The sequence below is a fragment of the Bubalus bubalis genome, chromosome 7 (genome assembly GCF_019923935.1).
Source record: "Bubalus bubalis isolate 160015118507 breed Murrah chromosome 7, NDDB_SH_1, whole genome shotgun sequence".
Classification (NCBI taxonomy): domain Eukaryota; kingdom Metazoa; phylum Chordata; class Mammalia; order Artiodactyla; family Bovidae; genus Bubalus; species Bubalus bubalis.
Genome location: NC_059163.1, coordinates 72,393,025 through 72,511,160, shown reverse-complemented (window position 1 = coordinate 72,511,160; position 118,136 = coordinate 72,393,025). Strand labels below are relative to the sequence as shown.

Genomic DNA, 118,136 nt, shown 5'->3' with positions numbered 1-118,136 from the left:
AACAGGAGAAAATCTTTCTGACTTTGTTTTCATAAAGATTTCTTAGAGCACAAATGGCACAAACCATTAGAGAAAAAATTGATAAATTGGTCTTGATCAAAACTAAAACATCTTGCTCTTCAAAAGATACTTCAGAAGTTAAAATTTCTAGCCACAAACAGGAAGAAAATATTTGACAAATATATCTGATAAAGAATTCCAAAGTATATAAAGAGATTGCACAACTCAAGAATAAGAAGATAACTTATTTAAGAGATGAACAAAAGATTTTACATAGACACTTCACAAAATAAGATGAATGGCCAGTAAGCACATGAAAAGAAGCTTGACATTATCACCAGGGAAATACAAATAAAACCCACAATGAGTAAAGTTAAACTTACACCTATCATAACACCCAGTCCTCCTTCTTCTTTTACTAACCCAGGAGAAATGAAAGCAAACGGCTAGGTAGAACCTAAATTTGCCAACAGGTGAATGGATAAGCAAAAAATACATTTATAAAATAAAAAGGAAAAGATAAACTGATAAACCCAGCAATATGGATGAACTTCAAAATCATTATGCTAACTGAAAGAATTACTGCACTGTTGCACTCATTCCACACGCTAGCACAGTAATGCTCAAAATTCTTCAAACTAGGCTTCAACAGTACATGAAACAAGAACGTCCAGATGTTTAAGCTGGATTTAGAAAAGCCAGAGGAACCAGAGACCAAATTGTCATCATCTGCTGGATCATAGAAAAAGAGAATTCCAGAAAAAATCTACTTCTCTGCTTTGTTGACTATGCTAAAGCCTTTGACTATGTGGATCACAACAAACTGTAGGAAATTCTTAAAGAGATGGAAATACCAGACCGCCTTACCTGCCTTCTGAGAAATGTGTATGCAGGTCAAGAAGCAATTGTTAGAACCGGATATGGAACAATGGACTCGTTCCAAATGGGGAAAGTACGCCAAGGCTGTATATCGTCACCCTGCTTATTTAATTTATACGCAGAGTACATCATGCAAAATGCTGGGCTGGATGAAGCACAAGCTGGAATCAAGATTGCCAGGTAAAATATCAATAACCTTAGATATACAGATAACACCACTCTCATGACAGCGAAGATGAACTAAAGTGCCTCTTGATGAATTTGATAGAGGAGAGGGGAAAATCTGGCTTAAAACTCAATATTGAAAAAAACGAAGATCATGGCATCTGGTCCCATCACTTCATGGCAAATAGATGGGGAAACGAAACAGGGAGAGACTTTATTTTCTTGGGCTCCAAAAATCACTGCAGATGGTGACTGTAGCCATGAAATTAAAAGACGCTTGCTCCTTGGGAAAAAAGCTATGACCAACCTATATTTCGTAATAAAAAACAGAGACATTACGTTGCCAGCAAAGGTCCGTCTAGTCAAAGCTGTGGTTTTTCCAGTAGTCATGTATGAATGTGAGTTGGACCATAAAGAAAACTGAGTGCCGAAGAATTGATGCTTTTGAACTGTGGTGTTGGAGAAGACTCTTGAGAGTCCCTTGGACTGCAAGGAGATCCAACCAGTTCATCCTAAAGGAAATCAGTCCTGGCTGTTCATTGGAAGGACCGATGCTGAAGCTGAAACTCCAATCCTTTGGCCACCTGATGCAAAGAGCCCACTCATTAGAAAGACTCTGATGCTGGGAAAGATTGAAGGCAGGAGGAAGAGGACAACAGGATGAGATGGTTGGATGGCATCACCAACTCAATGGACATCAGTTTAAGCAAGCTCTGGGAGATGGTAATGAACAGGGAAGCCTGGTGTGCTGCAGTCCATGAGGTCGCAAAGAATTGAATATGACTGAACAGCTGAACAACAAACCAAAATAATCTGCCAGGCACAAAGAGAACATACCATCTGGTTCTATTTACATAAAATTTTCTAAAATGAAAACTGCTGCTGCTGCTAAGTCGCTTCAGTCGTGTCCGACTCTGTGCGACACCACGGACTGCAGCCTACCAGGCTTCTCCATCCATGGGATTCTCCAGGTGAGAACACTGGAGTGGGTTGCCATTTCCTTCTCCAGTGCATGAAAGTGGAAAGTGAAAGTGAAGTCGCTCAGTCGTGTCTGACTCTTAGCGACCCTATGGACTGCAGCCTACCAGGCTCCTCCATCCATGGGATTTTCCAGCCAACAGTACTGGAGTGGGGTGCCATTGCCTTCTCCCAAAATGAAAACTAGTTCATTGCTAAAAAAAAAAAAAAAGACAGTCCAGTGATTACTTGGGGACTGAGATGAATGCTGGGGGTCAGGTATGGGGTGGGAGGGTGGATGGTTTGCACGGGGGCCTGAGGAAATTTCAAGGGATGATGGAAATACTTTGTGTCTTGAGTGTGGTCCTGATTTCATAGGTGAATACATTCGTCAAAGATCATCAAATTGCTCAGCTCATTGTAAGTAAAGTATTCTTCATGAAACAATAAACAGTGAATTACTACTGTAAACCTATCAGATTTGGGAGAAGTAAAAGCCTGTAGTTTGGTACAATCATTTTTGAGATCAATCTCTTGTAAAATTGAAGATACAAGTTTGCTGGTAGTATATGCATTAAAGGAAACATATACAAGATGGGTCAATGCTGTATTGTTTATAATACTGAAAAATTGAGAACAACCTGAGTATTAGTAGGAAAAGGGATAAGTAAATTGTGGTATACCCATACAATAGAAGACCACAGCACACTAAAAATAATTAAACGATAGCCACATGTATCAAAATGTACACATAAGCCTCAAAACAATGTTGAAGGAAAAAAATGTTAAGTTGCAAAAGTATTTACACATTTATGTAAATATAAAGCAGATCGATGGTACTTTCTTATGGTTGCTTTTTGATATATGCATACATCTAGTATAATATATTAAAAAGTCAACAGGAAACATACAAATTGGCCTCCAACTTAGAAAGAGTTGTTACCTCAGGGCTAGGAGGATATGGAAGCAGATCTAAAGGGTACCAATTTTAAGTATGAACATTTTGTTTTTTTAAAAACAATCTGTTGTTTGCTCTGTTTGCAAAGGAGATGCCTCTGGCTGGAATGTTTGTACAGAGTTCTAAGACAAGGGCCTAATTGTTTTGTAACATTATCTCAACTTTTTTCTTGTCAAATTGCAAAGGAAGATCAATAAACAGATTTCTTTCATATGAATGTAATAAAAAATAAAAAAAATTTTTTTTAATCTGAAACAAGTATGACGAGATGTCCACATCTGTTAAAATCTGGGCAGCAGATTTGAGGTGTGCTTTTAAATATTCTCTGTTTTCCATATGTTTCAATTATTTCATTTTTTAAAATAAGTTTTTATTTGGGAACACATTTATGTGAATGCTTTGTATACCACCTTTCTTAATTTTCTAGGCTGACATGAAAAAAATACCACAGAGTGGCTTAAACAATGGAAATAAATGTTCTCAGAGTTCGGAAGGGCTGGGAGCCCAGGGTCAAGGTGCCAGCCAGCTCGTTTCCTGTTGAGGGCTTTCTCCTGCCTTACATATCGCTGCCTTGCCACTGTATCCTCACACGGGCTTTTCTTCTTGTACTTATGTCCCTCATGTCTCTTCTTATTTTAAGAACACCAGTTCTATTGAATTAGGGCCTATCTCATTTAATTTTTTGTTCTGTTTTTTAATGTTTTAATTTTTATTGGAGTATAGTTGCTATACAATGCTGTGTTAGTTTCTACTGTACAGCAAAGTGAACCAACTGCACACACACATACATCCCGTCTTTAGGGGATTTCCTTCACGTTTAGGCCATCGGAGAGCACTGACTAGAGTTCCTTGTGCTATACTGTAGGTTCTCATTGTCTATTTTATACATCGTATCAATAGCGTTTATGTGTCAATCCCAATCTCCCAATTCATCCTATATGCCCCCAATTTATTTAATCTTAATTACCTCTTGAAAAGTTATGCCTCCAAATCTAGTCACATGGAGGCTAGAGCTTCAGCATATGCATTTGATGCAGGGACACAATTCAGCTGATAGCCCTATCCAAACCAAAAATTATTAGGCACCTCCATATGCATTCGTCTCTGAAGGTGGCCATGATCAGCCTCTCCCTTGGCCACTGCTGCAGTTCCAGCCACCTGCTTAGTCATAATCCTCAGTGGAAGACTGAAATAATAGGAACACCCGTCTGTAAATATTTTCTGAAGTGAAGATTGAGAAACTTTCCTCTTCATAACGTGTGGGACTTTTTTGACCTTTGGATTTATAAGTATTTTGACAACTGAAATAAATGTCTTGCTTACTGCTGGCCTCCTGGTTCTGTTCTACATAGTTGTGAACCAGACCAGCTCGTTTCTCAAACATGGCACATACATGGATTTGCTTTACTCTTTCTCATTTGCTAAAATTCCAGTTCCTTCATGGACAACAGTTTGTATGATATATCACACATGGATTTCAACAAACATTTATGGGTATTCACATGTGCCAGATTCTCAAACAGGCAGTAGGAAGACAGAAATCAGTAGCAGTTTCAGCCCTTGGAATCACTCTTTAGGTACTTCTAGGACTCCCCAGGTGGCACAGCTGGTGAAGAATCTGCATGCCACTGCAGGAGACTCAGGAGATGTGGTCAGGAAGATTCACCGGAGAAAGAAATGGCAACCCACTCCAGTATTCTTACCAGGAAAATTCCAAGGACAGAGGAGCCTGCCGGGCCACAGTCAATGGGATAGCAAAGAGTCAGACATGACGGAGAACAATGAGTTTGTCAGATACTGCTCAAAGGCAGAAAGAAAACCAGAAAATGGTGTTAGGTCTAAAAGTGTTTTCTAGGGAATAATGTTTTCATCTTTGATTGTGTGTGCACATTTCTATCTTTGCTTCCTAAATTGTGCATTCTATGCATACAAGGTGGGGGGGGGGGAATGAAATGCTTTGTAAACAAAATGCTTCACTGGATTTGATTTGAGCACTCAACATTTTTCTTATTTATAATAGCATCTACTCAACATCTAGATTTGTACTGTGGAGAGTGTGGATTTCATTCAATGGATATATTTAATCCGTGTTTTGGATGGAAGGGTGTAGATAGTCTCCAAAGATGGCTGTCATCACTCCCTTCCCTCTTTGCAAGCATGTGCTTTTCTATCCATCAGGAAGTGGAGTCTACCCCTCCCCCATTTCTATCTGACCTGGCCTTGCAACTTGCTTTGATCATCAGAATGTAACAAAAGTATAGCAATGCCAGCTTTGGGCTTAACTTTAAAAAGCCTGACATCCTCCACTTACCCTTGGAAGTCAGCTGCCATGTAAAGAAGTTCAACTACCCAGAGTCCACCATGCTGTGAAGAAGCCTAAGCTAATCATGTGGAAAGATCATGTTGAAAGAGAAGCAGATAAAGGTCATTCTACTTACCACAAGGTTGTTGCTACTAAGAAAATTAACAACAACAAAAAAATTCCTATTTATTATATACACCGTATTCAAATATCTTCAATTATTCACCAAGTATATATTTTATAGCTGGGTTTCTTTGAATTGAGATCCAATCAAACTTTATACATTACATTTGTTTTTTGTATCTTTTCATCCAGAACAGTCCCTTAACTTTCCCCATGACTTTAATTTTGGGGATATCCCCCATTCTGGATTTGTCTAATTATTTCCTCTTAGTGTTCCACTTGATCCTCTATCCCCTGTATTTCCTCTAAACTGGAAGTGAGATCTGAAAGCTTAAATAGGTTCAGGTTAAACATTTTTGGCAATATTTCCCAAGTTATCCTGCATACTTCATAATGCATTTATATCAGGAATTAGATAAGAGAGATTTAATTTTTTAAATTAATTTAATTGGAAGCTAATTACTTTTCAATATTGTAGTGGTTTTTGCCACACATTGACATGAATCGGCCATGGGTGTACATATGTCCCCCATCCCGAAACCCCCTCTCACCTCCCTCCCCATCCCATCCCTCTGGGTTGTCCCAGTGCACCAGCTTTGAGCGCGCTGTTTCATGCATCGAACTTGGACTGGTGATCTATTTCACATATGGTCATATACATGTTTGCTATTATCTCAAATCATCCCACCCTAGCCTTTTCCCAGAGTCCAAAAGTCTGTTCTTTATATCTGTGTCTCTTTTGTTGTCTCTCATATAGGGTTATTGTTACCATTTTTCTAAATTCCATATATATGTGTTAATATACTGTATTGGTGTTTTTCTTCTTGACTTACTTCATTCTGTATAATAGGCTCTAATTTCATCCACCTCATTAGAACTGATTCAAATGTGTTCTTTTTAATAGCTGAGTAATACTCCACTGTGTATATGTACTACAACTTTCTTATCCATTCATCTACTGATGGACATCCAGGTTGCTTCCATGTCCTAGCTATTGTAAACAGTGCTGAAATGAACCTTGGGGTACACATGTTTCTTTCAATTCTGGTTTCCTCACTATGTATGCCCAGCAGTGGGATTACTGGGTCGTATGGCAGTTCTATTTTCAGTTTTTAAAGGAATCTCCACACTGTTCTCCATGGTGGCTGTACTAGTTTGCATTCCCACCAACAGTGTAAGAGGGTTCCCTTTTCTCCACACCCTCTCCAGCATTTATTGCTTGCAGACTTTTTGATAGCAGCCACTCTGACCACCATGAGATGGTACCTCATTGTGGTTTTGATTTGCATTTCTCTGATAATGAGTGATGTTGAGCATCTTTTCATGTGTTTGTCAGCCATCCATTTGTTTTCTTTGGAGAAATGTCTGTTTAGTTCTTTGGCCCATTTTTTGATTGGGTTGTTTATTTTTATGGTATTGAGCTGCATGAATGGCAACCCACTCCAGTACTCTTGCCTGGAAAATCCCATGGGCAGAGGAGCCTGGTAGGCTGCAGTCCATGGGGTCGCTAGGAGTCGCACACGACTGAGCGACTTCACTTTCACTTTCATGCATTGGAGAAGGAAATGGCAACCCACTCCAGTATTCTTGCCTGGAGAATCCCAGGGACAGGGGAGCCTGGTGGGCTACCGTCTATGGGGTCGCACAGAGTGGGACACGACTGAAGCGACTTAGCAGCAGCAGCAGAGCTGCATGAGCTGCTTGTATATTTTTGAGATTACTTCTTTGTCAGTTGCTTCATTTGCTATTATTTTCTCCCACTCTGAAGGCTGTCTTTTCACCTTGCTTATAGTTTCCTTTGTTGTGCAAAAGCTTTTAAGTTTAATTAGGTCCCATTTGTTTATTTTTGCTTTTATTTCCATTACTCTGGGAGATGGGTCATAGAGGATCTTGCTGTGATTTACATCAGAGAGTGTTTTGCCTAGGTTTTCCTCTAGGAGTTCTATAGTTTCTGGTCTTATATTTAGATCTTTAATCCATTTTGAGTTTATTTTTGTGTATGGTGTTAGAAAGTGCTCTAGTTTCATTCTTTTACAGGTGGTTGACCAGTTTTCCCAGCACCACTTGTTAAAGAGATTGTCTTTTCTCCATTGTATATTTTTGCCTCCTTTGTCAAAGATAAGGTGACCATGCTGCTGCTGCTGCTGCTAAGTCGCTTCAGTCGCGTCCAACTCTGTGCGACCCCATAGACGGCAGCCCACCAGGCTCTGCCATCCCTGGGATTCTCCAGGAAAGAACACTGGAGTGGGTTGCTATTTCCTTCTCCAAGGTGATCATAGGTGCATGGATTTATCTCTGGGCTTTCTACTTTGTTCCATTGATCATTATTTCTGTCTTTGTGCCAGTACCGTAATGTCTTGATGACTGTAGCTTTGTAGTGTCGTCTGAAGTCAAGCAGGTTGATTCCTCCAGTTCCATTCTTCTCTCTCAGGATTGCTTTCGCTATTCGAGGTTTTTTGTATTTCCATACAAATTGTGAAATTATTCTAGTTCTGTGGAAAATACTGTTGGTAACTTGATAGGGATTGCATTGAATCTATAGATTGCTTTGGGTAGTATACTCATTTTCACTATATTGATTCTGCTGATCCATGAACATGGTATATTTCTCCAACTATTTTTATCAACAAATTCATCATGGTAGGGGAGAAAATCCCAAAAAAGCCAGAGAGCCATGGCAGCAAGAACTCTTTTCACAAATCAAAATATATTCTTGTCTATGGAGCATGGCTAGATCTCCTTCCACTCCCATTTATTTGAAAACTTAATTCTTGTCCCATCTTTTTTTTTTTAATCAATGAGATTTACTTATTTAGCTCTCTTTTTTGATGATAATGATGATGAGTTGATTTCCATCAAACAAATGTTCTAATCTGTCATGATATCAAAAGTATTTTCATGAATGGTAGTAATTAAGCATAAAATCTCAGGAACAAAATACATAACTTGGAACAAAGTCGTGTTTAACTTTTGCTTCATTTATCCATTGCTGGGAGCTATTTTGCTTTTCTCAGTGCTTCTTATATGAAGATCCCTAAATGTTAAGTGTGCTCATGGATTGAACTGTGAAAGTATATAACACAAATAAATGTATCTAAGCAAAAGTGAAAGTGAAGTCGCTTAGTTGTGTCTGACTCTTTGTGACCCTGTGGACCGTAGCCCGCTAGGCTCCTCTGTCCATGGGATTCTCCAGGCAAGAATACTGGAGTGGGTTGCCATTTCCTTCTCCAGGGGATCTTCCCAACTCAGGAATCGAACCCAGGTCTCCTGCATTGCAGGCAGATGTTTTATCCTCTGAGCCACCAGTGCATTATTCATCAGCATCACTTTGTTTTCAGTAAGTTTTGACCTGCTTCAGCTGAAGCTGAAGCTCCAATATTTTGGTCACCTGATGCAAAGAGCCGACTTATTAGAAAATACCCTGATGCTGGGTAAGATTGTAGTCAGGAGGAGAAGGCGATGACAAAGGATGAGATAGTTGGATGGCATCACCGACTTGATGGACATGAGTTTGAGCAAGCTCTGGAAGATGATGGACAGGGAAGCCTGGCCTGCTGCAGTCCATGTGGTCACAAAGAGTTGGATACAACTGAGTGACTGAACAACAAAACTGCTTCAGAACACATGTAAAAAGTTTTTTGATGAGAAATAAATCCTTAGGCTTGAAGTTTTTATTCTAATACTAACTAATACAACAGATGTAACTTTTGTCATTTTGAAATACACTAAACTTATGTTCTAATATTGCTTATCTTCAATAATTAAAAGGCAGGCCACAGTTCTCTTTGGACTGAGAGTCTTGAGATTGAGAGAGACCTGTATTTAAGTCCCGGTTCCATCTTTCATTAGCTCTGTGCCCCTGGACAGATCGGGCAATCTCTCAGAACAACTTTCTCTCCACATGTAAATTACAAGAGCTAATGCTAACTTCAGAGTTTGCAACGAGGATGAAACATAACATATATGTATTTTGTGAAAAGTGCAGCACAAATTCTGTTATAGATTTGGTTTCTATCTGAGCAGCTGTCTGTGTGTATTAATGGCACTTTTGGATTTTAGGTTTCAGATGATAAAGCACACATCTGTGTTTATGGATTTGGATTATTGCATACATTTCTGGATTGAATATCATGTTTCCTGGAGCATGGTGACAGATTGGGAATCGAAGCCTATTTTAAAGTTTTCTGTCGTGTGACACCTGGGGTTGATCTGGGGTTGAGAGGAAAAGGCACCTGAGGTCACTGGGTAACACTGAGAGCTTTATGCAAACCTGACTCCCTAGAAATTAAATGGCATTTCAAAAGGTATTTGCTCAGAATCCTGACACTCCTTTCCAGCCAGTGAAATGCTAACCTGGCAGTTGGTGGCTGGTACTTCTGCAGGTCACCTTGTGGGGTTTTTTAAGATCCGAAAATTGAAAGCACATGATATCAAAAAGGAGCCGCAAATCTACTCTTATGCAAAAAGATGTGTTTATTTTTCCTTTGACTTCAGGAACCCTGGCTGCTCCTCAGCTCTGGACACACAACCCCCACCCAACTGTTAAGGCTTCTGAAACTACTGAAGCTTTCAGAAACAGTAGAAAAACCAGGTAGCTTTGCCTTCTGCAAGAGTCAGAAAGTTGTGTAAACATTTAGGGCTGATCCCCTGGCAGCTGGAACTGGTTTAACCAGATTCAGTGAGGCTTGTGCAGAAATGCCTGTCTGGAGTGGGGTGCCATTGCCTTCTCCGCTGGGTGAAGAAGCCTGCCTTTAATTTCAGTGGGGCTTTGGGAACTATCCAGAAAGCTGCTCTACCCTTCGAGTGTTTGTTTTAAGTTGTGGCACTTACAGGTAATCAGGAACTGCCTTTCAACCAAGGCACTGGTTTAAACCAAGGTCGCCACCACCCTGGCACAGTGTTTAAGCAGTTTAACATTCAGCTACACTGGCTCTCCTGCTGCAGGTGAGGAATTGCAAACGCACAATTTCATCAATCTCTAGCCTAAACGCTGCTCATTTACTGGGACAACATCCACCCTATGTTTTGAGGGCAAATATTACTATTTATTATTTTAAAAGTTCAAAAGTCTGTGGTTCAAAGAGGGCAAGTTGTCATTGCTGGTGTGGAAATATGATATATAGAGGAATGCAGTAGGAAAAAGTCTTTGACTCTGAATAAATAGATGGAAAGGTAACAGAATATGCCACTTTGGCTTAAGCATGATTTGGAGCTTAAGGCAATTGAGAATCAGCAGATATAAGAAAAGCTCACTGTCCTCTTATTTACCTAAAAGGGGGACATACTCTGTAAAGATAACTTGTAAAGATGCCCCCTTCACTCCCTCGTTCCCCACCACCTCCCTTCTCTATAAAGAACAGAAATAAACCACTAGAGATAATTCTAGATCCTTGTTTACCATTAGTTTCACCGTCTCCTTGCCTTCCTGAAACTTGCCATCCACAGGAGCTCAAAGTACTTCTCATATCTTATGTCTCTAAACATATACTGTTCTTTTGTCAAGAGATTGAATATAAGCCTAGGTTCTAACCACCTCTGTGAAAGACTCACTTCTAATGTTCCCATGCATATGGTTGACAAAAAATGTTCATAAATGTCTGCTTGTTTTATCTTATTAACCTAGTTTTTTTTTTTTTTTTTTTTTTAGTTTAATTTGTAGGGCCTCAGCCAGAGAACACAAGGTGAGTAGAGGAAAAGATTTTTTTCTTTTTCTTTCCCTACAAGATGAACTAGATTCTAGTGGAGTTTCTATTCATACTTTGGGGAGGTTGAGTTTCTCATGTATGTAATATGTATATAATATATATACACTATGCATGGGTATGTGTGTGTGTTTGTTCACTTATTTAGTTAATGTGCTACCACTTATGAAATTTCTTACTCAGCCGTGTACTATGTTGCATGTATTTTGTGCTGTGTAAACATCTGTTTGCTCCTCCATATCTACTCTCCACCTTCCCCCCTCTGCTCTATGTTCTGGGAGACTGACCTTCATGGATACCATCAGCAGGCATCTCCACATCTCACTTCTGTGTTTTTTGTTTGTTATCTTTCTTTTTCTTTCTTTTTTTTTTTTTTTTTGCCCATAGGGGATGAAAAGATGAAAGATCTGAGAGCCAAAGGAAGAAAGTGAGGTTGGATATTTATTCCCCCAGCTTCTTCCCTGTGGGCCTGTCATGGCTGGCTGAGGCCCTCTGCTGAAGGCCATCACTCTGCAGGGCTGTTCCTTCCACATAATTATTCTCTTTGGGTTTCCAGTAACTTCCTTGGCCCTGTAGACCTGGGGTGGAAATAACTTCCAGCTATTAATAGACCTAAGGGAACACACTTTCCCTGGGTAGTTCACCTTAACTCTGCCCGCAACCTGGTAAACAGTCCCCTTACAAGACGTCCTTCAGTTACCCCACATGATTGTGCCATCTGTTTCCAGCCAGGATCCGAATGTTGCACATGTGCTTTCATTTCATTCTTGCCACGATTCAGAAGCCACATGTATTATTACATATAGTAAACCTGAGGAAGACTCAAGATGCTGAGCACCTTGCCTGAAGTGGGTGGCGTAATTAATTTGTGAACGGTGGAGCAGGATTCGAAGGGGGCTCTGTGTGGTTCAGTGACCCACCCTCACCAGGCTGAGCTGTATGCGTTGGATTACCTCTATGGTCCCAACCTTTCCCCTTTGTCCTCTTTTCATAAAAAATACTTTTCCGACCCCCTTGACTCCCTCAAAATGAAATTTATAGATGAGGCAATCTAACTAAACACCTAATTTTTAATAAAATAAAGTGTACAAAATATTTTAAAAGGACAGTTACTTACAATAGAGTCTATATTTCACATGTACGTACTTGGCATGACCACACTGTTACATGATAATGTAGCTGTCAGGTGTACATGCTTGCTTTATTTTTTTATAAAATAATTTTATTTCTTTCTTTATTTTTGCTTGTGCTAGGTCTTCATTGCTGCTCAAGCTTTCTCCAGTTGCAGTTGAGTGGGGGCTATTCTGTAGTTATGGTGCTTAGGTTTTTCACTGTGGCGGCTTCTCTTGTTGTGGAGCGCCGGCCACTAGCGCCACCTGGGAGTGGTTGCAAACAGTACCACCAGACACTTGGTTGCCCCAGCGAAGCGTGCTTTTGTGGTAGACTGTGTCGCTGCCTCCAGTTCTTCAGCCCTTTGTTACCTATTCCCTTTGCCTTGTAACTTATTAATGTTTGACCACATGACCTGCTTGAGCCGAAAGAATGAGGTAAAGTGACAGTGCAGCTGGAAGCCTAGGCCTTGAGAAGCTTGTCTGTTTCTCCTAGCTCTACTGTGTTTCTGTCATTCTCACGAGAAAAATGTGCCCGAGCTGGCCACTTGGTTACAGCAGGAGGCTGAGGCACACGTAGAGAAGAGCTGAGTCATTCTTGTCAAGGTGGATGCAGATCACCTAGACAATGACTTAGCTTAGGTAAGATTAGAGAGCTGAACCCCTCCGCTATAAGAAATCTCTGAGATGACAAAATGGACCTGTAACAGCTTCTTTTGCAGGCATTCCAAGTCATCTGCCCAAACCCAAGCCAGTCTATATGGTTCTTTGTACTCTCAAACTACAATGGACTAAGGACTTCCCTGGTAAAAGTGGTTAAGAATCTGCCTTCCAATGCAGGGGATGCAGGTTTGGTCCCTGGTTGGGGAACTAAGCTCCCACATGCTACGGGGCAACTAAGCCCAGACGCTTCAACTAGAGAAACCTGCATGCTGCAACAAAGAACCTGAACACTGCTTCGAAGACTTAGCACAACCAAAAAAAAAAAAAAAAAACCCAAAACTACAATGGGCCAAAACTGAGGATGGTTGTTTTCCCAAAGGAAAACTGGAAATCTGTTAGAGAAGGTAGAGAAGACAGTCAGAGAACCACTACCAAATGCTTCACCCATGTTCTATGCAGGAAATTTAGGGACTGAGGGCTTTTTATCATGGCTTCATCCATGTTCTCTGCAGGAAATTTGGGGACTGAGGGCTTTTATCCAGAAAGTCAAGGAGTAAGACTTCCTCATCTCCATAGGAAGATCACCAGTTTGTCCTCTGTTCAGGGTGGAGTACCAAAATAGAGTGTCTCTTAGCAGCATTAAAGATCATGCTCTGAGATGGAAATGTGACAAGGGTCTGTCTCAGAGTCCTGCTAAGACTCGAGCTTTTCTCTGCTCAAGGATTTTTGTGTACAAACTAAAAATATTATGAAACAATACAATGAAACATTAAATTAATGCTCATATGCATGGCCTCTCTAGCAAAGAACCAACATATGCTATTTAACATTTTGTTGTTCAGTTGCTCAGTCATGTCCAACTCTTTGTGACCCCATGGGCTGCAGCATGCTAGGCTTCCCTGTCTTTCACCACCTCCTGGAGCTTGCTCAAACTTATGTTCATTGAGTCTGTATGTCACTCAACCACCTCGTCCTCTGTCAGCCCCTTCTCCTCAGGGAGCAGGTTCAACCCCTGGCTGGGGAACTAAGATCCCATGTGCTACAGCTAAGACCTGGTGCCGACAAAGGTGTAGTCTCCAAAGGAGAGTAGAAGCAAACCTGGAAGACATTTAAAGAGGCAGAGGCCGGCATTTGAGAACATAGTTATTAACCTCCCCCCCAAAAATTGGTAATTATTTCTAGTGATATGATTTCATGAATTCAATTGCAAATTTTGAAAACAAGCCTTTAAAACATTACAGATATGTACCTATAAGCCAAAACTTAAAAAAATAGAGGTGTTACTGCTAATGTGAATGAATAATTAGGGCTTGAGATATATCCAAATGTACCATCAACAGCAGGTCCTGAAAGTTTCCTAACTGGAGATGTAGAAGTGCAGATAATGCACTCCAGAAATCCATGCTAGAGAACTTGAAAAGGGGCATTGTTATGTCAAAGACCAGATGCTACAGGTGCAGGTGAAGATCTGAGTGAAACTATTGCATAAAAAGTGCAGGAAAAGAGCAGTATTTCTAAATTAATATATGTTAGTATTAAATGAGTGAGTCTAAATATGTATGAGTAGCATCATTTTTTTTTACATACTATCAGTTTAGTTCAGTCGCTCAGTTGTGTCCGACTCTCTGTGACTCCATGGACTGCAGCACACCGGGCCTCACTGTCCATCACAAACTCCTGGAGTTTACTCAAACTCATGTCCATTGAGTCGGTGATGCCATCCAACCATCTCATCCTCTGTTGTCCCCTTCTCCTCCCGCCTTCAGTCTTTCCCAGCATCAGGGTCTTTTCCAATGAGTCAGTTCTTCCCATCAGGTGGCCAAAGGATTGGAGTATCAGCTTCAACATCAGTCCTTCCAATGAATATTCAGGACAGATTTCCTTTAGGATGGACTGGTTGGATCTCCTTGCAGTCCAAGGACTCAAGAGTCTTCTCCAACACCACAGTTCAAAAGCATCAATTCTTTGGCACGTAGCTTTCTTTATAGTCCAACTCTCACATACATACATGACTGCTAGAAAAAACATAGCTTTGACTAGATGGACATTTTTTGGCAAAGTAATGTCTCTGCTTTTTAATATGCTGTCTACGTTGGTCATAACTTTTCTTCCAAGGAGTAAGCATCTTTTAACTTCATGGCTGCAGTCACTATCTGCAGTGATTTTTGAGCCCCCCCAAATAAAGTCTGTCACTGTTTCCACTGTTTCCCCATCTACTTGCCATGAAGTGAAGGGACTGGATGCCATGATCTTTGTTTTCTGAATATTGAGCTTTAAGCCAACTTTTTCACTCTCTTCTTTCACTTTCATCAAGAGGCTCTTTAGTTCTTCGCTTTCTACCATAAGGGTGGTGTCATCTGCATATCTGAGGGTATTGATATTTCTCCCGGCAATCTTGATTCCAGCTTGTGCTTCTTCCAGCCCAGCGTTTCTCATGATGTACTCTGCATATAAGATAAATAAGCAGGGTGACAATATATAGCCTTGATGTACTCCTTTTCCTATTTGGAACCAGTCTGTTGTTCCATGTCCAGTTCTATCTGTTGCTTCCTGACCTGCATACAGATTTCTCAAGAGGCAGGTCAGGTGGTCTGGTATTCCCATCTCTTGAAGAACTTTCCACAGTTTGTTGTGATCCACACAGTTAAAGGCTTTGGCATAGTCAATAAAGGAGAAAGCAGAAATAGATGTATTTCTGGACCTCTCTTGCTTTTCTGATGATCCAATGGATGTTGGGAATTTTATCTCTGGTTCCTCTGCCTTCTCTAAAACCAGCTGGAACATCCGGAAGTTCACCGTTCATGTATTGTTGATGCCTGGCTTGGAGAATTTTGAGCATTTCTTTACTAGCATGTGAGATGAGTGCAATTATGCAGTAGTTTGAGCATTCTTTGGCATTGCCTTTCTTTGGGATTGGAATGAAAACTGACCTTTTCCAATCCTGTGACCACTGCTGAGTTTTCCACATTTGCTGGCATATTGAGTGCAGCACTCACAGCATCATCTTTTAGGATTTAAAATAGCTCCATTGGAATTCCATCACCTCCATTAGCTTTGTTCATAGTGAATGGCAAGAATCATAGTTTCATTGAGTTATACAAGGCTGTGGTGAATGTGATCAATTTGATTAGTTTTCTGTGATTGTGGTTTTCAGTCCTTTGATAGTCCTTTCAGTCCTTTGATAGAGAAGGATAAGAGGCTTATGGAAGCTTCCTGATGGGATAGACTGACTGAGGGGGAAACTGGGTTTTGTTCTGATGGGTGGGGCCATGCTCAGTAAATCTTTAATTCAATTCACCAGCTTTCTAAGGCCCACTTGACTTCACATTCCAGGATGTTTGGCTCTAGGTGAGTGATCACACCATCGTGATTATCTGGGTCATGAAGATCTTTTTTGTATAGTTCTTCTGTGTATTCTTGCCACCTCTTCTTAATATCTTCTTCTTCTGTTAGGTCCATACCATTCCTGTCCTTTATTGAGCCCATCTTTGAATGAAATGTTCCCTTGGTATCTTGAATTTTCTTGAAGAGATCTCTAGTCTTTCGCATTTTATTGTTTTCTATTTCTTTGCACTGATCACTGAGGAAGGCTTTCTTATCTTTCCTTGCTATTCTTTGGAACTCTGCATTCAAATGGGTATATCTTTCCTTCTCTCCTTTGCTTTTTGCTTCTCGTCTTTTCACAGATATTTGTAAAGCTCAGACAGCCATTTTGCTTTTTTGCATTTCTTTTTTTTGGAGGGATGGTCTTGGTCCCTGTCTCCTGTACAATGTCATGAATCTCCATCCATAGTTCATCAGGCACTCTGTCTATCACATCTAGTCCCTTGAATCTATTTCTCACTCCCCTGTATAATCATAAGGGATTTGATTTAGGTCATACCTGAATGGCCTAGTGGTTTTCCCTACTCTCTTCAACTTAAGTCTGAATTTGGCAATACGGAGTTCATGATCTGAGTCACAGTCAGCTCCCCGTCTTGTTTTTTGCTGACTGGATAGAGCTTCTCCATCTTTGGCTGCAAAGAATATAATCAATCTGATTTCAGCGTTGACCATCTGGTGATGTCCATGTTTAGAGTCTTCTCTTGTGTTGTTGGAAGAGGGTGTTTGCTATGACAAGTGCGTTTTCTTGGCAAAACTCTACTAGTCTTTGCCCTGCTTTATTCTGTACTCCAAGGCCAAATTTGCCTGTTACTCTAGGTGATTCTTGACTTCCTACTTTTGCATTCCAGTCCCTTATAATGAAAAGAACATCTTTTTTGGGTGTTAGTTCTAGAAGGTTTTGTAGGTCTTCATAGAACTGTTCAACTTCAGCTTCTTCAGCATTACTGGTTGGGGCATAGACTTGGATTACTGTGATATTGATTGGTTTGCCTTGGAAATGAATAGAGATCATTCTGTCATTTTTGAGATTGCATCCAACTACTGCATTACAGACTCTTTTGTTGACTATGATGGTAACTCCATTTCTTCTAAGGGATTCTTGCCCACAGTAGTAGACATAATGGTCATCTGAGTGAAATTCACCCATTCCAGCCCACTTCAGTTCACTGATTTCTAAAATATCAATGTTCATTCTTGCCATCTCCTGTTTGACCACTTCCAGTTTTCCTTGATTCATGGACCTAACATTCCAGGTTCCTATGCAATATTCTCTTTACAGCATTGGGCCTTACTTCCATTACCAGTCACCTCCACAACTGGGTGTTGTTTTTGCTTTGCCTCTGTCTCTTCATTCTTTCTGGAGTTATTTCTCCACTCTTCTCCAGTAGCATATTGGGCACCTACTGACCTGGGGCATTCATCTTTCAGTGTCCTATCTTTCTGCCTTTTCATACTGTTCATGGGGTTCTCAAGGCAAGAATACTGAAGTGGTTTGCCTTTCCCTTCTCCAGTGGACCACATTTTTTCAGAACTCTCTACCATGATCCATCCATCTTGGTTGGCCCTACATGGCAAGAATCATAGTTTCATTGAGTTATACAAGGCTGTGGTGAATGTGATCAATTTGATTAGTTTTCTGTGATTGTGGTTTTCAGTCCTTTGATAGTCCTTTCAGTCCTTTGATAGAGAAGGATAAGAGGCTTATGGAAGCTTCCTGATGGGATAGACTGACTGAGGGGGAAACTGGGTTTTGTTCTGATGGGTGGGGCCATGCTCAGTAAATCTTTAATTCAATTTTCTGTTGATGGGTGGAGCTCTGTATATATATAGTATATATTACATACTATAGATATTAACTATTTCATCACAACCATTCATGTGTTTACTGCAGTTACATAATAAGTCTTGAAAGTGGGTAAACTAATTTCTCCTACTTTATTATTTTTCAAAACTGTTTAGGCTATTGTAGTTTTCTCACCTATCCTTATGAATTTCAGAATAATATTGTCCAAATCTACAAACATCTGACAAAGATATGCTGTAAATATGGGTATAACTGGCATCTTGACTAAGTTGAGCCTTCAGCTATTTTTATCAGTGCTGGCTGGTGGTGGTAGTTATGTTGCCTTTTGGATTTTTAACCAGACCAAATCTTTGCTGCACTGCTAAGAGTCATCTGTGGTCATAACCTTCACAGAGTGTAAGAGGGAAAGTCATTCAGTCGTGTCTGACTCTTTGTGACCCCATGGACTATACAGTCTGTGGAATTCTCTAGGCCAGAATACTGGAGTGGGTAGCCTTTCCCTTCTCCAGGGGTTTTTTGCAATCCAGGGATAGAACCCAAGTCTCCCCCATTTCAGGCGATTCTTTACAAGCTGAGCCTCAAGGGAAGCCCAAGAGTCATTTCATCTCCTGGCTATATTCTTACGCAAGGAGGGTACTCACGGATCCTAAGGTACTAAGGCTGAGGCAGAAAATAGGTGAGCTTACTGCACAGGGTCCAACAAGTTGCCTGTCAACCCATCCCGTCTCCCACTCACTCCCAGGAGAGGGACCTCTTAGCCTCCAGCTAGCAAGGGACAGGGTTTAGGGGCATGACCTCCGCTCCAGTGGCCGAAGTTCCTCCTAGGCGCGTGGGGGCGCTCTAAAGTGGCTGCAGGTCCAAGCGGCGCTCTTTCTCAGCCTCTTTGGTCCGGACTGAGGCTTTCGGGACGGCGGTGGGAAGATGGCGACCTCCAGGGACCAGCTTGGAACCTTGGAGGCAGAGGGGAGCTCGGGTCGCCAGGGATACTCCGGAGTCGAGGTGGTGCTTTCTTCTGATCCCGCCACCCCAGCCCCGCTGTGCCCTCACGGTGGGTCCGCGTCTGGGCTCTGCCTGGCTGTTGAGCGCCAAGGGGCGTGGTTAGCCTGAGGGCGCCTGGGGCATTTAGGGCTCCCGAATTTTTATCTGTCTCTCTCTCCCACTGAGTATGGTTCTAGAAGACGCTCCTTCCTCGGGAAGTTGAGCTTTTCCACTTACTTAAGAAACCTTCAAAGAAGCCTTCCTCTTGTGATTTTGGCTCCATCGCGGTGACATCTTTTTTTAAAGGGACGAGGCACAGGCTAGGCACAAAGGATGTATGTTATTGAGTAATTCCCAGTGCCAAGTACTTGGATATTTCATTTGTTGATTTGCTTTTAGTTAAAAAAAAGTTAGGGAGGCGCGAAATCATGAATTCTTGCTTAGAAACCAGACCCAGGTTTTCTCTAACTCGCGGAGAGAGAGTGTGTCCAAATCTAAAACCTCAGAGTTTCACTGAAAAAATAACTGAGCGGAGGTAACAAAGTTGCTCAGTTGTTCGAACTCTGTTGTGTCAGAACCTAGACGGTTCACCATGTGGACTGCAACTGTACTGACACTAGCATTTTCTTTCTGGAGAGACTGGTTTTCAAAATATATTTCCTAAATAGTCGGTGCCTGAATGTTGTGACTTTCGGTAAAAAAAAAAAAATTATCGAAGTATTGCATTTAAGCTCAGACGGTAAAGCGTCTGCCTGCAATGCGGGAGACCCGGGTTCGTTTCCTGGGTCTGGAAGATCCCCTGGAGAAGGAAATGGCAATCCACTCCAGCACTCTTGCCTGGAAAATCCCATGGACGAAGGAGCCTGATAGGCTACAGTCCATGGGATCGCAAAGAGTCGAACACGACTTCACTTTCACTTTCATGCATAAAACTAAAACATTTTATTTAAGGTCGGTGAAAACTAGAAATTTGATTGATATCGACTGTTTGACATGTTTTTTCTTATGGAACTAGGACCTACTCTTCTGTTTGTAAAGGTGAACCAAGGGAAAGAAGAAACACGGAGGTTTTATGCCTGCTCAGCTTGTAGAGATAGAAAAGATTGTAATTTTTTTCAATGGGAAGATGAAAAGGTATATCAGCTTTTTGGATATATTTATTTATTTTTGATGTGTGTGACATTTTGTTGAGAATGTATGAGACAAACCTCTTAAGAGATGAAGATACCATGTTTTTTGGTCCAGAGATTGGAATTTATATTTACTTTGAACTTACTCTGACTATTGATGTCTTAAACTACTGTCTCAAAGAATGAATTTCCTTTAAAACTTTCTGAGGTATTAATATTGAGTTTGCAAATACAGATTTCTTCGTGAAGAATGCAAGTCATGATCATTCCAGGGAATGTTTTAGAAAAACCCTTTTTGGGAAGTGTTTGCATCAAAGATCCTTTCTTCAGCTACTGGATGGCTGAGGAAGGCACTCAGAGATACATTTATGAGCTTGGTATCCTCTTGGCTCAGTGCCAATTCAAGTTTCTGAAAGTTTTGACTAGAAAACTTTCAGCTTTGTTAGGTTTATTGGCAAACAGTCTGTGTGCCACTCTTTTGTAGACTTGTTAAGATCACCATGTGTGAATTAATCTCTCAGTTGTTTACTGTTGTTTACTGTTTGAAATTGCTCTAGAGTTTCCCCAGGTTAATGTCTTTTGTTTTCCCCTGAAATGAATGCTTGTTTACCGCTTTGAGCTGCCTGAGTTTCTGGCTTCTTGGTGTTTGAATATGATACCACTTTTTCTAGGATATTAGCCAGTTTGATGATTTACTGAGTGGGTTTTGTACTTTCTTTCAGTTGTCAGGAGCCAGACTTGCTGCCCGGGAAGCCCATAACCGAAGCTGTCAGCCACCTTTATCCCGATCTCAGTGTGTGGAAAGGTACTGATGGGGTGTCACTTTTAATTTTTTATCCCATTGTTGATTTTTTTCTCTGTGCCTTTAAGTTTACTTTAAGTAATTAGTGTATTTTTGTTGTGGTAAAATGTATATTTAACATTTGCCAGTTCAGTCGCTCAGTCATGTCAGACTTTGCGACCCCATGAACTGCAGCACCCAGCCCTCCCTGTCCATCACCAACTCCCAGAGTCCACCCAAACCCATGTCTATCGAGTTGGTGATGCTATCCAACCATCTCATCCTCTGTCGTCCCCTTCTCCTCCTGCCCTCAATCTTTCCCAGCATCAGGGTCTTTTCAAATGAGTCAACCCTTCGCGTGAGGTGGCCAAAGTATAGGACTTTAAGCTTCAACATGGGTCCTTCCAATGAACACCCAGAACTGATCTCTTTTAGGGTCTTCTCCATCACCACAGTTCAAAAGCATCAATTCTTTGGCGCTCAGCTTTCTTTATAGTCCAACTCTCACATCCATACATGACCATTGGAAAAACCATAGCCTTGACTAGACAGACCTTTGTTGGCAAAGTAATGTCTCTGCTTTTTAATACGCTGTCTAGGTTGGTCATAACTTTTCTTCCAAGGAGTCAGCGTCTTTTAATTTCATGGCTGCAGTCACCATCTGCAGTGATTTTGGAGCCCAGAAAAATAAAGTCAGCCACTGTTTCCCCATCTATTTCTCATAAAGTGACGGGACCGGATGCCCTGATCTTAGTTTTCTGAATGTTGAGCTTTAAGCCAACTTTTTCACTCTCACTTTCACTTTCATCAAGAGGCTCTTTAGTTCCTCTTCACTTTCTGCCATAAGGGTGGTGTCGTCTGCATATCTGAGGTTACTGATATTTCTTCTAGCAGTCTTGATTCCAGCCTGTGCTTCCTCTAGCCCAGCATTTCTCATGATGTACTCTGCATATAAATTAAATAAGCAGGGTGACAATATACAGACTTGATGTACTACTTTTCCTATTTGGAACCAGTCTATTGTTCCATGTCCAGTTCTAACTGTTGCTTCCTGACCTGCATACAGGTTTCTCAAGAGACAGGTCAGGTGGTCTCGTAGTCCCATCTCTTTCAGAATTTTCCACAGTTTATTGTGATCCACACAGTTAAAGGCTTTGATGTGGTCAATAAAGCAGAAATAGATGTATTTCTGGAACTCTCTTGCTTTTTCGATGATCCAGTGGATGTTGACAATTTGATCTCTGGTTCCTCTGCCTTTTCTAAAACCAGCTTGAACATCTGAAATTTCACGGTTCACGTATTGCTGAAGCCTGGCTTGGAGAATTTTGAGCATTACTTTCCTAGCATGTGAGATGAGTGCAATTGTGTGGTAGTTTGAGCATTCTTTGGCATTGCCTTTCTGATCACATGGACCACAGCCTTGTCTAACTCAATGAAACTGAGCCATGCTGTGTGGGGCCGGGTCATGGTGGAGAGGTCTGAATGTGGTCCACTGGAGAAGGGAAATGCAAACCACTTCAGTATTCTTGCCTCAAGAACCCCATGAACAGTGTGGAAAGGCAAAAAGATAGGACACTGAAAGATGAACTCCCCAGGTTGGTAGGTGCCCAATATGCTACTGGAGATCAGTGGAGAAATAACTCCAGAAAGAAAGAAGGGATGAAGCCAAAGCAAAAACAACACCCAGTTGTGAATGGTACTGGTGATGGAAGCAGGGTTTGATACTGTAAAGAGCAACATTGCATAGGAACCTGGAATATTAGGTCCATGAATCAAGGCAAATTGGAAGTGGTCAAACAGGAGATGACAAGAGTGAACATAGACATTCTAGGAATCAATGAACTAAGATGGGCTGGAATGGGTGAATTTAACTCAGATGACCATTATATCTACTACTGTGGGCAGGAATCCTTTAGAAGAAATGGAGTAGCCATCATGGTCAACAAGAGTCCAAAATGCAGTACTTGGATGCAATCTCAAAAACGACAGAATGAAGTGGCGATAATTATATTAACAGTGTTGTGCAAGCATCACACCACTGTGTTCATCACCCCAAACAGAAATTCTGTCACTGTTAAGTAATAACTCTCCATTGCACCTTCCTCCAGTCTGTGATAACCTCTGATCTACTTTTTGTCTCTATGAATTTGACCATTCTAGGTACTTCAGATAAGTGGAATCATCCGTATTTGTCCTGTTGTGTCTGGCTTATTTCACTTAGAGTAGTGTTTTCAAGGCTCATCCATGTTGTAGCATGTATCAAAACTTCATCCTTTTTGTGGCTGAATGATATTCCTTTGTATATGTGTACCACATCTTGTCTATCCATCAGTGGACACCCAGATGTTTCCACCTTTTGGCCGTTGTATGTAATAGTCAACACATATTGGTGTATAAATAGTTTGAGTCCCTGTTTTCATTTCTTTATATATATCTCTAGGAGTAGAATTACTGAATCATATGATAATACTGTTTAGTTTTTTGAGAAATTACCAACTCGTTTTCTACAGTAGCTGCACCGTTTTACATCCCCCCAGCAGTGTAGGCAATGGCACCCCACTCCAGTACTCCTGCCTGGAAAATCCCAGGGACAGGGGAGCCTGGTGGGCTGCAGTCCATGGGGTCGCTATGAGTCGGATACAACTGAGCTACTTCACTTTCACTTTTCACTTTCATGCCTTGGAGAAGGAAATGGCAACCCACTCCAGTGTTCTTGCCTGGAGAATCCCAGGGACAGAGGAGCTGGGTGGGCTGCCGTATATGGGGTCACACAGAGTAGGACACGATTGAAGTGACTTAGCAGCAGCAGCAGCAGTGTAGGAGGGTTCCAGTTTCTGCATGTCTTTGCTAACGTGTACTATTATTATTTTTTGCTAGAAGAGCCATCCTAGCCGTTGTGTAGTGGTATGTCATTATGCTTTTGATTTTTCTTTCCTTCTGTATTAATGGTGTTGACCATCTTTTCAAATGCATTTTGGCCATTTATATATCTTCTTGGAGAAATGTCTATTCATGTCCTTTGTCTACTTTAAGAAGGTCATTGCTGTTTTTGTAGTTGAGCTGCAGGACTTCTTTATATGTTCTAGGTGTGTGTGTGTGCATGCATGCACTCAGTCGAGTCTGACTCTTTGTGACCCATGGACTGTAGCTTGCCAGGCTCCTCTGTCCATGGCATTCTCAGGCAAGAATATTGGACTGTGTTGCCACTCCAGGGGATCTTCGCAACCCAGGGATTGAACCTGAATCCCTTGTGTCTCTTGCATTGGCAGGGGGATTCTTTACCACAAGAGTGTATCAAAGGGTCTCATCTTTCAATTTTTTTGGTTGTTGTTGCATGTGCTTTTGTTATCATAGCTAAGAATCATTGCCAAATCCAGTTTCATGAAGATTTACTGTAATCTTCTTTATTGAAGTAGTATTAATAAAAGAACTAAAAAAAATTTTTAAAGCTATAACATCTGTCTTTAAAAATCTGCATTTTTAAAATGTTTTATTGGGTTAACTGGAATTGAGTCACAGATGTAATTTGTTGGTAAACTTGTGAAGAAAATTCATCCTTTCCTTTGTGGCAGGCATTGTGCTCTATGTACTGGGGGATGCTTCTTTCGAAGCCTCTAGTCTGGGTTGCTGATGACAAACAGGTTTTCACTCTTGTGACAGCTCTTTCTGGTTACCTGGGCTGCTGTGTTGAGAAGGATTCTGAAGTCTTGTCTAGGTTAAGTGGAAAGGATACTGGGATCTGTTAAAAATGTCTTCCTGAGCTTTTAATAGATTTTAAAGTCCTTTGATGGAGGTGACTTTTTTTAAGATAACTTGATTGCCCCTTAACTACAGTACTTAGTGATATCTACTTAATTTACGGGAATTAACTTGCTATCTACTTAATTTATGGGAATTAAATCAACAACGAAAAACGTTGAAAGGAGAATTAATGAAAATTGGGTATCACTGAGCCAAGCATTATGCGAGGTGTTTTCCATGTGAAGTGAAGTGAAAGTCACTCAGTTGTGTCCAACTCTTTGCAACCCCAAGGACTGTAGCCCACCAGGCTCCTCTGTCCATGGGATTCTCCAGGCGAGAATACTGAAGTGGGCTGCTGTTTCCTGCTCCATGAGATACTGTTTAATCCTGCCAAGGTGGTTTACTTAGATGAAAATTGAGGCTTGGAGAAGTTAAGTTAACCTCATCAACTTCATACTACTAGAATGACTGAGTAGTGACTCAAACTTATGCCTCTCTGATTCTGAAGTGGTATTTTTAAGCATATAGTTCAGTTCAGTTCAGTTCAGTCACTCAGTCGTGTCCGACTCTTTGCAACCCCATGAATCGCAGCATGCCAGGCCTCCCCGTCCATCACCAACTCCTGGAGTTTACCCAAACCCATGTCTGTCAAGTCAGTGATGCCATCCAGCCATCTCATCCTCTGTCGTCCCCTTCTCCTCCTGCCCCCAATCCCTCCCAGCATCAGGATCTTTTCCAGTGAGTCAACTCTTCACATGAGGTGGCCAAAGTATTGGAGTTTCAGCTTTAGCATCAGTCCTTCCAATGAACACCCAGGACTGATCTCCTTTAGGATGGACTGGTTGGATCTCCTCGCAGTCGAAGGGACTCTCAAGAGTCTTTTCCAACACCACAGTTCAAAAGCATCCATTCTTCAGTGCTCAAACCAGATAGTAATTAATATATGATGTGTAGTAATTTAATTTAAGGAGATTTAAGGATATAAAAGTTATATAGAGATATATTATTATGAGGTTATTGTAACGAGATAGAATAAATGCAGAAAGTAGAAAGTAGGAAAGCATCATCGTGGTTTCTCCTTTTGAAGCCATCACTTTGGTCATTTTCTAGTACTTCCTCCTGGCCTTTTTCCTGTGCAAAGGGATTGTGGTCATAATGTGTACTTAGTTTTGTACTCAACCATGTCACTCTTAGCTAATAAGTATGTATTTCATGTTATTGCATAAAAATATTGGTGATTCAGTTAAACTCCATAAGAAAATTTAGATGATCTTCTTTCCTTACATAATAAGATTTTAGCCTGGAGCTAAACCACTGTGCAAATCTTTGTACTGCCAGAGTATGGTTTTTGATACTGAAAAATTTTTGAAATGCGTATTTCATGATAATTAGAAATAAAAACACTGGCTAGAATATGAAAATATTAAAATTTTTTCAAAAGGTTATTTCCTGGGGGCTGTAATTTCATCTGTTCTAGTGCTGATTATTGAGAGCTTGTTTTAAATCATCTGTGATCCAAAACCTCAGATTTTGTTTCCCAGGCCTCTGTCCATTTATCTATCCTTCCATCCATCCAGTCATTTATTCATTCTTTGTTGAGGACTCAAAAAGAACTTAAAATGCTAGTAATAATGGAGTTGAGATATATTTAAAAATAATACAGTTCAAAGAAGAATGTACTGTGTTGCCAGTATTCTTAGAAAAAACTGGGTACAGTGGAAGGTCAGAAGCTTTACAGATTACTTGTGCCTTCACTAACTGATTAGTTTAAGGATATGATATTTAAGTAGGTTTTGGAGGATTGGTAAAAGTTTACACTTTTTGAAGTGTAGTGTCATTGATTTTACTGCATCACTTTATAGCTGATGCTCTTATGCTTTCTTATTTGCTTGCTACAGAGTGAAAAGTTTGAAGTCAGTCATTCTTCAAAATTAAAAATGTTGCCTTTCTAAAACCAAAGCTTATTAAATTACCTGTTCTATGCTATTAATTGCTTATTCTTTTAGTGTGTCTTCAGTTTGAGACTAGCAAATTATTCTTGTGGTAATGGACCTAAGGATGACATACTATTACTTGAGATTATAATTGTTTTCTAATTTAATTTTATACAACTCAATTGTGTTATCTTATTAAGTAACTATATTTGAAAGTGTTAAAATGCATTTAAACATTATATCTATTCTATAAAGCACACTTTTATCTGTTACTGTGACATAGCATTAGCTTTTCATTAATTTACTTTTGAAATTGTTAGAAAAGAACAATTGTAGTTATTGAGATAAATTGACCTTTGTTACTTGATTTTTATTATGGAACTGGCAGTGCTGCACAGACTTCTAAGTTCTACAATATAGGATTTGATAATCATTTTCCTAATTTTACTCTTTGAACCATGCTTTATATTTCATATGTGTTCAGCTGACTGATTTACATTTTGTGCCTGAGACTTGACTTTCCTTACAGTTTTTAGCTGCCTGTTATGTATTCTATTATGTAGTATGTTGGCATCTTTATCATGATCCCTGAAGTCTTAGAGAAGATATATTTTAATGCTAACATCAGCATTAATTTATGTGCATCCAGATAGTTTTGTTTAGTTGATAATTCATTTGGTTATATTTTTTTCAGAGCTCATTTAAACTCTGATTTTCAAGGTCTGCTATTAGGGAAATGCCATAAACATAATTTGTCTACTCCTGGAAAGGCAAATGGAACATCAAATGGAGATCAATAAAAGTGACATTCAGAATGGTAGCCTGCAGTTTGTGAGTCATGCTGAGCCGTGCAGCAGAATGAATTTCTTCTTGCCCCCGGGTGTGTGTAGTAAGTACAAATGAGGAGGGAGCGCTGAGTAATCCTTCGCTCTGGAGAGTCTCATCTTCTTCCTACCAAGCTTAAAAAAACTCTTATGTCTGAATGTTACATAAAGCCATATCATTGAATGATGATGTAATTTTGAATAGAAATATGCCTAAGATCTCAGTTGATCTTGTCAAGAGAAGGTTACTAAACTAGCAATAAAAACTTTCTGAAGGATTGTTTTGACCAGACACAAAATATGTAAGTGGAGGTTCATTTAACATTGTTCTTTTTCTTTTCTTAAAAATAATTATACTTAGTGCCTTAAGATAGTCCCATGTAGTTAGTGAATTGCTACACTAGCCCCTGGCTTTGAACTTTCGTCTCTTCCTGGTGATTTGCACTTTCTCCTGCCTTCAGTTGGCTTCAATGGGTGTGTGATAGGCAGTTCTTTTGACTGTTTTTAAGTAGCAGAGGCTGACATAGCATCATCTCTTTGGGGAGCTTCCTTTCTCCTTTTTCCTGTAAAGCCTTTGATTGTTTTTGTCATTCATTCAATGATGAGTATTTACTTCTCTGATATCAAAAGTGTGCTTCAGTTCCCAGGGCTTCTTTAGGCGGTGCTAGTGGTAAAGAACCCGCCTGCCAGTGCAGGAGTTGTAAGAGATGTGGATTTGACCCCTGGATTGAGGAGGTCTCCTGGAGAAGGGCATGGCAACCCACTCTAGTACTAATGCCTGGAGAATCCCATGGACAGAGGAGCCTAGCGGGCTACAGTCCATAGGGTTGCAAAGAGTCAGACACAACTGAAGCAACTTACGTGCCTTGGCTCTGTTGCTCTGGTTTGGCCCTTGACTGCAGTACAATAACTTTGTGTTTCGGGACTGAGTCATAGAATGAGGGCAGTGACACTCCACCTACAGGCTGGCTGGCGGCAGTTTTAAATCATGTCTCAATATCCTCCACGCTAAAATATGAAAATATATGCATCTTAGAAGTGATGAAATAGGCTGATTGGATTTTGCTTTTGTGATCCAGTCTTCTAATGGGTGGGTTTATTTAGCCTGTTTTAATGGTAGGTACAATAGATACGCTTGGTCCTGGTTTTGTTGTATGATTTTTATTGCTTCTTTTTATTCTCTTTCAATCTATGGTCTGTGTTTGCTTTTATTTTTTTAATGTGCTTTCCTTCTGTATTTGTGTTTTCATGGTTGCCTTTGTGGTTTTTTAAACCAGATTTAATTTTTTTTTTTATATTGCCTTCCTTAATCTAAAAATGAGAAATGGTGACTTTATATATTTCTTCTTCCTCTGTCTTTCCTTCTCTATAGTTACTATCTGATTTCAGTTGATTATTTCTTTTTAGGGTTAACCTCATACCTTTGATTATTGCTTATAGCACTTTTACTTGATTTTTCAGTTTTAAATTATATCTTTTGGCCTATGGCTCTAAAACATGAGAAAATCACTATACTTCTGCTAACTCCCACTTTCTCTTCCCCTTCCTCTGCTGGTTTTATTTGGATTTTTATTGTTTCCATTTTATACTCTGATACTCATATTTTTTCCTCATATTAGGCTGTGGTCAAATGGATTTAGTGCTGACTGACAGTCTACTGTTGTTTCTTTGGCTGAAATTTATCCTCCAGCAGCTTTAATTCTTTCATAAAAAAGGCTTTTATTAATTAAAAAATAATTTACATCAAAATATCCATGTGGCTATTGTGTGATTCCATTTATATTAAAACATGTATTAATCATAATAACTTCTTTTCTGCACAACTTTTGTTTTCCAACTAGCTAATAACAGTTTTGGGTTTATTTGTTTTGTAATGACTGTCTGTTTAATTATTTATGTGCTTCAGAAATGATTCAACTGCAAACTCTCTGCCTGTTGTCTGAACTCCCTCAAAACATTTAGATGTAGCATAATCTCTCAGCTTCACCTTCTTGAAGAAATCTGTCCTCAAACTTTCTGAACTGCTCCTGACTGGAAAAGTTGCCCTTTCTCCGTAACATCCAACTGTCCAGCAGTTTCTGTATGAAGTACCCAGATTATAAAACCTTATAACCCGTATTCTTCCAAGTCCAAAAATATTTAATGCCTTTATTCTTTGTTGTTGTTGTTTTTACAATTAGAAATTTAATCTCTATTTTTTTCTTTTTAGTCAGTTCAGATCAGTTCAGTCACTCAGTCATGTCCGACTTTTTGCGACCTCATGAATCGTAGCACGCCAGGCTTCCCTGTCCATCACCAACTCCTGGAGTTCACGCAAACTCACGTCCATCGAGTTGGTGATGCCATCCAGCCATCTCATCCTCTGTCGTAGCCTTTTCCTCCTGCCCCCAATCCCTTCCAGCATCAGAGTCTTTTCCAATGAGTCAACTCTTCACATGAGGTGGCCAAAGTACTGGAGTTTCAGCTTTAGCATCATCCAATAACAAAACTTGCTTTCCTAAGGCACTTTTATCTAAGAAATTGCTGGGAGAAGTATTAATAACCTCATATACTCAGATAACACCACCCTTGTGGCAGAAAGTGAAGAAGAACTAAAGAGCCTCTTCATGAAAGTGAAAAAGGAGAGTGAAAAAGTTGGCTTAAAGCTCAACATGCAGAAAACGAAGATCATGGCATCTGGTCCCATCACTTCATGGCAAATAGATGGGGAAACAGTGACTGACTTTATTTTTTGGGCTCCAAAATCAGTGCAGATGGTGATTGCAGCCATGAAAGTAAAAGACGCTTACTCCTTGGAAGGAAAGTTATAACCAACCTAGACAGCATATTAAAAGGCAGAGACATTACTTTGTCAACAAAGGTCCATTTAGTCAAGGCTATGGTTTTTCCAGTGGTCATGTATGGATGTGAGAGTTGGACTATAAAGAAAGCTGAGTGCCGAAGAATTGATGCTTTTGAACTGCAGTGTTTGAGAAGACTCTTGAGAGTCCCTTTGACTGCAAGGAGATCCAACCAGTCCATCCTAAAGGAGATCAGGCCTGGGTGTTCATTGGAAGGATCGATGTTGAAGCTGAAACTCCATTACTTTGGCCACCTAATGCAAAGAGCTGACTCATTAGAAAAGACCCTGGTGCTGGGAAAGATTGAGGGCAGGAGGAGAGGGTGATGACAGAGGATGAGATGGTTGGATGGCGTCACCGACTCAGTGGACATGGGTTTGGGTAGGCTCTGGGAGCTGGTGATGGACAGGGAGGCCTGGTGTGTTGTAGTTCATGGGGTCACAAAGAGTCGAACACGACTGAGCGACTGAACTGAACTGAATTGAACTTTGTGTTTAGTCTTTGTTAGTTTGATTAGCATGTGTCTTGGTGTATTTGTCCTTGGGTTTATCCTGTATGGGACTCTCTGTGCCTCTTGAACTTGCTTATTTCCTTTTCCATGTTGGGGAAATTTTCAGCTATAATCTCTTAAAAATTTTCTCATACCCTTTCTTTTTCTCTGCTTTTGGGATCCCTATAATTCGAATGTTAGTGCATTTGATATTTTCCCAGAGGTCCATGACACTCTCCTCAATTCTTTTCATTCTTTTTACTTTATTCTGCTCTTCAGAAGTTTATTTCCACCATTTTCTCTTCCAGCTCACTGATTTGTTCTTATGTTTCAGATATTCTGCTATTGATTACTTCTAGAGTATTTTTAATTTCAGTAATTGTGTTGTTTGTCTCTGTATGTTTATTCTTTAATTCTTCTAGGTCTTCGTTAATTGATTCTTGCATTTTCTCCATTTTGTTCTCAAGATTTTTTATCACCTTTACTATCATTACTCTGAATTCTTTTTTAGGTAGTTTGCCTCTTTCCTGTTCATTTATTTGGACTTCTGTGTTTCTAGTTTGTTCCTTCATTTGTGTGGTATTTCTCTGCCTTTTCATTATTATTATTTTTTTAACTTACTGTGTTTGAGGTCTCCTTTTCCCAAGTTTCAAGGTTGAATTCTTTTTTCCTTTTGGTTTCTGCCCTCCTAAGGTTGATCCAGTGGTTTGTGTAAGCTTTGAATAGGGTGAGGTTTGTGCTGAGTGTTTGTTTGTTTGTATGTTTTTCCTCTGATGGGCAAGGCTGAGTGAGGTGGTAATCCTGTTTGCTGATGATGGGGTTTGTATTTTTGTTTTGTTTATTGTTTAGATGAGGCCTCCTGCACAGGGTGATACTGGTAGTTGGATGATGCCAGGTCTTGTATTCAAGTGGTTTCTTCTGTGTGGGTTCTCACTATTGGATAGTTCTCTGGTAGTCTAGGGTCTTGGAGTCAGTGCTCCCACTCCAAAGGCTCAGGGCTTGATCTCATGAAATGGGCTGATGTCCACCGTAAAATGCCTGTGGTACTGCACACAGTTCCTATTCTCCAGGTTCCAGTAACTCATTGTCAGAAGATTGTTGGCACAGCATCAAAACCAAATTTCTCTGCTTAACTTTAAGTGCTTGAGAGATGAAGGATTCCTCTGAGTCCTCCAAAGTGCTGGCTTGGTGAGTTACTGGTCTCTGTGACTCCAGCTCCAAAACCCTGTGGAGCAGCAGAAAAGCCCCCCAGAAGGGCATTTCTGCATACCAGCCTGTGGAACCCCAGAGATGAGCAGGACAGAATGTTTTGCTGTTTTGCACGTGAGCTTCTCAAAACTGCCTCCATCAATACTGCTAAGAATAGAGGAACTTTGTGGGAACATTTTTTCTTTTAAGAGGTAATTTTTCTTGCTAAATATGCCATAAGAAATTGAAGAATGATCTTAATTTCTCATTTTAAAATGACTGTCTTACTGAGCCAGACTGGTTAACACTTCCAAGTTGAAATACATGGATTTGTCAATAAATTTAAAGGTGATAGTAGTCTCCATTACTACTAAGTTGTTTGAGTAATATATTATATTCACATTTTAAATGAATATTGATCTTTATCCAGTGCTAAATTGGAGCATCTCAATTCTTATGAAATCGCTGATCCTTTTCTGCTTTAGGTATGCAGCCAGACATAAATTCTAGCCAACATTCCACAGAGTTTTTTGTACCATTACTTCCTCATACAGCACTCTTTGGGCTTCCCAGGTGGTGCTAGTGGTTAAAGAACCAGTCTGCTAATGCAGGAGACATAAGAGACACAGGTTTGATCCCTGGATCGGGAAGAGTCCCTGGAGGAGAGCACAGCAACCCAATCCAGTATTCTTGCCTGGAGAGTCCCATGGACAGAGGAATCGGGTGGGCTACAGTCCGTAGGGCTGCAAAGAGTTGGACACGACTGAAGTGACTTAGCATGCATGCTTGCACGCACAGCACTCTTGAAGAAGTAATACTTTTTGCATATTAAAACTGGCAAAACTCAAATGCCTTTACAGTAACCAACTGAGACTGTATTGCTTTGTGTGTTGTCGCATCTTGAAGGTACTTGAAGTTGATCGAGTTGCCCTTGTCTCAGAGAAAGTTTTGTCAGAGCTGTCAGCAGTTGCTGCTACCGGATGATGAGGAGAAGCATCATGAACATCGGGTAGTGGGTGATGTTTCTATCACCCAGTTAAAAAGGCCCAGTAAACTCCTCTATCCACTGGAAAACAAGAAGACAAATGCCCAGTATTTGTTTGCTGACCGGAGCTGTCTGTTCTTGGTAGACCTGCTCTCGAACCTTGGATTCAGAAGAGTACTGTGTGTTGGGACCCCAAGGTATGTGATAACAGTGTTTTAAAGGCTTCTCCCATCACCACTTTCTAAACTGTAAGAAAATGTAGTGAGTAGTTATTTACTGTATAGAGGGAACAACATGCAACCTTAAGTATACAGTATAGTCCTTTTCTGAAGGAGTTTGTAATTTTTATTCCATTCAAGAGAAATCTTTACAGATTTCTGATGTATGATAGAAGATTCTGGTTTGAATCTTCAGTTATTTACTATTAATTCTAGAGTTTTCTGTTTTAGATGAGATCCAACATTTAAAAATACTTTGAAATTGAAACTTTGCTTATACCTGCCAAATTGTCTTCAGTGTTTCATTGAAATGTTAGAAATATCAGGAGACCACTGATGGGTTTTTTGTTTGTTACATGTGACATTAGTCGTTTCTTACTAAATTTGCTTTCACTAATTGCTTTAGGTTACATGAGCTGATCAGGTTGAAAGAATCAGGTGGCACGAAGTCTAACATTAGAAGCCTTTTGTTGGATATTGATTTTCGGTAGGTTTACAAAGTATAATATTTATTCTCCTACATTGTGTTCTGTTTCTTTTTAATGTTTTCCTTTTACTAATCCTGTTACAATCCTTTACTTAATATAGAAGTAGTAATTGTTTATAAGGTATTTCTTCAGTTAGATAAACTCAACATGTAAAAGTGAAAGTCACTCAGACTCTTTGCGACCCCATGGACTATATAGTCTGTGGAATTCTCCAGGCCAGAATACTGGAGTGGGTAGCCTTTCCCTTCTCTAAGGGTTCTTCTCAACCCAGGGATCGAACCCCAGTTTCCTGCATTGCAGGAGGATTCTTTACCAGCTGACAGGGAGGCAGTAGGCTTTTTGCTAGTATGCTTCCTAAATTTTTTCTGTGAATGTATCTAGTTGTCTTTGGCTTATAATTTAGACATACATTTCTATTGAGTGAAATTTCTTCTTATATACTTACTTTTCAAGGGTAATTCTGAATTTCCTCTAGGATTTTGTTTTATCATTATGTCTTAAATGGGATAAGATGTGTATTTTAATGTTTTTAATGAAGGATGTGCATACTACCTTTCACTGGGCGAAGCCTGAACTGAAGGGAGTGCTAACTAGGAAATAGGTCCTGAGGCAGAGGCTAATTAATAAGCAAACAGATAAGCTTTGTGGGAGAGAATCAGAATTTAAACAGCACCTGATATGTTGGAACAAACAGATGAGACAGTGGACCACGTTTTGAGTCTTCCCTCTGGTTGTAATTGAGAAGATACAGATTTTTGATTTACGGCACAGGATGGCAGATGTGTCCATCCACAGACTCTCTGATTCTGTAAACTTGAAGCACTCTTCCTATTTTCTGTAATTGTTTGAATTCTAGGAGTTTATGGTAAGTCTGTGAGATACCATGTCCTTAGTATATTTTTCTTGTTCTTGAGTGTATTGAAGGAATCAGTCTTTGAGTTTTTTTTTTTTAAATCTGATAGAACCTACTTGGCCAATAGTCCAGTAGTAGTTGTGTTCTCTCCAGTACTACTCAGATTCTCTGTGAAATTACATATGCTTTTTCTCCCTAAAAACAAGGCAGACAGAATTTTAAAGTGTAGAAGTCACAATAAAAAGTACAGCTTTCATCATTTAATTTTCTTTCGATTTCCAAGTTAGCTTTGGGTTATCTACTGTAAGCCTATATGTGTCTCAGAAATAACCCACATTTTCTGCAACTCTCATTCCTTATTAACAAGACAAGCACACTCTTTACAAATACCTATTTGATGTTAGTAATCTTCGGGAAAATGAAATTCCATGAGTGATAATACAGACTTCTTACAGATAAACTCAATTTCTTTTTTTAAACTGAGATATAACTCATTTAAAATAGACCATTTTAAAGTGTGTATTTTAGCAGTTTTTGGTATATTCACTGTTTTTTATCTGCAATCTATCACCCATAATTCCAGAACATTTTTAATCACGCTAAAGAGAGACTCCTTACTTCTCCTGATAAGCTCCTTACTTCTCCTGATAAGCGTCAGTCTTCTTTCTTTCATCTGGATTTGTCTCTTCTGGATATTTTATATAAATGGAATCATACAGTATATGCCCTTTGTATATGACCTTTTTCACTTAGCATAATGTTGTCAAGATTCCTCCATGTCGTAGCATCTAAATGTACTTCCTTTTATGACCGTATACTATTCCATTGAGTGAATATATCAATTTCTTTTTTAACTACCTTGTTTATTTCCTAAAGTATTATTAAATGATTATAAAGGTATTATTTTAAAGGTAGAAATTTAACTTTTGAGTTCTTATAATAACATGAAATATTAACTATAACTGATATTTAGTAAATGCTTGTCACATGTCAAACCCTATTCTAAATTCTTTGGTCCCCACAGTAGCCCTCTAGGATAGATGCTATTAACATTCTCCTTTCCTCAGAATAGAAAACTGAGGTACAAAGAAATTAAATAACTTGACCAAAGTCACAGTCATAATTGTCCTATGGTAATCCTATGTTTAACTTCTTGAAGGACTCCCAAACTGTTTTCCAAGGTAACTGCACAGTTTTTCTTTCCCAACAGCAATATATGAGAGTTCCAATTTCTTCACATGCTCATGAACACTTGTTACTGTCTGTCTTTCTGAAATAGTGTCTCATTGTGGTAATGATGTTGAGCATCTTTTCATGAACTTATGGCCAATTGTTTATCTTTTTGGAAAAATGTCTATTCAGTCATTTGCTCAATTTTAAAAATTGATTATTTGTCTTATTGTTGAGTTGAAAGAGTACTTAATGTATTCTGGGTACTAGACTCTTATCAGATATATAATTCATAAATATTTTGTCTCATTCTGTGAGTTGTCTTTTCACTTTTATGTAGTCAAAAGTTATTCTCTTTTCTTTGGTTGCTTGTGTTTTAGGTGTCATACCAAGAAACTATTACCTAGTCTAAAAGCGTGAATATTTATACGTCTTTTCTTCTAAGAGTTTTTAATTTTTAGTTCTTACATTTAGTTAATTTTGAGTTAATTTTTTAGTATGATGTGAGGTAGGGGTCCAGTTTCATTCTTTACATGTGGACATCCAGTTGCCTTGGCATCATTGTTTAAATGATTATTCTTTTCCCATGGAATGCTTTTGGAACCTTATTGAAAACCACGTGACCATGTATCTGTGGATTTATCTGTAGACCTTAGATTCTATTCCATTTATCTGTGTCTGTCCTTATGCCAGGCCCATACAATCTCAATTGTTTTTTTGTAGTGAGTTTTGAACTTGGGAAGTGTGTATCTTTCAACTCAATTCTTTTTCGAGATTATTTTGGCTATTGTGGGTTTATTGCATTTCTGTATGAATTTTAGAACTACCTAGTCAGTTTATGTAAAAAGCTAGCTGAGCTTTTTATAGGAGTCACATTGAATTTGTAGATCAATTTGAGGGGTTGTTGTTTAGTTACTTGGAGAAGGCAGTGGCAACCCACTCCAGTCCTCTTGCCTGGAAAATCCCATGGACAGAGGAGCCTGGTAGGCTGCAGTCCATGTTACTAAGTTGTATCCAACTCTTGTGACCCCATGCACTATATAGTCCACTGGGCTTCTCTGTCCATGGGATTTCCCAGGCAAAAACACTGGAGTGGGTTGCTGTGTCTTTCCCCAGGGGATCTTCCTGACCCAGAGGTCAAACCCACATCTTTCCATCTTAAGTGTTCTGTTTAATGAATATGAGCTATCTTTCCATTTATTTAGCTCTTCTTTAATTTCTTTAAACAATATTTTATAGTTTTCAGTGTGCAGGACTTGCACTTCTTCTGTTAAATTTATTCCTAAACACTTCATTCTTTCTGTTGTTTTTGTAAATTAAATTTTAAAAAAATTTTATTTTGTGTTGTTCATTGCTCATGCCCTGATTTACTTGCTTTTTTTTTTTTAAGTTGCAATAAAATATACATAGTATAACATTTACCATGTTAGCCAGTTTTTTAAGTATACCATTCAGTAGTGTGAAGTAAGTGAAGCATATTCACATCAGTGTGCACTGTTCTCCAAAACTCTTTTTTGCATCTTATCTGATTTACTAGTATTATTTTTTTTAAGTTAATCATTGTCACATTAATTTTTAAAAATTGCTTAAAAATAAATTCTAAGTCTTATTACTGGTTTACTTTTAACTTGAAAGATTTATATTGTGCTTTGACTCTTTTGCCTTAAATGCCATACCTTGCAGTTTCACCTTTCTTGAGCCTATAGTTAAATCCCCTGGTCTAAGTAGGGAGTAGGTAATGTAGATAAAGTTGTTTTGTAACCTATGGAACACACAGATGCTTTTTTCTTTCTGTGTCTGCAAACCTCTGTGTGTGTTGCAAACAAAAGCTGAAGGTATTGAACTATGGTCTCCTGGCTTAGCTTCTTTGAAAGCTACTCTATTTTTGAGTCAGTTCTGTAAAAGGTCCGCACTGAGTGCTAAGAGAAAGCCGGTTTAACTGAAATATGTTACTAGTCAGAATGAACTCTGCCTGTTGCCTGTATTTACATTATGATGGAGTGTGGAGTTGGTTCACATTTTTCACAGAGACCACAATTAAATCAGGGAAACATTCCTGTGTAGTATAGTGTGGCAGTAGATAGTTCCTTTGGCACTTTGAATTTGGCTTGTTGTTGCCCTACAGAAGGTCTTTGCAGAGCTGCAGAGAACCCAACTCTAGGGCTCTGTGTATACGTGCTGTACATGTTCTTTCCTTTCCTTCCCTCTCTCCTTCCATTTATTTTTGCCTGCATTGGGTCTCTGCGTATGGGCTTTCTCCAGTTGCAGCAAATGGGCATCTTATTGCAGTGGGTTTTCTTGTTGCAGAGCACAGGTTCTAGAGTGCAGGCTGAGATGCTGTGGCTCGCAGTCGTAGTTGCCTTGTAGCATGTCAAATCTTCCTGGACCATGGGTAGAATCCATGTCCCCTGCATTGGCAGGTGAATTCTTAACCACTGGACCACCAGGGAAGTCCTAAATGCCCTTTTCTGAACATCTAAGATATGAACTTCATAAAGAGATGGAAATACCAGATCACCTTACCTGTCTCTTGAGAAATCTCTATGCAGGTCAAGAAGCAGCCTTTAGAACCGGACATAGAACAATGGGCTGGTTCAAAATTGGGAAAGACAGCATGTCAAGGCTGTATACTGTCACCTTGGTTATGTAACTTATATGTGGAATACATCATGCGAAATGCCAGACTGGATGAATCACAAGCTAGAATCAAGATTGCCAGGAGAAATATCAACAACCTTAGACGTGCAGTTGATACCACTCTATAACGGCAGAAAGCAAAGAGGAACTAAAGAGCCCCTTGATGAAGGGGAGAGTGAAAAAGCTGGCTTAAAACTCAGCATTCAAAAAAAGAAGATCATGACATATAGTCCCATCACTTCACAGCAAATAGATGGGGGGGAAAGTGGAAACAGTGACAGATTTTATTTTCTTGGCCTCCAAAATCACTACAAACAGTGACTACATGAAATTAAAGATACTTTCTCCTTGGAAGAAAAGCTATGACAAACCTAGACAGTGTTTTAAAAGGCAGAGACATCAGTTTGCTGACAAAGGTACATATAATCAAAGCTGTGATTTTTCCAGTAGTCATGTATGTATGAAAGTTGGACCATAAAAAAGGCTGAGTGCCACAGAACTGACTCTTTTGAATTGTGGTGCTGGAGAAGACTCTTGAGAGTCCCTTGGACAGCAAGGAGATCCAGCCAGTTAATCCTGAATATTCATTGGAAGGACTGATGCTGATGCTGAAGCTGAAGCTTCAGTACTTTGGCCACCAGATGCAAAGAGCTATCTCACTGGAAAAGACCATGATGCTGGGAAGGATTGAGGGCAGGAGAAGAAAGGGGTGACAGTGGATGAAATGTTTGGATTGCATCACTGACTTGATGGACATGAGTTTGAGCAAAGTCCAGGAGATAGTGAAGGACAGTGAAGCCTGGCATGCCGCAATCCATGGAGTTGCAAAGAATCAGATGCGACTTAGCAAGTGAGCAACAAGAAAAAGAAGATATGAAGTTAACATTTGCTAAGATGGATTTCTGTATGCTCCAATTTTAGCATGAAAGATGTGAAATTCTGTTTGGCAAACTACATCCAAATAAAGTTATATCAAAAAGCTGAATTTCTTAAGTTCATTTCGTGAACTAATTTTGTTCAGCTCTTGATTACATTTCCTGTGTGTAGAACATGTTTCATACTTGGTAACTGGCTCTCATTTAAAGAGAATGAATGGCCAAATTAAATGGATGTCCTTTTGAGCAGTTTTCAAGTGTATGCATTTCTGATTGGTTTTGTTTGCCTTATTCAATGGAGAGAATAATTCTTTGTGGCCAATTTCATTTTAAGAGGGTAATGTTGAGTGCTTTTTTGTAATTTAAAATATGAATAATTATGCTCCCTTATTTGTGTTTGATGGAAGCTTAGAGCTGAAACCTTGCCTTTTTTCTCTCTCTGGCTCTGCCCACTGCTACTGAGAACATTTTGGACAAGTGTGCTGTGCTGAATTTTATGTAAATAACATTTTATTTTTTAATTAAAAAAATATCTATTGCATTGTGAAGCAGTGAAAAAAGTGGAGGGCGGTAGAAATACATTTAAAAAGGGATTGTACACTGGGATGACCCAGAGGGATGGTATGGGGAGGGAGGTGGGAGGGGGTTCAGGATTGGGAACACGTGTACACCCGTGGCGGATTCATGTTGATGTATGGCAAAACCAATACAATATTGTAAAGTAATTAGCCTCTAATTAAAATAAAAAATTTTAATTAAAAAAAAGGGATTGTATTTTTCCCTTGCTCACACAAAGCAGTGCAAGGGAGAACACCTCAGTGATGGTTGATCTACAGCTGTACTAGTCTTAATATATATGTAAATTAAATAATTGATATGGATATATTATCAGCTATTTGGGATTTGGTTAAAGAGGAAGACATTTGTTAAATAATGGTAATTGACATTGGCCCACAGTTTTTGGAGTGTTCCTTAGGTTACAGTGTATAGTTTAAATATTTTCTGTTATTTAAGCCTTCTGTTTATTTCTTCAGTTTAAATTTATGTCAGCAGATGTACTAACAGTATCTTAAATGATATTAAGGGATATTGTATTGAGAATGGTGAATAGATGTTCTTCTGTCTCCACAGAAGAAGAGGAAATGGGTTTAGATTACAGGAGGAGAAATTTTGGTTGGACATAAACCTAATTCCTTAATATTAGAGACATTGAGACATAAATCTTTATAGCTGGTATTTATTAAAATAATGATACCTGAAATCTCAGTATGTGCTTTATAGCTGGCATTGTATTAAGCACTTTACATAATTATCTTATGTATTCTTACCTAGTCCTATGGGGTAGAAATCATTTTCCCATTTTGCAGATGAAGAAACTGGGGCTCAGATAGGTAAAATAAATTACTAAAGTTATACAGCTAGTAACTGAGAGACTTAAGAGTTTGAAACCATGCCCCCTGACTCTCGAGCTGTACTCTTAGTCACGGTGTAATAGAAAGAGGATAAACTAGGCTTGTCCATTGTATTAAATACTCAACATGGTTGGTGATCATGCAGATGGTATTAAATAACTGTGAGTAGAAGTAGAAGCAAAGAAGTGCCTCTATCATGATTCGGTAAGAAGTTGTATAAGTAAGTATCTGTCCATGATTTTTTTCAGTCTTTCCACTAGCTTATGTGTTCTGTAGAAGGATGGTGTGGTCCTGTGTGAATTGTTTTTGACAAAACTATGGAAGTTCAGAATCCTATTGAGATGAAAGAGGTTTCTATATTACACAAAGAAAACCCTCAGAAGTCAGCAAGAAAGACATTAAGACCCATAAACATAAATGGGGAAAACAGAGATAGGCAGTACAAATAAAATTAAGGAAGAAAGAAATTTCAGTTTTGTAAGAAATCAAGCAAATGCAAGTTTAAGCCATAAATGTGGTATGAATTTTGCCTAGTAAATTAGTAGAAATTATAATGTGTTAATACCCAAAGCTGGTGTTCCCATTCATTAGTGATTGCATTTTAAAGTAGTATGTTAGAAGAATAAAATGATTCAATCAGTAAATAAATATCCTCTTTCCTGGCACTAATTCAGTAAATATGAAATGCACATAAATTCTTTTTCTTATGTATTAAGAAGCATATTTTGTTAAGCTAATTTGCAGTAGACAAAAAAACTGTATTAAATACCTTTTTTGTTAGCCACAGAAGAAAATAACAGCTATTGAGCAGAAATGTTGATTCAGTATTTTCCTTAAAGTTATTAGCTATGAGAGACATATTTTAACTGCCAAACCAACTCAAGCTTAAAATGCATAATAATCTATCAGGAACATAATTATTTATTTATAATCTTCTGGTCCACAGGAATATGTGTTTTTTGTATATGAGTTTTCTGTAGTTTTCCCACTGACTTATTAAAACTTGGGACCATAATCTAAGTTTGTTATTCATCCACTATTGTTAGCTTCTTGAGGTTTGGGGAATGTATTCTTTATTTCAGAAACCTGAAGGATGATGAAATTGATTTTATTTAAGGTGTGATTTCATAATTTTAAAATTTAGTTTACATTTATTTGCTATATGTCTGTTACCAGACAAGTAACTACAGTAATAAATTATTTTACAGGTATTCACAGTTTTATATGGAAGATAGTTTTTGCCATTATAATATGTTTAACCATCACTTCTTTGATGGAAAGGTAAGAGTTATGACCATTATCTCTTTCTTCTTTTCTTGTATTTCCTTCATTATTTTTCTACAGTCTCTCAAGAGCAAATGGTGGCTGTTCCTCCATTTATTGATATTTACTTTTGTTTGTTCACTGAGTGTTATCGAGCATCTAGGGGTGATCATGTTATTCACCTTTCATGCATTTCACTGCTTCTTGGGTAAAGACCTACTTTCTCAGCAAGACCCATGTAGCTTTGTGTGATTTGACCCTGCCGCCCTCCAGCCTGTCTTCTTTCCGTTCCTGCTTTGCTGTTTGTATTCAGGGCATATGACATTCGTCTCAGGCTGGGCTTTCCATCACAGGGGCTTTTGCCATGCTGTTCCCTCTTTTTTCCACTCCCTCTTTGCCCTGTTAATTTCACCGCATTCTTCAGAACCCTGTTCCAAGTTCCTTTCTCCAGCTTCTCCTACCTTCAGACAAGGTCAGGTTCTCCTTTGTAGATTTACGATACTGTAATTAAATAATTCTGTGGTTAGTTGTTTGATGTCTTCCCCTCTGATAAATTTCATGTCCTGGTTAAGGGGATTTATGGTTTTATTAAACTAATCCTTAAAAAATAGACAGTGTCAAGAGTTAACCCCAATCTATGAACTCTAGGTGATAATGATGTGTCAGTTTAGGTTCATCACTTTTAACAGATGTCCCACTCTGGTGGGGGATATTGGAATGGGGGAGGGGTAGGAGCAGGGGGTATGTAGGATATCTCTGAACCTTCCTCTCAGTTTCACTGTAAACTTAAAACTGCGCTTAAAAATTAGCCTTAAAAAAAGGAGAGTGGCTTAAAAAAAAAAAACCTTCTTTTAGTATGATGTTAATAATGTCCTTGTGAATAAACAACATAGCAAGAACTGATATTTCTAATCTTGTTTTGAACTCTTTGTTAGTCCCATTACAAGATAAAATCTGTAACCAACAAGTAATCATACCTGACAGAAGGCTGGCCTAAAATATTTGAAATTATCAAGACTACCTGAAGCATATCCACACATGTGCTGTGCTGTGCTGTGCTGTGTTTAATTGCTCAGTCGTGTCCAACTCTTTGTGACCCCATGGACTGCAGCTCTCCAGGCTCCTCAGTCCATGGGGGTTCTCCAGGCAAGAATACTGGAGTGGGTTGTCATGTCCTTCTGCAGAGGATCTTCCCAATCCAGGGATCAAACCCAGGTCTCCCACATTGTAGGCAGATTCTTTACTGTCTGAGCCACCAGGGAAGCCCAAGAATACTGCCTGGAGTGGGTAGCCTATCCCTTCTCTAGGGGATCTTCCCAACCCAGGATTGAACCGGACGTCTCCTGCATTGCAGGTGTATTCTTTACCAGCTGAGCAATAAGAGAAGCCCATAGCCATACATATATGCATATATATTTATATTTTTTAAATGGTGAACTATGCTTAAGTATATATTGTGCTTTAAGATATTAACTGACAGACTGAAAATCAAGAAGACCAAAAGACCTATGCATTTAGGAAATGAAAGTAGATTCTAAATTGTTGGTTGGGATTGAAAAGTGAGTCTCCTGATTTAGTAGGTATAGCCAATGAAGTACTCCTTCCATCAGAATCAATTTAGCATTGGGATACACATTCTTCAGCAGTGAAAGCTATGAAAACCAAGTATTGAAGTAAATAGCAGTTACAATTAGATGTATTTCACTGTTTCCTGAAGGGCTTATGTGGTTGATAATCAGCAGAATTTGAGGACTGATTAGATGAGCTTTAAGGAGAACAAGAAATTGAAAAATCACTTGACAGTAGATGAAGAGGGGCTTTTTACCTCAGACAGTGACAGTAGGAAAAGGAGAGGAAAGAAGTGGGTTCTGAAGACATTTCACTGATGGAAACCAGCAGACTTGATGTAATTACTATGTGTACACATGGCAATTACACCTCATTTGGAAAAAAAAGATGACTTGGTGATACCTGTGCTGGGAAAGAGATCAAAGATACCGTGGGGCCATGACCTGGGTTCATCTTTCATTCTTCAAAATGCAGAGTGGGAAGTTTGTAAGTGACGTTTGGAACTGTTGAGTTTGTGGGGCTGGCAGAACATTGACATGCAAGTGTCCAGGGTGGCCTCTTGGAATGTGGGGCCTTGAGCTCAGGGGTGCTGTCGGTGTTAGTGACACAGATGAGGGAGTAACTGAGCTTCTGTTAACTGCTTGATGGTAGTAGTGGGTCAGGTATTCATTTATTTGTTCTTAATACTAGACCATGACTTTGCTTTTTATTTTGAACCATAAAGACGAGTAAAATTACATTTAAATATCTAACAGTTGGCCAGCAATTTTGTATATTTCAAGAAAGTAACACATAATTAGCATTTCTCTAGGAAATTCTATGTAAGTTTTATTGAGAGTTTATAGAATTACATTGCAAGTTTCTAGAATAACCGTTGGAATAAGCTGTAAAGACTGAGCTCCATGTTTTCTTTCCTAGAAGAAAACAGTCATCCAACTCAGGCTCTCCTTTCTCTGTGTTTTAGGAGCAGCCTCTAAATAGCACTGCGGCTGTAGAGAATGATCTGTAGAAAACTATTGTTTAATGATTTTATTGTCTGCCCCTTTTCTACCTACTGGGAGTCAAGGTTTTCAGTAGAGATTACCATCTAATAATCAATCACTGAAGTATTTAAGTGTCTACAAGGTGCCTGTCTGTGAAGGCATATAAGCCTTTGAGGCACCAAATACCTTTGAGGATCTAAGCCTCTGCCACTGCACAGAAGCTCTCCACAGTTGACTGGATTAAAAAGCAGAAGTTTACTGTACAAGATTTTTTTCATAACAAATAATATAGTCTCTCGAAAAATAAAAAATGTCATACACCTTAATGGTTAAGTTGGTTAAAGTGTATACAGAGGAACACGTGTGTACCTGTGGTGGATTCATTTGGATATTTGGCAAAACTAATACAATTATGTAAAGTTTAAAAATAAAATAAAATGCCAGCCACAAGTCGCCAGTCCAGGTTCGATGCATGATACTGGATGCTTGGGGGTACACTGGGACAACCCAGAGGGATGGTACAGGGAGGGAGGAGGGAGGAGGGTTCAGGATGGGGAACACGTGTATACCTGTGGCGGATTCATGTTGATATATGGCAAAACCAATACAATATTGTAAAGTTAAAAAATTAAAAATAAAAAATAAAATGCCAGCCACTGAGATGAAGAAAAGAGTTAAGTTATTGTCAGCTTTGGTGGCATATGCAAGCATCTTATTTCCCGCCTTGTTTCCTAAGGTGATCAACCTTACGACCTTCAGCCACTCAGAACAGTACACCCCACCATTGATTCTTACTGGAAAGATACTCTTTAATGTTTTCTAAAAATTTGATTAAGTGTTCAGGCTTTGTTTACTTTTTTTTTTTTCTGCTTAAAACTCTTAGGGATTTGAAGGTTTTTCAATAACATCATCTGTAATTTTAGTCCTTGATCATGTAGGCAGGTTAAGGAAATGTCAGGCAGCACTTGAAAAATGATTAACCTTCTTGACACCATCCTTTGCTGTAGGACTTCCAGAAGGAAGTTAATACTTTCTTAGAGAAAAGAGATTAGGGTGTTGTGATTTTTCCTTTTTTCAATTGGGTCTTCTAAGTTGATTTAATAGTAGAACAAAAGTACATATAGGTTTATTAAAGTTTAAATGCCATTAAACTTTAAAATCTACTGTTTTGTATACTTTAAGTGTTGATTTGGTTTTATAGATGAGTACTTGAAAGCTACTACAAAGTCAGTAGACTGGACCAAGTATTATAGGTCTGTCTCCTGTTGATCTTTCCAGAAGCAAAAAAGGGATAAATATACTGGACAGTTTTTAATGTTAACTTTGCAGTTACTAGTTCAGTTCAGTTTAGTCACTCATTCGTGTCCAACTCTTTGCAACCCCATGGACTGCAGCACACCAGGCCTCCCTGTCCATCACTGGAGTCTACTCAAACTCATGTCCATTGTGTCAGTGATGCCATCCAATCATCTCATCTTCTGTCGTCCCCTTCTCCTCCTGCCTTCAATCTTTCCCAGCATCAGGGTCCCTTCAAATGAGTCAGTTCTCCTCATCTGGTGGCCAAAGTATTGGAGCTGCAGCTTCAGCATCAGTCCTTCCAATGAATATTCAGGACTGATTTCCTTTAGAGTGGACTGCTTGATCTCCTTGTTGTCCAAGGGATTCTCAAGAGTCTTCTCCAACACCACAGTTCAAAAGCATCAATTCTTTGGCGCTCAGCTTTTCTTTATAGTCCAACTCTTATATCCATACATGACTACTGGAAAAACCATAGCCTTGACTAGATGGACCTTTGTTGGCAAAGTAATATCTCTACTTTTTAAAATGCTGTCTAGGTTGGTCATAACTTTTCTTCCAAGGAGTAAGCGTCTTTTAATTTCATGGCTACAGTCACCATCTGCAGTGATTTTGGAGCCCCCCCGCCAAAATGAAGTCTGTCGCTGTTTCCATTGTTTCCCCATCTATTTGCCATGAAGTGATGGGACCAGATACCATGATCTTAGTTTTCTGAATGTTGAGCTTTAAGCCAACTTTTTCACTCTCCTCTTTCACTTTCATCAAGAGGCTCTTTAGTTCTTCTTCACTTTCTACCATAAGGGTGGTGTCATCTGGATATCTGAGGTTATTGATATTTCTCCCAGCAATCTTGATTCCAGCTTGTGCTTCATCCAGCCCAGCATTTCTCATGATATACTCTGCATATAAGTTAAATAAGCAGGGTGACAATATACAGCCTTGACGTACTCCTTTCCTCATTTGGGACCAGTCTGTTGTTCCATGTCCAGTTCTAACTGTTGCTTCCTGATCTGCGTGCAGATTTCTCAGGAGGCAGGTCAGGTGGTCTGGTTTTCCCATCTCTTGAAGAATTTTCCACAGTTTGTTTTGATCCACACAGTCAAAGGCTTTGGCATAGTCAATAAAGCAGAAGTAGATGTTTTTGTGAAACTCTCTTGCTTTTTTGATGATCCAGTGGATGTTGGCAATTACTAAAAACACTTCAGTTAGTTTGTTGGGAAAATATGTTAGTAACACAGTTTCATGGCCTGGATAAGCTTTGTTATTTGTGAACTTGCATTTATTTACTTTTCATTGTTCAAATATGCCTGCCATTTACCTGGCACTCAAAAATACATGCGTGTTTAACTGGTGATTTGTGGCTCATTAAATTGAAATTATGGTGGTGGACAAACCAGATAGGAAAAATATGTCTTATTCATCTTTGTGTCTCCAGTGTTTAGTACAGTCCCTGTTTGTTGTTTGTTGCACAGTTTCTGTTTGTTGAATTGGATTTAGCATTTTAGATAGTCTTCATGGATAGTGAGTTTCTCTCTTTTAGGTTACTAAATTTAGTTTTTTAATTTAACTATTTGAAATGTGTAGTCCTCTGATAGTGATGGTGTTTGAATTTGCAATTTTATAAACCCACTTATCAAGGAACCTGAAGATAAGATCTTATGAGGCCAAATGAGAGAGGCTTCAGGATGTCACTGAGGGACTCTGGGGTGATAGGGTGGGTGAAGTTTAGGATGAAGAGCGAGACTGAGCCAGTGCATTCTCCTTGAAGTACGGCGAAGTTCCTGACTCTAGTCCTGATTTAGAAATGAGTTTCTGTTTGTTCCAGGCTGCCCTTGAAGTGTGCAAGACATTTTTACAGGAAGATAAAGGTGAAGGAGTCATCATGGTGACAGATCCTCCATTTGGTGGCTTGGTTGAACCTCTGGCTGTTACATTCAAGAAGTTAATTGCTATGTGGAAAGAAGGTCACAGCCAAGGTGTGTGATTTATTATTTACTGCAAAATAAACATGTATATGCATCTACTTCCTGTCACATATTAGCAGACCTTAGTGAATCAGAGCACTGAAAAAATACACATGCCTTGAGTTCTCTTCTTTGTTGAAAAATAGGCTTATTTGATGATGACTTTATCATGATACACTTTGTTTTATTCTAATTATGTGTTTGAAAAATGGCTCATAAGTAAAATATTTGATTTTGGTGGGCATAAGGAGGCATTATCCGTGAACATTTAACAGAATATCAGTGAACTGTTGTCACTTATTTACTATTTACTAAATGGCCACTATGTTCCAGGTACTGTTTAGGTACTGGAAATGGAGTGGTAAGTGGACACTTACCTCTGCCCTCATGGACCTTATATTTCATCTTCCAGAAGCCTTACCCAGAACTCTAGAAGGGCACCTAGCCTCTGGGCCAAAGCTCTGAACTATGCACAGATTTGTTGGGGAAGGCTGGCCATCAAGTAGCCTAGCAGTCACGCGTGGACACCTGACTCTAGAAGTGGGTTAATGACTGGGGGATATTCAGCTTAAAGTGGTTTAGGACTTCAAAGTGTTTTATATAATTGCCTAATTAGTCAGTTTAATCATTTTTCAGTTTCCAGCCTGCAAATTGATAAATATAAGAGTGTCAGGAATTAAGTGATCAAGCCTCTCCATTAATTGTGCTATATAAATAGTGTGCTTTGGGGATAGGATGCAAATGAAATCTGAAAAGTGACTCATAGTGCTAAGTATCCTACTTATTTTTGGTTCTGAGGTCTACTTTTCAGAGTGGAAAAGTCATTGTTGTTGGGGAAGCAGTAAAGAACCCTGTGGGCTTGAATTTGGTTCTACTGCTTATTAGCTGCATAAATTTGAACAAAGTGCTTAAATTTTGCAGCTTCGGTTTCCCCATCTATGATATGAGATTACTATATTAATATCTGACGCCAGATGTTGGTAAAGAGATAACATATAAAAAAGTTCCTAGCATTGTGCTCAGCCTGTACGAGGTGTTCTGTAAATAATAGCTGTGTCCACTGTCTCTCATAAAAATAAATTTTGATGGAATTGTTCATAAGAATCTCCCATGATTCAGAAAAGATTTATCCACCCTGAAAGCTGGCGTAGTGAGTTATGGCAGAGAGAAGGATTCAGCTCTAAGGCCTTCTGCCTTCTGGTCTAGGAGTCCTTCCACTGTGTCACAACCACCTTTGTGCTTCATAGTGAAACTCATTTTTTATTTCTCACTTTTTAGGTAATATCTTTGCCTTTACCTAGACCACAGTGATATGCATATAAAGTTAACTTTTATATACATACCCCGTGTTGCTGTGGTTAAATATACGAGAATGTTTCCATTGACTTTGGGGAAAAGTCAAGTTGTAAATGGTACTCCAGTAAATAGTCTCTCCTTTTGTATAATTTAAATGTATTGAAGGATTACAATTTCTCCCGATACCATATTTTTTTCAGTAACAACTCTCTTCTTTATGTTTTCTCTGATATCAGTTTTTTCTTTTCTGTTTTTTTGTGATCCATTAGATAACAGTCAGAAAGAACTACCCATATTCTGGATTTTCCCCTATTTTTTTGAATCCCGAATTTGTCAGTTTTTCCCAAACTTCTGCATGTTGGATTACCAGGTATAGTAAATATTCTGTTTTCTGGCATGGTTGGGAAGTGGATATTCTGCTTCAATAAATATTCTGGTAGGACTATCCATCAGTTTTAGTAAATGCAAACACTATAAGCTATATGAGACACTAAAACTCTATCATATGTAACTTAGTGCAGTGGTTCCTGGTGTCTGTAATCTCTAGGGTGCCTATTAAAAATATAGATTCTTAGGTACCAAAATAAGCCTACTAAATCAAAATCAGAGGGTAAAGCTGTAAGAAAAAATATTTTACCAAGCTTCCCAGGCAATTCTGAACTCAGCCAGGTTTTAAACTAAATGATCTAATGTTTCACATCACCAGGAGAGTGGGCAGCACCCCAGAATCATCATTATGAACATGGAATTTCTCCATTCAGAGGTGGTGGAGAAGTAAATCACTTTTTCTGGTGGGTGGAATGCCGTGTACACTTTACTTTGTTGTCCAGAGGATGCCAGGAGCTCCAAGGAGGGGTTTGCCCAAAGTCGTGTCGAAACAACTAGCGTGTCAGAGAAATGAAGATGCTGAGGTGTGAGTGTGCTGATTCAGGGCACTGACCAGACCTTCTCCTTCACGTCCCTGCCGTTCAGCTCGTCTGCTTCAGTGTCCACTCTCCTGGATTCATTTCCTCGAGTTCTGAGTTTAACCCTGTTGTTGCCATCACAATGTGTGGTCAGCAAGTGGGCACTGTTTCTTCTTCTGTAATGACATTTTTCTGTTTGAGTTTTCTGAGCAGTTGACTAGTCTCTGATCAAGGTTTTTCAGCCCCCAAATTGTAAAAGTCTTCACTAGTCATTTCAAGCCAGCAGTTGATTCTTTTCTTTTATTGATTGCAGCATAGTTCATTTACCATACTGTGTTACTTTCAGGTGTACAGCATAGTGATTATATTATATTATATAATTTATTATATAATATATATTATATTATATGCAGATTATATTATATGCTATTACAAGATAATAGGCATAATTCCTGTAGCACTTGGCTCTAATCTTTGTACATCCTGAAGATGTATACTATTATGAAAATTATTTAGAAATAATGTGAGAAACAGTGTTACTAAAAATGAGGGCATAGATCCTACCTGTAATTCTACTCCAAACAACAAATATATTGTTGAAGTAGAGTTGACCCTTGAATAATCAGGGGGTTAGGGGTGCAGTTGGAAATCAGTGTATAACTTATAATTAGCCCTCTGTATTTGAACTTTCTCCATATCTGTGGTTCCACATCTGTGGATACAGCCAAATTTGTTTTGCTAGTATTTACTATTGAAAAAGATCCATGAATAAGTAGACCCACACAGTTCAAACTTGTCTTGTTCAGGGGTCAACTGTATTCACTTCTAGTCTTCTCAGAAAATACTTTTACATATTTGTAATCATAGCAGATGAATATGAATTCTGTTTCCTCCATGGTGCCTTATATAAATGTATATTTTAAAATGTAGCTATATAATCTTATGCTTTATTATTTCATTAGTGGACTGTATTGTTATTCTCTCTTTTTTCAGACTTAAGAGTTTGTTTCCACCTTTAAACATCTTTTATTCATAGAATTTTTTAATATTGTACATAAGCTAAGCTAAGCTAAGTCACTTTAGTCGTGTCCGACTCTGTGCGACCCCATAGACGGCAGCCCACCAGGCTCCCCCATCCCTGGGATTCTCCAGGCAAGAACACTGGAGTGGGTTGCCATTTCCTTCTCCAATGCATGAAAGTGAAAAGTGAAAGTGAAGTCGCTCAGTCGTGTCCGACTCCTAGCGATCCCATGGACTGCAGCCTACCAGGCTCCCCGTCCATGGGATTTTCCAGGCAGGAGTACTGGAGTGGGGTGTCATTGCCTTCTCCGAATATTGTACATAACTCCCTTAAAATAAATTTCTAAAACTGAAATAGAATTACAAAAGTTACATTGTCAAGTTTAATGGACATTTTCATGGCTGTTGAACCACATTAACAGATTCCTTTCCAAAACTGTGTAGCACAAGTCATTTTAACCTTGATTTCTTGAGCTCTGCTTTAGGCAAAATCTGTATCATAATTCTTCTCAAAGCTGGTTTACTTTCCTTTTTAGGGCATCCAGTTTTCTGTTGCTTGTCTGAAGGATGCTTCTTCTGTAATATGGACACTTGCAATGCAGAGATAGCTGACATAGCCTAGAGATGTTAACTGAGCAAGCCATTTCTGGCTTCCAGGTACACCTGCTGCCTTTGACAGTGAATAATCATACAGTACAATGTTTGGCACATAGTAGGTGCCCTATACACATTGAGTGAGTAATTGAATGAAAAAGAGAATGAACTCTGGAGTTGAAAAGGAACTAGGTTTTAATCCTAGTTCTGGTACTTAATAACTAGGCCTACACATTTTATCTAACTCTCTGAAACTTACCTTGTTAAATGAGCATAGTAACAATATATCGGCCTCATAAGGTTTTAAGAATTACTTGAGATAATATCTTAAAAAGCTTAGCCTTGTCCCTCACCCACAGCAAATGCAGAATAAAGGTCATTGCTATCAGCATTGTTGAAACCATCTTGATATTGTCATCATTCAGATGGTCCCAGAGTCAGGGTAAAACTTTTCTTCAGGTCTCGTTTGTACAGCATCTGAGACATTAAAATTGTAAAACACATCAGGAAACTTTCATCCACAGTTTGTTGTTGTTCAGTCACTAGGTCATATCTGACTTTTTGCAACCCCATGGATTGCACCGTGCCAGGCTTCCCTGTCCTTCGCTATCTCCTCGAGTTTGCTCAAACTTATTTCCATTTTTTCACTGTGGGCAAGAGTTTGAAATGGTGAGGAGGCAGAAGAAGGCAAATCCAGGATAAGGCAGATGCGAGCAATTAATGTGGATTAACCAGTTATTGTTTGTTTAGACAGGCTGTGTTACTACAAAAGAACTTTTACAAATGTTGGAGTTTTAGTTTTGATAACTAGTTCCAAGGTCCAAGCTTACTGAAAGTAGTTATATAACTCAGTGCATTGGGGGAAAAGGTTCTAATTAGATCGTGTATATCAGACAGCGTGAAAGCAGTGTTTTCAATTAAAGAGAAAGCCAACTTTTGAGAAGAATTAGAATAAAACTATAAAACAAAACAAATCTTTATTCTTTTGTGATTCCTACTAAAGATAAGAACTACTGCCCCATTACATGCTCACTGGGAGAAGATTTTGCCAGATCTCCTGGGGCGAATGTAACCCTCATTTATTGTACTTCACCTTTGATGCTTTTTCTGTTTTTTGTTTTTGTTTTGAGACTTTCTCTAGACTTATTATTATCCTTTCCAAACCTTTTGCATTCTTTCTTTTTTTTTCTGTTGTTACTTTAGCTTCATTTTGTGGTAATTTTTTCCCTTTTATATTAAACTGCCTTCATCAATTGAAAAATTTGCAAGTTTCCTCTCCTCCTTCACAGATCTTTTCCCATAGACCTTGATTAGGCTTTCTTTCTGACTTGGTCTTGAGATGAGTATATGCCCCCAAACCACAATACAGTAAAAAAAAAAAAAAAAAACACACAGACACACAAAATCTCTTTTTTCAGAAATACTTTTTAGGTTAGAGGAAGGCAGAAATGCTGCAAATCTTCATAAAATATAAATCATGTAGAATCTTCATTGATAAAACACTTGATGAATACAGAATAAATAGTTATCTAAGACCTAGAAAGGAAAGATTTGGTAATGAAAAATTCTGATTTAGAGTCAGAAGTTTGAGTCCTAGCACTGCCTTTTAGAAGCTATTTAATCTTGAGGGAAGTCACTTTATCTTTCCAGGTCTCTGTTTCCTTACCTGTAAAATAAAATAATTGAACCAGAAAAGGGATGGCAGATAAGTTTTACTTTTAGACGTAAGCCTGATGAATTGTCAATGACTTACTGGAGAATTTGTTGAGAATACCAGACTCAGTGGCAGAAAGTAGCATGATTGATTAGTGATGTCTGCCACAGGGTCAGGGTCAGAGAGGGGTAGATTCAGGTCTTGTATTTACCATATCTGAGCTGGATCATCTCACTTCCCTTCCACCTGGAACATGCTATGATCTCTTGTTTCTACTTAGTCTGGGACATTTATCTGGATTGTTAAAAGTAGAGATCTTTGCTTTTCTGGTTTTTTTTTTTTTAAAGCTATCATTTAAAAAAATCATCCCATTAGAAAACAGTTTTTCGAGGCTGATTTCATGTTAAGAAATGAAGACACTTTGACAGGAATTTCTGAGAAATGATTGTAAATTATAAGGTGACAAGAAATTCTCAAAACTCAATATATAGTAAACATAAAACATTTAATGGATTTGAAGTGATGAATAACACACAAACATGTCTGTGTATGTTTCTGTATGTATCTATATGTATGTATACATATGATATTTAAAATAAGAGGTTACATGGAATAAGGTTTTTAACCTTTTAGAAGTTCTTTAATCTTGAGGGGAAGTCACTTTATCTTTCCAGGTCTCTGTTTCCTTACCTGTAAAATAAAATAATTGAACCAAAAAAGGGATGGCAGATAAGTTTTACTTTTAGACTTAAGCCTGATGAATATATTCCATATTATATATGTAATATATATGTAAAAAACCTTATTGCTATGGCAGAAGTTGAGTGATGGAGCTGAAGAGTTCACTTGGGATCTTTTGAATATAATGAAATTAAACAACATACTTTAGGGAGTTCTGAAAATACAAGTATGTACTGTTTTTATTTAATCTTTATTTCCCAGCATGACACTTCAAGCATAGTAGGTGCAGAGTAATTGTCGACTTGAATGTCTTGGTTTCTATAGAACTAGTTTCAGTCTTGTGTTGCAGAAGACATTTGCTTATAGATAAAATTAAAAGTTAGGAATTGCAGATATTTTGTACTTTCCCTCATTTCTATACAGTACTTCATCACATTAATCAGTTCCATGGGAGAAATTTTCTATTTGAAAATGCCTCTCATCATCATTGTGAGTGAAATGTCAGGGATAATGATGGGAAAATGGTGTATCAGCTCTACCACTAGTGATATGCAATTTGCAAAATTGTGTTTGCTTTACAGCACTTCCATAGGAGGTTTATTTGTGTGGATGAAGCTATGAAATATGGATGTATGTTAGAGGTACATTAATTTACCCTAGCAGCATGCATTTTACATACCATATGTTTATAGTTAATTAGCACAACAAACCCACATTTAAAAATAATAATAATCTCAATTAGGTTATGCAAAATCAAGTAATCAACCACCTTCCTGACACACACATTCTCTGACTCCTTGGGTAATCATAAAGAAATTGTTCTTTTCCCCTCTCTCTTCCATCTGCTATCTATTCTATTGCATGGAGTATTCCATTTACTTAAAGTCTTTCTAAGATACTCTTTTCCAGCATTTAAAAATCTTCATAAGATTCTCTTGGAAAGAATTTTTTTTCTTATGACAGTCATAAATGTTCAGAATATCTTTGTTGGATTTAATAAGGTGCCATATATTTACTGAGTACATTGAGGAAGTGCGTTAGGGAAAAATTATGAATTTAAACCATTTTAAAAGAAAACTACTTAAAATACTGTTTTAAGGTGATTGAAGTAAAGTCTACTTTTGTGTCTTAGCCTCTAATAGGTAACATATATTCATAGAATTTTAAAGTTGGAAACAAGCATAGCTTTAGCATAGGCTAACTTCCCAATATAATAATCCTCTCCACTAAATTCATGACAAGCAGCCATCTAGCCTCACTTGAATGCTTTCAGTGAGCAAAGTCCTACAGCCTTACAAGGCAACTCAATTTATTTAATAGCTCTAATCATTAGAAAATTTTCTCATATGGAGATAAAATATGCTCCCTATTAACTTCTAACCATTGGTCCTACTTCTATTTTCCAAAGCAATGAAGGAGAAGTCTAATTTCTATTCCACATGACACCCCTTCAGTTATAAAATAGCCATCAGATCCTCCCAATCTTCTCTTTTCTGAATAAACACCCCCAGTCTGTAAAACTGTAAGTCCTATTTATCCCCATTACTTTCAGTAGAAATGAACTGGCTTTATTAATGTCTCTCTTAAAATGTAGCAACTGAATGCAGAGCTGTGAAAGTGATCTAACCTCTTCTCCTTTCCTTGTTAATGATACTGTAGTTGTTATACTCCTGAGCAATCCAGCTGTAGGCCCACACCTACTCTTACATGGTTACTCTAGACTCTGGACTCACTACGCTGACCTGTGTATGCTCACCATGCAGAACACCCTAGGGCTTTTTTCCTCACTGTCTCTCATTTAGTTGGGTCTCCTCACCTTGTACTTTTCTTTCCCCCCACTGCTGAAGCTTGTTAATCAGTCTTCCTAGATTTGTTCCCCTGTACATCTAGCCAGCAGTGCTACGGCCATTGGAGAACCTAGGAGTCTCCCATTAAAGGCCTCTCTTTCCATTGTGCTCAGTGCCTCCAGTTCAGTCAGTTCAGTCGCTCAGTCGTGTCTGACTCTGCGACCCCATGGACTGCAGCACGCCAGGCTTCCCTGTCCTTCACTATCTTCCAGAGCTCATGTCCATCGAGTCGGTGATGCCATCCAACCATCTCATCCTCTGTCGTCCCCTTTTCCTCCTGCCTTCAATCTTTCCCAGCATCAGGCCATAAGGTTCTTTTCCAGTGAGTCAGTTCTTCACATCAGGTGGCCAAAGTTTTGGACACTTTGACAGGAATTTCTGAGATGCCTTATGCCTTATATTTTTGCAGTTCTCTCATTAAATAGCTAGCTTGTGAGTTAGTTCTGTTGTAAATTCTTAAGTGTAATCTTATGTAGAATCTACACAATTTATTACTTGAAAGTTGGGATCTATCTTATAAAAATCTCATAATACTCTTATGGGTGATCTAAAGCAGTGTTTCTCAAACTTTAGTGTGTGAAGAGGGCTTGTTAAAAATACAGATTGCTAAGCCCCACCCCCAGAGTTTGTGTTTTTAGGTCCTAGGTGGGACAAGAAATTGCATTTCTAACATGATCCCAGGTGATGCTGATATTGCTGATCCAGACACCACACTTTGAGAGTTAATGATCTGAAGAAAGATGGACTTAGTGACTAGGTGGAATTCACGGCAGTTTTAAAACCAAACTGAGAATGTTTATGGTTGATAGGCTGGAGGAGGAGACGGGAGCCAGAAGCTGATAAGAATCATGCTTGTTGGTTTCAGTTTACTTTCCAGATAATCTGTAGAAATGGAAAGTTGAGTTAGGGATATTAAGGAGAGAGGTGAATGCTTGAAGTAGTCATTGTGGGGAGAACTGTAGTTGATTTCCCTCTGTCTCCATCCTTCTATCACCAACATATGCCAGGTCCTGAATTCAGTGTTTTACATACACTGGCTCATTTAACTTTCACAGCAACTCTAAGGTAAGTGTTAGTAACCTCCTTTTCCAGATGAAAATGATGCAGGCTTGCCTGAGGTCATATAACAAGTGAGCGGCAGAGCCACTGCCTGGTCTCGACCTGGCTCTGTCAGAAGGTGACGGTGGAGGGCCAAACCAAGGTGGCACTGAGCCTCAGGGAGCTGAAAACTGACATGCAGTGAATGCAGACAGGGAAAAACCCTAACCAAGCTGGCACAGATCATCAAAGGTGGAATTTTTTAATCCCCAAAGCTAAATTCTTAATTATGTAATAGCCCTTCTTGCAGAGTCTGTTGCATTGGATACAAGATTAGAGTTCTTCTCTTAATCCCAGGTAACATGGATTTGTCATAACAAATTTTAACTTTTTTATAATAAAATTTTACTCTCATGGAGTCCTCTCTGAATCTGTTAACTAATAAACTCTTGCTTTTAAGAACTTCTTGTTAAATGCTCTGATTTAATTTGTATCTTGGCATCAGTTTGTTCACTTATTGGTTAAAGAGTCTTAACAAATGTTGACACAGTTAAGAAATTTTAATTTTAATTTTTTTTTTTTTTTTACTTTCTAGGTAGATTATGATAATCATGCACTTTATAAACATGGAAAGACGGGACGGAAACAGTCTCCTGTGCGTATTTTCACGAATATCCCACCTAACAAAGTAATCCTTCCTATTGAAGAAGGGTACAGGTAAGATCATAGAGGGACCTTGAAATACATGAGTCACTGAAAATGAAGTTCCGTATATCTGACACAAAAATGCCTTTCATATTGACTCATGTAGTACTTTTATTATTATTAAATGTCGCCTAAAATGTCATATTGAATTTAATTTGAATTATACCGAGTTTTTGTAACATGCCTTGTGAACTTTTATCTACCTTGTGAATCTCAATAGGTATAAATATATGCAGCTCATTTCATTGAATCTTTCTTTTCTCCTTAGATTTTGCCCACTGTGTCAACGATATGTTTCTCTAGAGAATCAACACTGTGAACACTGTAATTCTTGTACATCCAAGGTATAGTTTTCTTTAGAATGTGTTTTTACTCAAATATGTTAGTTTTATTTTAGTTCATTAGTTTCATTACATTTGCTTAATGCTATTTTTTTAATATTATAATTCATATTACTGTATTAATGCCAAAGAATGTTCAAACTACTATACAGTTGTGTTCATTTCGCATGCTAGCAAGGTTATGTTCAAAATCCTTCAAGCTAGGCTTCAGCAATACGTGAACCAAGAACTTCCAGATGTGCAAGCTGGGTCGAGAAAAGCCAGAAGAACCAGAGATCAAATTGCCAATATTCATTGGGCCATGGAGAAAGCAAGAGAATTCCAGAGAAACATCTACTTCTGCTTCATTGATTATGCTAAAGCCTTTGACTGTGTGGATCACAACAAACTGTGGGAAATTCTTAAAGAGATGCAAGTACCAGACCACTTTATGTGTCTCCTAAGGAACCTGTATGCGGGTCAAGAAGCAACAGTTAGAACTTAATATGGAACAATGGACTGGTTCAAAATTGGGAAAGGAGTACATCAAGAGTGTATATTGTCATACTGCTTATTTAACTTATATGCAGAGTACATCATGTGAAATGCTAAGCTGGATGACTCACAAGCTGGAATCAAGATTGCCAAGGGAAATATCAACAGCCTCAGATATGCACATGATACTACTCTAATGGCAGAAAATGAAGAGGAACTAAAGAGCCTCTAAAGAGGAGAGTGAAAAAACTGGCTTGAAACTCAACATTCAAAAATCTAAGATCATGAAATCCAGTCCCATCACTTCATGGCAAATAGATCAGGAAAAAATAGAAGCAGTGACAGATTTTATTTTCTTGGGCTCCAAAATCACTGCAGATGGTGACTGCAGCCATGAAATTAAAAGACATTTGCTCCTTGGAAGGAAAGCTATGATAAACCTAAATAGCATAATAAAAAGCAAAGACATCCCTTTGCTGACAAAGTCCATATAGTCAAAGCTATGGTTTTTTCAGTAGTCATGTACGGGTGTGAATGTTGAATCATAAAGAAAGCTGAGCTTCAAAGACGGATGCTTTTGAATAGTAGTGTTGGAGAAGACTCTTGAGCGGTCCTTGACCAGCAAGGAGATCAAATCAGTCAATCCTAAGGAAATCAACCCTGAATATTCATTGAAAGGTCTGTTGCTGAAGCTCCAATACTTTGGCCACCTGATGCAAAGAGCTGATTCATTGGAAAAGACCCTGATGCTTGGGAAAGATAGAAGGCAAAAGGAGAAGGAGGCAGCAGAGGATGACATGGTTGTATAGCATCACCAACTCAATGGACATGAATTTGAGCAAACTCTGGGAGATAGTGGAGAACAGAGGAGCCTGCAGTCCATGGGATCGCAAAGCACTGGGCACGGCTTAGCAATTGAACAAGAACAACAAGTTAGTGAATTATTGTTTATTAATTATATTTTAATACAGTACCTTTCTCTAATCATAAAGTACTGCAGGCTTTTAAAAATATTTAGTTGCCTTCATTATCATTAATAATTTTTGAGTTATTTTTATATGGTACTGTGTGACTGCCAAAATTATTAGTGTTTCAAATAAGGCACTAAATGAGGACTAAATTTTGTTGAGGGCAAAATTGTTTCAAATAAGGCATTGAATTATTAGATACCAATCACTGTTCTGATGAAGCAGCAGTTAATAACAGGACTTTTTATGTGCCAGGCCCTGTCTTAAGTGCTGTACATGGACTGGGTCATTTACTCCTCATGCAGCACTAGTAGACAGGGCTTTTCACGGGTGGGGAGGGACTGCAGAGGACACGCCTCCTAGTGACATTGTTAGGGAGGCAGGATCACCCTTGGGATATTCTGTTATTTTAACTAAATCCAGTCCAAAAGAACATGTGAAGTTTAGTTGGCTGATAAGCACATATTATTCTCTAAAGGAAAGGCTATATTTTTATAACTATTGGAAAGTACATTTTTTATAACTTTATAATTGTATTACTGGTTATACTGGTTTTTTACTATGGTAACATTGATTATATATATTTCCAATTAGTTTAGAAAGTGTCTGTATTCTTCATTAAAAAAAAATTATGCCCAAATCATACAAATTACAAAATGAGAAAAAAAAGAAACAATTTTTTAAATTTAGATATGCACACATAAGTGGAAAAGATAAAAACAAGGAAGTGAGCATCAGAAAAGCTAGGATAGGTGTTTCTCAGTGGGGAAGGAGGAATGCTGGACTAGAAAGGGGCATTTGGGGAAACGTCCAGGGGACTGATGGTATTCTGTCTCTTGACTTACTGGGTTCTTCAGTGTTCACTTTATAATACTCACTAAACTGGATGTATGCATTTCATGTACTTTTTAAGGTATGTTTTATTTCATAGTTTTTAAATTACCCAGATAGTAACCTCCCTCCTTCTAAATTAGATTTTCTCAAATATGAACGTTATTAAGGATTATGTCAGATAGACTATAAAAACTATGAGTCATTAATTCTCTTGAAATTTTCTTTGAGTCCTTCTTCATGCAGTTTGGGTTGATTTATCTCGAGTGGACTTTCAAGATCATTTAATAAATCCCCCAGTTTTAGTGTTAAGGAATCTGGGGCATTTGAGTTGAGTGGAGAAATGCATAAATTAAAATCAAAGTATTTAATTGTAAAGCTCAGGAAAGTGAGAAATAAGGAATGAATAATTCACACAGCTTTTAATAAGCCATTTTAATTTTTAATTATCGGACTTGATTCTTAATGACAAATTAATCATAATTTAAAAATTGTTTTTGTAGGATGGCAGGAAATGGAACCATTGCTTTCTCTGCAAAAAGTGTGTAAAGCCTTGTAAGTATTTAGACTTAGTGTTTGAGATCCTATGAAAACATTTGGGTTTTTCTTCATCTAAATAGAATTTTTATTGAACTGTATTTACAAAAGAAAAAAATTAATATAGAGACTTACATTAATTTACTTTCTTTTTAATTTTTACACTTATTAAAATGAACTTTCTCTTCTTCAGAGAGAGAGATGACTTTACCTTGTTTGGTTTGGCTTATTTTAGGAGGATTTTGTATTGTTCAGCCAGTCCCCATTGTATCAGTGGTTTGTGACTCATTGCAGAAGGGTGGAATTTGTTGCCACGTATCAGAAAGAAGTTAGCTGGTTTATGTGGGATTCCAATCTGTTAACCTTGGCCTCTTTAGCCAAACTATAATTAGCTAGGCAAAGCGATCACAATATTTGAAGTAAACACTATTCATACTTCCTCATCATAAAGATTAATCTAATGAAAAATTCTATTAAATGAACCTCTTCTAAAACCTAATTTTTTATTTTACAGCCTGGATCCACTGTAGCATTTGCAATCACTGTGCTCTTCCAGATCATTCTTGCAAGGGCCCTAAAGACGGCTGCTTTATTTGTGGTGAATTAGATCATAAACGGAGTGCTTGTCCTAACATCTCTACATCTAAGAAAGTTAACAAGTTAGTTGAATTCCTTTATTTACTAGAAAAAATTTTTCTTGTGTACAGAACAGTCCACAAAAGTGTGCAATAACTGAAGGATCCATAAGTGCTGGATTAATTGTTGCTGTCAGTGTCAGGCATTGTTTGCATAGATGGGGAGGAAGGGTATCAGGGTGAGTCAGAGAGCCTAAGATTTTACAGGCAAGACCAGTAAATAACCAAAATATAAGGTAGAAAATGACTGACTAACTTTCCTATACGTGTATATAATATAGTTGTTACAATTCAGAGCAACTTTATATACCAATGACAGTAGTTGATTTAGAAATATTGGTATTTCAAATGGGCTACCTTGTGATTACATTTTTTTCTTTTTAAACTAAAGGGATGACATGTATTGATTGAGTCCTCTTGTTTTGCTGATGTGAAAACCAGATAGCTAAGTTTAATATTACATTAAAATTGAGATCAGGATAAAAATTTTGAGCAATCATATAACTTGTGATGAAAAAAACATCTTTTAGTATTAGAAGTGTTAGGTTGGTGCAGAAGTAATTGCGGTCTTGCATTGTTGAATTTTGCCATTTGATACTGGAATACATTCTTAAATAGATGTTACTTTATACATCCTTTTAACGCACATTTCATTTCTTTTTTGCTAATGAGTTATTGTTTATTTTATATTTATTTTAGACTATAGAAATGATATTAGACAAAAAAACAAATTTGAGCAATTCTTTTATTCGAGGTCAAAATGGGTTGTAAAGCAGCAGAGACAACTCACAACATCAACAATGCGTTTGACCCAGGAACTGCTAGCATATGTACAGTGCAGTGGTGGTTCAAGAAGTTCTGTAAAGGAGACAAGAGGCTTGAAGATGAGGAGTGTAATACAGCTGGCCATAGGAGGTTGACAACGACCAATTGAGAGCCATCATTGAAGCTGATCCCCTTACAGAGAAGTTGCTGAAGAACTCAACATTGACCATCCTATGGTCGTTTGGCATTTCAAGCAAATTGGAAAAGTGAAAAAGCTCAATAAATGGTTGCCTCATGAGCTGATCAAAAATAAAAAAAGTAATTGTTTTGAAGTGTCATCTCTTATTCTCGGAGAAGGCCATGGCACCCCACTCCAGTACTCTTGCCTGGAAAATCCCATGGCTGGAGGAGCCTGGTAGGCTGCAGTCCATGGGGTCGCTAAGAGTCAGACACGACTGAGCGACTTCACTTTCACTTTTCACTTTCATGCATTGGAGAAGGAAATGGCAACCCACTCCAGTGTTCTTGCCTGGAGAATCCCAGGGACGGGGGAGCCTGGTGGGCTGCCGTCTATGGGGTTGCACAGAGTTGGACACGACCAACGTGACTTAGCAGCAGCAGTTTCTCTTATTCTGTGCAACATTTCTTGATTGGATTGTAATGCGTGATGAAAAGTAGATTTTATATGACAGTTGTCAATGACCAGCTCAGTGGTTGGACCAAGGACAAACTCCAGTGCACTTCCAAGGCCCAACTAATACCATAAAAGGTCATGGTCACTGTTTGGTGGTCTGCTAACCTGTCTGATCCACTACAGCTCTCTGAAGCCTGCTGAAACCATTACATCTGAGAAGTATGCTCAGCAAATCGATGAGATGCACCAAAAATTGCAATGCCTGCAGTCAGTATTGGTCAACAGAGTGGGCCCAATTCTCCACAACATCGCCTGACCGCATGTCACACAGCTGCTTCAAAAGTTGAATGAATTGGACTACAAAGTTTTGCCTCTTCCACCATATTCACCTGACCTCTCGCCAACCACTTATCACATCTTCAAGCATCTCAACAACTTTTTGCAGGGAAAATGCTTCCACAACCAGCAGGCAGCAGAAAACGCTTTCCAAGAGTTCGTCAAATCCTGAAGCACAGATTTTTATGCTACAGGGATAAACAAACTTATTTCTCACTGGCAAATGTGTGTTGATTGTAATGGTTCCTATTTTGATTAATAAAGATGTGTTTGAGTCTAGCTATAATAATTTAAAATTCAGGGTCCTTAACAATTACTTTTGTACCAACCTGAATACTTGATGCTTTACTAACTACTTACGATTGTATTCTTTTCCATCTGTTTTTATTTTTTTGATCAGTAGAAATTTTTTTCCATTAAAGCCCAGCCATTTGAATTCTGCCTACTACCTTTTCCATTGAAAAGTGGAAATGAGAGTGTCAGTAACTTAGTCGTGTCTGACTCTTTGCAACCCTATGGACTGTAGCCTGCCAGGCTCCTCTGTCCATGGAATTCTCTAGGCAAGAATACTGAAGTGGGTGGCCATTTCTTTCTCCAAGGGATCTTCCCAACCCAGGGGTCAAACCTGAGTCACTTGCATTGCAAGCAGATTCTTTACCATTGGAGCCACCAGGGAAGCCCATATTGAATCTACTTTAAATAATTATTCCCACTAAGTAATAAAGGATAGAAGTGATATTATAAAAATTAATTAAAGAGGTATATTGAGTCTTAGAAAATACTTTTCCTTATAAACCTTTAAGAATAGAATACAGTCTCATAAAGTAGGGGTGATCTAGGGGTGTTTTACTATTTACAGTTTAATTCTAGTTGCAAACAGGAGTTGGTATCATGCTCAGCCTTTGATCCTGTGATTTTATGATGCATGGAAACTGAATTTGCATTTTGGTAATACACTGTAGGCTCTTCCTTGGTTCTTAAATAGCTCTGACTAGTCTATTTGTTAGTAATATATTGTTTTCATTGAGGAAAATCATGTAGTGTCTTTCAGTACTAGATTTTATCAATTTTAATTTAAGACCAAATCTTTTAGGACGTGGTATACCTGATAATTCTTGAATAATATCACCTTCTCTTAGAGAAGACACCTAAATTGTTAATGGTTATTTTCAGGTATTGCTTTCAAAAAGTTTTTACAATGAATTGACAAGGCATGAACTTTTTATAATAGTAAAAAATAATTTTTATGCTGTTTTTTTTTAACCTATATGGCATAAAAGGTCTTTTCATCTTGTGTGTTTCCTAGTTGTCTTATGTTACTTTAGTTTCCTTAGTATTAATTTTCGTTTGGTTATGAACTAGAATGATGCTGGCTCCCTCTTGTGGTTAGCTCGTTTTATCAGTCACATAAATACTTGTAATTTAGAGGACAAATATCAATACCAGGTCAATTTAATTTTAAGGCAAAATAAAACAGCCAGCTGATTTATACTCAGTTTATCACTGTTTAAAGACTCTACCTCTGGAACGTTTTGTTTATTCATATTACAAATGAGTATTTTCTTTCTGTTTTTGTTTACCATATCTTCTAGTGAAATCTGGTTCATGTTCTTATCAGTGGATAAGCCAAAGAAAATTTGTTTGAATTTTGTATACAGGCATGCATAATAACGTCATTGATTTTGCCATCAAGAGATTATACGTCATCACATTTGCTAAATCATCACTTTCCAGGACATTTTCCTACTTTAAAATAAATGGCTAGAAAAAAAGGAAACTTTTATAACATGCACAAAACAGAACAAAGATGACTATTTTGTTTTATTTTGAACTTAAAAGATACCCTAGTGCAAAATCTAAACATGGAAAAATATTAAATTACCAAGCAAAATTCTGAATAGTAGTCATGTGGAGCTACTAATAATAGCTAGTATTTATTTAGGAGTTACTATATGCTGAGCATTTTATATACCTGAATAATTTATAGTAGTGTATGTAGTATCAAGGTAAAATTAAGAGCACAGTTCCCTGAATCATGCTGGTTCTGCCAACTCCTCATAGATGATTTCTTAGCCTCAGTTTCTTTCCCTAAAAAAGAAAAAGTGAGGAGAAGGAAAGGGAAGGGTGATGTCTGTCTGTCTTGTCTGTCTCCCAGCTCCTTGAAGTCAGATGTGCCCATTCATGTTCGTATTCCCAACACTTAACACGTATACTGATGGAACCAAAAGAGAGGCTGGGTTTGTCCACTAGGAGATTATATACTGTATATGAAGCTGCTTTCCCAGATTTTGGTCCTGGGAAGATCAAGAAGAAGCTTTCCCCTAGGACTTGTGGTGGTTTATAAGAAGGAGTCTAACAGTTGATATTGCTGGGCAGCCTTGGAAGTTTCCAGGTTTGCCAGTGCTGGCAGCCCCAGCCCACCCCTTTGTTCATGATATGATAAATGGCATGATTCTGCTAGCTTGGAGAAAGTGAATGAACAGACCAGTAATCTTTCTCAGCTATAGATTGCCTGTAACTTAGTTCAGAGAGCACCTGAAACAAAGGATCTGTTTTTGTTTTCTGGTATGATTTAATATTTTTTAGAGATTGACTTTCAGCTTATTCATTTTGAAGCCAGTCTTCAAGAGACCACTAAATGTGGACATCCTGTATGGCACTTGTCAGGCTTTTAGGATACTGAGGAAAGGAAAATTAAGACTATAAGATGAGCTTCTGTAAGCCTTTTCAGAGCTGCAGCATTTTTCTACCATTGCTAACTGTCAATGTATCGGTCTTTTTCTGAAATATGTAATTCAGGGATTTGGAGATAGAAGTGCTGAGTTGAGCAGTACAGATGTACAAGGGGAAAAAAAAAAAACCCTCCCAACTCATTGGCTTGACTATTTACCTCTGTGGTGTATTTGTCCTGAATAGATTGTTCTAAATCTGTAGTAACCATCTTTCAAAGAAATTTCTTCTCTAAAACATTTTGCTTGGTCAGGACTATATCTCCTTGTTACTGTGGTTAGGATTCTGAGGATTTATGCTTATAATACAGTAAATTCTTTCCCTTCTGTTTTCTTATTTAGTTAGCTAGTTAATTAAACTTCAACATAATTACATAATTCACTGTGCTCATTCTCCAAAATAATTTAGCACCTTGTTTTTCAGAGCTGTCAGAAAGCAGAAGCAAAGAAAAAGCAATAAGATGAAAATGGAGACCACTAAAGGACAATCCATGAATCATACATCTGCTACAAGGAAGAAGAAAAGGAGAGAAAGAACCCATCAATATCTTTGCTCTTAAATGTCCAGTGACTTGAGAATAAGAAAGATTTATAGTCCAACCTTTGATGCCATTTTCTGAAAGTGCCATGTTAGACTTAAATTCTGTTGCTTTCAAAGGTATGCACCTTTCTAAGCTTGAAAATAAGGAGGTGGTATTTTGCTGGTTTATAGACACCCCCCCTTAATACCCCCCTCCCCACACACACACACACACACACTGCAGCCCCTCTGGAGACCTTCACTGACTTACTAGCTTTTGGTGCCTTTTTTCTCTCTTTACATCTCTTCCAGTCATATTATTTTAGCCTCTTTTATCTGAAAAATGGGCACAGAGCATTCTTTTGCAGAAACAAAGAAAAAAATAAGAATGAAAACCTGAGGTTTTGTTTATATTGAACATAGGAATATGTTGTTAGATATTTTAAATTAAATGTTAAAATATTGTACAGTGGCTTAAATCTCACTTGTAAAGAGAAATACAGTGTACAGTTGTTGTTTTTTTAAGACAGAATCTGAAGATGGAAAGAATTTTGACAAAGGCAGTCTAAAACAATTATGGTTATATTAATATTAAATATTAATTTTTCAACTACTCTTTGCAGTTATCCTTTGATGGTATAGAATCACCTAAATGTTTGTTGAATTATGACTTGCTCTGTCGTCTTATTGTCTTTTAACTTATGCAGGATGTTTCTTTTTTTTTTTTTTTTTTAATTTTATTTTATTTTTAAACTTTACATAACTGTATTAGATTTGCCAAATATCAAAATGAATCCGCCACAGGTTTACATGTGTTCCCCATCCTGAACCCTCCTCCCTCCTCCCTCCCCATTCCATCCCTCTGGGTCGTCCCAGTGTACCAGCCCCAAGCATCCAGTATCGTGCATCGAACCTGGCGGCAACTCATTTCATACATGATATTTTACATGTTTCAATGCCATTCTCCCAAATCTTCCCACCCTCTCCCTCTCCCACAGACTCCATAAGACTGTTCTATACATCAGTGTCTCTTTTGCTGTCTCGTACACAGGGTTATTGTTACCATCTTTCTAAATTCCATATATATGCGTTAGTATACTGTATTGGTGTTTTTCTTTCTGGCTTACTTCACTCTGTATAATAGGCTCCAGTTTCATCCACCTCATTAGAACTGATTCAAATGTATTCTTTTTAATGGCTGAATAATACTCCATTGTGTATATGTACCACAGCTTTCTTATCCATTCATCTGCTGATGGACATCTAGGTTGCTTCCATGTCCTGGCTATTATAAACAGTGCTGCGATGAACATTGGGGTACTCGTGTCTCTTTCCCTTCTGGTTTTCTCAGTGTGTATGCCCAGCAGTGGGATTGCTGGATCATAAGGCATGTCTATTTCCAGTTTTTTAAGGAATCTCCACACTGTTCTCCATAGTGGCTGTACTAGTTTGCATTCCCACCAACAGTGTAAGAGGGTTCCCTTTTCTCCACACCCTCTCCAGCATTTATTAGTTGTAGACTTTTGGATCGCAGCCATTCTGACTGGTGTGAAATGGTACCTCATAGTGGTTTTGATTTGCATTTCTCTGATAATGAGTGATGTTGAGCATCTTTTCATGTGTTTGTTAGCCATCTGTATGTCTTCTTTGGAGAAATGTCTATTTAGTTCTTTGGCCCATTTTTTGATTGGGTCATTTATTTTTCTGGAGTTGAGCTGTAGGAGTTGCTTGTATATCCTCGAGATTAGTTGTTTGTCAGTTGCTTCATTTGCTATTATCTTCTCCCATTCTGAAGGCTGTCTTTTCACCTTGCTAATAGTTTCCTTTGATGTGCAGAAGCTTTTAAGGTTAATGAGGTCCCATTTGTTTATTTTTGCTTTTATTTCCAATATTCTGGGAGGTGGGTCATAGAGGATCCTGCTGTGATGTATGTCAGAGAGTGTTTTGCCTATGTTCTCCTCTAGGAGTTTTATAGTTTCTGGTCTTACGTTGAGATCTTTAATCCATTTTGAGTTTATTTTTGTGTATGGTGTTAGAAAGTGTTCTAGTTTCATTCTTTTACAAGTGGTTGACCAGAGTTCCCAGCACCACTTGTTAAAGAGATTGTCTTTAATCCATTGTATATTCTTGCCTCCTTTGTCGAAGATAAGGTGTCCATATGTGCGTGGATTTATCTCTGGGCTTTCTATTTTGTTCCATTGATCTATATTTCTGTCTTTGTGCCAGTACCATACTGTCTTGATAACTGTGGCTTTGTAGTAGAGCCTGAAGTCAGGTAGGTTGATTCCTCCAGTTCCATTCTTCTTTCTCAAGATCGCTTTGGCTATTCGAGGTTTTTTGTTTTTCCATACAAATTGTGAAATTATTTGTTCTAGCTCTGTGAAGAATGCTGTTGGTAGCTTGATAGGGATTGCATTGAATCTATAGATTGCTTTGGGTAGTATACTCATTTTCACTATATTGATTCTTCCAATCCATGAACATGGTATATTTCTCCATCTGTTAGTGTCCTCTTTGATTTCTTTCACCAGTGTTTTATAGTTTTCTATATATAGGTCTTTAGACTCTTTAGGTAGATATATTCCTAAGTATTTTATTCTTTCCGTTGCAATGGTGAATGGAATTGTTTCCTTAATTTCTCTTTCTGTTTTCTCATTATTAGTGTATAGGAATGCAAGGGATTTCTGTGTGTTGATTTTATATCCTGCAACTTTACTATAGTCATTGATTAGTTCTAGTAATTTTCTGGTGGAGTCTTTAGGGTTTTCTATGTAGAGGATCATGTCATCTGCAAACAGTGAGAGCTTTACTTCTTCTTTTCCAATTTGGATTCCTTTTATTTCTTTTTCTGCTCTGATTGCTGTGGCCAAAACTTCCAAAACTATGTTGAATAGTAATGGTGAAAGTGGGCACCCTTGTCTTGTTCCTGACTTTAGAGGAAATGCTTTCAATTTTTCACCATTGAGGATAATGTTTGCTGTGGGTTTGTCATATATAGCTTTGATTATGTTGAGGTATGTTCCTTCTATTCCTGCTTTCTGGAGAGTTTTGATCATAAATGGATGTTGAATTTTGTCAAAGGCTTTCTCTGCATCTATTGAGATAATCATATGGTTTTTATTTTTCAATTTGTTAATGTGGTGTATTACATTGATTGATTTGCGGATATTGAAGAATCCTTGCATCCCTGGGATAAAGCCCACTTGGTCATGGTGTATGATCTTTTTAATATGTTGTTGGATTCTGATTGCTAGAATTTTGTTAAGGATTTTTGCATCTATGTTCATCAGTGATATTGGCCTGTAGTTTTCTTTTTTGTGGGGTCTTTGTCAGGTTTTGGTATTAGGGTGATGGTGGCCTCATAGAATGAGTTTGGAAGTTTACCATCCTCTGCAATTTTCTGGAAGAGTTTGAGCAGCATAGGTGTTAGCTCTTCTCTAAATTTTTGGTAGAATTCAGCTGTGAAGCCGTCTGGACCTGGGCTTTTGTTTGCTGGAAGATTTTTTATTACAGTTTCAATTTCCGTGCTTGTGATGGGTCTGTTAAGATTTTCTATTTCTTCCTGATCGAGTTTTGGAAAGTTGTACTTTTCTAAGAATTTGTCCATTTCTTCCTCGTTGTCCATTTTATTGGCATATAATTGTTGATAGTAGTCTCTTATGATCCTTTGTATTTCTGTGTTGTCTGTTGTGATCTCTCCATTTTCATTTCTAATTTTATTGATTTGATTTTTCTCCCTTTGTTTCTTGATGAGTCTGGCTAATGGTTTGTCAATTTTATTTATCCTTTCAAAGAACTAGCTTTTGGTTTTGTTGATTTTTGCTATGGTCTCTTTTGTTTCTTTTGCATTTATTTCTGCTCTAATTTTTAAGATTTCTTTCCTTCTACTAACCCTGGGATTCTTCATATCTTCCTTTTCTAGTTGCTTTAGGTGTAGAGTTAGGTTATTTATTTGACTTTTTTCTTGTTTCTTGAGGTGTGCCTGTATTGCTATGAACTTTCCCCTTAGGACTGCTTTTACCGTGTCCCACAGGTTTTGGGTTGTTGTGTTTTCATTTTCATTCGTTTCTATGCAAATTTTGATTTCTTTTTTGATTTCTTCTGTGATTTGTTGGTTATTCAGCAGCGTGTTGTTCAGCCTCCATATGTTGGATTTTTTAATAGTTTTTCTCCTGTAATTGAGATCTAATCTTACTGCATTGTGGTCAGAAAAGATGCTTGGAATGATTTCAATTTTTTTGAATTTACCAAGGCTAGCTTTATGGCCCAGGATGTGATCTATCCTGGAGAAGGTTCCATGTGCGCTTGAGAAGAAGGTGAAATTCATTGTTTTGGGATGAAATGTCCTATAGATATCAATTAGGTCTAACTGGTCTATTGTATCATTTAAAGTTTGTGTTTCCTTGTTAATTTTCTGTTTAGTTGATCTATCCATAGGTGTGAGTGGGGTATTAAAGTCTCCCACTATTATTGTGTTATTGTTAATTTCTTCTTTCATACTTGTTAGCATTTGTCTTACATACTGCGGTGCTCCCGTGTTGGGTGCATATATATTTATAATTGTTATATCTTCTTCTTGGATTGATCCTTTGATCATTATGTAGTGACCATCTTTGTCTCTTTTCACAGTCTTTGTTTTAAAGTCTATTTTATCTGATATGAGTATTGCTACTCCTGCTTTCTTTTGGTCCCTATTCGCATGGAAAATCTTTTTCCAGCCCTTCACTTTCAGTCTGTATGTGTCCCCTGTTTTGAGGTGGGTCTCTTGTAGACAACATATGCAGGGGTCTTGTTTTTGTATCCATTCAGCCAGTCTTTGTCTTTTGGTTGGGGCATTCAACCCATTTACGTTTAAGGTAATTACTGATAAGTATGACCCCGTTGCCATTTACTTTATTGTTTTGGGTTCGAATTTATACACAATTTTTGTGTTTCCTGTCTAGAGAATATCCTTTAGTATTTGTTGGAGAGCTGGTTTGGTGGTGCAGAATTCTCTCAGCTTTTGCTTGTCTGAAAAGCTTTTGATTTCTCCTTCATACTTGAATGAGATCCTTGCTGGGTACAATAATCTGGGCTGTAGGTTATTTTCTTTCATCATTTTAAGTATGTCTTGCCATTCCCTCCTGGCTTGAAGAGTTTCTATTGAAAGATCAGCTGTTATCCTTATGGGAATTCCCTTGTGTGTTATTTGTTGTTTTTCCCTTGCTGCTTTTAATATTTGTTCTTTGTGTTTGATCTTTGTTAATTTGATTACTATGTGTCCTGGGGTGTTTCGCCTTGGGTTTATCCTGTTTGGGACTCTCTGGGTTTCTTGGACTTGGGTGATTATTTCCTTCCCCATTTTAGGGAAGTTTTCAACTATTATCTCCTCAAGTATTTTCTCATGGTCTTTCTTTTTGTCTTCTTCTTCTGGGACCCCTATGATTCGAATGTTGTAGCGTTTAATATTGTCCTGGAGGTCTCTGAGATTGTCCTCATTTCTTTTAATTCGTTTTTCTTTTATCCTCTCTGATTCATTTATTTCTACCATTCTATCTTCTAATTCACTAATCCTATCTTCTGCCTCTGTTATTCTACTATTTGTTGCCTCCAGAGTGTTTTTAATTTCACTTATTGCATTATTCATTATATATTGACTCTTTTTTATGTCTTCTAAGTCCTTGTTAAACCTTTCTTGCATCTTCTCAATCCTTGCCTCCAGGCTATTTATCTGTGATTCCATTTTAATTTCAAGATTTTGGATCAATTTCACTATCATTATTCGGAATTCTTTATCAGGTAGATTCCCTATCTCTTCCTCTTTTGTTTGGTTTGGTGGGCATTTATCCTGTTCCTTTATCTGCTGGGTATTCCTCTGTCTCTTCATCTTGTTTAAATTGCTGAGTTTGGGGTGTCCTTTCTGTATTCTGGCAGTTTGTGGAGTTCTCTTTATTGTGGCATTTCCTCACTGTGTGTGGGTTTGTACAGGTGGCTTGTCAAGGTTTCCTGGTTAGGGAAGCTTGTGTTGATGTTCTGGTGGATGGAGCTGTATTTCTTCTCTCTGGAGTGTAATGAAATGTCCAGTAATGAGTTATGAGATGTCTATGGTTTTGGGGTGACTTTGGGCAGCCTGTATCTTGAAGCTCAGGGCTGTGTTCCTTTGTTGCTGGAGAATTTGCTTGTTATGTCTTTCCCTGGAACTTGTTGGCCCTTGTGTGGTGCTTGGTTTCAGTGTCGGTATGGAGGCGTTTGATGAGCTCCTGTCAATTAATGTTCCTTGGAGTCAGGAGTTCCCTGGAGTCAGGGATTGGACTTAAGCCTCCTACTTCCAGTTATCGGTCTTAATTTTACAGTAGTTTCAAAACTTCTCCTTCTATACAGCACCGCTGATAAAACATCTACGTTAAAGATGAAAAGTTTCTCTATTGTGAGGGTCACTCAGAGAGGTTCACAGCGTTACATGGAGAAGAGAAGAGGGAGGAGGGAGTTAGAGGTGACCCAAATGAGATGAGGTGGAATCAATAGTGGAGAGAGTGGGCTAGCCAGTAGTCACTTCCTTATGTGCACTCCACAACTGGACCACTCAGAGATGTTCATGGAGTTATACAGGGAAGAGAAGAAGGAGGCAGGAGACAGAGGTGGCCAGAAGGATAAAAGGGGGAAATGAAAAGGAGGGAGACAGATCCAGCCAGTAATCAGTTCCTTAAGTGTTCTCCACCGTCTGGAACACACAGAAATTCACAGAGTTGGGTAGAGTAGAGAGGGGTTAGGGAGGAGATACAGGTGACCTGGTGGAGAAAATGGAGAGTCCAAAGGGAGAGAGAGCAGTCAAGCCAGTAATCTCGTACACTAGTGAAAAATGGGTCCTGAAGATGGGGTTCTTAAAGGTACAAAATTGGTAACAAATACATAAAAGCAAAAATTAGAAATCTAGAGTAGAGTTTGGAATTTCAAAAATGCGATGTTAATGAAAAGGAGAAGGAAAAGAAAGAGAGAAAAAACGAACAAAGAAAAACAAACAAGGTCGTGAAAGTAATAAAGAAACTACAGGTACAAAATTGATAACTAATACCAAAAAGCAAAAATTAAAAATCTAGAGTAGAGTTTGGAATTTCAAAAATACAACGTTAAAAAAAAAAAAAAAAAGAAGAAGAAGAAGAAGAGAAATAAAGAGAGAAAACAAACAAACCAACAAAAACAATGTCGCAAAAATTATAAAGAAAATACAGGTACAAAATTGATATCAAATACCAAAAAGCATAAATTAAAAATCTTGAGTAGAGTTTGGAATTGCAGATATACGATGTTATATAAAAGAAGAAGAGAAAGAAACAGAGGAAAAAAAAAGTCACAGCAATTATGAAAAAAACTATAGGTACAAAATTGATAACATATCAAAAGGCTAAAATTAAAAATCTAGAGTAGAGTTTGGAATTTCAAAAATGCAATGTTAAAGAAAAGAAGAAAAAAAAAAAAAAAAAACCACGGTCAAAAAATTATAAAATATATATATGAAGTTTGCTGAAGAAGAAAAAAAAAAAATAGGGTCTTTTTTTTTTTTTGCAAAGTAATAGTTATAAAAGTGAAAATTAAAGGACAATAGAGGACTTAAAAAAATTTTTTTTTAATTAAAAAAAAAAAGAAAGAAAGATTGATCGTAAAAATAGTAAAAATATATCTAGGTCTTTCTCTGGTTTTGTTGTGAGTATTGTGGGTTCAGTTCATTTTTGGCAGTTCCTTAGTCCGACTTATATTTCTCAAGATCTATAGGCCCCTTCCTATGTAATCCGTAGTAACCACAGGGTTTTAATCTATGGCCTGTAGCTTCCAAGGCGTTTCCCTCTGTTATAGCTTCTTCTGTTTGCTGGTCTCTTCAGTGTCTGGTTCCCACCCTGACACAAAGGGGGACGGTGGAGGACCCTATTTTTTTTTTTTTTTTTTTTTTTAATTTAGGCTCACTTGTTCAGCCGCGCTGTGGGGAGGGAGGGAGGGATGCTGCAAACAGATAACACTGGCGTGCGCTCGCAGTGCCTCGGCCACACTGGGTCTGCCCCCGCTCACGGCGCGTGTAACCTCCCTGCCCACACTGCTTGGGCTCTAGGTTGTTCCGCCGGGAACAATCAGAGGCCGGCCCTGGACTGAGCTCCCAGGTCCAAGCCGCTCAGGTTCAGGCACTCGGGTAGTCCTCAGAGGCGCAGACTCGATTGGGCCTGCGTTTTGTGTTCTTCCCAGGTCGAGCAGCTCAGGTGATGAGGTGTTTGGCGGGCGCCAATGCTGCGACTTATCGCCTCCCCGCCACTCGGTTATCTGGGTGTAAAACCGGCGCACCTTCTCAGGCAGATGTTGACCGTCCAGACCCCAAGAAGTTTTAGTTAGCAAAGAAGCCTGCTTACAGTTTTATAGATAGTGTCTCTCTGGGGCTGCGATTGCCCCCTTCCAGCTCTGGCTGCCTGTCACCGGAGGGGGAAGGTCTGCAGCCGGCTATCTCTGTTCAGTCCTTTGTTCTGTGCGCGGGCCTGGCGGTGTCTTTGGTTAGGGCTGGCTTTTCGCGTGGTAGATATTCCACAGTCTGGTTTGCTAGCCCAAATTATTTCGCTCAGATAGCGCTCAGGACATTCGGCCCGATTCTTACTCTAAGGGACACAGCCCGTGCCGCACTTCCCTGCCCAGCCCCCGCTTGCTAATGCCGTGTGCAGGCGTCTGCGCTGCTTCTCCGCTGGGGGAGTTACCGTAGGGCTCACAATCCGCGATTTTTAATTGTTTATTTTTTTTTCCCCTCCCTTTTATGTTGCCCTCTGTGCTTCCAAAGCTCGGCACAGATTCGGCAGTGAGAGAGTTTCCTGGTGTTTGGAAACTTCTCTCTTTTTAAGACTCCCTTCCCGGGACGGAACTCCGTCCCTCCCTCTTTTGTCTCTTTTTTTGTCTTTTATATTTTTTCCTACCTCCTTTCGAAGAGTTGGGCTGCTTTTCTGGGTGCCTGATGTCCTCTGCCGGCATTCAGAAGTTGTTTTGTGGAATTTACTCGACGTTTAAATGCTCTTTTGATGAATTTGTGAGGGAGAAAGTGTTCTCCCCGTCCTACTCCTCCGCCATCTTGGCTCCTCCTGCAGGATGTTTCTTTATAAAAGTTGTAGCAGAGGCAGTCTATTTTGGTGATTCAAACTCTTTCCTATTCTAACACTTCCTGGTTGTATGTCTTTGGCCAAGTCATTCACTCTCTAGAAGCCACTGTTTCTTATCATTATAACGGGGACAACACATCTCAGGTTTGTTTGTGGTTAAATTAAATGAGGCACATGCACCTGGCTCTCAGTTCGCTTGTTAGCCTGGAGAAATGTTAACAGGTGAAGATGGTAATTATCTGGTGGTCCAGGGTTGCAGCGCTAAAGAGGAGTTTGAACAAAGAATTCCTCTCCCCATTTCTCTGCTAGGTATCTGACATTATCTTCTTCAGACTTAGTAGTTTTGAATGGCTTGTATTTGCATAATGACTCTCCTCTCTTTCCCACATGACTAATTTAGAGCACGTTTGGAGGCATCTCTGCTTAGGCTTAGCTGGAGCCCTCTAAGTAAAAGTAGAAGAACTGTACTTCATCTTTTATTTAAATTCCACCTGGTATTTTACGTTTGGATGGTTTGGTACCTGCTGTGGAATCCTCACACATGGCCCTGACAGTGTGGTCCTGATAGATCAGGTGACATCAAAAGATGAGCCAAGCTCCTGGACTTAACAAGCATCAGAAAATTCTTCTCTTGCCCCATTTTTGTGGGTTGCTGTAATGATAGGAGGGGCAGGTTTTGAGGTGATTGGATGAGATATGAACCTTGTAGAGTCATTGTAAGAGTCTCTCTGATTCAGGCATAGGTGTGGACATTGCCTGACTTTCATGGTGTCCATGATACTGTGGTTAAAATCTATTGAAATCTGCCCAGAAACTCAGACACCTGAGGGACCGTGACTGCTGAAGAATTGGGTCCTGATGGCCAGTGGTTATCATCACCACGTTTTCTTAGTTTTAAGATACCATCAATTGTAAAGTGTGCTGTTGATGGAATCATCTTTTCAGGGGGAAAACACCCTTATCTTTTTAATTATACATATTAAGTTTTAGATGTGTCTTATTTCAGAAATACTGAAATGTGAAAAAAAGCCCATATTAGTATTGAGCAAATAGGTGTTACTTATAATCAGGAATTCTGTACTTGAAAACTTCGTTACCTTCTCAGAGAGTTAAAAATAGGAAGTTTGATGGTTGTGTTCTTGTGTTCAGTTAATGGTAATTTTAAGGACTTAACCTCTTTCTTTTCTCAGAGGATAAACTCAAAGAATGTGAAAATGTCTGTGGGAGGTATAAAGTGTGATGGGAGATGAGGTCATTTGTTCTAATTAGGAATCTGCATAGCTGAACGTTAAGATACTTACTTAAAACAGCAGTAAAAGAAAATCCCTGAAATTTGACAGACAAACCTTTTTAAGCTTTTTAAAAGGAAATTTTTTTTTTTGGCCATGCCTTGTGGCATGTGGAATCTTAGTTCTCCCACCAGGGATTGAACCTGTGCTCCCTGCAGTGAAAATGTGGAGTCTTAACCACTGGACCACTAGGGAAGTTCCTGAAAAGAACATTTTTCTTAAATAATTCCAGCTAAATTTCATTCTGTTTCTTGTTTATATTACATAATGTAATGAAATATGACGTTACTTTGTCGTATTTTTGTACTTTGTCACTTTTTGTCACTTTGTAGGCCCTGAATGAGATTAGATGTTTTCCCCCTACATTTAGTGTGACATTTGGACTAATTTATTTCTCTGGTATGCCTCAATCTTTTCATCCCATTCTCTTTTTTTTGTTTGGAATATTTCCCTCCATACAGCCATCTTTTAAAGTCTTATGGAGCCTTTAGGCCCTGGTCCCAATCCCACTCTCTCCTGGTAAGTTTCACATTTGAGACTGATACCAGCTAAGACCTTCCTCTCCAAGCTGCTTACTATTCTGCACCACACTTGAGTCACTTTTTATGTATTATTCCGTGATTGTATTGACAGCTTCTGTTTCCCCGAAAGGTTTCAATTTCTTAATGTCAGTACCTACTTCTTACAGTCTCATGTCTCCTAAGTGTTGTAGGTACTCAATAGAAACTTGAAAGTATGGAATTTTCTACAGGTTTTCAGGTGGTAGGTATATTCATTTGCTAGGGCTACTATAACAAATGTATTGGATGGCTTAAACAACAGTAATTAACTTTGTCACAGTTCTAGAGCCTGGAAGTTCAGGATAAACGTGTTGACGGGCTTGGTTCTTCTGTGGCCTCTCTCCTTGGCTTGCAGGTGGTTGCCTTCTCTCTCTGTCCTCACATGGTCTTTCTTGGGTGTCTCTTTGTATCCACATTTCCTCCTGTAAGGATGGTCAGATTGCATTAGTGCCCACCTTAATGGCTTAATTTTACCTTTATCTCCTTTTTAAAGATGGTGTCTCTAAATCCAGCCCCTGTCTGAAGTACTGGGAGTTAGGTCTTCAGCATATAGATTTGGAGAGATACAGTTCAGTCCCTAACATTAGGCTTGCCTAAGATATGGAGACAAATTGCTCTTTTTCTTAGAAGGATTGAAAAAAAAGAGAAAACCTGGAGGCTGAGATGGTAAGGAATCTGCCTGCAGTGCAGGAGACCTGGGTCTGATCCCTGTGTCAGCAAAGTCCCCTGGAGAGAAGGAATACTGGTCCCACTCCAGTATTCTTGCCTGGAGAGTTCCATGGATGTAGGAGCCTGATGGGCCACAGTCCATGGGGTCACAAAGAGTTGGACACGACTTAGCAACTAACACACGACACTTTATTACTAAAAAATGCTAACCATCATCTTATAACAAAGGGATGCCACAAATCTTCAATTGTAAAGAAACAATATCTGTGAAATACAATAAAACATGGTGTGCCTTTGACTTAAATATAAAATCACAGCCTATGAAAGGTTGTGGTCTGATGGCACCTCCTTCATGATGTCCTCATTGGTGTCTCCAGTGAAACAGTCTTGTCTTGCCATTGAAAAATAGGTGTGTGTTTGTGTGTCTTTGACTTGTTTTCAGGCACTTAAATCATGCCCTGCGTTAGAACAACTTTCTGTGCTTGTTTCCCCTCTAGCTTAGAAGCTTGTTGGGGCCGGGGCCTGTGGACTTCATGGTGCACCTTCACTGGCTCCCAGAGCTGTGTCTTGCACACGGTGATATCAGAGACAACCAGCTGCAGGTCCCATGGCTGCCTTCCTTCTTCCACAAGCCTGGGAAGCTAACACAGTTAACTGTTAGTTAGCACCCAGGCTATCACTGTTCTTCAGTCACCCAGTAGAAGCTCCTCATAAATCAGGGTTGGGTCAGGTGAATGGAAATGGTCATTCATGCCTCCAAACCCAACTGTGCTGCCTAATAGTAAGACGCTAATACACTTAGAGCTGCCAAGAAAGAAAAGCTTTAAAAAAATGCAAAGGAAAAATCTAATTTGACTTATTTGATGTGGTTTTAATTGGAAATTAGGACATGGATTAAATTACTTGAGGGTCAGCTAGAAGGTCATTGATAAAGCGACAATAAGATCTCTACAATTTGATTTCAAGAGACTTAGTATAAATGTTAACTCTGCAAGATTGAGGGGGAGGGAAAGCATCAAAACTGAGCAAGCAGATCTCAGAGATTCAAGGGTTAAATTTTATCCCTTTAGCTGGACAGTCACAAGATTCTCACACTATTGCACAGCTTAGTACCCCCGCAGACTGTAACTGTGACATCCGTTCGTCTTTAAGAAACTAACCCGAATTAGATGGGCCAGTTTGTTCACTTGCAAATGTGGAGGTGAGGAGTGGGAAAAAAGGAGATAGCCTAAACATTCTACATGTTTAAAGACAAAAGGAAATAAAAGTTGCTGCCTGTTAACTTTACACTTAATACATGAGCCACCTGAGTCAAAGAAAATGAAAAGTAACTCATTCTACTACCCACAGATAACTGTCACAGCTTATGTGTATTTTCTTCCAAAAATAAGATTCCTGTATAAATAGCTACAGACACTAAATTTTAAAAAAATAGAATTGTAAAATTGTTTTGTAATCCTCTCATAAAGATGTGAACATCAGTTTATACACATAATGACAGTATTATTCTTAAGTATGGGTATATTGTATTTAATCAGTCTCCTGTGGTTGGGCAGCTAAGTTGTTTCCATTTTTCACTATTGTAAACAATTTAATGAATGTACTTACAACCAAATTTTTTCTTATTTCCAGATGGCCACATCTGGAACTTCACACCTATGATATTTCCTATGTTGTTATACATATCTTGGGGGAAATTCATACTTTTCTGTGAAGGTTTCATAATATGTAGGTAGTTACTCTCCTCTGTCTTGTAACACTGAGGGTATAGCTTTGTTCACAGTCCTTTTCCTGTGTGGTATGAGGGACCATATTCAGGATAAGTTTCAGGAAAGTGGGCATTCAGTTTTTATAAAATTGTAAAGCAGGTAGACAGTGGATTTATCTAAATGCACCCCACCATCTAGATTATCAATTGCCATGTGTTAGAGGATGGAGAAGGTTATCTTGAGACCCGAAAACCAGGCAGCCAGCTCCATATTATCAATGGATCAGTTTATTACCAGGTAACTTACAAGTTGGGGTCAGGCAGACAATGATCTGGAAGCATTTGCAACTGCACTCAGCACCACCAAAGGAGCATATAAAAACAACAGTTTTATATTAGTTCACCTAGAGAAACAGGAAGTGCATTCTGAAGTCAAGATTTATGAATGGGTAATTAGTCTTGGGCTTCCCTAGTGGCTCAGACTATAAAGAATCCGCCTGCAATGTGGGATTTGATCCCTGGGTTGGGAAGATCCCCTGGAGGTGGACATGAAAATCCACTCACAGTATTCTTGCCTGGAGAATCCCATGGACAGAGGAGCCTGGCAGGCCACAGTCCATAGGTTGCAGAGTCAGACGTGACTGAAGCGACTTTAGCAGTAGTCTTGTGGGTGCCAGGAATACGTCAGGGAAGGTCTTCATCATTGTTTGGGGACTAACAGAGCATAAAGGCCACCTGGTCCTAATAATTATTAAACAGTATTAACTGCAAAGCTCCTGATGACAGAGAAGTGATTTACCACACAGTACAGTCCTGGGTAGGGCAATGGAAGGACAGGTGGAACTGTACATGGCTCAAGGTGGCACTGGTTGTGCTAACAACTATACAACACTCCAGAACATTAAATAATACCCGAAAATGCATCTCATTAATAACAAAAGCAAGTCCATTCTCACCTTGGGATACTGCCTCTGGACAAATTTGGGGACCATGCTTAATAGTTTGCAGAAAAAGCAAGGTAAAAGATCCATCTCTGAAAGGGAGCAGGGTAAACATCATGAGTTACAAACTGCCTGGCACAAAATAGTGCCTGAAATATTTGTTGCTGAATGAATTAGTCTACTTCTGTCACCTTTTCCCAGGGGCTAGATCCAGATAGATGGCAGGAAGATAGGGCTTATTTAGAGCTGAAGATCTTCCCACATTTCTTGTTTGAGCAAGTCATAGGAAGTGAAAGGTAGATGGCTTTCTACCATAGATTTTAAGATGGAGAATCACAGGATGATAGTCACATTCTTTTAACCAGGTCCATAACTTATGGGAACTTTTGAACAAGTTAACACATTTAGATGTGTAACAAGAGGCATCAGATGGACACTGATTCACACATCTGGCCAGGCTGAGCCCATGTCCCCTGCACTTGTGGAGTCCAGATTCCTTCGTATAGTACACGCTCCAATAGCTATGAGACAAATCCTGACTGAGCCCACGGTCCTCATGTATTACAATGCGGCTACTAATATCAGTAGTTATGAAGCTTAAATGGGACAAAGAATCAAGGTATTTGCCTATGTCGGAGGTTTTAAAGCAGAACTCTCCTACGTAGGCTGCAAATTGGCAGCACTCTGAGTGTTCCATAAGTCCTGGGTCCCATTCCGTACTGTGCTGTGCTGTGCTTAGTCGCTCAGTCGTTTCCGACTCTTTGCGTAGCCCCTCAGGCTCCTCTGTCCATGGGGTTTCCCAGCAAGAATACTGGAGTAGGTTGCTATGCCTTCTTCCAGGGGATCTTCCCAACCAAGGGATCGAACCCAGGTCTCCCGCATTGAAGGCGGATTCTTTACCGTCTGAGCCACCAGGGAAGCGCTTTTCATCAGTCTGGCGTGCTGCCTGGGCACGGTGTTTAAAGCAAAAGAAACAAAAAACCTCTACTGAGCAAGCAAGACTGAGGATCACCGGTTTGGAGACTGTCGAAGGGACTCTGGCTGATCGAAACCTCGCCTCCGTGCTCTCGCGAGGAAGTTCGGGCACCGGAAGTGCCCGGAAAGCGCGCGGCGGCGGCGGCAGCGCGGCTGGCGCGGGCAGGGAGAGCGGGAGGCGGAGACTGCCCGGGCCGCGTTGGCTGCGGTGGGGCACCTCGCTGGTACCGCCGCCGCTGGGGCTCTGCCGGAAGGGTCCGGGGCGGGAGCGGCCGCGGGGGCCCCCAGCCAGCCTCCGACTAGGGAAGTCATTGCAGGGCCGTCCCAATGTTGCGTTTCCCGACCTGTTTCCCGTCCTTCCGGGTGGTGGGAGAGAAGCAGTTGCCGCAGGAGATCATCTTCCTGGTCTGGTCACCCAAGCGGGATCTCATTGCTTTGGCCAACACCGCGGGCGAGGTGAGTGAGCCGGCGCGCAGCCACGAGGACACCGAGCCCGGGCCACCTGTCTACCCTGCCCCTCTCTGCAGTCTTGCTGCATAGTCTAAGTGAATATAAAGGACCATACACAGGAAAGATCTTTCGTACACCCATTTCGCGCATTCTGTGGCCAAGTTTTCACACAGCTTGATACAATCACACGGTCCTGAATCCCGGAGACTCTCATAGTTATTTGTTAAATGGGGCTTTTAAAGGCTCATGTATCACTTATGAGTTGACATAGTAGTGGGTCCACAGATTCCGCTCTTCGTTTACTTACAGTTCAGGCAGAACAAAGGTGAGTTGTCAGACTCGACCTGTGAATATGCATGTCTGTAGCTGCCAAAGAGGATGTTTAAGAATCTTTATTCTGTTGTCAAACATTCACAGTGTTGGTTGGTTAGCCACCTCCCATTAAAAATACCTTTAAATTGAAACAAAGAGTGATGCTTCACCTGATGGAATGTTCCTGATTCACTGATTCCTGATGGAATGTGCCTGAGTGTTGTCAGTATTTCTGCTGCTGCTGCTGCTGCTAAGTCGCTTCAGTCGTGTCTGACTCTGTGCAATCCCATAGATGGAAGCCAACCAGGCTTCCCCATCCCTGGGATTCTCCAGGCAAGAGTACTGGAGTGGGTTGCCATTTCTGGTTTACATTATATTACACTTCATCAAGTGTAACCCAGTTGTAACTTTCTGCTGAAAGTTTCTAATTACTTGGCAGACATTTTGTAAGGAAACCTTCACCTTTGTGTCTTTACTCCTTTGTCCCTTTGGCAGGTGTCCTGATAGTTACTTGGCCAGGTGGGAGTTGTCTTCAGCCAGGCTTGGAAACTAGTTGGAAAAGGGAACTTAGCAGTCAGGGAAACGTAGCAGCCTGGAAAGTTGTGTTGATTGTCATGGCTTTGTCGCCAGGGTCTTGATGTCTGCTTTCTCAAAGCCCTCTATGAAATCTAGTCTCCTTCCACATCCAGAGTGTTCTGGAATTCTGTCATGGCTCTGAGAGGAGTGCAGTTCCTTCAGCCACAATTGTAGGAGGGAAGGGAAAAAATAGGAGCATCAGTGTGACCAGATGAGTAGGTGTAATTGTGGGCACTTGTTGCTTCCATTTTCTTAGTGAAGAAGAAAGGGCACCGTTTAGGAGTGAGGATGGAGAAGAAAATATTGGACTTTTGAGGACGGAAGAGAAGTTTGAAGAAGCCGACAAGGCGAGTGGACTAGTGAATCTAATAGGATTGTTCTTCAGTGTTAGAAGGCACAGGAGGTTCGTGGTTCTGTAGTGAAACTAGTGAGCACGGTTGTGTGTCTCGTCTGTTCAGCTGCGTGGGTGCAGGTGTGGTTGGGTTTAACCAGAGTTGTTGTGACAAAGGGTGACAAAAAGCAGGAGATGCAAGGGAGTCGAAGTTAGGTACAAGAGAAGTGATTGTAGTGATGATCTGGATTCTAACCTGATTTCGTAGGGAAGTGAGGTCATGTGTGGGGTGAGGGAGAATCGGTGGTAGACTCATTGGATTGTGTGTCTTGGTGAAGTTGAAGAATTGAAGTTGGGTATTAGTCGGGATGAGCAGGAAAGATACAGACAGTGATGGAAAGTGGGAAGTTTGCAGCTGAAGTTTATGGCAGCATTTGTAGTTGTCGGTAATGACAGTGTAACAAACAATGACCCTGGGAATGACTGAGGTGAGGCAGAAGCTGTGATCATTGAAGAAGAGGTAGTTGAGAACCAAAAGCCAGGACATTGTTGCTCTTGAAATCACCAAAAATGATGATGAGTAGTGTTGGAAGGCATGAATGAGCCAGTGCATGCATGTGTGCTAAGTCGCTTCAGTTGTGTCAGACTCTTTGCGACCATATGGACTGTAGCCTGCCAGGCTCCTCTCTTTATGGGATTTTCCAGGCAAAAATACTGGAATGGGTTGCCATTTCCTTCTCGAGGGAATCTTCCCCACCCAGGGATCATACCTGAGTCTTCTGCTTGGCAGGTAGATTCTTTACCGCTGAGCTGTCTGGGAAGCTGTATTCCTTTCTAAAACATAAGTCTCTTGTTGACATAAAAGTTAGGAAAATGTGTAGAGTACAGGGTTAAATTAGACCTTGTTTCACCCATTTCTTTGAAAATACCTTAAGTTCTTTCAGACACTCTTGACTTTGAATTTTTTCTGATGGCTAAATATTATACTTAGTACAGTTTTAAAAAAAATTATAGTGGGGTTTAGATTTATTTTATTTTTGGAAATGGATGTTTTTATTATCTGCCATTTTATCTGTTTTGTCTTAGGTTTTACTTCATCGACTTGCAAGTTTTCATCGAGTTTGGAGTTTTCCACCAAATGAAAATACAGGAAAGGAAGTGACCTGTCTCGCTTGGAGACCAGATGGCAAACGTAATGACAGTATTGTAAAAAATACGTTTTTGTTTTTCAGAAAGAGTATTCTGTAAAAAGAACTTATAGAAAGAATTTATTTTTCTTACAGTGTACTAGAATTCTAAATACTGATTTGGGAATTTTGTTTTTTCAGATGCTTTATAGTATTTTCATGGAACTCAGATTAATTCTGCCATCTTGTTTCATGGCAGAGATATCTCTAAAATGAAATCTGACTTCTTGGCAAAGATAAGTCTAACAGGAAGTTTTATGAGAATATACAGGGTACTTTGGTTTTGTTCTTTTGCTCTCTTGTTCTGTACTGTTTGCCCAGAGCTTCATTTGCCACTTTCTAGTCAGTTCAGGGAGAAGGCAATGGCAACCCACTCCAGTACTCTTGCCTGGAAAATCCCATGGGCGGAGGAGCCTGGTAGGCTGCAGTCCATGGGGTCGCAAGGAGTCGGACAGGACTGAGCAACTTGACTTTCACTTTCATGCATTGGAGAAGGAAATGGCAACCCACTCCTGTGTTCTTGCCTGGATAATCCCTGGGACAGGGGAGCCTGGTGGGCTGCCGTCTATGGGGTCACACAGAGTTGGACACGACTGAAGCAACTTAGCAGCAGCAGCAGTCAGTTCAGGGCCACCGTGGCCTTTTCGCCCCAAAATGTGTTTTAGCATTAAATGGGTGTTTCGCAAATATTCTCTCTGCACAATTGTTTACCTCACCTGAAGGACTGTCAGTTTTGACCCCCTTCCTTCAATTTCCATGTGATCTTACTCCTGTTGGTACCCTGCGTGTTGTAGCTTACCCTGCTGCTGCTCTGAGGCCTGAACTCTCCTCTTCCATGTGTTATTACACTGACAGCCATTTGAGCTGCTGTACATGTCCGGTCAGCACAGGAAATGCTGCAAGTCATCTGTATCATTGGTGCCTAAAAAAACAAATTGTTTTTGTAAAATGATATGTATTCCTCCTTGTTGCCTCCTTTTTTCCCTAGATAAATATAAGTATGAAAAATGCCCTGAAAGCCTGTCACTCTACAGATAACAGCTATTTTGGTCTATATTCATTTTGCTCAGTTCTTGTTTCTTCTACTGGAAAAAAAATAAAAAAGTATGTGCAAAATTAGAGAACTTGTGTAAGTAGTATTTTGAGATCTTGCTCTCTTCATCCAAAAACATCAGGATCTCAAAAATCATGAAAGTCATTGTGTGTGAAAATGTATTTAAGTAAGTGATATTTTTATCATTAAAAAATGTCTCCTGTTTTTGGACAGTAAAATAGGGCTTAGCTTGGTAATGATTATTTCAAGATTGCTTTAAATTGTTTTAAAGAAGAGGAGACTTGGATTGCCTCTCATCTCACAGAGTTGTGTGTGTTGGTATACAGTGAAACACACAGCCTTCTGTCTAGACGTTCTTCAATTTTATATGTTAGGAAGACATTAAAGACTTCTGTAGAGAAACGATACTAGATGATTCAGCCACAGTGAAAGGAAGAAGACCCATCAGTATTTGATATCCCTGTTCAATAAGGGTTAGAAATTAAAAAGAGGAATAAAAAACCTTCCCAGGAACCAAGCAGATGGAATCACTTTGTAACTTTCAGGTGGGGACCGGTATGTCTTGGTGATACGATATGATTGTTTATATGTTGATGTCTGTCTGTGTTTCCTGCTTGGCATCGAGGTTCCAGTCTAGAGGCTCTGAAATGTAAGATGTTCAGAACAGTACACAGGACAGGAGTAGGTTGCTCACAAAAGTTCGAGCATTTGAAAGTAAGTGTCGATAACAGCTTAACTGTATGCAAAGATACCTTTCAGTTTTTTACTTATTTAAAGGAAGGATTTAAGGGTTAAATCAGTTCTATGATTATGATATATTTAAAATAGTAAAATTGGGCAAGAAATGAAATACCCATCTTTCTCTTAATATTACACTGACTTATTCTGATTATTTCTTCTTGTTTTAGTTTTGGCTTTTGCTCTTGCTGATACCAAGAAAATTGTGTTGTGTGATGTAGAAAAACCTGAAAGCTTGCACTCTTTTTCTGTGGAGGCCCCAGTTTCTTGTATGCATTGGATGGAAGTGACTGTTGAGAGCAGGTAGAGTAATAAAGAAAAACCCCAGTGGTCCCAGTAGGATGTTCATGAAATTTTCATTTTTTAAATGAAAAAGTGGAAACTTAGGCATATCTGAGTATTGAGTATGTGTATTTGCTTTTAACCTTTTGTCTTAAGCTTATCAAGATGAAATTTTTTTAATATTTGCTAGATTTCTTTCTCTTCTGGAAAAAAATCTGTTTTATTATTGGAGCAGCAATGCCTGAATGGCCAAGATTTTTCTTCTTGGTTATTTTTAAAAGTTTATATCAATGACTTATAGTTTCAAGTAATATTAGTTAAGATTGCTGATTAGCAAATTAAGATTCTGTTTTTCTGTTCACCATATATTTCATTCTGGAACTTTGTGTTTCTGTGTCTGAGTAAATATTTTTCGACTATGAAAAGTGCTGAATTGAGCATTTTGTTTTGATACTGAATGAGTTCGTTTTTGTGGTCCCTATAGGTTCCTTATTTTGTGAAAATAGTTTTGCCTTAGTCTGTGAAATCAAGTACTCTGCCACATTTGCAGTAAAGATAGCCTAAAGGGTCAGTAGGCTTAGTGAGTACTGAACATAAAAGTTGTTTTGGTTTTTTTTTGAGGAAATAAGATCATTTTCTTCTTGTTAGCTTTTCTGTTCTAATTAAGTTTTAAATTAATATCAAATGAATTTGTAAATCCTGATTATTAATTCACAAATTTCCTCAGGAGGGGCTTGTAAAAATATTAGATAATAAGGTCTAGCCTGGGGTTTAAAATTCACTGTAGATAAAACAAGGATCAATCCATCATCAAATAATAAAGGTTGCAAGTGGTCATGTGAATTTATAGAGGAACAGAGTATACCATGTAATTTCTGTCCCAGTCCAGTTACCTGCTAAGTGTATTCCTAACACACTTTCTGTTAAGAGTTCAGAAATGTTATATGGAGATTCCAGGGTCTTTCAGGACACCACTTTTCACCTTATTCATTTCCGTCTGTATTTGGAGGTAGGATTGAAAAAAATGGGAGGATAAATAAAACTGTTTCAAAATACTTGGTGTCATCTTATATACACCAACTGGATTGTTACGTCTCCAAATGTGTGTAAGTCATAGAACCCATCATTACATCATATAATAACTGCAGTGTTCTTTAAAATTACTCTTGGTACTCCTATGTTTAGTGTTGGTTTTAGAGGAAAGATAAGGAATCATAAATTCTCAGTCCATATCTGGTACTGATACTGAATACATATGGATGCATTTCATATGCTGAGAAAATTGTTTATAAATATTTGTTCCTCTTAATGTAAAGTGGGTAGGCTGATTTTTTTTCTTTCAGAAATAAAGTTCAAGATAAATGAAGAATTTCCAACTTTTCTATTTCTTGTGTGTGATTGTTAAATGCCATACACAGTTTTACCACTGTAAAAGTCAGTATTTTATTTGGTAATGTGTCATATGTAAAATTGGGCCTTTAAAAATTAATATTTTTTAATGGAAAGAGAAGTAGAATCTTTGTTTTTATAATACTTATTTTTGTCTTATTTTCCCCTTTGTAGTGTTCTAACATCCTTTTATAATTCTGAGGATGAATCAAATCTTCTCTTACCTAAACTTCCTACATTGCCAAAAAAGTAAGTATCAGAGTTTAATCTCATTAGAATTAACCTTACAGGTTTCTTTCTTTTACTTTTAATGTTGACAATTTTCTCGTGTGTTTTAAAAAAATGCATTTCTATTGAGAGTTTTTTACCCTAATCTGTTTGTTTTTTTCTAGTTATAGCAATACCTCAAAAATATTTAGGTAAAGTATGCCTTTTTTGTTTTCAAGTAAGATAAATCTTTTATTATTTGAAGCATATAGTTGAAAGATAACCCAATTTATTTTTATATTTTAGTGAAGAAAATTCTGATGAAATTATTAAACTTTTGGGAGATGTCAGGTAAATCTTGCAGACATCTTAAATAACAAGTTTTATTTTCTTAAATTTGATACCTTAGGCAGTTTTATACCAGAGTTCCAAAGATATTTTCTTTGTCATTTTATTTCATTGCTGACAAATACCTCTGAACAATAAACAGACAATATCTATTATTCACTCATTTTTATTGTATGATATTTGTGTCAAGTTTAATATTATGGTATACTTTCATTTTTAAAAAGTAAAGGAGGATAGAAGTGCTTGAGTTTCTGAAATTTAAATTCAAATCTTCAGGTTCTTTAAGCCCACTTAATATGTTTAGCATCAGGGCCATGATAAAACTGATGGCACTTTATATTAACTGGAAAAGAGATGATTTTATTATTGAGGGTATATAAATACAATTGTTAAAATAATATATTCTTATTTTACTGTAAACTTAGGTTTTTTAGGCCGAATGAAATTTATGTTGTTCTTTAGGGGGAAAAAAAAAGAACAAGCCCAATGTAATTGAAACTTGGTGAATTTATTTAGAGGTTCAGTCTCCCTGCTAGGGAGCTTGAGTGTGCAGATTATATGAGGGCAGCAACAACTTGTATCTTGGTGTAAGAACTTGGTCCTCTCTGTTGTCCTCAGCTTGTTGCATTATTTTTAATCAGGCTTAATATTCTTGTCCTTGGAGGAAGCTCTGGTTTTATTGAGCTTTATGCTTATGGAATGTTCAAAATTGCTCGAGTCACTGGGGTAAGTTTTTCTTTAAGATTCTTTATTTTTGCCTTAGAATGTAACAACTGACTGATTTATGGAAAAGAATAAAACATTACTTTTTTTCTCAGTTTCATTTCTTGGATTTACTTGTCCTTAAATGTTAAGAGGATAATTTTCTTACTAAGATAAAATAGTGATATGATGTCTCTGAAGATCAGAGGTTCTTAGTAGAATTAGTCAAAAAAATTTTTCTTAACTAAAAGATTGCTATGGAACACTTGATTATGATTTAATGTTTTTCTAGCCTTGCGTTTAAGAGCTACCATTTGTGATTGGAAAGTGATGAAAGTCATTAGAAGCAATCTTAGGCTCAGTCTTGGTCTTTTCCATACCTTTTTCTTATTCTTACAGTTCTCTAAAAGGATAGAAAATGTTGCAGGCTCTGTGGGCTATGTTAGTTCTCCAGCACTTGGGTGCCTTGTTAGGGTCTGTGTCTGTGTCCTTGCAACTAAGTGGACACATGCCTTTATCTGCCACATAGGTGGCAGGAGTTAACTGCTTTTTAGAGCTCTGAATTTTTGCTTCCTGTATTGTAAGCAGATACAGTGTAGCAGTGACACTAAATATAACGGGGATTTGACTGTTTTACAGATTGTTGGTACTTGTCTTGCGTTATGTCTGTCAAGTGATTTGAAATCATTGTCAGTGGTCACAGAAGTTTCTGCCAGTGGTGCTTCAGAAGTTTCATATTTTCAGGCGAGTATTTGAACCAGCAGAGAGTAAATATATATTTTTAAAGCTTTGGTTTTTATTATCCATATCACTGGATTCTAATGGTCATTAAAACAAAGCAAAAAATTGACTTGGAGCTTATAAATCTTAGAGTGTTACTGGTGAATACCTTATTACTCCAATTGCTAAGCATAATTTTCATCAAAACAGTGTTTCAATGGTCTGTTAATGACCAATATTAACTTGTGGCTATACCAGTTCATGTTTGTGACAAGTGTTTTCTTGGGATTTTGACCCTGATAATAATAATAGCTAATACTTATTAATTATTTAATGTGTGCCCAGTACTGAGTAATTCAGTATAATTTTATGTGAATCCTCACAGTAACCTAATAGATAGGTGCTGTTATTATCCCCATTTTGTAGTTGAGTAAATGGCACGCAGAGGAACTGTAGCTTGCTTGGTAAGGACTTGAAGGTGCTGCTGGGCAGTCTGGCTCCAGAGCCGGGGCTCTTATTTAACTAACACATCGCCTCTTGTGTGAGATGCCTACTTAAAACTGGGGAAAACCTTTTCATTGTGTGCTGTTTGTATCGTAGACTGTGGAAACTGGGCTCCTACAGAGTATTTAGATTGTAGCTTTGCCTTCAAGAAAATCTTCCCGAAAATTTCATCTCAAATAACTGAGCCACTTAATCTAAGTATGTGTGAACTCTTAAACAAAAGTAGGATGAAAAGATGCAGCATGTGACGCAAATGAGGCCTTAGAGTTGCATTGTGTTCACAACAGCAGAGAGCTCTTGACTTCCTGCTATTTGCTGGAACAGTTGTTCATGGTTGCTCTTCACCTTAAGGTTCTGTGAAAATATGATTTCCTGAATTGTGTTTGGTGCTATAGTAAAACAATTCACTCTTTATGTGGAAATTGTAAGAGATGATTTTAATAACAACTTTATTTTGATAATTCATGTACCTCTGTAATAGATAGTTAACTTGTATTTACTAGTAGCTATAATTCCTTAAAAATTTTTTAGATATTTGTGATCATTTTAAAAGTCTCTCATAATAGTGGTATAAATTAGATTATTACATTTATTCTAAGTAGAGAGTACTGCTAACTTAGAGGAGGTAATCTGTACATAGTTAGATGCTACAGATGAGAGAATCCTAAAATTATATTCTGTTATTTTTTAATTTGTTATACTGAAAAGGAGCAAAATTCTGAGGTAGTCTTTCTGATACATAGTTACACCTTGACTCTTCCTTAAAAGTAGTAAATATATCTGTTTGTGACTCACTTTAATATTTTGATTTGACAGCTTGAAACCAATCTATTGTACTCTTTCTTACCTGAAGTAACTCGAATGGCCAGAAAGTTTACTCACATTTCAGCTCTTTTACAGGTATTTATTTATAGCTTGTTTTATGTGACTGTTTACTATAAGTTTCTAATGTTGTGTAAATAAAAAACTTGAAAATCTTACTTTTTAAAGCCAACTATACATGGCAGAGGTGTCTAGTCTGATAGATAAGCTTATAATGTCCACTGAAACAAGAAAAAGAAATTTAATTGAAAATCTATTCCAACCCATCTCTATATCTCCAAAAGAAAAGAAAAAAAGTAGTTTAAATCTTTTTAAACATTCTCATAAATAAGATATTTTGCAATTTTAAAAGTTTCTTTGCAAATCAAATATTATGGAAAATAGTCATTCTAACAGCTTTTGAATATAATAAATGTACCCCCAATTAGCAGGTGATTGGTGTTTTAGTTAGTTGACTGTTTGGGCCAGGCCCAGCTGAAGGTTCTGTTGTTCTGGGCTAGGTTCAGCTATTCAGGCTGGTCTTGGTCGTACAGCAGTGGTCAGCTGGCTTGTCCAAGTATCTCTCAGCCATGATGGCTTTATCTGAATTCCACACTCCCCATTTCCCAACAGGCTAGATCAGGCTTGTTGGGTAAGTGGTGTCGACAGCGGGAGTGTCAGGAGTATAAGTGGAAGCTTGCAAAGCCTTCTGGAGCCTTGGACTCAGTGATGCTTGTGCTACTTTGTCGCACTGAGACGCAAGGCCAGCCCAAATCGACAGACTAGAGAAACTGACTATACACCCGGATTGAGGAGCTACAAAGCACCGTGACTTCTGTCTTCAGTCTGCCACGGTCACTAGTGTACTTCATGTCAAAGATTTCTGGAGATCAGTATCTTTTTAAAAGGATACTGTTTGAAGATTGAATAGTTGACCAATCAGCATTTTAACAGTTAATGTACATAAAACACATCGTATATGTAAAAAGTTGAAAAATATCTATTTTACCAGATAAACACTTAATTTGAGAATGTTTGGTAGTTAAATAAAAACTTAATCTGAGAATGTTTGATAGTTAAATGATTATCAAGTGTTAGCCATGGTCTCTTCTTTCTGAGGCTTAACTGAGTTAAAAGTGGTTTACAGTAAATCCTGGATTTCTTTGAGACAATTGGCAGTAAGAAGCATGTATTATTTAGTTAGCATATTGACTTAAATATTTTTTGCTACTTTAATATTTTTTCTTTTTGCTAATAGTATATAAATTTGTCACTGACATGTATGTGTGAAGCCTGGGAAGAAATACTGATGCAGATGGATTCTCGCCTTACCAAGTTTGTGCAGGTGATGTAACTGGAGTTTCCCATGGAAGGTGTTTAGAGTGTATGATGTCCTTACTCAGTTCATGAGGGACATGAGAAAAATCGGTCTGATTTGTTCAAGGCTCAGATCATGATTTCTTTGAGATGGCTTGATCTAACCTCAAACTCTTGTCTCAGAGAGAGATAATGCCAGTCCTTCCCATTGGAAAAACTTAGGTGGGGACAGGATTGTGAAGTGGAGCTAATAGGATGTGGCGATTAAGGACAGTTGTTGGAAGAGCTGACTGGCTGTTTCCTCATAACTGCTATTCAGATAATCAGTTTAAATATGGAATTGAGAGAAGGTTAAAGGTAAGAAAGGGAGTCATGTTGCTGTAATTTTGAATAAATAATGCTTATTTAAAACACTTATCATGAGTTTATCCATCTTTCTCTAGGAAAAGAACACAACCACATCAGTGCAAGATGAATTCATGGACTTGTTGTTGTGGGGGAAAGCAAGGTAATAAACTTACATTAGATACTCTTGCTTTACCTTCTCTTTTAAAGTAATTTATTTCAAAAGCAGTTCATATTCATTGTAAAAAAAAAATAGAAAATTCTGATGCACAAAAAGCAAAGAATAGTATGTATCTTTCTAGGCTTTTTTATTCACGTATTTATTTTCTATGTAAATGTAATCATTTTATGTGTATGTACCATGTGTACATATACCTGTACTTTTTAAATGTATAAAAAATTAAAATTTTTATGTAGCTAAATCACTCTTTTCCTTTATTGTATTTACTTCAACATTCTTCTTAAAAAGATCTTTCCCATATTAAGCAGTCAAAGATCTTTATTTTCATCCAGAGATTTTTTTGGTGGTTTATGATTTTATTCCATTTACATGTTCCAGATATGATTTATTTGGTTGTATGCTATGAAAGACATAACAACTTATTTTTTTCTAAGTGTCTAGATAATTGCCCAGTATAACTTAATGAGTAGTACATCTTCTCCTTACTGACGTGAAATACCATTTTAGTGTATAGCACATTTCTCGTGTCTATTTCAGTCTTTTGTGGACTTTAATGTTTCCTGTTTTTGTCTGTTTCTCTGAGTACAACAAAGTCTTAATTTTTGTTGGGCTACTTCTTTTTATTTGTTTAAAATCTTTGTTTAAATTTGTACTTTGAAATTAAATGTTTTAAGTGATGCATTCAGATTTTAAATAGAGAAGACTAAAAATACTTTTTTTTTCATTCTAGTGCTGAACTTCAGACCCTCTTAATGAACCAGTTAACAGTAAAGGTGTGGTTATCTTTGTACTTTAATGGCTATGAACATAGTCTTAATTTTTTTAGAATGGCATATAGTATCTTGTATGCTAAATGTTATATTTTTTTCTCTTAATCAGGGCTTAAAGAAGCTTGGCCAGTCTATAGAGTCATCATATTCCAGTATACAAAAACTGGTTATAAGTCACTTACAGAGGTATGAAGATGACGTAGAATCTTTTGGTGTTACATCCGCACGTACTTAGCGTTGGTTTCTTTCTTCAGACTTCTTTTCATCATCTGGCATTCTCTGTTTGAGCGTCTTCTAGATGAAATTTTTGCCTTAGCATTTGAGGGGAATCTTAGAGTGCCCAAGATTTAAAGAATCAATAATAGTGACTGCTCTGTGAAATAACTTTCCAATATCTTTCCACCACCCTAGGCCCTACCTGGGCTTTTTTCTCACCCAGACAGCCATGAGTTATGTCTTGAATAGGGCATTATACCCTTTTTTGAGTGGTGAAATTAAGTATGTTTGTATATCATTTTATATGTTATGTAAAAGCATGTTACATACTTTTGCATTTAAGTCCTTGGCAAGGTGTTGGTTGTGATTATCCTCATTTTCATAAGAAGAAACTGAAGTTCAGAAAGGGCATATGGCTGCCCCAAAGTTATTACGTGTCAGAGCCAAGACTGTTCTAGATCCTCAAGTCTCAAGCCATTTCTAAACACCGCCACCTCAGTGAGGTGGCTTGCAGGTTGATGTTCAGTGTTTGACTCAGATTTGGATAGATTTGTTTATGCTGAGACCCCTGGCCCTTATCTCCGTCTTTGAGCTGAGGGGTAGGGCTGACTGTAGGGCTGTCGGCCTGGTCTCCTCCAGTCCACACTGTGTCCCTCAGATGTGTTCTCCACAGTGGATCTGATCATGTTACTCTTATTAGAAACTTCCAGTGCCTTCCCATTTCTTAGCACCTATGTCTTTGGTGGCCTTCTCAAACTTGACATTTTTGTCTTCTGCCTGGGGCTTTTGTACGTCTCTTGTGCTTTTTGGAACACTCCCACTCTGTTCTTCACTTATATTTCCCAGCTCTCAGCTCAGATGTTCAGGCAATCCTTCTCTAATTCCCAGACTAGTTCAGGTTCTTCTCTTTCACCTGTACCTGGTGTGTTTTCCTCTAAGGCATTTATGTAGTTGAAATGGTCTGATTATGAAATTATGAAACTATCTGATTATGTGGTTAGGACTCTCTCCCCCATTAGACTATCAGTGTTATAAGGACCCTTTCGTTTTGTTTACCATGAAGTCCCCATAGTGCCTGACCTGAAGTTGGGGCTTAATAAATATTTGCTCAGTGTTAAATACATAGGTGTTAGGTGAACAAGATGACCATATAATCTTAACTGTGCCAGGACCAACTGTGGAACATAATTTGATCTTATAAAGTTTAATCATGTGGCCAATTGATCTCACTAGTCATGACAACCAAATGATTCTGCTACAGTTTTTTGAAATAATTTTGAGAGCTAATAGTCTCTCATAGCAATGGCACCCCACTCCAGTACTCTTGCCTGGAAAATCCCATGGACAGGGAAGCCTGGTGGGCTGCGGTCCATGGGGTTGCTAAGAGTCAGACATGACTGAGCGACTTCACTTTCACTTTTCATTTTCATGCATTGGAGAAGGAAATGGCAACCCACTCCAGTATTTTTGCCTGGAGAATCCCAGGGACTGGAGAGCCTGGTGGGCTGCCGTCTACGGGGTTGCACAGAGTTGGACACGACTAAAGCGACTTAGCAGCAGCAGCCGCAGTCTCTCATAGAAAGAAAATTAAAGTTACTTTCAGTTTTTATTTCTGAAAACTTAGAAATATTCAAGCAAGATGGTAGGTGCCTGCCACCGTGATAACGGTGATGATGCTAATTTATTTCTGCTCTGTTTTTGATAGTGGCTCAGAGTCTTTATTATACCACTTGAGTGAACTGAAAGGAATGGCTTCATGGAAGCAAAAATATGAACCTCTTGGACTAGACGCTGCAGGAATTGAAGGTGGTAATTTTATTTCTCAATAGAATGCTTTAAACTCACTTTACTTATTGGACAAATGATATTATTTATTCACTTCTTTTCAGATGCTATTACTGCAGTAGGTTCTTTCATTCTCAAGGCAAATGAACTTCTTCAGTAAGTATTGGGGATACTTGAATATTGAAATCATTGACTTGAGAATATTTCACTTTTTGTAATTGAGAACCTAGCAAATTGTTGTGATTTTCTTAAAATGAGGTTTTAAGTTCTTATGAAAATTGCATGTTTATAGGATTAAAACAAACCAATAGCACAGTGATTTTAAAAATTCCCATGGTATTTGCCTGTCTTACCCATCCTCACCTCAGGTCCTCTCTTCAGAGGGAATCCTTTAAACTCTTGTAACTGTTTCTGGTTTTAGTTCTCTAGGTTGCTTCCATATTTCTAAATTGTATGACTGTACTGCATTTCTTTTATTTATCAGTTTTTTGAAATGTTCCTTTGTTTCTGTTTGTTTTTCCTAGACTCCCCTTGCTTTCTTTTTTCCTTGTACTGTCTCTCTTTACCACATTTTTAGGTTTTCTCCCTGTTTCAAGGGTAGCATCACATCCCTGGAATTCCCCTCTGTCCCTGGTGCCTCCTCTGTTTGCCTCCCACCTCACAACACCCCCAGCACCACCACCCCGCACCCATCTGTCCACTGGTTCCGGCTCTTGTGCCAGCTACCACCCAGGCATTTTCTTCATTGCTTTCATGGGTTAGATCCTTACTTTCAGGATCTCCTCTGTTTCTTGGTTCATTTAATCACTTTGTGGAAAATGTCCTCCAATAACTTAGAAAACAGATGTGTAGGGTAAACTTTCTGTGTCCTTTTGTGTCTTTTCTCCTCCTTCTACACTTAATTGATGGTTTTGACTGGGTATGGATTATGAAGGGAGATTTATTTTCTCCGAGAGCTTTGAAAACATTGCTCTGTTGTGTTCTACCTGTTTGTTGCTGATGGCAGGTCTGGTGCTTCTGATTCTCATTCCTTTGTATGCTGTTTTTTTTTTCTTATCTTGAAAACTTTATTCTTCATCCTTGATACATTGAAATTTCACAGTAGTATTTTAAATGTGGGCCTTTCTATATATTGTACTGATAATTAAAAAAACGCTATTTTTAAGCTGAATTCTGTTGTATTACTCTTTTGATAATTTCCTCTTCTCCCCAATTTTTAAAACTAAATTTTTGTTCTAGAAATCTAGTTGGTCATATTAGACTTTGTGGATTGACCCTCTATGTCTTTTATTTTTACTCACATTTTTTAAATAGCTTTGTCTTTACTGTTTCTTATGAAATTTTCTTGACTTGATTATCCAGCCCTATCATTCATCATATACAGTTATTGTGCGTTTTAAACTAAAGATGCTCAACATCACTCATTATCAGAGAAATGCAAATCAAAACCACTATGAGGTACCATTTCACACCAGTCAGAATGGCTGCGATCCAAAAGTCTACAAGTAATAAATGCTGGAAAGGGTGTGGAGAAAAGGGAACCCTCTTACACTGTTGGTGGGAATGCAAACTAGTACAGCCACTATGGAGAACAGTGTGGAGATTCCTTAAAAAACTGGAAATAGAACCGCCTTATGATCCAGCAATCCCACTGCTGGGCATACACACTGAGGAAACCAGAAGGGAAAGAGACACGTGTACCCCAATGTTCAGCGCAGCACTGTTTATAATAGCCAGGACATGGAAGCAACCTAGATGCCCATCAGCAGATGAATGGATAAGAAAGCTATGGTACATATACACAGTGGAGTATTACTCAGCCATTAAAAAGAATACATTTGAATCAGTTCTAATGAGGTGGATGAAACTGGAGCCGATTATACAGAGTGAAGTAAGCCAGAAAGAAAAACACCAATACAGTATACTAACGCATATATATGGAATTTAGAAAGATGGTAACAATAACCCTGTGTACGAGACAGCAAAAGAGACACTGATGTATAGAACAGTCTTATGGACTCTGTGGGAGAGGGAGAGGGTGGGAAGATTTGGGAGAATGGCATTGAAACATGTAAAATATCATGTATGAAATGAGTCGCCAGTCCAGGTTCGATGCACGATACTGGATGCTTGGGACTAGTGCACTGGGACGACCCAGAGGGATGGTATGGGGAGGGAGGAGGGTTCAGGGTGGGGAACACACGTATACCTGTGGCGGATTCATTTTGATATTTGGCAAAACTAATACAATTATGTAAAGTTTAAAAGTAAAATAAAATTTTAAAAAATAAAAATAAAAAAAATAAACTATGTTTTAAACACTATTCTAGATGAGAGTATAGTAGTGAACAAAACTGATAAAAATCTTACCTTCATAGGTACTGTATTCTAATGTGATGAGACAGATAATAAAGAAATGGATAATTAAAATCTATAGCAGGTCAGATAGTGGTTTGTAGTAGTGGGGAAAACCCTTGTAGGGAAGGAGGATCTAGGGTGTGCTGGGGTTAGAGGTCCAGTTTTTTGGTCAGGGAAGGCCTTGAGGGTGGAAGGAGTGAGCCTTGCTGATATTTGGGGCAAAGGGGACAGCAGGTATAAAGGCCTTGAGTTTGGAGCATGCCTGGCATACTTGAGGGGAACCTCCAGGAGCCACTAAGTTAGTGAACTTAACAACAGTGTGAGCAATAGGATGAGTTGAAAGAGGTCATGGAGGATGGGTCAAGTTGTGTAGAGCCTGTAGGCTGCTGTAAGGACTTTGGCTTTTATGCTGGACATAATAAAGAATAACATAATAAGCTCTTACAGGCAGTCGGGGAACAGGATATGACCTAGGATCTTTTTGATCCCTCTTTTTATTTACTTAGTGTTGAGAATAGATTATATGAGGGCAAGGACAGAAGCCAAGAGAGAAATGGTGGTCAGAATCTGAAATGGTCAGAACTTGAATATATTTTGAAAGTAGAAATAAGTGGGTAAGAGACAGTGAAAGACGGGAGAACTAGTAGGGTAAGTCTTGGTGGTACTACTGTTGGGATGCTGGCAAGAAGTCACTGGAAAGAAAGCTGGTGGCTGTGGTTGAGTAGGATGCTTGAAACTGAGATTTAGAAGGCTCAGGTTGGTAAAGAGGGTCTAGGGTGTGAACTTTGGAATAAGAGCCCAGGTAGAATGGAGAATGAGGTCATTGGCCCGAGCCATGCTGCTGCATATTTTATTATGGCAGTCCTGTCTTTTCATTACTAAGTGTTTTCTTATTTGTTTACTCATTTTTCAAAGCAGCGCTCTTGCTCTGTAGATATGACATTTCATGGCTCTCTGAGGACATTAATTAGATTTTTTAAAAGTCTTTGCTGCTTCCTGAATTATCTCCTGTTTATATGTCACTTTGCTGTTTGTTTTGGTCTCTTGTTGCAAGCTTTCTTCAAAAACCTGATGCCCGATTGTTTACTCATATTTATTTATTCCTGAGGCAGTTTAAAGTTGCTTGGAGTTGCTGGGTGCAGGGTGGACCAGAGCCAGCACGAGTGCCAGCGCATGCGGGCCTGTGCTGTGCCCCTCTGTTTCGGTTTGTCCTCCTTTGCCCAGCCCCAGACGTCATCTAATGTCTTCTGTTGAACTTGATGTTTCTAAGGACCGAGTGTCCCCGGGGTTCTGCTGGCTGGATGACTCCGTGCTGCTCCCTCTCTGAAGTGCCTCACATGTGGCCACTGCTGTTGACCTTCACCAGTCACCAGTCTTCTGTCTGCTTTTGAGATTTCTGAAACTTAAAAAAGCTTTTTTTTCTATCATCTTTTTGTATGTGAGTTTATAACACATACACCCCTCCCCACTGTCGTTTTAATGGAGTTTAGAATATAGATGTGTGTGCTCAAAGAACGGAGCAGGAAGGAAATGACATTCCTTTTCCTGAATGTTGAATAATTTTTTGGTTCTGCATATTTGCAGAGAGTAAACTTAAAATACTAAGTTTTCTCTGATCATGTTTTAATATGAATGAAATGTTGTTGATTTAACTTCTTCCTCCTTGGAGATAAGTGAAATATCGCATTATTTTAGATTATAATGGAGAAACTGAGACAGTGAGAATTTTAACATTAGCCTATAACAGATCAGTGATTGCCTGGGGTTGGGGTGAACTGAGAAAGACAGGAATCTTTTTTTTCCCCCATTTTTGCTGCAGGAGAATTTTGATCGTGGTGCTTGGTAATGCAAGAGATGTCACAGTTTTTTACGTCAGGTGTTGTACTGTGTACAGAAAGGTTAATGATACTGACCTACTTCTCCAGTAGTATTATGAGACTTAATGCTTAGAAGGGACTTTGAGATTTAGGGGTAAAAAGGGCACATATTATTTGCTTAGAGTAATTATCTTACAGATGTGAGCTTAAAGAGCTTTTAAAAAAATGATATCCATTTCTATATTCAGAAACAGTTTCATCAAAGTGTAGATGACTTCCACTTATAACGCTTAATCTTCAGGGCACATTTGTGTAAAGCCCAAGGAAATTCGATTTTTGAGATCTGTTACTGTAAGGATAAAAATATCAACTTCCATAAGTAATGTCTTATTGATATCAGAGGTAATGGTAATAATGATTTTCTGTTATGGTTGATATTTTTTCTTCTTACTGATCAGTGATTTTTTTTTGAAAACTGAGAATAGTGCTGAAAACTGTTTTTTGTTTTTTTTTTTTATTTCTTTTGGTTCCAAAGTTAGAAAAGGATTTCATACTTTACTGAATGCTTGGAGAGACTATTACAGTTTGTGGCAAGGATGTTATGACCAGTTAGAATCTGAGTTATTTGGTTTATTTTTGAAAAGAATCAGGATTTGCTCTTTTGAGATTTTATTTTTAGCTATGTGTTTGATTTGTTAAATCTGTTCTAAAGCTTTAAATGTCATCCAGATAGGCTATACTAGAACAGTAAGGATTATTATATTCCACAGTAATTGAACAATGATATATGAACCTCATGTGATAATTTCATTTCTGATTTATTTTTGTCTTTTAGAGTTATAGATAGCAGTATGAAAAACTTCAAAGCATTTTTTCGGTGGCTGTATGTGGGTAAGTTAATTGAATGAAGCATTCTTGTATTTTTAACACTTTTGAAGAAAAAAAGTGGGAATATCAATTTGGAATATTCAATTACACTAGTAAAATTTTAAATACCTGTCAATGTAGAGAGAATAGTTTAAATGACCCCACTTACACACTTCACTCAGTTTAAGCAGTTTTCAACACATGGCCAACTGTATTTCTTCTTTATGCCCTCCCATCCCCGCCCCCACAGATACAACTTCTAACATTGATTGTCTCTATCACTTACTGATAATTGACCTTTTTTTTACTCTGTAATGTCTCTTAAGGTTCAAATAACATTTTTTAATCTCTACTTTGTATTAGGCACTGTTAAGTGTTAGATTTGGAGTGGAAAGGGGGAGAGAAAATAAGACAAAGCCTCTGCCTTGAATAGTTGAACTCCTGTTTTATACTTTGATCTTCTGTGTCTAGATCTGTGCCGTTCATTATGGTAGCCACTAGTCAGTTATGGCTGTTTAAATTAGTTGAAATTATGTAGAATTACATATGCAGTTCCTTAGTCATGCTAGCCGCATTTGAAGTGCTCAGGAGCTGCTTGTAGTTAGTGGCTACCACGTTGGCCAGCACAGAACTAGAACATTGCCGTTATCACTTCTACTGGACAATGATGCCCTAGCTAAATAGATTGCAGGTGCACGGAGTCGGACATGACTGAGCAACTTCACTTTGACTTTTCACTTTCATGCATTGGAGAAGGAAATGGCAGCCCACTCCAGCCTTCTTGCCTGGAGAGTCCCAGGGACGGGGGAGCCTGGTGGGCTGCCGTCTATGGGTTCGCACAGAGTCGGACACGAGTGAAGTGACTTAGCAGCAGCAGCAACAGCAACAGCAGCAGCAGCAGCAGCAGTCCTTTCTTTGTGTCTCCGCATCTCTTTGCATTTGTATGTAATTAACAAATAGTTACTGACATGATATTAAATGTTTTAATGTTCATCCTACAGAGTGTGCATATTTTATGTATGTAGTCCATTTGTACTGCTATTTTTGTGACCTCTCTTAATGTCTTTGAAATAATTTAGCATCCATTTCCTTCCAACACATGGAAAATTTAGTTGTAAATAGAATTTATTCCATAGTTCTTAAAATTCTAAAGAATAAAATAGAAAGCAAATTACCTGTACTGTGCTAATATCCTTTTAAACAAATGCCCAAATCTTTTTTTAGTTGATGTTTTTAAAACGTGACTTTTCATATTTGTTAGCCTAATATAATTGCTTTTAATAAAAAAATGAATGCAGTCAGTGGATGTTGACATTTAAAATTCTTGGATTTTTCTCAAAACCATACCAACACTAGCCAGAATGGGGAGCCAGAGTATTTATCAGGCCAGCCTGTTTAATATCAGAGTTAATTAGAATAAATTGCAATGTTCAAATTAAATGAAACCTTAGAAGTGACTTTCTATTAGAGAAATAGTAGCTTGGTTTTACTTATAATTACTGGAGTAATTAGGCAGTTTATATTCTTATTGCATGTCCTAACTGTAATAAGAAGCTGCATTAGAAGATAAATGAATTACCACTCAATCCTTATCATTAGAACAAAGCACACTAAATTGATCCCTGGGTCGGGAAGAGCCCCTGGAGAAGGACCTGAAAACCCATTCTGGTTTTCTTGCCTGGGAAATCTCCTGGACAGAGGAGCCTGGCAGTCTACAGTCCATGGGGTTGCAAAAGAGTTGGACAGGACTTAGTACTAACAATAACAAAACAAACACTGGATTGGAGAACTGGAGACCTAGCTGTAACTGGATGCTGCCACTAGTTAGCGCTCTAACCCTGGTTTGCTCTTTTGTAAAATGCAGTCTCCATGAAGGCAGGGATTTATTTATACTGCTTTGTTCCCAGTACCTGTATTGCGCTCAGTAAGTAATTTTTGAATGGATAAATGAATGAATGGAACTAGATTATGGCTGTTTTTTTTTTTTTTCAGATGAATTAGAAGTCTGAATTAATTAAAAACAGTTTCTTAAAATAATCCCTATTTGCAGAATCATGTCTAACATGCTTTTTTTTCCCTGACCAAACATTAGAAGCATATTCAAACACTATGCAAAACACATGCAATATATTTCTTCACTTAGGTGGATGTAATATGTATAGAAAATACAGTATTGATGAAGACACCCCATGAAAGGACACAAAGGGTCAACCACAAATATTAAAGAAGGTATATAAATACATATATACACATATATAAGTGTGTGTATACACACATAAATCTTAGTGCAAGCATCTTCATGTGGCAGAAAAGCCCAAGGGGAAGAAACACATCTGTTTGGCATTCTAAGGCTTTTGGAGGAAAGAAAGAATTGCCTGCACATTTGAAGAGAAAAAACATGACTAAGTCAGGAGGGATTCCTGCACATGCAGTCTTTGCTAAAGGCAGCAGTTCATTTTGTTTGTCTGGAGTGGTGATGGGTTGTATTGAAGGAGAAAAGGAAAAATGGTTTAAGATGGCTATATCAACCATTTTGAGCCTAAGAATATAAATCAAGTTCTTCACTCTGTAGTTCTTAGAAGAAAAATAAGTTTTCCTTGGTGACAAGAAGCTGTTGAAAATAGAAAATGTAGTCCAGTGAAATACATTTAGACTTGAAATGCATCTATAATTAAAATTATGTTTGGAGTTTCCCTTTAAAGATAGTTTTAAACTTTATATTTTCAGCAATGTTGAGAATGACAGAAGACCATGTACTTCCCGAACTGAACAAGGTAGTATATAATAGTATTTTTCCTATATGTGTTAATATTGCCCTGGTTGAGCTCAGCTGTGCTGGTCATCTTAGTAGTCTTATGCAGTTATTGTTAAGAGATGTTAGGCTGTAGGCACAAGAGAGAGTCCTACTAAGCCCTTTTTTTAAATTTGCATGTTTGATATTTTTTATCTCACAGTATAGTTTTATTATGGCTAAGCTTACCATTTTCATGTTTGTATAAGATTTTATAGTCTGTATAACATAAGGTATTTGGATTCCTTATTTTAACTTCCTAAAATCTTAAATGCATTTTTATTTTCCTTGAAAGCCTAGTATTTAGATATTAGTACCTATGTTCATGTCTGGTGAGTACCAGTTTCTTTCTGACTGTAATAAGGATTGCTACTGTGACAAGTAGCAATGGAATCTCCTTCTCGGAATATCTTACAGAATAGGGCAGAATTCCCTTTTGGTTCCTGCAGCTCACTCATCCTCACCCCTCCCTAAAGTGTGATTCACGTAGATTAGGTGGTTTTCAGTTCAGTTCAGTTGAGTTCAGTCGCTCAGTCGTGTCCGACTCTTTGCGACCCCATGAATCGCAGCACACCAGGCCTCCCTGTCCATCACCAACTCCCAGAGTTCACTCAAACTCACATCCATTGAGTCGCTGATGCCATCCAGCCATCTCATCCTCTGTCGTCCCCTTTTCCTCCTGCCCCCAATCCCTCCCAGCATCAGAGTCTTTTCCAATGAGTCAACTCTTCGCATGATGTGGCCAAAGTATTGGAGTTTCAGCTTTAGCATCATTCCTTCCAAAGTACACCCAGGGCTGATCTCCTTTAGAATGGACTGGTTGGATCTCCTTGCAATCCAAGGGACTCTCAAGAGTCTTCTCCAACACCACAGTTCAAAAGCATCAATCCTTGGGCGCTCAGCTTTCTTCACAGTCCAACTCTCACATCCATACAGGACCACTGGAAAAACCATAGCCTTGACTAGACGGACCTTTGTTGGCAAAGTAATGTCTCTGCTTTTCAATATGCTGTCTAGGTTGGTCATAACTTTCCTTCCAAGGAGTAAGCGTCTTTTAATTTCATGGCTGCAGTCCCCATCTGCAGTGATTTTGGAGCCCCCAAAAATAAAGTCTGCCACTGTTTGCACTGTTTCCCCATCTATTTCCCATGAAGTGATGGGACCAGATGCCATCATCTTCGTTTTCTGAATGTTGAGCTTTAAACCAACTTTTTCACTCTCCTCTTTCGTTTTCATCAAAAGGCTCTTTAGTTCCTCTTCACTTTGTGCCATAAGGGTGGTGTCATCTGCATATCTGAGGTTATTGATATTTCTCCCCGCAATCTTGATTCCAGCTTGTGCTTCTTCCAGCCCAGCATTTCTCGTGATGTACTCTGCATATAAGTTAAATAAGCAGGGTGACAGTATACAGCCTTGACGTACTCCTTTTCCTATTTGGAACCAGTCTGTTGTTCCATGCCCAGTTCTAACTGTTGCTTCCTGACCTGCATGTAGGTTTCTCAAGAGGCAGGTCAGGTGGTCTGGTATTCCATCTCTTGAAGAATTTTCCACAGTTTATTGTGATCCACACAGTCTGAAAAAATGGGGAGTATTTAAATTAGTCTTAGTGAACGAGATAAGTAAGGGATCACAGCTTTTATTGAAGTAGGTCTTTTGTGCTGTGGGATGACTGGCCTTGCAAACCAGGGATGTTCACATTAGCTGTTTCTCTGCCATCACTCTTACCTTCACTTTGGGAGATTCAATATGTTAGTTTTTGGCAGAGACCTCAATGTGTAATTTTTGGAGGGCTGAAAAACTGGGATAGGGAGAAATTGGGGTCATTAAAAGAAGCAGAGGCCAACACTGAAGCAAGCAGTGTTCTCAGGTTGCCGCCCTTAACCCAGATTGAGGTTATTTATCTGAACAGACGTCTTCCACTCCCAAAGGAGGGACTCCACACTCATTCTTCAGTTCAGTTGCTCAGTCATGTCAGACTCTTTGTGACCCCATGAACTGCAGCACGCCAGGCCTCCCTGTCCATCACCACCTGCTGGAGTCTACCCAAACCCATGTCCATTGAGGCGGTGATGCCATCCAACCATCTCATCCTCTGTCGTCCCCTTCTCCTCCTGCCTTCAGTCTTTCCCAGCATCAGGGTCCTTTCCAGTGAGTCAGCTCTTTTCATGAGGTGGCCAAAGTATTGGAGTTTCAGCTTCAACATTAGTCCTTCCAATGAACACCCAGGACTGATCTCCTTTAGGATGGACTGGTTGAATCTCAGGAATCTCAAGGGACTCTCAAGAGTCTTCTCCAACACCACAGTTCAAAAGCATCAATTCTTTGGCACTCAGCTTTCTTTATAGTCCAACTCTCACATCCATACAGGACCACTGGAAAAACCATAGCCTTGACTAGATGGACCTTTGTCAGCAAAGTAATGTCTCTGCTTTTTAATATGCTGTCTAGGTTGGTCATAACTTTCCTTCCAAGGAGTAAGCGTCTTTTAATTTCATGGCTGCAATTACCATCTGCAGTGATTTTGGAGCCCCCAAAAATAAAGTCAGCCACTGTTTCCATTGTTTGCCCATCTATTTGCCATGAAGTGATGGGACCAGATGTCATGATCTTAGTTTTCTGAATGTTGAGTTTTAAGCCAACTTTTTCACTCTCCTCTTTCACTTTCATCAAGAGGCTCTTTAGTTCCTCTTCACTTTGTGCCATAAGGGTGGTGTCATCTGCATATCTGAGGTTATTGGTATTTCTCCCGGCAATCTTAATTCCAGCTTGTGCTTCTTCCAGCCCAGCATTTCTTATGATGTACTCTGCATATAAGTTAAATAAGCAGGGTGACAATAGACAGCCTTGACATACTCCTTTTCCTATTTGGAACCAGTCTGTTGTTCCATGTCCAGTTCTAACTGTTGCTTCCTAACCTGCATATAGGTTTATGCATTAGGCATAACATAATAAATAGCCTTAGACCATGAAGAGATCTCTAGCTGTTGGAGTTGCTGATTGGAAAAGTGGGTTTAAAATATTTAATACATGGTTGTCACATTTATTGTTATATAATTTTTTATTAAGAAGCTTTTCTTTATCTTGATTTGTTTTCTTTATGCTCCTTTTGGATTTGATAGATGACTCAGAAAGATATCACATTTGTTGCGGAATTTCTTACTGAACATTTCAATGAGGTAGGAAATTGGCATTTCTATAGTGTTTTTTCAACAATAATTACAGTAAATCTGGATAATGGTAAGAAGTAATCAAATTTAATCCAGTTTAAGCGACCTTCTAGCAATTATGTATGCTTTTTCAACTACTGAACTAATTAATGGCAGTACTTATTTATTAAATGTAAAGCATATAAATTGAACTTTGTGTTTGTGTCTTACCATCCACAGAAGAAAAGAGTAACTGCTACTAACAGCTTTCTTAAGAAGTAGAGTTTTTGGTTAAAATGTAAGATTATTTTTTTCTTTAATGAGTTGACTTAAGAATTAAACTTTATTTATTCTTTCTAGGCTCCAGATCTTTATAATCGAAAAGGAAAATATTTTAACGTTGAAAAAGTTGGTCAGGTATGGGCTCTGGATTGAATCTAGTTACTAATTTTTTAAAAATTAATTTTAAAATATTAGCAGTGTTAGTCTTTATTATACAAAACTTTCTGAAAGTAGCATAATGCCAAATTATATAGTAGCCCTCTCCTTTTACTAAAATCACCAAAGAGTAGCTTTAAACTTTTGGGGGGTCTTTGAACCCTTTATATTAAAGTTATTGAAAACTCCCAGAGAGCTTTTATGTGGGTTATGTCTATGAATAGCATATATTATTAGATATTAGAAATTAAACAGAAAAAAATTATTTATTAATTCACTTAAAAAGAACAAACCCTCTTTTCATTACATGTTAAAATGGAAAATAACTATTTAACAAAACAAAATTATGTGAAGAGTGACATTGTTTTATATGTTTGCAAATCTCCTTGATGTATGGCTTAAGAGAAGGCAGCTGCATTTGTTCTGTTGTGATGTGTTGTTTGATCAGAAAGCCTGGTTTTACACAGGTGTATAGTTGGAAAGGCAGAAATATTTTAATAGCTTTTTAGAAAATTGTGAATATTCTTTGATACTACACCAAATTCTGACAAACAGTAGTATCTTAAATTAGTTCTAGTGTGGAATCTACATTGCAACAGTAGACTTTCCATATTATGATTCATTAAAATTTATTCATCTGCTTTTCACTTTGGAAGGATCTTGTTACCCTGTGCTTGATTTTGTAATATCATATATTGATCTTTGGGAAAATACTGATTCACTGAATTACAGAGATCTTCCGTAGGCTGATACCTTTCTTCATACAGTATCCAAAAGTCAGATTTTGTTAATATCATTACCAATCTCATCAGACAATCTTTAACTACTATGAGGCTGTCAAGCACATAGTAGCAGATATGGGTTTTCCAAAATTTTAATTTTTGCTTGAACATTTAAATTTTATCACTGACAACAAATACTGTCAGTCATTTTGCTTAAAGTGACAGGATCCCTTTCTTTAGTTTCAAGAAAATATCTGCCACATACCCAAGAACAAATAATCAGAGTTTGCCAGGAGCAACAAAGACGTGCCTAGCTTGACTCAAGTGCGTTTGCATAAATGCTTTTCCTCATGGTAACTGTCATGCTTTGGTATGCAGCGGAAGTGCTTTATTCATACTTCCAGTTCTGTCTCTCAGAATATTAAAAAGATTTTGTTGAGATTTAATAAGATTAATAATTTTAATAGCCTTATCAGAGATCAGTGAAACTGTATGTGGCAAAAAGAAATCTGGTGACTACTAGCATGGTTTGATTCTTGGTGGCAGTGCCAGCAGTTGTCCCCACCTGTGCTTTTGACCACCAGGGCAGATGTCATTACAGTGGAAAAGCAAATAATAGCTTTATACCATTATAGAAATAGTAATGACCTCATGGATCTTGGAAAGCATCTTGAAGACTCTCCGAGTGGTGTGGACCACACTTTGAGAATTACTGCCATGGACTAGATTGACAGTTGATAAACAGTTGAAAATTAATTTATAAACTTGAATATCTAAGTTTAACGTATGTAATGTTAAAAGTTCTATTTTCTATGAAAATAGAACATGATACTTAAACTCAATTTATGGTTTCTATGTCTGTTGCATTCTAATCTTTTAGCAGTCTGCACTTTGTTCAGTAGCTTGGCATTTAGTAAATTTTGGTCATCTCACAGAATAATGTGGTTTCAGAGGACTTGACAGTAAAAATAACTTGAGTAGAATAGTGTTAAATATAAGCAATTTTAGAGCCTAATTCTTTGGTTTACAAAGCTGAAATGTCTAATTCTCTATTTCCAGTACTTGAAAGATGAAGATGATGATCTTGTGTCACCCCCTAACACAGAGGGAAACCAGTGGTATGACTTTCTTCAGAACAGCAGCCACCTTAAAGGTATTTCATGAACCAAGCAGATTTGGGCCATGTTCATATTTATTTGAGACCACTACCTCAGCAAGTGTACTTGCTGAATACTTATTTAAGTTCTTTGATTTGTCTTTTTGTGTCCATTTTATTTGATTAGAGAAACAGGAAAATAATAACAGTGTATGATATTACCATGTTCAAAAACACAGTATGTTAACTGTGATGTAGTAAGATTGCTTATTTTAAGTATCGTCTGTTATAAAAAATAGGATATTGGGAAGAAAACTATACAGCCTATCAGAGAAGTCTAAGTCAGTTCCAATTTATTAGCTTTTAAAAATGTATGATGCTTTTAACTCCTATAATAATGCGTCACTGTATTCTCCTGAGGTGGCTTTTTTTTTTTTTTTTAACTTCTTATGCCTTTTGTTCTCTGGATTGTTGATACAGTAAAATTTTATTAAGCCAACATTATTGGGGATGCAACACAAAATAGCAACCATTATGTATCAAAACTTCTCCATTTTAGATGAAAAGATGTTTAAAGCATCTATTTCTTTGCTTTCTCAAAGAGTAATTTAACCAAGATTTAGCTGTTTCTTAGATCCTTGGGGTAATAGCCACCTGCTGCTTCAGTCGTGTCCGACTCTGTGCGACCCCATAGACGGCTCCCCTGTCCCTGGGATTCTCCAGGCAGGAACACTGGAGTGGGTTGCCATTTCCTTCTCCAATGCATGAAAGTGAAAAGTCAAAGTGAAGTTGCTCAGTCGTGTCCAACTCTTCGCGACCCCATGGACTGCAGCCCACCAGGCTTCTCCGTCCATGGGATTTTCCAGGCAAGAGTACTGGAGTGGGTTGCCATTGCCTTCTCCCTGCTAACTTGAGAGCCTGTGTTTTTAACTGCAGTCAGTAATAATCTCTGCTTCTTTCTGTTTGCTGTTTATCTGAATGAGGAGTGAGTGGGAGAAGTAGAGAAATCTCAGGCGCAGAACTTTGCTTGTTGCTGTCTTGATTTAACCCTAGAAGTCCACATTCTTTTTCGGAGCAGAACATGTCTTATATTGCTTGAGAGTCTTCAAGATCACCAGAGAGATGTATTAACATAAGTTAGTATTGAATGGAGGGATAATAAAAGTACAGCTGACTCCGCTCATTTATTGCATTGAATCGGGATGCCCACGGAGTGAGGAACGATGCCTGGGGAGGCTGCTAGCAGTGTGCGAGCAGTTATGGCACCAGGACCCTGTCACTGTTGGGCTCGTATCCATCCTGAGGACTTTGGAAAAAACTGGTCCTACCCTTTTTTCTCCCCACATCTTCTGTAGCTGAATAGAAAGGCCTAACCTTAGTTACAGGCCTCATATTTAACTTCAAATTAATTCCATCTCTTAAGATGTTAGAATGTGACTTCAGACCAGCTCATTAATCTCCCAGTTTCTTTGTAGAGTATCAAGTAGTACAAATTGTCACTACATATCTTTTAAGAAACCCTTGATGAAACTTCTTCCTAGAACTTTGCAAAAATCAAGTGCCGAATACTCAATGTACATACCTTCGCAGGGGAGGTGAGAGTTGGTGTCACATGTGGGTGAGAGTGGATGTGCTGGAGGCAGGGCTGCCTGGGCTGGGGACCTGCCCTGCCACTTGCTGGTGTGTGGCTGCGGGCACATTGCCTGACCTCTCTGTGCCCCAGTGTTCTCTTCTGTAAAGCGAGGTGATCACAGTGCCTCCCTCAAAAGCGGTTGTGAAGGTTCAATAAGTTAATCTAAGTGGAGCACTTAGGATAGTGCCTGCCACATAGCACACAAGCAGTCAGTGTGCATTTGAAGTGTTTTTACTCAAAACACTTCTGACTCCAAAGTGAGAGGATTCTTTTCCTCCTGAGATCGTCTCTGATACCACTTGGGTATCCCACACTTCGGTTATGACACTAACTCTGCAGAGTTAGCTCAGACTCCAGGGTTCAGGGCTTAGTCCCACAAGACTGCCCCCACTTCAGAGTTCTGTCACCAGTACTGGGTTCCCAGGTTACCCACATTTCTATTCCACTTCACTACAAATTTGAGGGTTCCCATAATTCAAATTTAATAATTTGCTAAAATGGCTCACAAAACTAAGAAACACTTGACTTACATTTACCAGTTTATTATAAAGAATGCAATTCTGGAATAGCCAAGTAGAGTTGCACATGGGGTGAGGGATGGAGTGGGGGACATCCCCTCTCCAGAGGCACAACCCTCCCAGCCCCTTAATGCAGGCATCAATCCAGAGCCCCTAGCTCTGTCATCTAGGGGTTTTGTGGAGTTTTCATTATGTAGGTGTGGTTAACTTACTGGCCATTGGTGACACTTCATATTTTCCCTCCATTGTCCTTAGGATCCCACACTGTATTGAGTTGTGTCTTCTTAGTCTTCTCCAATCTACGATAGCTCCTCAAGTCTTTCCTTATCTTTTTATGACCTGATTTGATGAGTACTAGTCAGGTTTTTTTTGGGGGGGGTGCACAGCGCTTCCCTGGTAGCTTATATGGTAAAGAATCTGCCTGCAATGTAAGAGACTTTGGTTCGATCCCAGGGTCAGGAAGATCCCCTGGAGAAGGGAATGGCAACCCACTCCAGTATTCTCGCCTGGAGAATCTCATGGGCAGAGGAGCCTCTTGGGCTATAGTCAATGCAGTTGCAACTAAGCAACTAACACACACAGTCATTTGCTTTGTAGAATGTCTTTCAGTTTGGCTTGTTGATGTTTTCTCGTTGTTAGAGGGACTCAATGCCAGTTTCTCTTTTCTACCTGGTTGCGGGATGGGGCTGAAAGTTCCAAGCTTCTAATCAGGGCTTGGTCTTTATGGTGACCAACCTGCATCCTGAAGCTGTCTAGGGGCTCTTTAAAACAGAGGATGCTCCTATCATCATTATCACTCAGGAAATTCCAAAGGTTTTAAAGAGTTCTGTCCCAGGAACTGGCAACAGAGGCCAAGTATCTTTCTGTGATACCACAGCATCTGTCACCTGCTGGGAGCTTAAAATGTTAACATGATTAAAAACTCCTTTATCCAGCATAGCTGGGGCAGGAGGTGCTATGAGGGAGGCCAGTAGAGCACAGTGGAAGAGGGTGGGCTTGGGAGTGGGACCCGGGCTTGATTCAGAGGTCTCACTTCTTGATCATTCTCACACTGGGTGATTGCCTAAACCTCCTAGGGTTCATTTTTTTAAAGAAAATTAGTAAAATAAACAGTATGATACTTCTTTTATACAGCTGTTGTAAACAATAGAAATAACAGATATAAAAAGAATCTAGCATACTTGGTGTCAGTAGTTGACAAATTATATATTACTTTCTACTGATAAAAGTACCCTTTTCAGAAATGAAGAGCTTATTTTCATAGCACCAATTTCTTATCTCCTCTTTTTGTTTTCACCATCATACTCTTCCAAAATAATACTGGGTTGCTATTGTTACACCACTGTGGCAAAGAAGAGGGAAGAGTGAACTTATTTCATTGTATGTCTTCTGGTTCTCAAGTCATCCTTTTCTTCTTATAGCCAGCGGAAGCATACTGTTGGATTTTGGTGGGAAAAATACAAGAATAGTAAACTGCCCGGACTCAGCTTGTAGTAAGCGTGGTGGTTTTCAGTGGGCTGGCCGCCAAGGATGTTGCAAAGCAGGAGGCCTTGGTCGCCTTTAGTGAGTTTGTGTGAAGGTACAGGCGAGTGGCCAGGGAGAATTCACCATCAGATACATGTGAGGGCTGGCTCTAACAGTAGGTTAGTTTTGCCTAGCTATCTGGTTTGTTATAGCTTTTTGTTTTTTTGTTTTTGTTTTTGTTTGAAACCAGAAAGTCCTTTGCTGTTTCCTTATTATCCTCGAAAATCATTGCATTTTGTGAAAAGGCGGATGGAGAACGTTATTGATCAGTGCTTGCAAAAGCCAGCAGTAAGTTTGAAAGAAATGCATGTTTTTGTATAGGAGCAAGAATATCTACAATATGTGGCTCATTTATGTAAATGATCATAATTATTAAGATGAACCATATGAAAATGCTGATACTCAACTGTTTTTGACTAACAGAAGTGTCAGTTTCATATGATTCACCCTAATATTTCCTCTTACTGTTGGTTTCTTACATAAATTAAAAAATAAATACATGGTTATTGAATATGTTGGCATCTTTAGTATTTTATTGATCCCCAGAACAAACTTATTATAAATGATCTTAGTTACAGAGCTGATCTGTCTGTTAACTGCTGAAGGATGGATGACTGATGCTGTGAAACTTAAAAGAGATGGTTTTTCACCTGCCATCACTTATCTCCAAGGTCCTTTGGCACTCAGAGTTTTTTCTCTTCTTTACTGTCGTGACTGTCATTAAAATTTCTTGCATGAAGGTTTGGTGCATAGATGAATTTTCGCTAGACTTAAACAGTGATGATCAATCACTTTCTGTGGAGTATTTATTTCTGTGTATGTACATGCTTTAATTATATTTTTAAATCTTATTTAGGATGTAATTGGAAAATCAATGAATCAAGCAGTATGTATTCCATTATATAAAGATAGCAGAAGGTAATTCTGTTTACTTTTTGGGTGGTATAATTCAACAGCCGATTAAAATTTTTCTTACCTTTCTTTTCTTTTGTTTTAGTGAGGACTCCACACGTAGACTATTCAAATTCCCTTTTCTGTAAGTGTGTGTTTCTTCCCTGTCTTCTGTGAACAATGCAGTTTTGTTGTATAAATTGATAGCTAAATGTCATGTTTTGACATTAACTTTTTTCCTTAGGTGGAATAATAAAACCTCAAATCTACATTATCTTCTTTTTACTATTTTAGAAGATTCACTTTACAAAATGTGCATCTTAAGAAGACATACTGATATTTCCCAGTGAGTATTAATCTGAAGTTTGAATCAAGGAGATAAGATTCTAATATTTTTAATAATAAAACATACTGCTTCCCTCCCCTCCATTTCAGCTTTTAGTTAAGCTACTTTGACTTTAGACTTGCTAACTTAACTCTTCTAAGTCTTTATTAAGGTGGTAATGCCAAATTAGGAAGCTGTGTAATCCCTTTTAATTTTAGATTATTTAATTTTGTACTGGTATATAGCTATTACAAATAGGATTTCTTTAGGCTTAGGGAAAGTATAACAGCAAAACAGTTGGTATTATATCTTGTGAACTTGTGGAACTTCAGAATTGTATTTGGGCTTCCTTGTAGAAAGGATTTTTCCCTCAGGTTTAGTGTTCAGTTCAGTCTGTCAGTCGTGTCCAACACTTTGTGACCCCATGGCCTGCAGCACGCCAGCTTGCCTTTCATTAAACAAGAGGCCTTGCCTTTAGAGACTTCTTTTGAGAATGCAAATAAAAGTTTTGAAAGATAAATCATATTCAGAATGTCACTAGGATCTTAAAAGGTTTTAAATCTAAACCAAAGGAAACTTTCTGAAACCAAGATGTAGCCCAAGAGAAATAATTTGGGTCTGTGGCCATACCACCCTAAACGCACCCGATCTCCTGTGATCTCAGAAGCTAAGCAGGGTCGGGCCTGGTTAGTACTTGGATAGGAGAAATAATTTGGTTGTCCAAACATCCTCATTTTGTAAGGTATCTTGCTGCTTTGGTGACTGTGAGATTTTAAACCAAGTTGTAATTTTGATGTTAAGTTTGTCTGTCAGGGATTTGCATTAGTTATCAGTATTCTAGAGTGAGTGTTACAGTATTTTGGTCTGGGGTTTGGCGATATGTAAATGTAATGACAGTCATTTTTTTTCAAGCATATATAGATTATTGCCTATCCAAGTTGTTCTACAAAGTCTCTCCCCACCCCTCTTCTTTCTTCAAGATCTGTAAGTAATGGACTAATTGCTGTTAAATTTGGGAGCTTCACATATGCCACAACTGAAAAAGTGAGAAGAAGGTAAATCTTGAACCTTGTCTGGATGAGCTGTTTATATAGTAAATACAAATCAGTTACAGTGATGATATCCTTAGGCCTTCGTCACTTGCAACATAGGGGGGCTGGGTTGGTTATGTGTTTTATACTCAGAGGGTGATTTGACATACAGTTGAAAAGAACCTTACTGGCCTGCAGGAATTTCTGTAGTATGGTTTCCTACAGTTAATACTTCTGAAGTCTCTGTCCCCTAAGAAAGTAATGTGATTGCAGGGGGCAGATGGCTAAAGGTCTTCTTATGACCAACAGAGATGTGAGGTGGTGGTGTCCTTCTTACTGCTCTGGGGTTTTCTTAGGTTAAGTGTAACAATACCGATATCATCTGGAGGCTTTGCAAGAGAAGGAGCTGACACTAATCCTAAACTTATCCTTTTCTTACTGTTTTCCTTACGTAAAGGAAGTTCTTTGAGGTTGTATCTTTTCATATGTAAATCTTATTTTTACTTTTCATTCTCGTTAACTTTGATTACTCAATATATTTATATGGTGTCATTCATAGAATTTCCAGAGGCTTAAGTCCTGACCATTGATGTCAAGAATTTTCTGGCACTATGAATCAACCTCACAGATTTTTCTTTTTCCATGATTACCTGTTTTCAGGGCCTAGTTATATTTGTGAATAATCAGTACCATAGGTAACTATGACTTTAGCGTAAACTAATGATATATTTTAAATGTTACTGCATAGAATGTCAACTTGACATTTTCATTGTCAGTTTTTGGTTTGGTACCAGTGTAATGCTGTATATATAGTATTTTCTCAGTCGTGATAACTTTGATATAACGGAACTCACTTAATTCTAGCACCTACAGTTGTTTAGATGCCCAGTTTTATGATGATGAAACAGTCACGGTAGTCCTTAAAGACACTGTAGGACGTGAAGGAAGAGATAGACTCTTGGTGCAGCTGCCACTGTCCTCAGTGTACAACAGTGAAGACTCGGCAGAATATCAATTCACTGGGACTTACTCTACAAGGTAACTCATATTAGTAAGGTTGTCTTTTCTGATAGAACAGTTAAATGTTCTTTTTTTAAAATATATATTGTACATTATAGTTCTTTAGGTATGATAAAATCAACTGAGCAGAAGTACTTCTATTTTCTTAATTGAAAAAATACTGGCTTCAACAGCTCTCTTTTCCTTTTGCTTTGTTAGTAAATCAAGAATTTTTGCTGGAAGAAGGTGGGGAATTATTTTGTGTGGAGAATAGCACTTCTGTTTTCAAGGATGACATTATCCCTAGTTTGTAGTAGAATTATTTTAGATTTGTCTTTAGTATTTTCCTTTCAGAATTAGGACCTTAATAGCCACAGGAGGGGTTCAAGGTCACTTCCAAGAGCTACCTTTAGATTGAGATTTAAGTAAGCAGATCTCTAATTTATTAATAAAATGAGTTCATTTGCTTACCTTAAAAGTGAATCAAAAACCTTATTTTCTAAGGTTTCTGCTTTAATAAAATAATTTGGTCCATTTGGAAGTGCAGTGTTTTCATAGAATATAGTATCACAGCTTTTTTATACAATAGCTGGGAGAATTATGTTGGAAATGGGAATGTTGGTAGGAATCAAACCCTGATGCCATCCCTAGTAAACGAGGAGAAGAGCCTCGTTTCACTCCTGGGTCGGCTTTCTTCCCTCTTTAGGCTAGATGAGCAGCGTCATGCCATTCCCACCCGCACCATGCACTTTGAGAAGCACTGGAGACTACTGGAAAGTATGAAAGCACAGTATGTTGCTGGGAATGGTTTTCGAAAGGTGTCCTGTGTGGTAAGTGTTTACAAACTGTTACTAAGAGTAAAAGCAGTGGCAGGATCTGTAAGGGCCTCTCAGTGCAAACATTCTGTGATGTAAAGCTTTTATTGATTATGAACATGTAGTGGTCTTAGCTATTTAGGTCTCTTGTTCTAAGAAAGCTTACTAAGTAATTATTAACTGTTTTAGATTTTATTAATCTTGAAATTGTCACTGTATATGTGGAGTACAGAATGAAACCTGAGTTGAGTGATTTTGTTGTAAGTTGATGGGAAAATAATTTTCCTATGAAACTACTCTTCAGATTTCTGATTTTTAATATATAATATATTAAGCCATTTAAATTTTCTTTATTTGGCCTTTTCTTTAGTTAAGCTCAAATCTCCGTCATGTGAGAGTATTTGAAATGGACATAGATGATGAATGGGAGCTTGATGAGTCTTCAGATGAAGAGGAGGAGGCTGGTAACAAGCCTGTAAAAATAAAGGAAGAGGTGTTGTCTGAGTCGGAAGCAGAGACCCAGCAAGCTTCAGCTCCAGAGATGGTTATTAAAGTAGAAAAACTAGACCCCGAGCTAGACTCATGATCTGGCTTGCCTTTATTTTATATGTTCTCATGTCAGGAAGGACATAGATGAGATCGAAGATGTGTTGGACCGCTTAATTTTCTTTACAAAATAAACAGTAAATTTTCCTTGAGTTTTTTATTCTGCTTCTTCTCTTAATGGTATAACCACTGTGAGAGGCTTTCTCCTTTTACCGAGATTTCTTTTTAATACTGGGTGCAGCTGCTGCTAAGTCGCTTCAGTCGTGTCCGAATCTGTGCGACCCCATAGACGGCAGCCCACCAGATCCCCAGTCCCTGGGATTCTCCAGGCAAGAACACTGGAGTGGGTTGCCATTTCCTTCTCCAATGCATGAAAGTGAAAAGTGAAAGTGAAGTCGCTCAGTCGTATCCGACTCTTAGCAACCCCATGGACTGCAGCCTACCAGGCTTCTCCATCCATGGGATTTTCCAGGCAAGAGTACTGGAGTGGGGTGCCAACTAGTGTTAAAGAAAATATAAACTGAATGTGAAGAAGTTTAGTCTTTTCTGTCAAAAGGTAGTATCAGGAATCATCCCTATGTCAGGAAGAAGTTACCTTTAGTCATTTATCGCTGGAAGTTTTGATGCATTTAGTACTTTTAAACTGCAGGCAACATTTATTTGTATTTTTCTGTCTTCCCTTTCTAGTTCATTTTAGAGCAACAGAATGCTTTCAAAATTACATTTGTTTTAATTAATTTATTTTTATTGAAGGATAATTGCTTTACAGAATTTTGCTGTTTTCTGTCAAATCTCAACATGAATCAGCCATAGGTATACACATATCCCCTCCCTTTAGACCCTCCCTCCCATCTCCCTCCCCATCCCATCCCACCCCTCTAGGTTGATAAAGAGCCCCTGTTTGAGTTTCCTGAGCCGTACAGCAAATTCCCCTTGGCTATCTATTTTACATATGGTAATGTAAGTTTCCATGTTACTCTTTCCAT

The 118,136-nt window shown here is 38.5% G+C and overlaps 2 protein-coding genes across 6 annotated transcripts; both read left to right on the top strand.

Annotated features, from left to right (window-relative positions):
* The first annotated feature begins 18,926 nt into the window (after nucleotides 1–18,926).
* Nucleotides 18,927–66,788, top strand: ZCCHC4 (zinc finger CCHC-type containing 4). Of its 5 annotated transcripts, none has more exons than XM_025290231.3 (13): nucleotides 18,928–19,094; nucleotides 20,040–20,158; nucleotides 20,877–20,959; nucleotides 32,859–33,134; nucleotides 33,562–33,642; nucleotides 41,799–41,871; nucleotides 47,527–47,677; nucleotides 49,231–49,331; nucleotides 57,296–57,417; nucleotides 57,674–57,749; nucleotides 60,523–60,574; nucleotides 61,071–61,215; nucleotides 61,946–62,283. In XM_025290231.3, exons 1-13 carry the CDS (start codon nucleotides 18,968–18,970, stop codon nucleotides 62,109–62,111), a joined length of 1,572 nt encoding a protein of 523 aa, XP_025146016.3. In that variant the 5' UTR covers nucleotides 18,928–18,967; the 3' UTR covers nucleotides 62,112–62,283. The 5 variants fall into 5 exon arrangements, with proteins under 5 accessions (XP_025146019.3, XP_025146022.3, XP_025146016.3 ...); XM_006041984.4 differs by lacking the exon at nucleotides 61,946–62,283 and adding an exon at nucleotides 66,080–66,788 and having other exon boundaries at nucleotides 18,930–19,094; XM_025290232.3 differs by lacking the exon at nucleotides 33,562–33,642.
* A 14,786-nt stretch (nucleotides 66,789–81,574) lies between these two features.
* Nucleotides 81,575–117,302, top strand: ANAPC4 (anaphase promoting complex subunit 4). Its single transcript, XM_025290230.3, has 28 exons — nucleotides 81,575–81,874; nucleotides 84,174–84,279; nucleotides 86,237–86,369; nucleotides 87,912–87,986; nucleotides 88,130–88,156; nucleotides 88,251–88,295; nucleotides 88,934–89,018; nucleotides 89,634–89,738; nucleotides 91,035–91,118; nucleotides 92,278–92,364; nucleotides 92,780–92,844; nucleotides 93,593–93,635; nucleotides 93,742–93,818; nucleotides 95,554–95,654; nucleotides 95,738–95,789; nucleotides 100,644–100,699; nucleotides 103,403–103,449; nucleotides 106,586–106,642; nucleotides 106,973–107,029; nucleotides 108,832–108,925; nucleotides 112,734–112,831; nucleotides 113,400–113,461; nucleotides 113,541–113,579; nucleotides 113,679–113,780; nucleotides 114,740–114,814; nucleotides 115,655–115,828; nucleotides 116,496–116,619; nucleotides 116,975–117,302. Exons 1-28 carry the CDS (start codon nucleotides 81,746–81,748, stop codon nucleotides 117,188–117,190), a joined length of 2,415 nt encoding a protein of 804 aa, XP_025146015.1. The 5' UTR covers nucleotides 81,575–81,745; the 3' UTR covers nucleotides 117,191–117,302.
* The last annotated feature ends 834 nt before the right edge of the window (nucleotides 117,303–118,136 follow it).

Coding starts and splice junctions, on each gene's coding strand:
- ZCCHC4 (XM_025290231.3), top strand. CDS start 18,968: ATGGCGACCTCCAGGGACCAGCTTGGAACCTTGGAGGCAGAGGGGAGC. Junction 33,135..33,561: donor CTGTGTGTTGGGACCCCAAG/GTATGTGATAAC, acceptor TAATTGCTTTAG/GTTACATGAGCTGATCAGGT. Junction 49,332..57,295: donor TCTGCATGTTGGATTACCAG/GTATAGTAAATA, acceptor TTTACTTTCTAG/GTAGATTATGATAATCATGC.
- ANAPC4 (XM_025290230.3), top strand. CDS start 81,746: ATGTTGCGTTTCCCGACCTGTTTCCCGTCCTTCCGGGTGGTGGGAGAG. Junction 91,119..92,277: donor ACATTTCAGCTCTTTTACAG/GTATTTATTTAT, acceptor TTTTGCTAATAG/TATATAAATTTGTCACTGAC. Junction 103,450..106,585: donor TACTTCCCGAACTGAACAAG/GTAGTATATAAT, acceptor TGGATTTGATAG/ATGACTCAGAAAGATATCAC.